Source organism: Salmo salar, chromosome 13, assembly GCF_965601325.2.
Source record: "Salmo salar chromosome 13, fSalSal1, whole genome shotgun sequence".
Lineage (NCBI taxonomy): Eukaryota > Metazoa > Chordata > Actinopteri > Salmoniformes > Salmonidae > Salmo > Salmo salar.
Window position 1 is genome coordinate 31157865 of NC_138303.1, and position 144179 is coordinate 31302043.

Here is a 144179-nt window from a genome sequence, read left to right on the forward strand (position 1 = left end):
GTCGACGTCACCGGCTTTCTAGCCTCCACCGATCTACATTTCTTTTTCCATTTGTTTGTCTGTATTGTACACACCTGGTTCCCATTTCGTTTTAATTATTTCCCTATTTAACCCTCTGGAGCCATCATGGTTTTGTGCGTGTTTATTGTTGTCAGTTGTCTCGTTTATGTGATTCTGGATTTTCGTTCTCCTTGTTGGAGGATTATTTTTGAGTAAAGTTACTATTATTACTCATTTCTGTGTCCTGCGCCTGACTCCGTCTTACCCACATCACCTAGACTCTGACAATAGCGAAGCACTTGAGTGAGCTGGGTGCGCAATTCCGCAGGTACTTTCCAGAAACGGACGACACAAACAACTGGATTCGTTGTTCCTTTCATGCCCTTCATCCAGTCCACTTACCGATATCTGAACAAGAGAGCCTCCTCGAAATTGCAACAAGCGGTTCTGTGAAAATGTCACGATCGTCTAAAGGAGTAGACCAAGGCGCAGCGTACTTAGAGTTCCACATGTTTAATAAATATGAAACTCACCAAAACAATACAGACGAAAACAAAGCGTGACGTTCTGGGCTGCTCACATGCAGCTACACAAACACAAGATCCCACAAAGCACAGGTGGGAAAAGGCTGCCTAAGTATGATTCCTAATCAGAGACAACGATAGACAGTTGCCTCTGATTAGGAACCATACTCGGTCCCAAAACAAAGAAATACAAAAACATAGAAAAAGGAACATAGAACACCCACCCTAGTCACACCCTGGCCTAACTAAAATAGAGAACAACACCCTCTCTATGGCCAGGGCGTGACAGAAAATGTTATTTAATCAGAAGCCACTGCCAGATTTTCGGATTGGGCTGCGCTCAGAGTATCCTGCCTTGGCAAATCTCGCTGTTAAGACACTGATGCTCTTTGCAACCACTTACCTATGTGAGAGTGGATTCTCAGGCCTCACTAGCATGAAAAGTACAGGCACAGACTGTGTGGAAAATGATTTATGTGCATCCTTTCAAGCACACCCTTCTCAATAACCTGTGGTGAGTAATTCATTTGATGAAAAAATACGGTTTTATATGTAAGATGGAGAGCAAAATTATTGATTATTATTATTTGTGCCCTGGTCCTATAAGAGCTCTTTGTCACTTCCCACGAGCCGGGTTGTGACACACTCACACTCATTCTTATGTTTAATAAATGTATTGTATAGTGTGTATTGTATAGTGTGACCCTGGTGCTAGAGGGGGTATGCAGCTGGAGGTTGAATGTTTGAAGGGGTACGGGACTATACAAAGTTTGGGAACCACTGCTCTAGAACAACGTTGGAGGAAGCTTATGGTAGAGAATTGAACATTCAATTCTCTGGAAACAGCTTTGGTGAACATTCCTGTAGTCAGAATGCCAATTGCAAGTTCCCTCAACTTGAGACATCTATGGCATTGTGTTGTGACAACTGCACATTTTAGAGTGGCCCAGCACAAGGTGCACCTGTGTAATGATCATGCTGTTAAATCAGCTTCTTGATATGCCTCACATGTCAGGTGGAGGCACTGTGTCAGTGCTAGAGGTGTCACTACAGACACCATGGTTCAAATCCAGGCTGTATCACAACCAGCTGTGATTGGGAGTCCCATAGGGCGGCGCACAATTGGCCCAGCGTCGTCTGGGTTTGGCCTGCATAGGCTATCATTGTAAATAAGAATTTGTTCTTAACTGACTTGCCTAGTTAAATAAAGGTCAAATAAATAAAAGAAATCTTGGCAAAGGTGAAATGCTCACTATCAGGGAAGTAAAAACATTTGTCCACAACATTTTTGAGAAATGGATTTTGTGAGTATGGAACATTTCTGGGATCTTTTATTTCAGCTCATGAAACATGGGACCAACACTTTACATGTCGAGCCCTCATGCTCCAGGGTTAAGCCATGTGAGAGACCAAGATGGTTCTCTGCAATAAAATATTTGACATCATGACAATTTTTTTTACAATTAGAATATCTTTCTCAAATACAATGATCAAGAATAAGGAGTTGGCTTACCTTGTGAAGGTGAGAAGAGTTTTTCTGGCGCTTCAGGGCACATTTTGGTGGGGGCTTGGTTGGACCTTAACATACAGCCTATTTCTACACACATTTGTCATTTAAGGGCTTGTAAGTAAGCATTTCACTGTAAGGTCTACACTTGTTGTATTCGGCACATGTGACAAATACAATTTGATTTGTTGAAGTTTTACTGAAGTGGGAGAAGACTTAAAAAGTCAACCTAAACACATTGCCAAAGTAGTTGAAGTGGGATTTGTTCTGTGAAACGGTATTTCACGCCTCGTGATTTATAAGAAGGACATAGCAGGAGGTAAGACAATTAGGTAATAAAATTATATAACTCTGGAGTCACCATGATCTGGCTACTTTGATCTGTACGGAGGGAGGGGGGTCTTTGCTGAGTTTCGGTAATCAAGTCTGAGAGGATGTATCCATTTGAAAGGGCTGTCCTGCTCTTTGACCAGACTTAATGTTTGTAACATCAGCAACACAATAGGTTGGTTGTCAGGTCATGGTGCCCAAATGTCTGTAATGGAACTGAGGTTGGGTGTGTTGGTAAGATTTACTTTCTCCTATTCCAAAATATTTTATTAATAGTAGAGATGTGGATTTAAAATGATCCCAATCCTGGTTAATGTATTTATAACCATAGAATTGGGGTGATTTAAACACCACCAAACATGATTATTTTTTAACGTAAGGGCCTGACAAGAATGGAGCATTTCACAGGAGAGACAATAAATCAAATCAAAGTTGATTTGTCACGTGCGCTGAATACAACAGGTGTAGACCTTACAGTGAAATGTTTACTTACAGGCTCTGACCAATAGTGCAAAAAAGGTATTAGGTGAGCAATAGGTAGGTAAAGAAATAAAACAACAGTAAAAATACAGGCTATACACAGTAGCGAGGCTATAAAAGTAACGAGGCTACATACAGACACCGGTTAGTCAGGCTGATTGAGGTAGTAGGTACATGTAGATATGGTTAAAGTGACTATGCATATATGATGAACAGAGTAGCAGTAGCGTAAAAGAGGGGGTGGTGGGTGGGACACAATGCAGATAGCCCGGTTAGCCAATGTGCAGGAGCACTGGTTGGTCATCCCAATTGAGGTAGTATGTACATGAATGTATAGTTAAAGTGACTATACATATATGATAAACAGAGTAGCAGCAGCGTAAAAAGAGGGGTTGGGGGGCACACAATGCAAATAGTCCAGATAGCCATGTGATTACCTGTTCAGGAGTCTTATGGCTTGGGGGTAAAAACTGTTGAGAAGCCTTTTTGTCCTAGACTTGTCACTCTGGTACCGCTTGCCATGCGGTAGTAGAGAGAACAGTCTATGACTGGGGTGGCTGGGGTCTTTGACAATTTTTAGGGCCTTCCTCTGACACCACATGGTGTAGAGGTACTGGATGGCAGGCAGCTTAGCCCCAGTGATGTACTGGGCCGTACGCACTACCCTCTGAAGTGCCTTGCGGTCAGAGGCCGAGCAATTGCCGTACTAGTCAGTGACGCAACCAGTCAGGATGCTCTCGATGTTGCAGCTGTAGAACCTTTTGAGGATCTCAGGACCCATATCAAATCTTTTTAGTTTCCTGAGGAATAGGCTTTGTCGTCCCCTCTTCACGACTGTCTTAGTGTGTTTGGACCATTCTAGTTTGTTGTTGATGTGGACACCAAGGAACTTGAAGCTCTCAACCTGCTCCACTACAGCCCCGTCGATGAGAATGGGGGCGTGCTCGGTCCTCCTTTTTCTGTAGTCCACAATCATCTCCTTAGTTTTGGTTACGTTGAGGGATAGGTTGTTATTCTGGCACCACCCGGCCAGGTCTCTGACCTCCTCCCTATAGGCTGTCTCGTCGTTGTCGGTGATCAGGCCTACCACTGTTCTGTCGTCTGCAAATTTAATGATGGTGTTGGCGTCGTGCCTGGCCATGCAGTCGTGGGTGAACAGGGAGTACAGGAGGGGACTGAGCAAGCACCCCTGGGGAGCTCCAGTGTTGAGGATCAGCGTGGCAGATGTGTTGCTACCTACTCTCACCACCTGGGGACGGCCCGTCAGGAAGTCCAGGATCCAGTTGCAGAGGGAGGTGTTTAGTCCCAGGATCCTTAGCTTAGTGATGAGCTTTGAGGGTACTATGGTGTTGAATGCTGAACTGTAATCTATAAATAGCATTCTCACATAAGTGTTCCTTTTGTCCAGGTGGGGAAGGGCAGTGTGGAGTGCAATAGAGATTGCATCATCTGTGGATCTGTTTGGGCGGTATGCAAATTGGAGTGGGTCTAGGGTTTCTTGGATAATGGTGTTGATGTGAGCCATTACCAACCTTTCAAAGCACTTCATGGCTACGGACGTGAGTGCTACGGGTCGGTAGTCATTTAGGCAGGTTACCTTAGTGTTCTTGGGCACAGTGACTATAGTGGACTGCTTGAAACATGTTGGTATTACAGACTCAGACAGAGAGAGGTTGAAAATGTCAGTGAAGACACTTGCCAGTTGGTCAGCACATGCCCAGAGCACACGTCCTGGTAATCCGTCTGGCCCCGCAGCCTTGTGTATGTTGACCTGTTTAAAGGTCTTACTCACTTACTACGGAAAGCGTGATCACACAGTCGTCATGAAACAGCTGATGCTCTCATGCATGCCTCAGTGTTGCTTGCCTCGAAGCGAGCATAGAAGTGATTTAGCTCGTCTGGTAGACTCTCGTCACACGGTGCAGCTCGCGGCTGTGCTTCCCTTTGTAGTCTGTAATAGTTTGCAAGCCCTGCCACATAAGATGAGCATCGGAGCCGGTGTAGTATGATTCAATCTTAGCCCTGTATTGACGCTTTGCCTGTTTGATGGTTCGTTGCAGGCCATAGCAGGATTTCTTGTAAGCTTCCGGGTTAGAGTCCTGCACCTAACCCTAAAGCGGCAGCTCTACCCTTTAGCTCAGTGTGAATGTTTCCTGTAATCCATGGCTTCTGGTTGGGGTATGTACGTACAGTCACTGTGGGGACGACGTCCTCGATCCCTGAGTTTTCCCCGCATTCCCAGCATAAGGCGCTCATCGATTCAGGCGCAGCTGGGAATTTTATTGATAGAGCTTTAGCCCATAGTTTAGGGATCCCCATCGTTCCCGTGGATGTGCCCTTCCCCGTTCACACCTTTAGTCGACCATTAGGGTCATGGTTGATTAGGGAGGTCACCGCGCCTTTGGGCATGGTGACACAGGAGGGTGATACGGAGAGAATTAGTCTCTTCCTTATTGACTCTTCTGCGTTTCCCATGGTGCTGGGCCTACCCTGGTTAGCTTGTCATAACCCCACTGTTTCTTGGCCACAGAGGGCTCTCACGGGGTGGTCGCAAGAGGGCTCAGGTAGGTGTTTAGGGGTTTCCGTTGGTGCTACTACGGTGGAGAGTCCAGACCAGGTCTCCACCATGCGCATTCCTGACGAATATGCTGATTTGGCTCTCGCCTTCTCCAAAAAGAAGGCGACTCAATTACCACCTCATCGACGGGGCGATTGTGCGATAGATCTCCTGGAAGACGCTGCACTTCCCAGGAGTCACGTGTAGGTAGAGGTGGAGAGAGTGAACCAGGATGTGGGTAGGTTTCTGAGGTCTTATTGCCAGGACTGGCCGGGGGAGTGGGCAGCGTTCGTGCCCTGGGCAGAGATGGCCCAGAACTCGCTCCGCCACTCCTCCACTAACCTCTCTCCCTTCCAGTGTGTATTGGGGTATCAGCCGGTTCTGGCTCCTTGGCATCAGAGTCGGTCCGAGGCTCCTGCGGTGGACGACTGGTTCCAGCGCACGGAGGAGACATGGGACGCCGCCCATGTCCACCTTCAGCGCACTGTGCTGCGCCAGAAAGTTGACGCAGACTGTCACCGCAGTGAGGCCCCGGTGTTCTGGCTCTCGACCCGAAACCTGCCCCTCCGCCTGCCCTGTCGGAAGCTGGGTCCGCGGTTTGTGGGGCCATTTAAAGTCCTGAGGAGAGTGAACGAGGTTTGTTACAGGTTACAGCTTCCCCCCGATTACCGCATTAACCCATCGTTCCATGTGTCTCTCCTCAGGCCGGCGGTGGCTGGCCCACTCCAGGAGTCTGAGGTGCGGGAGGTTCCTCCACCCCCTCTGGACATCGAGGGGGCCCTGGCGTACTCCGTTCATTCCATACTGGATTTGAGACGTCGGGCGAGGGGCCTTCAGTACCTCGTGGACTGGGAGGGGTATGGTCCGGAGGAGAGATGCTGGGTTCCGGTGGAGGACGTGTTGGATCCTTCAATGCTGCGAGAGTTCCACCGTCTCCATCCGGATCACCCTGCGCCTCGCCCTCCGGGTCGTCCCCGAGGTCGGTGTCGACGTGGAGCTGCACGTCGGGGGGGGGGGGGGGGGGGGAAATGTCACGACTTCCGCCGAAGTCGGTCCCTCTCCTTGTTCGGGCGGTGTTTGGCGGTCGACGTCACCAACCTTCTAGCCATCGCTGATCCATTTTTCATTTTCAGTTTTGTCTTGTCTTCCATCACACCTGGTTCCAATCCCATCAATTACATGTTGTGTATTTAACCCTATGTTTCCAGTCATTTCCTTGTCGGTGATTGTTTGTTGTATGTATTTGTGCAAGTTATGTTCTGGTGTGCGACGGGTTTTGCACCCACTTATTTTATTTTGTATATTTTGGTTTTCTGAGTTTTTGTATATTCATTAAACTGCTCCGTTTATACCAAGTTCACTCTCCTGTGCCTGACTTCCCTGCCACCAGCGCGCACCCCTCACATCTGTAAATCAGATGACAGGCTCACCATTTAGTCTTTTTAACTACCATTTAATCCAATAGCAAACTAACGCAGACACACATTTCAAAACAGTTATTTTTGAAGTGCTGAATAGGAAGAACAGTAAATGGTAAATATAATTTTCCATACAATATTTCACTAACTTGACATGCACACATTTTTATAACATGGCAGTTTTACAGTTTTATTATCAAGTATATACAGTGCCTTCAGAAAGTATTCATACCCCTTGACTTATTCCACATGACAGTCTGAATTAAAAATTGGTTAAAAAATGTGTTGCACCCATCTACACACAATACCTCATAATGACAAAGTGAAAACATTGCTACCATGATTAGGGATCATCCTGAATGAATCGTGAGTGATGATGAAAGAAAAAGTTAGACGCACAAATATCATACCACCCAAAATGCTAACCTGCCCTGTTATTGTAATGGTGAGCGGTTAGCATTTTTGTGGGGTTGGGGGGGTCATATTTGTTCTTCTGTAACTTTCTCACTCATCATTACTCACGGCTCATGCAGGATTGTCCGTAATCATGGTAGCATCCAGATGAATGTAGAAGTGTTTAGAAACATATTCTATTCTTATTTACAATAAAAGTGACTCCAAAATGACACAATATATTATTTACCCTTAATTGCCATTGGGCACAAAATAATCTGAAACACAACCAAAACAAACAGCAAATGCATCCAACAAATATGTAGAGTCACAAGCTTGATGTAGTCATTGTGTGCTAGGAATATGAGACCAAATACTTAACTTTTGACTACTTTCATAGACATATGTAATTTGCTACTTTAATGCGCATAAGTGAATTGTCCTAATACTTTTGGTCCCCTAAAATGTGGGGACTATGTACAAAAAGTGCTGTAATTTCTAAACGGTTCACCCGATATGGATGAAAATACCTAAAAATTAAAGCTGACAGTCTGCACTTTAACCGCATGGTCATTGTATCATTTCAAATCCAAAGTGCTGGAGTACAGAGCCCCAAAGAATTATGAATATGTCTCTGTTCCAATACTTTAGGAGCTCACTGTATGTTTGGAGCTCACTGTACGTTTGGGTAGTTTGATTAATACTTAATTAAAAAGTCAAGAGAATATTGAATTTTGAAAAGCTGATACTTAGACTGAATATGTATCCAAATTGAAAAGAGTGATTTGGTGCAGTGAACATGTGACTTTGGGAATTTGTTTTGTTTACATTTACATTTACATTTACATTTTTTTGTTGTACTCAGTCAATTGAAAATGTGCTTAAAGTTTTGATGAGCTGATTTGATTTCTGTGCTTAGAGTTGTGAAAATGTTCCACAGACTTGTAAAAATTGCACCAAACCTGCAACTCCCAAGGCTATGTGAAGTCCAGACAATTGCTTGTTGATTCCCCACTGGGCAAGGTGTGAATGATCTGGAAGGACTAAAGGAGTCCACGTGCTTCCTAACCGAAACATTTCGGCACAGTTTGTGCATTTATTATGATGACATTGTAACTTCGGCAAGGTTTTTTTTTGTCTGTTCTGGCACATTACATTTTTCTCGAGGCAAGCCGAAGTCGGTAGCCGAAGTCGGTAGCTGAAGTCTACGCCCCCTCGTCAGCGATAGGTCAACAGTAGGGATTCTTCGATGAAGTGAAATGTCCTCATGCACATTCTTTCACTTGAGAAATACTGCACCAAACACCCTAGTCTGATGCCCTAAGATCTCCATAGCAAAAACATCTAAATTAATGACAGATTTCTTGAGTTATTTTAGATTAATTCAGACTGTTTTGAGGCTACGGCAATCACACTTGTAGGCGATGTCATGGCGACATTGGCTAGCTAAGCTCGTGTGCAGAAACACATCATTGGGTCTAATGGTCGTCTCATTCCGAACTGCTCATGTACAGTCCGTCAAATCAAAGGCCCTCCTTTGATATAAAGTTGTTGGTAGGCCTGATCACCGACAATGATGAGGCAGCCTATAGGGAGGAGGTCAGAGACGGGCAGTGTGGTGCCAGGACAACAACCTCTCCCTCAATGTGAGCAAGACAAACAAGCTGATCGGGAACTTGAGGAAAAGGAGGGCCGAACATGCCCCATTCACATTGATGGGGCTGTAGTGGAGCGGGTCGAGAGCTTCAAGTTCCTTGGAGTCCACATCACCAACAAACTATCATGGTCCAAACACACCAAGACAGTCGTGAAGGGGGCACGACAATGCCTATTCCTCTCAGGAGACTGAAAAGATTTGGCATGGGGCGCCAGATCCTCAAAAACTCTACAGCTGCACCATCGAGAGCCTCCGGACCGGTTGCATCACTGCCTGGTATTGCAACTGCTCTTCATCTGACCATAAAACGCTACAGAGAGCAGTACATACGGCCCAGTACATCACTGGACCAAGCTTCCTGCCATCCAGGACCTCTATACTAGGCGGTGTCAGAGGAAGGCCCAAAATAACTCCAGCTACCCTAGTCATAGACTGTTCTCTCTGCTACCGCATGGCAAGCGCGACCAGAGTGCCAAGTCTAGGTCCAAAAGTCTCCTTAACAGCTTCTACCCCCAAGACTGCTGAACAATTAATCAAATTGCTACCCGGACTATTTGCATTGACCACCCCCCGCTTCTCACTGTTTATTATCTATGCATAGTCACTTTACCCCTACCTACATGTACATATTACCTCAATTACCTTGACTAACCCGCACATTGACTCGGTACTGGTACCCCCTGTATATAGCCTCGTTATTGTTATTTTGTTGTTATTTTTAACTTTAGTAAATAATTTCTTAACTCTTATTTTCTTAAAACTGCATTGTTGTTTAAGAGCTTGTAAGTAAGCATTTCACGGTAAGGTCTACACCTGTTGTATTCGGTGCATTTGACAAATACAATTTGATTTGATTTACTTGTTCACTTCTCTCATTGACTTCTCAAATCCCTGCCTGGTCTGCTTGGTCTGTTTCGCAAGTGATTCTTGATGTCTCACAATGCCTTGACTCTGGGTTTAGAAACTCTGTGGCAACACTCTATCTTAACTCCTCCTTCACATTTACTGGATTGGTTGAACAGTGCAGAAGAGAACATCCCCATACCAGAATGTGAGGAATCTAGTTTCAGGGTTTATTTTATGCCTGGGGCATGTTCAGCAGGAAACAACATTTTGGAAAGTTCAGATAGAAATATTCTATATTGAACAAACATGCCTATCTGACATAAGGAATAACGTAGGCTATCTTGATGTAATTTCTATCTGAAACATCAAGAACGTTTTTCAAATGAATGTGTCCCTGGCTACGTTGGTGAAGTTGTTTACATGCGAATCTGCCCTCTCATTGGCTAGAATATTCCCGCCTGTTCCCGCCTCCTTTGCGGATATTTGTTCTTTGTTAGAACATTGAGACCCGTCTCAGTACATACATAGCCTAGTCTTTGTTGATGATACACTGTCTTCCTTGTGCAGCTGACTCAGTTGCTACTGTATCAACTGTAGGTTTGAATTAGATAACGTTCTGGAGATACTCTGATAAATGCCAGGTAGTAATGTCCTGTCAAAAAATAAGAAAGTTTAGCCATGCGTTATTGCAGAAAAGTAAGGCAGCTTCGCTTTGCAAGGTTTTAAAAACATCTGTTGCGTCTTATGGTAACGTGGCATCTAGAGGTCCGACCAACCAAATAGTAAAATGCTGCGAAAATGGTCAAAGTTGTGGATCAAATTCAGGTATCCAGGCTACAGGATCCCCAGCCACCCCAACTTCTCCATCACCCGCAAATCACAGACAAGTCGCGGGCAAGAACTTTAAGGAGGTGTCGCCGACGTTTTCTGAAAGGGCATTCACTACAGCACCCAAGATTGACTCCAAGATTTACCTTTGGTCAAGGTATAATGAGATGAAACGACTTGTGCACGGTAAGATGTTTTTATGTAATGTTAAAGCGTGCCTAATGTATCGAATATTAGCGAGCAGATCTGACCTGCTTGCTTACAGCTGCACTAGGGTTAGACAGCATTACTGTTTATAGCCTATTAAAACACCACAGAGCTGGTGTAAGATAAGGCTCAGAAAATGAGCTTCATTCCAGGGATAAGAAATGTGTTGTACTCCGAATTGTCCCGTTATCCCATTATCCCAACTGTTACACTTCGAAGATTGAACAACTTCTGTTTTGCCCTGAAACCTGTCCTTTTTGTCATAACGCTAGGTAGCAGAAGGCACAGCAGCCATTTTGAAATGGTAGTGTTTGCCCGAACAGCCTGGCAGGGTTGCCAGGTCTAGTAAAAATGTGTAGCCCAATGACTACCCAAAACCTAACCACAAGGCTTAAACTAGCCCAAATGTATTTTACTGCAGCAAGAGGGGAGTTGCCATATTTTGCCAATAAACACTTTCTCCATAACGTTATTGAGCAAATTGAGAAGGAATCTCGACATAACTTCTAAAGACCATAAGAAATAAAATTAGGTTTTCCATCAAAATAATTAATATTGGTAGCTAATGTGACTAATAAAATAATTTAAATATATTGCAAGAGAAAAGATAATGTAATTCAACTTTGCCATGGTTTGGTTAGCTAGATGCAGGTAGCCTATAGCTCCTGATAGGCCTACTTCTCATTTCACATAGCCTACACAGTAGCCTAGGCAAGATGTAAGATTCATGATTTAATGATTTAACAGCTTGCTTAGTTCAAATTGACAAACTCATTTATTCAACATGAATAGCGAGGAGATTTAGTGGTAAGAAGTGCTTGCCCAATGGCCTGCTGGAATAGGCTACTGAAGATGGGTTTGTAATTTCAATCACTTAATAAAATATTCATAATATGGATATTAACTGATCTGACTGGCTTTTACCTTCAATCTAATGCATTCTAAAAACAGCTGAACGGCAATTGCGATAGAACTGTGACCATGATCACAATTGATAACTTCCAATTTCATTAACTTAACTGCCCATTAACAATTGCATAATAACACAAGGCTACAACAGCAGTAAACTGAAGTTATAGGCAATTTATTAAATGCGTTTTCCAACTCCAGGTAGGCAACACAAGTGGCACAAATTGATTTGCAATGGCTCCAGTGATATCGTCATTTCAGTATATTTATTTTATAAAATGGTAGGCTACAGTAGCCTACATAGGCATAGAAATTGATAGCCAACAGATGCAAATGTATCATTATCCACATTTAATGTCAGTTTCGTTGTGGACTTTTCCCCATAACAGACGCACGCAAGGGAGTTCCATAACTGCCATTTCAAATTTCAACTCGCGCAGTGCTCGAAACCCAAGAACTGAGCATGCATGAGCAAAGTCAACATTAGAATGCAGTTTAAACCACCTCCAAGTACATTTATCTAATGCGCTCTAGAGCGTCTAAAGGCATTTCTTGTGCTTTGTCACTGTTATTTATTGATGCGCAATCAGTTATAGCGCGTTAATATGGAAAAAGGGTTGGAAATAGGTGTCTCCGTAATGACAATCTAAATAGCCTACCTATAACTGGTAAAAAGTTTTCAGGATGTGCGCATGTGCTCTTCTATCTCCTCTCACTCCCTTGACTCAGCTGCCTGCTTCAGCGCTCAGTCTCAATACATACACACCCCTCATCAGGCCCCCCCCCACTCTCTCACTCTGTCACTCACTCACTCAGAAACAGGCTGCCTCACTGCCTGATAGTCTGCAGCAGCAGGTCACAGTGAAATATATATATTTAAAACATTGCCATGCAATTTAGAAGTAGCCCAAAAACCCGCGACCAATACATTTTCACCCCTGACATAATTTTGTTAAGTAGCCCAATTTTTCAGGAAAACAGCAGACATGGCAACCCTGGCTCTTGTTGTTCAACAAGATGTGCCATTCCATAATGGTTGCTGTTGCTACTGCTAGTTAGCATGAGGACAAAAACAGTAGTTTACTTAAACGAGCAGTTGTTCATTCATTTTGGTCTAACAGTTGATATAATGGGACAATTTGGAGCACAACACATTTCTCATCCCTGGATTGAGGTACATTTTCCGAGTCATACCACGCGCCGGCTTTGCGGTGTCTTAATATACACAGGAATGCTGTCTGACCCTATTGCAGCTGTAAGCAAGAGGGTCGGATCTGGTGGCTAATAAATACATAAAATCAGGGTTGATTGGAACATAATTTGTTCAAAAGACATCACTGTGTCTTTGTGCTTCCTGAAGAAGGCCATGCTGCCAAATGTGTCATTTAAAAAAAAACATTTGTTCCATTGAAAATGTCATACAAATATGCAGTGTTTTGATCCTTCTTGCTTTTTAAAATCCAATTATCCCCTTTTACCAAAGATCACCTTCTATTTACAAAGACCTATTGTGTAACCTACCAGCACTTTCCTTCCTTCTCTTTTCTAGGCTACTTGCCTAAAACATGTATGTTTTTTTGCCAACTGAATGTGTATTGGTGGATGGGTTGTTTAGCAACAAACTGATGCGTGTGCAACCTTAGAGCAGAACAGGCGGGGTTTGCGTGGAATCAAAGGATTGTTGCCAACATGTAAACCACACTGAACAAAAATTGAAACACAACATGTAAAGTGTTGATCCCATGTTTCATGACCTAAAATAAAAGATCCCATAAATGTTCCATACGCACAGTTGTGCACAAATTTGTTTACATTTTTGTTGGTGAGCATTTTTCCGTTGCCAAGATAATTAATCTGCTTGACAGGTGTGGCATATCAAGAAGCTGATTAAAAAGCATGATCATTACACAGGTGCACCTTGTGCTGGGGACAATAAACGGCCACTCTTAAAATGTGAAGTTTTGTCACGACACAATGCCACAGATGTCTCAAGTTTTGAGGGAGCGTGAAATTGGCATGCTGATTGCAGGAATGTCCACCAGAGCTGTTGCTAGAGAATTGAATGTTAATTTCTCTACCAAAACGTTGTTTTAGAGAATTTTGTATTATGTCCAACCGGCCTCACAACTGCAGACCACATATAACCACACCAGCCCAGGACCACCACATCTGGCTTCTTCACCTGCGGGATGGTCTGGAACGAGCCAACACGACAGCTGATGATACTGTGGGTTTGCACAACCAAAGAATTTCTGTACAAACTGTCAGAAACAGTCTGAGGGGAATCTCATCTGCGTGCTCGTCTGCGTGCTTCACGGTTGGGATGGTGTTCTTCGGGTTGCAAGCCTCCCCCTTTTTTCTCCAAACATAACGATGGACATTATGGCCAAACAGTTCTATTTTTGATTCATCAGACCAGAGGACATTTCTCCAAAGAGTACAATCTTTGTCCCCATGTGCAGTTGCAAACCGTAGTCTGGCTTTTTTTATGGCGGTTTTAGAGCAGTGGTTTCTTCCTTGCTGAGCGTCCTTTCAGGTTATGTCGATTATAGGATTCGTTTTACTGTGGACATAGATACTTTTGTACCTGTTTCCTCCAGCATCTTCACAAGGTCCTTTGCTGTTGTTCTGGGATTGATTTGCATTTTTCGCACCAAAGTACGTTCATCTCTAGGAGACAGAACGCGTCTCCTTCCTCAGCGGTATGACGGCTGCGTGGTCCCATGGTGTTTATACTTGTGTACCATTGTTTGTACAGATGAACGTGGTACCTTCGGGCGTTTGGAAATTGCTTCCAAGGATGAACCAGACTTGTGGAGGTCTCCTATTCTTTTCTGAGGTCTTGGCTGATTCTTTTTGATTTTCCCATGATGTCAAGCAAAGAGGCACTGTGACCGACAGATGCATATCTGTATTCCCAGTCATGTGAAATCCATAGATTAGGGCCAATTCATTTATTTAAATGAACTGATTTCCTTAAATTAACTATAACTCAGTAAAATCTATGAAATTGTTGTGTTTATATTTTGTTCAGTGTATATTTCCTTTCCAAATCTTTAATGGTAGACATAAAGATATGTGCACAATGAGCACTTTTTGTCTCAAATACATTGTTACAGTTGTTGGTTTGTTAAGTAATTAATTTTAGACAGAGTTAAAAATAGTTTTATATTGGATATTCGGTTTTCTCTCATCAATAGCTCTTAATTAAACAAAGTGTGCCATGACTATGAAAATTATATATCCCAATTCAGGGGAGGATGGAGAATAGTCCATTGCTTTTTTGTTGTTGAAATTTAGATGGTTTCTTCCGGTTTTCAATCTTCTATTTTTTTCCTTCATCAATCTACACACTATGCCCCATACTGACAAAGCAAAAACAGTTTTTTAGAAATGTTTGCAGCTGTAAGCAAGAGGGTCGGATCTGGTGGCTTATATACACTGCTCAAAAAAATAAAGGGAACACTAAAATAACACATCCTAGATCTGAATGAATGAAATAATCTTATTAAATACTTTTTTCTTTACATAGTTGAATGTGCTGACAACAAAATCACACAAAATGAATCAATGGAAATCCAATTTATCAACCCATGGAAGTCTGGATTTGGAGTCACACTCAAAGTTAAAGTGGAAAACCACACTACAGGCTGATCCAACTTTGATGTAATGTCCTTAAAACAAGTCAAAATGAGGCTCAGTAGTGTGTGTGGCCTCCACGTGCCTGTATGTCCTCCCTACAACGCCTGGGCATGCTCCTGATGAGGTGGCAGATGGTCTCCTGAGGGATCTCCTCCCAGACCTGGACTAAAGCATCCGCCAACTCCTGGACAGTCTGTGGTGCAACGTGGCGTTGGTGGATGGAGCGAGACATGATGTCCCAGATGTGCTCAATTGGATTCAGGTCTGGGGAACGGGCGGGCCAGTCCATAACATCAATGCCTTTCTCTTGCAGGAAGTGCTGACACACTCCAGCCACATGAGATCTAGCATTGTCTTGCATTAGGAGGAACCCAGGGCCAACCGCACCAGCATATGGTCTCACAAGGGGTCGAGGATCTCATCTCGGTACCTAATGGCAGTCAGGCTACCTCTGGCGAGCACATGGAGGGCTGTGTGGCCCCCAAAGAAATGCCACCCCACACCATGACTGACCCACCGCCAAACCGGTCATGCTGGAGGATGTTGCAGGCGGCAGAACGTTCTCCACGGCGTCTCCAGACTCTGTCACGTCTGTCACATGTGCTCAATGTGAACCTGCTTTCATCTGTGAAGAGCACAGGGCGCCAGTGACGAATTTGCCAATCTTGGTGTTCTCTGGCAAATGCCAAACGTCCTGCACGGTGTTGGGCTGTAAGCACAACCCCCACCTGTGGACGTCGGGCCCTCATACCACCCTCATGGAGTCTGTTTCTGACCGTTTGAGCAGACACATGCACATTTGTGGCCTGCTGGAGGTCATTTTGCAGGGCTCTGGCAGTGCTCCTCCTGCTCCTCCTTGCACAAAGGCGGAAGTAGCAGTCCTGCTGCTGGGTTGTTGCCCTCCTACGGCCTCCTCCACGTCTCCTGATGTACTGGCCTGTGTCCTGGTAGTGCCTCCATGCTCTGGACACTACGCTGACAGACACAGCAAACCTTCTTGCCACAGCTGGATGAGCTGCACTACCTGAGCCACTTGTGTGGGTTGTAGACTCCGTCTCATGCTACCACTAGAGTGAAAGCACCGCCAGCATTCAAAAGTGACCAAAACATCAGCCAGGAAGCATAGGAACTGAGAAGTGGTTTGTGGTCCCCACCTGCAGAACCAGTCCTTTATTGGGGGTGTCTTGCTAATTGCCTATCATTTCCATCTGTTGTCTATTCCATTTGCACAACAGCATGTGAAATAATTTATTGTCAATCAGTGTTGCTTCCTAAGTGGACAGTTTGATTTCACAGAAGTGTGATTGACTTGGAGTTACATTGTGTTGTTTGTGTTCCCTTTTTTTTGAGCAGTATATAAAGAAATAAAATCAGGGTTGATTTGAACATCGTTTGTTCAAAAGACATCACTGTATCTTTGTACTTCCTGAAGAAGGCCATGCTGCCAAATGTGTCATAAAAAAAAAACATTTGTTCCATTGAAAATGTCATACAAATATGAAGTGTCTTGGCCTCCTTGCTTTTTAAAATACAATTATCCCCTTTTACCAAAGAGCACCTTCTACTTCCAAAGACCTATTGTGTAACCTAGCAGCACTTTCCTTCCTTATTTCTTCTAGGCTACTTGCCTAAAATATGTATGTTTTTTTGCCAACTGAATGTGTATTGGTGGGTGGGTTGTTAAGCAACAAAACTGATGCGTGTGCAACCTTAGAGCAGAACAGGCGGGGTTTGCGTAGAATCAAAGGATTGTTGCCAACATGTAAACCATACTGAACAAAAATATAAACATGACATGTAGTGTTGGTCCCATGTTTCATGAGCTAAAATAAAAGATCCCATAAATGTTCCATATGCACAAAAAACGTATTTCTCAAATTTTGTGCACAAATTACTTTACATCCCTGTTAGTGAGCATTTTTCCTTTGCCAAGATAATTAATCTGCTTGACAGGTGTGGCATATCAAGAAGCTGATTAAAGAGCATGCTCATTATACAGGTGCACCTTGTGCTGGGGACAATAAACAACCACTCTAAAGTGTGTAGTTTTGTCACAACACAATGCCACAGATGTCTCAAGTTTTGAGGGAGTGTGAAATTGGCATGCTGACTGCAGGAATGTCCACAAGAGCTGTTGCCAGAGAATTGAATGTTCATTTCTCTACCATAAGCCACCTCCAATTGTTTTAGATAATTTGGCATTACTCATTTGTCATTTTGACTAGAAATTAGGGCTGCGCGATAAACATAAAGAAATATATAGCCTAGGCTATGCATTGACGGACCAGTTACATTTTTTTACTTTAACTTCTATAACATTATTTTAATGTACGATTTGTTACATTAAAGCTGCAATATGTAACTTTTTGGGCAACCCGACCAAATGTACATAGACATTTGAGTTATAGATCTGTCATCCTCATATAACCTTTTTCGGCAAGACAGATCTTCCAAAGTTGTTGGAGTGGCAATCTTTACCAAGGAACACCTTCAGTTCTCAGTTGTCTCCACCAAGTCTGTCCCCAAACAATTTGATTTGCTGGTTTTACGCATTAAACTTTCAAATAACTCTTTGTTGACTGTTGCTGGGTGTTATCGGGCACCGGCCTGTACCTGGCCCTTGACACTAAGTCTGAATTTGTCCTGCTAGGTGACCTAAACTGGTACATGCTTAAACCACCTGACCAAGTCCTAAAGCAATGGGACTCCCTAAAATGTTTTTCAGATTATTACCAATCCCACAAGGTATGACTTCAAACACCCAGAAAAGGCTACTCGATGTTATCCTTACAAATAATCCTGATAGGTATCAGTCTGGTGTTTTGTGTAATGACCTTAGTGATCACTATTTTACAGCCTGTGTTCCTAATGGCTGCTCTGTGAAACGACCTGTCCTGACTTGTCATAGACATGCTCATTAAAAAACTTGAATGAGCAAACCTTCCTTCATGATCTGGCCTCTCTCAATTGGTATAGAATCAGCTTGATCTCCTCTGTCGAAGATGCTTGGACCTTCTTTTTTATATTTTCAGTGGTATCGTTAACAACTACACACCCATAAAGAAAATGAGAATTAAAAACAGGTCTGCCCCTGTGTGTTCTAATGTTGTGATGTCTCTCTTATCGTGATGTGTGTTTTGTCCTATATTTTAAATGTATTTTTAATCCCAGCCCCCGTCCCCGCAGGAGGCCTTTTGCATTCCGGTGAATTTACTAAATTACTCACGATAAACGTTCACAAAAAAACATAATTATTTTAAGAATTATAGATACAGAACTCCTTTATGCACTCGCTATGTCCGATTTTAAAATAGCTTTTCGGTGAAAGCACATTTTGCAATATTCTGAGTAGATAGCACGCCATCACAGGCTAGCTATTTTGACACCCACCAAGTTTGACCCTCACCAAACTCTGATTTACTATTAGAAAAGTTTGATTACCTTTCCTGTTCTTTGTCAGAATGCACTCCCAGGACTTCTACTTCAATAACAAATGTTGGTTTGGTTCAAAATAATCCATAGTTATATCCAAATAGCGGCGTTTTGTTCGTGCGTTCAAGACACTATCCAAGGGTGACGAAGGGTTACGTGCCCGACGCGTTTCGTGACAAAACATTTCTAAATATTCTATTACCGTACTTCGAAGCATGTCAACCGCTGTTTAAAATCAATTTTTATGCTATTTTTCTCGTAAAAAGCGATAATATTCCGACCGGGAGTCGTTGTTTTCGTTCAAAGACGAATGAATAAAAACATGGGGTCGCCTCGTGCACGCGCCTCCAGTCTCTGTTCTCTGATCGACCACTATCAAAATGCGCTAATGTTTTTCAGCCAGGGCCTGCAAAGCCACCATTCAGCTTTTTGCCGCCTTCTGAGAGCCTATGGGAGCCGTAGGAAGTGTCACGTAACAGCAGAGATCCCCTGTTTTGGATAGAGATGATCAAGAAGGCTAAGAAATGGTCAGACAGGGTACTTCCTGTACAGAATCTTCTCAGGTTTTGGCCTGCCAAATGAGTTCTGTTATACTCACAGACACCATTCAAACAGTTTTAGAAACTTTGGAGTGTTTTCTATCCAAAGCTAATAATTATATGCATATTCTAGTTTCTGGGCAGGAGTAATAATCAGATTAAATCGGGTACGTTTTTTATCCGGCCGTGAAAATACTGCCCCCTATCCATAACAGGTTAACTGATTTTCCTAATTAGATAAAGGTTAACTAAAAAAACACAATTGAAAGTAAGTCTAAAAAGCTGTAGATCTGTTCTATATTTGCTATTTCTATGCTTACCGTTCTTAAGTTTAGTTTTTGCGTCTTTTACTTTTGGTTTTAAACACCAGCTTCAAACAGCTGAAAATACAATATTTTTGGTTGTTACAAATATATTTCACAGCGGTTTACATGCTACAATGATTTTCTACACTCTTAAGTGCTTGTTTTCACAAACTGAAATTAGGCTAACTATTAGAATTTCAGCAACCAGGAAATGGCGGATCGATTTTTCCATATTGCACCTTTTAAATAATTCATAATTCAGGAATGACCAAATCTAGATTTAACCTAAAATGCTGACCACAACACTCGCGTCGCGTGCATTGCAAAATAAATGTCAACATGCATGTTATTCAATTATTGCACCCACACTGCTCGCGTGTGCCAACGAGCGTCTGCGTTGCCAAGCGCTAAAATAGAAGTCAGTTCTATTTGTGACGCTGAACGCAGTGCAAGTCCTGCCTCTCCCATTGGTTTATAGAAGCAGATGCATGCCATCTCCTCATTGGTTATACCCACATGGGTGATTTTTTTTTAACCTTTACTTAACCAGGTAAGTCAGTTGAGAACAAATTATTATTTTCAATGACAGCTGGTTAACTGCCTTGTTCAGAACGACAGATCTTTTACCTTGTCAGTTCAGGGATTTGATCTGGCAACCTTTCGGTTACTAGACCAACACTCTAACCACTAGGCTACCTGCCACCCCATTGAAAGATGAACTGAGTTTGTTCGTTCGTCGTGTAACTATGAAAGTTAGATGCCAATCGCCATATAAAGTCAAAAGAAGAAAAGGCCTGGAAGGAGAGATGACTAGAAACGATTCAGTTGACCGTTTTATGTGTGGATTAATTGTCAGAGTAGAGGACCTTGTGCGTTTCAGGTAAAATAACAAATCAACGTTTATATCCCAGGACAAATTAGCTAGCAACAGGAAGCTAGCTAAATAGGACAAATTAGCTAGGAACTGCAAGCTAGCTAGCTAAATTGCCATAAATGTTTAATGCTTTTCGACCTGTCCCCAAATTAATATAATTGGTTCAGAGTTTTGATATTTCAACCTGCGTGTCGTGTTTGGTGTCGGGGCCAAAATCAATTTGCGCACGATGGCGCATGCGCATGTCCGGTTTGGGTACGGTGTTAGCTAGAGGTTGACAGATTATGATTTTTCAACGCCGATACCGATTATTGGAGGACCCAAAAAAAGCCGATGCCGATTAATCGGCCGTTTTTACATGTATTTATTTGTAATAATGACAATTACAACAATACTGAATGAACACTTATTTTAACTTAATATAATACATCAATAAAATCAATTTAGCCTCAAATAAATAATGAAACGTATTCCATTTGGTTTAAATAATGCAAAAACAAAGTGTTGGAGAAGAAAGTAAAAGTGCAATATGTGCCGTGTAAGAAAGCTAACGTTTAAGTTCCTTGCTCAGAACATGAGAACATATGAAAGCTGGTGGTTCCTTTTAACATGAGTCTTCAATATTCCCAGTTAAGAAGTTTTAGGTGGTAGTTATTATAGGAATTATAGGACTATTTCTCTCTATACGATTTGTATTTCATATACCTTTGACTACTGGATGTTCTTATAGGCACTTTAGTATTGTCAGTGTAACAGTATAGCTTCCGTCCCTCTCCTCGCTCCTACCTAGGCTCCTACCTGAACACATCGACAACAGCCACCCTCGAAGCAGCGTTACCCATGCAGAGCAAGGGGAACAACCACTCCAAGTCTCAGAGCGAGTTACATTTGAAACGCTATTAGCGCGCACCAGCCTCATCTTGGGAGTTGACAGGCTTGAAGTCATAAACAGCGCAATGCATTGCGAAGGGCTGCTGGCAAAACGCACAAAAGTGCTGTTTTGAATGAATGCTTACGAGCCTGCTGGTGCCTACCACCGCTCAGTCAGACTTCTCTATCAAATCATAGACTTAATTATAACATAATAACACACAGAAATACGAGCCTTAGGTCATTAATATGGTCGAATCCGGAAACTATCATCTCGAAAACAACGTTTTTCCAGTCAGGAAAATACAGAACCGTTCCGTATTTTATCTAACCAGTGGCATGCCTAAGTCTAAATATTCCTGTTACATTGCCCAACCTTCATAATTATGTCATAATTACGTAAAATTCTGGCAAATTAGTTCGCAACGAGCCAGGCAGCCCAAACTGTTGCATATACCCTGACTCTGCGTGCAATGAACGCTAGAGATGTGACACAATTTCATGTTAGCAGGCAATATTAACTAAATATGCAGGTTTAAAAATATATACTTGTTTATTAATTTTAAAGAAAGGCATTGATGTTTATGGTTAGGTACATTGGTGCAACGATTGTGCTTTTTTCGCAAATGCGCTTGTTAAATCAACAGCCGTTTGGCGATGTAGGCTATGATTCAATGATAAATTAACAGGCACCACATCGATTATATGCAACGCAGGACATGTTAGATAAACAAACTAGTAATATCATCAACCATGTGTAGTTAACTAGTGATTATGTTAAGATTGATCGTTTTTTATAAGATAACTTTAATGCTAGCTAGCAACTTACCTTGGCTTCTTGCTGCCCTCACGTAACAGGTAGTCAGCCTGCCATGCAGGCTCCTCGTGGAGTGCAATGTAAGGCAGGTGGTTAGAGCGTTGGACTAGTAACCGGAAGGTTGCAAAAACGAACCCCCCCTGAACAAGGCAGTTAACCCCCGTTCCTAGGGCGTAATTGAAAATAAGAATGTGTTCTTAATCTGACTTGCCTAGTTAAATAAAGGTGTAAAAAATAAAATAAAAAAAATCGGCAAATCGGTGGCCAAAAATACAGATTACCGATTGTTATGAAAACTTGAAATCGGCCCTAATTAATCGGCCATTCCGATTAATCGGTCGACCCCTAGTGTTAGCCTGCAGCTTTGATATGTGCTGAGAGAAGGACAGTGTACCGTCTAGCCATACTCCCAAGTACTTGTATGAGATCTAAACCTTCAGAGGTAGTAATCACACCGGCGGGGAGAGGGGCATTCTTCTTACCAAACCACATTACCTTTGTTTTGGAGATGTTCAGAACAAGGTTAAGGGCAGAGAAAACTTGCTGGACACTAAGAAAGCTTTGTTGTAGAGCTTTTAACAAAATCCAGGGAGGGGTCAGCTGAGTATAAGACTGTATCATCTGCATATAAATGGATGAGAGAGCTTCCTACTGCTTGAGCTATGTTGTTGATGTAAATTGGTAAGAGCGTGGGGCCTAGGATCGAGCCTTTGGGTACTCCCTTGGTGACAGGCAGTGGCAAAGACAGCGGATGTTCTGACTTTATACACTGCACTCTTTGAGAGAGGCAGTTAGCAGACCAGGCCAAAGACCCCTCAGAGACACCAATACTCCTTAGCCGGCCCACTAGAATGGAATGGCCTACTGTATCAAAAGCTTTGGCCAAGTCAATATAAATAGCAGCACAACATTGCTTAGAATCAAGCGCAATGGTGACATTATTTCAGACCTTTGAGGTTGCTGTCACACAACCATAACCTGAGCAGAAACCCGATTGCAGTTGATTATTGACAAGTTTTTCCAACACTTTTGACAAACAGGGCAAAATAGAAATTGGCCTATAACAGTTAGGATCAGCTTTCTCTCCCCCTTTTAAATAGAGCTGCTACCTATGGTAGTCCAGAGAGGACATTTGATTAAAAAAATAATTCCCTCGTTATGTCAATCACAATGAATTTTTGTTCATGATCACGATATAAAAATAGTTGTTTCGTCGAAGATCACGAGATAAACTGTATAAATAGGAGTGGACGTTTTGATGATAGATTGACCTGATGATAGATTGGCTGAGGCGGCAGAGCCCATGCTGGGTCAGAGCATACGTTTTTATTGATTGCTACACTAAGGGATGGTACATTTCATGCCAACAACATGCTTTCATTTGTGTTTGGAGCTCATTATGAGTTTATAAGTTGGAATGTTAGCAAGCTAAATGTCCCTTACTTTGAGCTAAGAGCTCTCGGGCATTTAAGTTCTGAACGATGCCTCTGAACGATGCCTGACAGACAGAACTGTCTCCCAGGCAGCACTGTTTCCCAGGCTGTGTGCCACCCCCAAGACCAAAGCCAATCACATGTAAGCAACAACACAGCTAATTTGGCTAGTCTTGTGAGTGAGCTAGCTAGGTAGTCTTGGTAGTTAGATAGATAGCTTGTTATCTATGCTGGTTGTTCGCTTGCATAACTGATGTTTATAATTGTAAGGGACACTTCATGTTTTATGGATGCTATTGAATCTGATCAGTCTCTCAGGAATTGAGCTCACCCCCTGTAAATGTAAATATTATCCATAAAACATGAACTGTCCCTTTATAATTATACACATATCAGTTATGCAAGCTAACAACCAGAAAATATTTGATCTTTATTTAACTAGGCAAGTCAGTTAAAAACTAATTCTTATTTTCAATGACAGCCTAGGAACAATGGGTTAACTGCCTTGTTCAGGGGCAGAACGACAGCTTTTTACCTTGTCAGCTCGGGATTTGATTTTGCAACCTTTTGGTTACTAGTCCAACTCTCTAACCACTAGGCTACCTGCCGTAACAAGCTAGCTTACTACCTAACAAGACTACCGAGCTAACTAGCTAGCTCACAAGACTAGCCAAATTAGCTGTTTTGTTCCTTGTATGCGATTGGCTGTCAAGACCGGCACACAGCCTGGGAGACAGACCTCAGAAAAATAATTGTAGACCTCCACAAGTCTGGTTCATCCTGTGGAGCAGTTTCCAAACGCCTGAAGGTACCACGTTCATCTGTACAAGCAATAGTACGCAAGTATAAACACCATGGGACAACGCAGCCGTCATACCGCTGAGGAAGGAGACGCGTTCTGTCTCCTAGAGATGAATGTACTTTGGTACGAAAAGTGCAAATCAATCCCAGAACAACAGCAAAGGACGTTGTGAAGATGCTGGAGGAAACGGGTGCAAAAGTATCTATATCCACAGTAAAATGAGTCCTATATCGACATAACCTAAAAGGACACTCAGCAAGGAAGAAGCCACTGCTCCAAAACCGCCATAAAAAAGCCGTCTGGCTTTTTAGTTCGTACTTTTTGATGAAACAAAAATAGAACTGTTTGGCCATAATGACCATCAATTAATTATGTTTGGAGGAAAAAGGGGGAGGCTTGCAAGCCGAAGAACACCATCCCAACCGTGAAGCACGGGGGTGGCAGCATCATGTTGTGGCGGTGCTTTGCTGCAGGAGGGACTGGTGCACTTCACAAAATAGATGGCATCATGACGAAGGAAAATTAGGTTGAAGCAACATCTCAAGACATCAGTCAGGAAGTTAAAGCTTGGTCACAAATGGGTCTTCCAAATGGACAATGACCCCAAGCATACTTCCAAAGTTGTGGAAAAATGGCTTAAGGACAACAAAGTCAAGGTATTGGAGTGGCCATCACAAAGCCCTGACCTCAAACCTATAGAAAATGTGTGGGCAGAACTGAAAAAATGTGTGCGAGCAAGGAGGCCTAGAAACCTGACTCAGTTACACCAGCTCTGTCAGGAGGAATGGGCCAAAATTCACCCAACTTATTGTGGGAAGCTTGTGGAAGGCTACCTAAAATGTTTGACCCAAATTAAACAATTTAAAGGCAATGCTACCAAATACTAATTGAGTGTATTTACATTTCTGACCCACTGGGAATGTGATGAAAGAAATAAAAGCTGAAATAAGTCATTGTCTCTACTGCTTTATTTTCTTTCCTCTGTTTACCTAAATGCAGATTCCCGGTCGGAATATTATCGCTTTTTTACATGAAAAATGGCATAAAAATGGATTTTAAACAGCGGTTGACATGCTTCGAAGTACGGTAATGGAATATTTCGAATTTTTTTGTCACGAAATGCGCCATGCTCGTCACCCTTATTTACCCTTTCGGATAGTGTCTTGAACGCACAAACAAAACGCCGCTGTTTGGATATAACTATGGATTATTTTGAACCAAACCAACATTTGTTATTGAAGTAGAAGTCCTGGGAGTGCATTCTGACGAATACAGCAAAGGTAATAACATTTTTCTTATAGTAAATGTGACTTTTCTGAGTGCTAAACTTGCTGGGTGTCTAAATAGCTAGCCCTGTGATGCCGGGCTATCTACTGAGAATATTGCAAAATGTGCTTTCACCGAAAAGCTATTTTAAAATCGGACATATCGAGTGCATAGAGGAGTTCTGTATCTATAATTCTTAAAATAATTGTTATGCTTTTTGTGAACGTTTATCGTGAGTAATTTAGTAAATTCACCGGCAGTGTTCGGTGGGAATGCTAGTCACATGCTAGTCACATGCTAATGTAAAAAGCTGGTTTTTGATATAAATATGAACTTGATTGAACAAAACATGCATGTATTGTATAACATAATGTCCCAGGGTTGTCATCTGATGAAGATCATCAAAGGTTAGTGCTGCATTTAGCTGTGGTTTGGGTTTATGTGACATTATATGCTAGCTTGAAAAATGGGTGTCTGATTATTTCTGGCTGGGTACTCTGCTGACATAATCTAATATTTTGCTTTCGTTGTAAAGCCTTTTTGAAATCGGACAGTGTGGTTAGATTAACGAGAGTCTTGTCTTTAAAATGGTGTAAAATAGTCATATGTTTGAAAAATTGAAGTTTTTGCATTTCTAAGGTTTTTGAATAACGCGCCACGGGATTACACTGGCTGTTACGTAGGTGGGACGATTTGGTGCCACCTATCCTAGAGAGGTTAAGCTCGAGACCCTGGGTCTCGACCCCGCCCTGTGCAACTGGGTCCTGGACTTCCTGACGGGCCGCCCCCAGGTGGTGAGGGTAGGTAACAACACCTCCACCCCACTGATCCTCAACACTGGGTCCCCACAAGGGTGCGTTCTCAGCCCTCTTCTGTACTACCTGTTCACCCACGACTGCGTGGCCATGCAACAAAACAAAAGAGATGATCGTGGACTTCAGGAAACAGCAGAGGGAGCAGCCCCCTATCTACATTGATGGGACAGTAGTGGAGAGGGTGGAGAGTTTTAAGTTCCTCGGCGTACACATCACGGACAAACTGAAATGGTCCACCCACCCACACAGACAGCGTGGTGAAGAAGGCGCAGCAGCGCCTCTTCAACCTCAGGAGGCTGAAGAAATTTGGCTTGTCACCAAAAACACGGAAAAAAAACTTTTACAGATGCACAATCGAGAGCATCCTGTCGGGCTGTTTCACTGCCTGGTACGGCAGCTGCTCCGCCCATAACCGGAAGGCTCTCCAGAGAGTAGTGAGGTCTGCACAACGCATCACCGGGTGCAAACTACCTGCCCTCCAGGACACCTACACCACCCGATGTCACAGGAAGGCCAAAAAGATCATCAAGGACAGCAACCACCCAAGCCACTGCCTATTCACCCCGCTAACATCCAGAAGGCGAGGTCAGTACAGGTGCATCAAAGCTGGAACCGAGAGACTGAAAAACAGCTTCTATCTCAATGCCATCAGACTGTTAAACAGCCATCACTAACATTGAGTGGCTGCTGCCAACATACTGACTCAACTCAAGCCACTTTAATAATGGGAGAATTGATGTAATCAATTTATCACTTGCCAGTTTATATTATTTATATTAGATAATGTTTACATAACCTACATTATTCATCTCATATGTATATACTGTACGCCATACCATCTACTGCATCTTGCCATCTTGATGTAATTAGATGTATCACTAGCCACTTTAAACAATGCCACTTTATATAATGTTTTCATAACCTACATTACTCATCTCATATGTATATACTGTACTCTATACCATCTACTGCATCTTGCCATCCTGATGTAATATATCACTTGCCACCTTAAACAATGCTGCTTTATATGTTTTCGTACCCTACAATACTCATCTCATATGTATATACTGTACTCCATACCATCTATTACATCTTGCCTATGCCGTTCAGCCATCACTCATTTATATATTTTTATGTACATATTCGTATTCATTCCTTTACACTTGTGTGTACAAGGTAGTTGTTGTGGAATTGGTAGATTACTTGTTAGATATTACTGCATGGTCGGAACTAGAAGCACAAGCATTTCGCTACACTTGCATTAACACCTGCTAACCATGTGTATGTGACAAATACATTTGATTTGACATTTCACATTCTAAAATAAAGTGGTGATCCTAACTGACCTAAGACAGGGAATTTTTACTAGGATTAAATGTCAGGAATTGTGAAAAACTGAGTTTAAATGTAATTGGCTAAGGTGTATGTAAACTTCTGACTTCAACTGTACATCTTTGGCCATTTTGAACAATAGACCACTTACTGCCCAAAATTGTAAGCCCAGGCTCTTTAGATTATCCACACAATGCATTGAAGATGAATCATGAAGTTGAATCATGTTAGATTTTACATTTTTTTATAATGTCTCCACCTCCTTTTCTGCAGATTTGATTCCTCCAGGTGTATGTAACTTACTGAACCCCTCCACCATCTATGCCAACAATGAGGTTGACTTGGACGAAGTGGAAATCTATGGCTTTGATTATGACTACACGCTCGCTTTGTACTCCAACACTCTTGATACAATGATCTACAATACAGCTCGAGACTTCCTTGTCAAACACTACAAGGTTAGTTTGATGGAAATGTGATGCTGTTTGCCTCATATCCTCATACAAATGGTCATGGTGCACGTTGTTTATTGTTTGATTGAATTTAAATTGTTACTTTTAATTCCCCTAACAGTATCCAGAGGGCATTAGCAAGTATGACTATATTCCCAACTTCGCTGCTCGTGGTCTCCACTATGACATTCAGAAGGTAAGTGCTTTTATGGGTGTATAAAAGCTTATAAACATTCAAAGTTTGAGAGTGAAATTAGAGTGAAATGGTAGTTCAGGCAATAAAATTCAAATTTTTCATGCAGGGACTGTTGATGAAAATTGATGCCTTCCATTACATTCAGCTGGGGACTGTATACAGGTGAGGCACTTGCTGGGGGAATATATGGAAAACTAAAGGCCTAAACTCACCAAATCAAATGTTATTAGTCACATGCGCCGACTACAACAGGTGTAGTAGACCTTACCGTGAAATGCTTACTTATGAGCCCTTAACCAACAATGCAGAGTTTTTAAAAGTAAGTAAGAAAAAATTGCTGATTAAACTTAAGAAAAAATAGTAACACAATGAAATAAGAATAACTTTAGGCGTGCGTGCAATTTAGAATGCTTTGTTTTGAATGATAATGACCCAACTGATGCCGGGCGGGCAGTGAACGCTCTGTCGTCTTTGACTCTCCGCTCAATTACAACGTGTCTATTTTTGCTTTTTATGGCTGGCGCTGTAGTCACACACAACATTTTCGAGCTCATTTGAATATGAAGAGTTAGCTAAGGGTTGAGGCTTTACCATACATGCTAAATTAGACCAATTTATCCGCTTCTGGAAACATCGCTATCAGCAAAAATGATTGGAGGTATGGACTATCCTGATAGCATACAGTCAATGCAAAAGCCAGAACTGTCATTGGAGGTGAATTTACATTTTATTTCAAGGTAAGCTGTTGAAAGTATAACTTTTTGGAGGGTGCGCAAAAGTGTATATTTATTATTCTCGAAGTTGCTAGCAACAGTAGCTTGCTACTGATGGTATTAACTATGCAGATACTAAACATAACTGACGGAGACTCATTCATTTGAAGTACCAGAGACCTATCAAATCTGGCTAGCTACCGAGTGCACCACCAGCCAAACTAGAATCAGGACGATGTTCACACTGTCTATTGATTTTACCGCTCTGCTCGTCCCGCCCTCCCGCTTCTGTTGAGTTTTGTCCACAACGTCTTTTCTAATAACAATACTCTTTCCTATTGGTATGTCATGGATTCAATTCTGTAATAGAGAGACCATAATGAGAGATGTTGATTCCCACAGGGGTCTGAATCCTGTCCCAGATGAGGAGGTTTTGGAGCTCTACGGTGGAACTAACCATGTCCCTCTTGAGGAAGTCAGTGGCTTCTATGGAAAGGTAATTTCTTACATTCTTCTACCTTAACCTTTTCACACGTACCAACAAACGGGTGTGATTATTCTACAGTGGTCCCTGGAGCGTACGCTCAAACCAGTGTGATTAGAATGCTTATTTATAACGTCTAGTTTCGATTGACGCAACAATCAGCATTTGAGCTGGCCACACTGTTTTTCACAGAAACATTTTGCACAAACACTGTCCATACAAATTTATGTCCAGAATGTGACCAGTTTATTTTTGGATGCAATGTTAACAAATTCACAGAAGTAGCTACAGCATAACACAATCATCCAAACTGGAAAATGTAGGCTGCATTTTTCTAGCGCTAAGTGAGGAAAGATTGACGTAACACAAGGGGTCATATTTTTATAACTCTCGGCTGACAGAAACTACAATATGAATTAGCTAATAGCAATCACATCACGGGTGAGGTCACCATTGATCAAAATAATTGAGTGAAACACTTTGTAGAAATCAAAAGTAATCCGACGATGGGTAGTTTGTGCGCACCGGCATGTTTGATTTTTCACGTCAACCAAAGATAATACAAGGAGACAAGATGAGTTTGGTCTGTTTATAGTATGCATGTTGAAGGGGGTGTATTTTCTACGATCATTCACTTCCCTTCATTCACTTCCGGAAGTTTACCCGAAAGATGAGTGAACCATTCCTTCACCTCATTATAACATCTTTGGTCTGACAGACGTTTAGGTGACACCCAGAATGCATTGTATAATGTCAACAAACATGGCGCCACACATAGCTGGCAAATAGCTTAGCATTAGCTCAGTATAAACAGTACGACCTTCAAAAAGGTATTTTACACACATTATAGGTGTCCATTACAATCAATGCAATAATCGGAATGCATTATTTGTCACCGGTACTGTGAATAAAACTGTAAGTACATTATGCCCCATACATAGATACATACATACATACATACATACATGCATACATATTGTATGCGCCTACAGTAGAAACGACAACATGATATACAGAAAATAAGGAGCTTACTTTCATAGGAACGCATGTCCAAAGTTATTATTTGTAAGGAAAACCAAAATGTTCCAATTTGTGCAAGACTGCGCAAATGTCTGCATACTTGATCTGCGCAAACATTGGTGAAGTGCGTGGGCTCTCGAAGAGAGAAGTTTGTCCGTCTCAGTAAAGCCTCATACATAAATTGTCCGCAACGCTGAAATGGGCTACTTCTATGTGAATTAATGAGGAGGCGGAACACACCTCAATTCAAACTGTTGTTAGAAAATACAGCTTGTTAGAAAATTATTTGAAATTGACAAGTTGAAACATAGTCTATAGATAATTAGCAGGAAGCGCGTGTTAACTGTCCTGTTGCGTAATAATCATATTTTGGAACAGTGAGTGCATTCTGACATCACGTGCATAAAACAACTCACACTGGGGGCGACCGTTAGAGATATTTTAAACTTGTATGAAAAGGTTAACTGAAAAATAAGGACCGGAGACACTAAAATAGAATATAGAGTGTATTCAGACCCCTTCACATTTTACACATTTTATTACATTACAGGCTTATTATAAAATGGATTAAATTGTTTGTTTCCCCCTCATCAATTTTACCACAATACCACATAATTACAAAGCAAAAACAGGTATTTAAACATTTTTGCAAATGTATTAAAAATAAAAAATGGAAATATCAAATGTACATAAGTATTCAGACCATTTACTCAGTACTTTGTTTAAGCACCATTGGCAGCGATTACAGCCTTGAGTCTTCTTGGGTATGACGCTACAAGCTTGGCACACCTGTATTTGGGGAGTTTCTCCCGTTTTTCTCTGCAGATCCTCTCAAGCTCTGTCAGGTTGGATGGGAGTGTCACTGCACAGCTATTTCCAGGTCTCTCTAGAGATTTTTGATTGGGTTCAAGTCTGGGCTCTGGCTGAGCCACTCAAAGGCATTCAGAGACTTGTCCCGAAGCCACTACTGCGTTGTCTTGGCTGTGTGCTTAGTGTCGTTGTCCTGTTGGAAGGTGAATCTTTGCCCCAGTCTGAGGTCCTGAGCACTCTGGAGCAGGTTTTCATCAAGGATCTCTCTGTACTTTGCTCCGTTCATCTTTCCCTCGATCCTGACTAGTCTCCCAGTCCCTGCCGCTGAAAAACATCCCCACAGCATGATGCAGCCACCATCATGCTTCACCGTAGGGATGATGCCAGGTTTCCTCCAGACGTGAGGCTTGGCATTCAGGCCAAAGAGTTCAATCTTCGTTTCATCAGACTAGAGAATCTTGTTTCTCATGGTGTGAGAGTCTTAAGGTGCCTTTTGGTAAACTAGAAGCGGGCTGTCATGTGCCTTTTACTGAGGAGTGGCTTCCGTCTTGCCACTCTACCATAAAGGCCTGATTGGTGGAGTGCTGCAGAGATGGTTGTCCTTCTGGAAGGTTCTCCCATCTCCACAGAGGAACTCTTGAGCTCTGTCAGAGTGACCATCGAGTTCTTGGTCACCTTCCTGACCAAGGCCCTTCTCCCCTGATTGCTCAGTTTGGCAGAGCAGCCATCATTTAAGAATGATGGAGGCCAATGTGTTCTTGGGGACCTTCAATGCTGCATAAATGTTTTGGTACCCTTCCCCAGATCTGTGCCTCAACACAATCCTGTCTCGGAGCTCTACAGACCTCATGGCTTGGTTTTTTCACTGACATGCACTGTCAACTGTGGGACTTAATATAGACAGGTGTTTGCCTTTCCAAATCATGTCCAATCAATTGAATTTACCACAGGTGGACTCCAATCAAGTTGTAGAAACATCTCAAAGATGATCAATGGAAACAGGATGCACCTGAGCTCAATGTCAAGTCTCATAGCAAAGGGTCTAAATACTAATGTAAATAAGGTATTTTTGTTGTTCATTTTGCAAACATTTATATAAAGAAGTTTTGCTTTGTCATTATGGGGTATTGTGTGTAGATTGAAGAGGGAAAACGTCAATTTAATCAATTTTAGAATATGGTTGTGATGCAACAAAATATGAAAAAAGTCAAGGGGTCTGAATACTTTCTGAATGCACGGTATGTTTGAAAATACGTGGATTTTTCTGCAATTGTTGCCAAATTTGCATTCTTTAAAGATAAAATAATGGTTAAAAGCCTGCGTAAAAGACTTGCATTAATGATCAGTTCCCGAAGGAAATTGCAGAATGGCGTAAAGTTCTGTACCCACTCTTAAAAGGGAAACGTGTAGCTCTCGTAGTCGATAAACTGTATATTGATAACCAAATGTTCCGAGACACCAAGACTAGTCTATGGCTATTCTAAATATTACAAAGTTTCCATAGAGGAGTCGAATAATGAAACACCCAATACTATCCATGGTAGGGATTGTAAAAAAAAAAAAAAAAAAAGAGAAAAAAAAAGATGTATGAAAACAAATATTCAAATACAAGGAACTGGAGCACAGAAGTATTCAGAATCAACATGGTAGGGATAAAAACACAGCAAACAGAGGACATAGAAGGCATAGTATTCTGGGTAAGTCCTGGTGTATTGTGATTGAAGGTGTTATGTGTGTTAGGAAAAGTGTTGAGTTAGGTGAGTTAAAAAGGAAAATGGTTGCGAAATTTCAGAGCCCATGTGTGTCTGCGAGCAGGGGTTGTGAAAGAGAGCTTTCAATTTTTTGCAGATATTGGATATACATTTTAGAATAATTTATAAATATAGTTTAGTTATTTATTGTTCTATCATGATGGAACGGTCCTCAACCCTTGACACCCACCTGAGTGACCCATACACTAAGGAGAAGTCCTTATCTGTTTTATGGGTCTACTGTATATTTTTTATTTATTTAACTAGGCAAGTCGGTTAAGAACAAATTCTTATTTACAATGACGGCCTAACCCGGGCGACACTGGGCCAATTGTGCACCGCCCTATGGGACTTTCAATTTTGGATAATGTCTTATAAAATGGGTTAAAGTTATGTATAGTAACCCTAGGTGTAAAATAGCAAATAATGGTTACTTCTCAGAAAGTATTAAACTGTCAAGAGGAGTAAAACAAGGTTGTCCACTATTGGCATATTGTCACGGTTGTCGTCGGATTGAGACCAAAACGCAGCGGGTATATGTGTACTCATCTTCTTTTATTAAGGAAAGAAGGAAAAACCAAAATAAACACATACACCAAAAGAAACACAACGACGAATAAACAGTCCTGTAAGGCCATAAGCTATACATGGAACAATCTCCCACAAACTACAAAACAAAACACATACCTATATATAGGACTCTCAATCAGAGGCAACTAAAAAAACCTGCCTCCAATTGAGAGTCCAACAGCCAAACCTAGACATAGAAATACAAAGAACTAGAAAGAACATAACCCGGAACTAACAAATCAAACCCCCTTTAAATACAACGCACACACACCCCAAACCACATAAAACAAATACCCTCTGCCACGTCCTGACCAAAATTAAAAAAACAAATACTCCCTCTACTGGTCAGGACATGACATTACACCCCCCCCCCCCCCCCCCCCAAAGGTGCATACCCCGAATGCACCTAAACAAAAACACAACCAAAAAAAAAAAATAAAAAAAAAACAACCTTAAACTAAAGGAAGGGAAGGGAGGGTGGCTGCCGTCAACGATGGCACCTGTGCTACACCCCCCCTCCCCAACCCACCTATACTGGAGGTGGCTCCGGTTCTGGCCTACTGCCCTCCAGACTGTAGGCAGACTCCCTCGGCTCCGGACCGTAGGCAGACTCACTCGGTTCCGGGTCGTAGGCAGACTCACTCGGTTCCGGGTCGCAGGCCCATTCACCCCTCTCCGAACTGTAGGCCGTCTCACTCGGTTCCGGGCTTACTACTCTTACCGGATACTCATGACGGGGTACTGTTGTCGGATACTCTGGACGGGGCACTGTTGCCGGATACTCTGGACTGGACACTGTTGCCGGATACTCTGGACTGGACACTGTTGCCGGATACTCTGGACTGGACACTGTTGCCGGATACTCTGGACTGGACACTGTTGCCGGATGCTCGAGACTGAGCTGACGCACTGGAAGCCTGATGCGTGGTACTGGTACTGGATGTGCCAGTCTGGGGACACGCACCTCAGGGCTAGTGCGGGGAGCGGGAACAGGACGAGTTGGACTGGGCTGACGCACTGGAAGCCTGATGCGTGGTGCTGGTACTGGAAGTGACAGTTTATGCACACGCACCTCAGGGCCAGTGCGGGGAGCAGGAATAGGACGGGTTGGACTGGGTTGACACACTGGAAGCCTGGTGCGTGGTGCTGACTTAGGATATGCCAGTCTGGGGACACGCACCTCAGGGCTAGTGCGTGGAGCAGGAAACACTGGACCGTAGAGGTGTACTGGCGGTCTCGAGCGCAGGACTGGCATCACCGTACTGGCTGGATGCCACTTCCCCCCCTGGCAAATGCGGGGCGCTGGTACTGCGCATACCGGCCTGAAAATACCCGGCCTCGCCACAGCACCCATCACCCCTAAGCACGGGACCTGTCCAGTCTTATGTTGCCCAAAAAAGGTACGGGGATTTGGCATGGGGCTCAATCCTTTCCCAGCCAAACTACCCGTGTGCCCCCCCCCCCATTTTTTTTTTATTGGGGCTGCCTCTCGGGCTCCCTTAACTCCTCCACAGCCCTGGAAATGCCTATCCTCAACTCTGCCCATGTCTCACGATAGTCCCTCCGTTGCTCCTTCCTCCGCTGCTTGGTCCTTATTTGGTGGGAGATTCTGTCACGGTTGTCGTCGGATTGAGACCAAAACGCAGCGGGTATATGTGTACTCATCTTCTTTTATTAAGGAAAGAAGGAAAAAACAAAATAAACACATACACCAAAAGAAACACAACGACGAATAAACAGTCCTGTAAGGCCATAAGCTATACATGGAACAATCTCCCACAAACTACAAAACAAAACACATACCTATATATAGGACTCTCAATCAGAGGCAACTAAAAAAACCTGCCTCCAATTGAGAGTCCAACAGCCAAACCTAGACATAGAAATACAAAGAACTAGAAAGAACATAGAACATAACCCAAAACCCGGAACTAACAAATCAAACCCCCTTTAAATACAACGCACACACACCCCAAACCACATAAAACAAATACCCTCTGCCACGTCCTGACCAAAATTAAAAAACAAATACTCCCTCTACTGGTCAGGACGTGACATATCTATTTATTATGGCCATCGAAATGTTAGCTATTAAAATCAGATCCAACAATAATATCAAGGGGTTAGAAATCAGGGGCTTAAAAACAAAGGTGTCATTGTACGTTGATGATTCATGCTTTCTTTTAAATCCACAATTTTGATCCCTCCACAGCCTCAAAACCTCTATGGATTGCACCCAAATTATGATACTTTTTTTTTATATTTTACGTATTGGATCATTAAAAAAGTCAACTTTAATATTACCTTGTAGTTTACTAATAAAATGGTCTGATGGTGATGTGGACATACTCGGTATACAGTTGTGGCCAAAAGTTTTGAGAATGACACAAATATTAATTTTCACAGTCTCCTGCCTCAGTTTGTATGAAGGCAATTTGCATATACTCCAGAATGTTATGAAGAGTGATCAGATGAATTGCAATTAATTGCAAAGTCCCTCTTTGCCATGCAAATGAACTGAAAAACCCATTTCCACTGCATTTCAGCCCTGCCACAAAAGGACCAGCTGACATGTCAGTGATTCTCTAGTTAACACAGGTGTGAGTGTTGACGAGGACAAGGCTGGAGATCACTTTGTCATGCTGATTGAGATCAAAGAACAGACTGGAAGCTTCAAAAGGAGGGTGGTGCTTGGAATCATTGTTCTTCCTCTGTCAGCCATGGTTACCTGCAAGGAAACACGTGCCGTCATCATTGCTTTGCACAAAAAGGGCTTCACAGGCAAAGATATTGCTGCCAGTAAGATTGCACCTAAATCAACCATTTATCAGATCATCAAGAACTTCAAGGAGAGCGGTTCAATTTTTGTGAAGAAGGCTTCAGGGCGCCCAAGAAAGTCCAGCAAGCGCCAGGACCGTCTCCTAAAGTTGATTCAGCTGTGGGATCGGGGCACCACCAGTACAGAGCTTGCTCAGGAATGGCAGCAGGCAGGTGTGAGTGCATCTGCACGCACAGTGAGGCAAAGACTTTTGGAGGATGGCCTGGTGTCAAGAAGGGCAGCAATGAAGCCACTTCTCTCCAGGAAAAACATCAGGGACAGACTGATATTCTGCAAAAGGTACAGGGATTGGACTGCTGAGGACTGGGGTAAAGTCATTTTCTCTGATGAACCCCCTTTCCAATTGTTTGGGGCATCTGGAAAAAAGCTTGTCCGGAGAAGACAAGGTGAGCGCTACCATCAGTCCTGTATCATGCCAACAGTAAAGCATCCTGAGACCATTCATGTGTGGGGTTGCTTCTCAGCCAAGGGAGTGGGCTCGCTCACAATATTGCCTAAGAACACAGCCATGAATAAAGAATGGTACCAACACATCCTCAGAGAGCAACTTCTCCCAACCATCTAGTAACAGTTTGGTGATGAACAATGCCTTTTCCAGCATGATGGAGCACCTTGCCATAAGGCAAAAGTGATAACTAAGTGGCTTGGGGAACAAAACATTGATATTTTGGGTCCATGGCCAGGAAACTCCCCAGACCTTAATCCCATTAAGAACTTGTGGTCAATCCTCAAGAGGCGGGTGGACAAACAAAAACCTAAAAATTCTGACAAACTCCAAGCATTGATTATGCAAGAATGGGCTGCCATCAGGCAGGATGTAGCCCAGAAGTTAATTGACAGCATGCCAGGGCGGATTGCAGAGGTCTTGAAAAAGAAGGGTCAACACTGCAAATATTGACTCTTTGCATCAACTTCATGTAATTGTCAATAAAAGCCTTTTGAGACTTATGAAATGCTTGTAATTATACTTCAGTATTCCATAGTAACATCTGACAAAAATATCTAAAGACACTGAGGCAGCAGACTTTGTGAAAATGTATATTTGTGTCATTCTCAAAACCTTTGGCCACGACTGTACATGTCCCGAAAGAAAGAAATTGTCTTACTACAATAAAAGTTAATGGAAAGTTACCAAAATTGATATGATTTTGCTACCATGGAAGGGAAAATACCTGTCTATTTGTGGAAAAATCACCCTGATTAACTCTTTAGTCATATCACAGTTTACCTATTTGTTTATGGTCTTCCCTACACCTAGCATCATGTTTTTTTAATTATATGAGCAGAAAATATACAATTTTATTTGGAAAGGCAAGCCAGACAAAATTAAACGGGCCTATTTATATGATGAATATGATTTTGGAGGGCAGAAATGATTTAATATTTAAGCAATAGACCTCTCACGAAAGGCATCAGTCATACAAAAGTTATATTTAAATCCAAACTGGTTCTCTAGCAGATTAGTAAGAATGTCTCACCCCATGTTCAAGAACGGCCTTTTCCCCTTTATTCAGATTACAATCTCTCACTTTCGTTTATTTGAAAATATGAATATCGCTATTCTCCAAAATATCGCTATTTTTAAAACAAGCCATAGAAAGTTGATTGTAATTTCAGTTTAATCCACCAGAAAAGACAGAACAAATAATACAGCAAATATTGTGGTTAAACTCAAATATACTAATTGATTAAAAAAAACATACTTAAAATTGTTTTATTATATCATGAATAGGACTGGTGGGGATATGTCACACATGCAGCTAACAAAAATATATGGAAATGTCTGCTCTACCAAAATTACAACCAAACTAATTGCAGAATTACTGCAAAAATGGAAGAGACAAGCAGAAGGGGGGGAAAGTAAGGAACTTGTCTGTTGGCCTTGCATTAAAGACCAAAATTGGATAAAGAAAATTGTGATAAATAAAAGAGTTTCATTTAAGGCCCAAATAATTGACAGCTGTGCCATATAGATTGAAAAATAGTTGGGAAGATATTTTCGATTGCACCGAATCCATGGGACATGGACTCAATTTCGAGTCTCATAGCAAAGGGTCTGAATGCTTATGTAAATAAGGTATTTCTGTTTTTTATTTTTAATAAATGTCCAAACATATCTATAAACCTGTTTGCTCTTTGTCATTGTGTGGTATTGTGTGTAGCTTGATGAGGAATATTTTATTTTCAATCCATTTTAGAATAAGGCTGTAACATAACAAAATGTGGAAAAAGTGAAGGGGTCTGAATACTTTCCGAATGCACTGTATATATCAAGTTTTACCGTGTCAAGCATGTCCATGACCTGCTCTTCACCAAATTTTATTTTAATCAGTCCTATGGAGACTTAAGGCCAGCTACTGTAGAAACATACATGGTCCCACTCCATTATTGCTCTGTAAATCTTGTTACCTCAGAGCTTTGGGTGAAGTTGAGTTTATTTGCCCACTTCATAAAATTGCCTACTAACCTAATGGTCAGTGTTCGGCTCCTACTGTATTACGGTAATACAAAAAAATACAAAAAATGCATGAAATGTATGCATTCACTACTGTAAGTCGCTCTGGATAAGAGCGTCTGCTAAATGACTAAATTGTAATTGTAATTGTAATAAAAAGCAATTAACTGACTGGATATGTCTCACTTGGTTTGGAATAAGATGGTATTTGTGTTAGATTGTCATCCCACTAATTTCACACAAGGATTAGATCTGTATTAAGACCTGTTATAGGCTAAATCATTTGTAATCATTTTTAATCGTCAGATTTGTTGTTTGTTTTCTTGCTGAGGCTCAGCTTTGTCTTTTATCCCGTTGAGCTAACGTTATCTTACAGGGTCCTGTGATGAAGCAGTTCATGGATGTTTTCTCCATCCCAGAGATGACTCTCCTGGCTGCTGCCAATGACTACTTCAACTCCAATGACATTGAATATGACCCTGGTCATCTCTACAAAGACGTTTCAGTGAGTGCATTCCCACATTCTGACAAACTTCAATCCAAAGATAATACTGTATTTTAATTGAGACATTCAAACTGAAACCAGCTTTCAAAATGTGGGCAAATAACTGGTTCTAGAAATAGAGGCTTTTAACAAAAATGCTTTTTGACTTAAATAATGTAACTAACTTAGTTGATTGCTGCATCCTAGCTCATAAGTAGTTGCACCAAAGTCAATATTTGTGAATGGTCCTTTTGTCTACCAGTGTGCAAGGCAGTTGGGAATGTGATTTTAACATTGTTTGTTATGCTGTGCCGGTCGGTCAGTGAGCCAAAAGTTCTTTCATTCCCCCTTAATGAAAAAGATGCATACTATTTGATCTTCTCATTCCGTTTAACGGGCAGTTGAACTCAAAAACCAACTTCTCTGGTTGAAAATGGCCAATGTTGCATCAATATTAGTCTAGTGTATATAGCAACATTTTGGTCATTAAGTCATTATCTTCTAAAACTGACATTTGCAAAATTTAGGGAAGCTGTTACGGCACCGAAGCACTTTGCCACTCGCCAGTGACTTGATAAGATGATTTGGGCCGGAAGGTAGCCTAGTGGTTAAGAGCGTTGGGCCAGTAACCAAAATGTTGCTGGTTCAAATCCCAGAGCCGATTAGGTAAATCTGTCTGTGCCCTTGAGCAAGGTCCCCACAAGGGTGTGTGCTCAGCCCCCTCCTATACTCCCTGTTCAGCCATGACTGCGTAGCCATGCATGCCTCCAACTCAATCATCAAGTTTGCAGATGACACAACAGTAGTGGGCTTGATTACCAACAATGACGAGACAGCCTACAGGGAGGAGGTGAGGGCACTCGGGAGGGAGTGTGGTGTCAGGAAAACAACCTCTCACTCAATGTCAACAAAACAAAGGAGATGATCATGGACTTCAGGAAACAGCAGAGGGAGCTCCCCATATCCACATTGACAGAACAGCAGTGGAGAAGGAGGAAAGTTTTAAGTTCCTCAGTGTACACATCACGAACAAACTGAAATGGTCCACCCACACAGACAGTGTGGTGAAGAAGGCTCAACAGCGTCTCTTCAACCTCAGGAGGCTGAAGAAATGTGGCTTGTCACCTAAAACCCTCACAAACTTTTATAGATGCACAATTGAGAGCATCCTGTCGGCATCACCGAGGGCAAACTACCTGCCCTCCAGGACACCTACAGTACCCAATGTCACTGGAAGGCCAAATGCTCATCAAGGACAACAACCACCCGAACCACTGCCTGTTCACCCCGCTACCATCCAGAAGGCGAGGTCAGTACAGGTGCATCAAAGCTGGGACCGAGAGATTGAAAACCAGCTTCTATCTCAAGGCCATCACACTGCTAAACAGCAATCACTAACTCAGAGAGGCTGCTGCCTACATTGAGATCCAATCACTGGACACTTTAATAAATGGATCCCTAGTCACTTTAAACAATGCCACTTTAATAATGTTTACATATCTTACATTACTCATATCACATGTATATACTTTATTTTATACCATCTATTGCATCTTGGCCTATGCCGCTCGGTCATCGCTCATCCATATATTTCTATGTATATATTCTTATTCCATCCCTTTACTTAGATTTGTGTGTGTTAGGTAGTTGTTGTGGAATTATTAGATTACTTGTTAGATATTACTGCACTGTCGGAGCTAGAAGCACAAGCATTTCGCTACACTCGCAATAACATCTGCTGACCATGTATATGTGACCAATATCATTTGATTTGATTTGAGGCACTTAACACTACCGTAATTTCCAGACTATTGAGCGCACCTATAAGCTGCACCCACTGAATTAAAAAAAATATATATTATTTTGAACATAAATAAGCCGTACATGTCTATAAGAAAAAAGAAAAAAATGCATGAAATGAAATGTATGCATTCACTACTGTAAGTCGCTCTGGATAAGAGCGTCTGCTAAATGACTCAAATGTAAATGCAAATGTAAATGTATAAGCCGCAGGTGCCTACCGGTACATTGAAACAAATGAACTTTACACAGGCTTTAACGAAACACGGCTTGTAACAAAAATAAATAGGCTTTAACGAAACACGGCTTGTAACAAAAAAAAATAGGCTTTAACGAAACACGGCTTGTAACAAAAAATGAAAAATTAGCAGTAAGCTTTGTCTTTTTGCACTGAGTCAATTCCTCACGCTGCTGTTTGCAACGTCTTATCATCGACTCATTAAGACCAAGCTCCCGTGCAGCAGCTCTATTTCCTTTTCCAACAGCCAGATCAATCGCCTTCAACTTGAAAGCTGCATCATATGCATTTCTCCGTGTCTTTGCCATGATGAGGGTGACAAAATGACTACCGTAATCAGAATGATGGGAAGTTTGAGAGCGCTCGATTTAATCTAAACAGTAAACAAAAAAGTTGTTTGACCTTAACCCGTTCGGCAATTTCATTGGTCTAGTGAAAGCTTCATGCCGCCAAAAAACTGAGCACGTCACAGAATGTGTTTTTTGGAGGAAAAAAAATTGAAAGCGGGAAAAATCCATATATTAGCCGCGTCATTGTTTAAGCGTCAAGGTTCAAAGCGTGGGAAAAAAGTTGCGGCTTATAGTCCAGAAATTACGGTATTTGCTCTTGTAAGTTGCTCTGGATAAGAGTGGCTTTCATGCCTCAGCCAGATCGCCAGGCTTCGCTGCCTCCACCGGCTTGCCAGGCTCTCACGCCTCGACCGGATCGCCAGGCTCTCACGCCTCGACCGGATCGCCAGGCTCTCACGCCTCGACCGGATCGCCAGGCTCTCACGCCTCGACCGGATCGCCAGGCTCTCACGCCTCGACCGGATCGCCAGGCTCTCACGCCTCGACCGGATCGCCAGGCTCTCACGCCTCGACCGGATCGCCAGGCTCTCACGCCTCGACCGGATCGCCAGGCTCTCACGCCTCGACCGGATCGCCAGGCTCTCACGCCTCGACCGGATCGCCAGGCTCTCACGCCTCGACCGGATCGCCAGGCTCTCACGCCTCGACCGGATCGCCAGGCTCTCACGCCTCGACCGGATCGCCAGGCTCTCACGCCTCAGCCGGTTCGTCAGGTTTCTGCGCCTCGGTGGAGGTGACCAGTCCGCTCCTGATCCCCGGGATTGTCCCTGTGGTTGGCGTCCTGCGGCTGGAGCCGAACGCACCAGGGAGGGGGTACTGTCAAGTATGCTCGCTCTCCGGCGTCTAGGTCACCAGGTTGCTTGTTATGGCGCACACCTGTCACCATCGTTACTCACATTATGACACTCACCTGGACTCCATCACCTCCTTGATTACCTGCCCTATATATGTCACTCCCTTTGGTTCCTTTTTTGTGGTTTGTTTGAGAAGGCTATGCATGCCTTGTTTTGTAAAATTGCTGATTCAGAATGTCTATGATTGGTTCTGAACAAACTGTACTTACCAGTTACAGAAGTACAGTATGTGAGTGGCAAGATTCTAGGGATGCTAGCTGTTTATAGCACACTATGCAACATTCAATGAATGTTCTCTCCCAAGAGAGAGAAGAGAACCATGTTGAAAAAACGTGTCTGGTTAAATTTCCTGTTAGATAGGTGTAGAAAGCCATCAGAAGTGTAAATACAGAAGTCGAGACAAGGATGTATTTAAACCTTGAGCAAGACGACTGTATATAAGAATACTCAGTGAAAGAAAACAGTCAGCTCAACTGCTTATCCACTGTGTTTATTTTCCACAGGATGCCATTGGAATGGTGCATATCAAAGGCTACATGTACAAGTGGATAATGCAAGACTTGGGTGAGATATACTATTATGTTTTTAAAATATTTGCTTCTAGACATAAATCTCAAATATGTTTGTATCGGATGCTTCCTATGTCACCCACACCCAGTTTGCAGGTTCTCTCAAACTGAACAGTGCAAAAATCCCCTATATAAAAAGCATTGTGGTCTTGATTCACTCTTCATTCTCTGTATTTGAAAACCTAAACAGTGTAGCAATTTAACAGCCCTGAAGATAATAGTTTTCGGGTTATGATTTAGGTAAAAAAGCATATTTTATTTAGGCCAGAAAACCATGGCTAAGTGGAAGTCAAGATCATTTATAAAATGTTACTAACATACATTAAATTGCAAAAATATTACCATACTTTTAAGTGAATATAAAAATGACAGTACACTTAACAATTTATAATCTTAATCCCTAGTTTTTGTTTAAATATGTGTTTACGGAGTTCAGGTTTGGCAGGAATTGAGAGAAGAACATTTTAGGACATATCTATCTCTTTATACTCTGCTCTCTCACAGTCTCGAGAAAATTACTTTAAATGCCTTCATCTTTTGCTTAAATGCTACAGGACTGTTTCCAAATGGGAAAATCTGCCAGTTTCTTCCAAGGAACAATACATTCTGATGGAAGTGGAATATTTACATACTTTCGAAATGCTCTAGGGAAGCTCAGTCTGCTTGAAGTCAGGGGATATTCCAGTCAGAATTGACCCCCCTCTTCTCATCTCCCTCCCACAGAGAAATATATCCTCAGAGGAGATGAGACATATGCAGTTCTACACCGTCTGGCAAGCCATGGCAAGAAGCTCTTCCTTATAACCAACAGCCCATTTAGCTTTGTGTGAGTGCCACCATCCACCAAACTAACTGAGTTAATCAGAGATATACATGCAGGTTATTGATTTGGTCTCTGGGCACTTTCAGCTCTGCACATTATCTGTACCTTTCGTGGTTGTTGACTAACCAGCTTTTTTTCTTCATTATTTAGAGACAAAGGGATGAAATACATGGTAGGAAAGGACTGGAGGGACTTGTTTGACATTGTCATTGTTCAAGCTGACAAACCACACTTCTTCAACAGCTGTGGCAAGTAAGTCTGGTACTCTGCATATCTTTATATTCCCAATCAAGACGTGTCCAAATTCCGCAACTTTGGTCTTCACATAAATTCACAGAAAATGCATACTGTTCAGGTCATTCTGTGACCATATTTGCCACTTGCAGACCTTTCAGACGTTTGGATAGCAACGGGGACCTTCAGTGGGACAAGATCAAGAGCTTGGATAAGGGCCAGGTCTACAAACAGGTAAGAGCGTAGACATTAACCAGCAGTATTACTGTATACAGTATATGGAGCTAAAGTGGCACGTTGGCTGGTACTGTCTTTTCCAACTTGGAAAATATATGACCAACTCAGTTGCAGGATTTACCAGCATTGACTACTTGCGTAACAGATTGTGAATCTCACAAATTACCACAATGTCAAAACCGCATTTGCTCCTTTTATTGTGGGAAGTGAATGTCGCATGATTGGACTGGCATGTTAAGTTAACTCTTTAATCAACCTGAATCAAATGTCCAAAGTCTAAGTTAGGCTGGTATTACAAAGTTGGCCTTTGAAGCCTGTGCAAAGATGTTAGTCTTGTTCTTGAATTTAGGTCAGAATAGAATAGACTAAAACTTTATTGTCCATCCAGGATGGACATCACCTTCCATTAAAAGGATCACATACATTCTCACATCATACACACTTAAACCAGTCAGTTGATCATACTAAAAACATAGGACATTGATACGTTCACAACTGACTGCTGTCCCAACTGCACTGGATAGGTAAGTACATATACGGATCACATTTATGTTGCATTTAGTAGTCCAACAGCACAAGGAATGAATTCATGTTTGAACACGTTCTTCTTGGCCATGGGCATTCTGAAGCGACGGCCAGAGGGATGTCTCTCGAACTGAGGGTGGGAGGGGTTGCCAACGACAGCCAGTGCCTTCTTTATGGTTGACTGCTCAAATGTGCCTGTGGTCGACCAATTACTTTGCTGGCTGTGTTTACTATTCTGGTCAGTTTGCTTTTGCTCCTCACTCTCAGATTACCATACCAGACTGTCATATTGAACGTGAGGATGCTCTCCACCAAGCTGCTATACGCCCTCTCCAGAGCATCTTGGCTGACCCCAAACCCCTTCAATTTCATGATTAAAAACAGGCGCTGGCTTGCTTTAAAACAAGTAGTCTGCGTTCTCTGTAAAACTCAGCTTGTTATCAATTTGTGTCCCTAGGTATTTAAAACACTCATCCACCTCCACTGGTTGGTCGTTCAGAGAGAGTGGTTGGGACATTGGCAAGTTGTTGCCATTGATGATCAGCTCATTTGTCTGTTTCACATTGATGTGGAGGGCACTTGACCGGCACCATTCTTGAAGGTTGTTGGTCTGTTTAAAATAGTTTTACCCATCTGACGTAGCATCTTTAAAAAAGAGAGTCCTACTAGAGCCATGTCATCCGCATACTTGAAAGGCTCACATTGGCTCACATTGTTTCGTTGGATCTTCATGTCGTTAGTGTAGATCGAGAACAACAACAGTGAAAGGACACACCCCTGGGGTGCCCCTGTGTTCAGTGTCAATTCATCAGAAAGGGCCCCATTCATGTGGACCCTCTGTGGGCGGTCAGTTAAAAGTCCTTGATCCAACCTGCGAGACCTCCGTTGACATTCAGGTCCAGTAGTCGTTTCAGCAGTATGTGTATTTGCATTGTATTGAAAGCTGAACTAAAATCAATAAATAACATGTTGAAGGTGACAAGCCACCATGTTCACCAAGGTCAGGATAGCATCCTCAGTCCCCTCTGTGACTAATAGGCAAACTGTAATGGGTCCAGTTGATCTGCTATGGACAGGGTAAGGTGTTTACTAACAACCCTTTCCATGCATTGGGCCAGAAGAGGCGAAAGTCATTTGTGATTTGGCCTCTGGTACAATGTTCGACACCTTCCAGGAGTTTTGCACTGTAGAGGTGCTCAGAAGGAGTTGAAACAGTCGTGTGAAGACTCCCTTGAGCTGGTCGGCGCAGACCTTCAGTACTTTGCCCCGTAGTCCATCTGGGCCCGGTGCTTTCTGTGGCTTAATATGTGACAAGCATGAGGCCACCTCGTTCTCTGTTATCTGGATAAGATTTGGGGACAATCGATCAGGCTTGGTGATAAATGGATACTATTTTGATGAAATGACATGTATTGTTGCCTCACAGTTGGACATGTTAACCATGCAGTACTTTTCCTCTAAGAACACTGCCAATATCATTGCCAGACTGACCCTCAAGGCCAATAATTGTCTGTTGCTAAGGCCTCAGCAGAATTTGATGGAAGACCACATCCATGACCACATAATTACTGTCATTAGTCATGTTGTAGTTTTACCAATCCACGGTCCTTTGTTTGCCATATTTCCTCCTCTGTTAACTTCAACCATTGCCTGATTTAACTTAATAATAATTCCTTGTGACATTCATTACGCTGTCTCCTTGTTGTAGGGCAACCTGTTTGACTTTCTCAGGCTCACAGGATGGAGAGGATCCAAGGTGCTGTACTTTGGAGATCATCTGTACAGTGACTTGGCAGTGAGTCATACTATATTTACAGTACCAGTCACAAGTTTGGACACATCGACTCATTCCAGGGTTTTTCTTTATTTTTGCTATTTTCTACATTGTAGAATAATATTGAAGACATCAAAACTATGAAATAACACATATAGAATCATGTATTAACCAAAAAAGTGTTAAACAAATTAAAATATGTTAATATATTAATTATAAGTAGCCACCCTTTGCCTTGACAGCTTTGCACACTCTTGGCATTCTCTCAACCAGCTTCATGAGGTAGTCACCTGATGTGCCTTGTTAAAAGTTAGTTTGTGGAATTTCTTTCCTTAATGCCTTTGAGCCAATCAGTTGTGTTTTTACAAGGTAGGGGTGGTATACAGAAGATGGCCCTATTTGGTAAAAGACCAAGTCCATATTATGGCAAGAACAGCTCAAATAAGCAAAGAGAAACGACAGTCAATCATTACTTTAAGACATGAAGGTCAGTCAATCCGGAACATTTCAAGAACTTGTAAGGTTTCTTCAAGTGCAGGCGCAAAAACCATCAAGCGCTATGATGAAACTGGCTCTCATGAGGACCGCCACAGGAAAGGAAGACCCAGAGTTACCTCTGCTGCAGAGAGGTAGTTCATTAGAGTTACCAGTCTCAGAAATGTTAGCCCAAATAAATACTTCACAGAGTTCAAGTAACAGACACATCTCAACATCAACTGTTCAGAGGGGACTAAGTGAATCAGGCCTTCATGGTCGAATTGCTGCAAAGAAACTACTACTAAAGGACACCAATAAGAAGAAGAGACTTGCTTGGGCCAAGAAACACGAGCAATGGACATTCGACCAGTGGAAATTTGTCTGGTTTGGTCTGATGAGTCCAAATTTGAGATTTTTGGTTCCAACCACCGTGTCTTTGTGAGATACAGAGTAGATGAACGGATGATCTCTGCATGTGTGGTTCCCACCGTCAAGCATGGAGGTGTGGTGGTGCTTTGCTGGTGACACTGTGATTTATTTAGAATTCAAGGCACACAACCAGCATGGCTACCACAGCATTCTGCAGCGATACTTCATCCCATCTGGTTTTGGCCTATCATTTGTTTTCAACAGGACAATGACCCAACACACCTCCAGGCTGTGTAACGGCTATTTGACCAAGAAGGAAAGTGGAGTGCTGCATCAGATGACCTGGCCTCCACAATCCTCTGACCTCAACCCAATTGAGATGGTTTGGGATGAGTTGGACTGCAGAGTGAAGGAAAAGCAGCCAACAAGTGCTCAGCATATGTGGGAACTCCTTCAAGACGGTTGGGAAAGCATTCTAGGTGATTGAAAGAATGCCAAGAGTTTTCAAAGCTGTCATCAAGGCAAAGGGTGGCTGCTTTGAAGAATCTGAAATAGAAAAATGTAACACTTTTTTGATTACTACATGATTCCATATGTGATATTTCATAGTTTTGATGTCTTCACTATTCTACTTCCCTGTGGCTCAGTTGGTAGAGCATGGTGTTTGCAACGCCAGCATGGTGTATGCAACGCCAGGTTTGTGGGTTCGATTCCCACGGGGGACCAGTACACACACAAAAAAAAGTATGAAATGTATGCATTCACTACTGTAAGTCGCTCTGGATAAGAGTGTCTGCTAAATGACTAAAATGTTAAAAATAAAAAAAATAATAAAAAAAAGTAAAATGTACAATTTAGAAAATGATAAAAAATTAAGAAAAAACCTTTGAATGAGTAGGTGTGTCTAAACTTTTGACTGGTACTGCATGTCTAAATATTTTGGTGACTGATGCAGGCAGTGTGGATGTGATTTCTCAACACAGGAAATTGCGAACAGACATTTACTTTGTTTTAAGGACTGTGTGTCTCACATTGTGCTTACTGTAATAACCTGTGTAATGTTGTGGCTAGTCATTGTACTGGGCTGACTACTCATGCTCTTCTGCAGGACCTAATGCTGCGTCACGGCTGGCGGACGGGAGCCATAGTACCGGAGCTGGAGGTGGAGACCAGGGTTGTGAACACGGAGCAGTATGCCCAGGGCCTCACCTGGCTGCAGGCACTCACCGGTCTACTGGAACGCATGCAGGTACACTTATAGAGCTATAGGGTGTTCTACAACATAGAAATCGGCAAACTGTGAGGTCAAAGCAATGTTGCATTTACCATGATGGGTCTCTTGCCTATATGGAATGTAGTGCCAATCAGAGTATGTGAGTGGAGTTGAGCGGTCGGAAATCCCACTCATCGCTCATGGAGCAGCACCGCTCCACACTCACAGTGGGGGAAAAAATGCTGCTCAAAATTCGCTCCATTCATTAAAATCACAATTTAACCAACACCCATCTATTTTTGTGACTGCCTAGACCTACCATATGGTTTTGAAGTATTAAAACCAAATCATATGATATGAATGAAAAGTATTTTAATAAACATGAAAAGGGTAATGTAAGAAGCGCTCATTTCAAATAGGCTACATGAAATATTATACAACATTTAAACACTCTAAATAGGTCAGGAGCCAGACAGGGAGCCTAAGAAGGAACGAACATGAATTATTTATGCTGTATTATTTCAAGGCTATAGCCTACAAAGGAATACATTGTGAAGCATTTGCAAGTGTGACAGAATAGGCTGGTAGGGACATAAAGCGCTCAGCATTTAAACAACATTTCATTGTATCATTATAGTCTATAAATTGAGCATATAGGCTGTGACTTAGAATTAAATGAAAAATGCCTTATTAGGCTCAGTCTACTGTGCCTTTTGAATTCATTTTTAGAAACAGGCCAGCAGTGGAGAATATCCTCTCTGAGCTTGCAGAGCCACTGGGGATGCTAAACACCCTTTTGGCCACTCTGGTCAGGCTGGGCAGAGATGCAGAGTTGTTTTTTTCTATAGGTAAGATATGTAGGCCTAAAGGTTTTTAGGCAAAATAACCAGAAAGCTCCTTAAAAGTGGGAATATGCCAGGCCTATTGGCCAAAATCAATTATGGCCTATTGTATAGATAATAGAACAAAAATGAACTAAACTTTTAAGAGGTCTGATTTTTAACTTTTTTATAAATACTTTTGCTACAGTGACACACTTAGTTATCTACCCACCTCGTTCCTTTCTTTTAGCATGTACATGAAGTATACCATCATGGATACGCCTCTTTTCAGATTCCACAATGATTCTTTAGTTGTGGACACTACATCACCGCACTCCCTCTCTTGGTCCTCATCTTTGTAAGTCATTTTGATTTTGCAACTGTGTTTTATCAGTTTCTTTATTCAAATATTTTGTGAACTCCATAACAGTAGTTAAAGAAAGGGGCTATAGTAGCACTCAAGTAGACTACAAATGCATGCTGGGCCAGGCATGCCCTGAGCTTGTGAAGTGAGCGCTACTGGAGCGAAATTGGAGCGGGCTCCAGCCTTTGGGAATCTCGCTCAGTGCTCCAGTCAAATTGGTCATGCTCCGCTCAAGCTCCGCTGCACATACTCTGGTCCCAATCAATTGTACCCCCACAATAAGCACTACTTTTACAAGCTATTATTATGATATTTTTTTTACCCATCAGCCATGCCATGTTTTTTATGTTAAGATGAAAGTGTTCAAGTAAAAACATTTTTATTGCACTTGTGCAGATGCATCGAGATCCAGAGTCAAAGAAAGTTCTGCAGGATTGGCTGAAGGAGAGAGAAGAGCTTCGGTGAGTCTAGTGTTAGTAGATATTATACACTAAATATACAAAAGTATGTGGACACCCCTTGAAATTAGTGCTTTCGGCTATTTCAGCCACACCTGTTGCTGACAGGTGTATTAAAATCGAGCACACAGCCATGCAAACTCCATAGAACAGTGGCAGTAGAATGGCCTTACTGAAGATCTCAGTGACTTTCAATGTGGCACACCATCACAGGATGCCACCTTTCAACAAGTCAGTTCATCAAATTTCTGCCCTGCTAGAGCTGCCCTGGTCAACTGTAAGTGCTGTTATTGTGAAGTGGAAACGTCTAGGAGCGACAACGGCTCAGCTGTGAAGTGGTAGGCCACACAAGCTCACAGAACGGGAACACCGAGTGCTGTAGCGCGCAAGAAAATTGTCTGTCCTCGGTTGCAACACTCACTACCGAGTTCCAAACTGCCTCTGGAAGCAACATCAGCACAAGAACTGTTCATCGAGAGCTTCATAAATTGGACTCCATGGCCGAGCAGCCGCACACAAGCCTAAGATCACCATGCGCAATGCCAAGCGTCAGCTGGAGTGGTGTAAAACTCGTCACCATTGTTATAGCAACAAAGGGGGGACCAACTCCATATTAATGCCCATGATTTTGGAATGAGATATTCGACGAGCAGGTGTCCACATACTTTTGGTCATGTAGTGTATGTCATAATATTCTAAATAAATATTTAATTTTTCAAGACCGTCGGACAGCAAGTCAGACCTAAAGGATTCAGTGTAATTGTGACTTAACAAGCTTCGTACAGACCTATGAACTTCCTTCGACCCTTTCTTTCATTTTCCCCCTCACAGAGCTGTGACCAAGAACCTGTTCAACCCTCACTTTGGTAGCATTTTCCGCACCTGCCATAACCCCACCTACTTCTCCCGTCGCCTGTGCCGCTTCTCTGACGTCTACATGGCATCCATCAGCTGTCTGCTGAACTATGACCTCTCCTACACCTTTTACCCTCGTCGCACCCCCCTGCAGCACGAGGCGCCCCTGTGGATGGACCAGCTTTGCACTGGCTGCATGAAGACTCCCTTTCTGGAGGAGATGGCTCACATCCGCTGAGAGGGGCAATCCAAGATCTCACAAACCGCAAACTGAATATGAAGATGCAGGAACTGAGGCTAAGCTGAGAGTAAGGAGGCATGGTGGACAACACAGAACAGGTTAAAGGTCTGCACGGATCATGAGTGCCACCTGCTGGGTTATTGTATGCCAGTAGGCCTACAGTAGTAGCATATCAAAATATCTGCCTATTCAACTCACCCAATATCACTTGGTTGACCAGGACATTTGATGGGTTTAGCCATTAGTTTTACTTTTTAGGTTAGTTAAGGTTGTAACTTGTTATCCACACCATGTACAAACGTATGCTTTTGATATCTGTCACATGACTTTTTTAATCTCATTTTAACCATTTAGCCTGTAATGGACTGATGTCATATAATGACATACAGTATCTTATGACTGCATCAGTTTGAGTTTTGAGTAATGGATCTTGATTATTAGAATTTTTTACAAGTATGTTTTAAGTCATTGGTGTTACCGCCTTGAAAATCACTCATTACAAAGGACCTTGAGAATTCTCTTCAGTGAAAAACTGTTATTGGGGAGGGGCCTATATTAAAGGAAAGGATTAGTTAATCAAACCCTTTTACTATGTCATAAATGTGAGGATTGAGAATTTTGTGTTTAAATAAAGTGTCATTGGTGTTGCATTGTGAAAAATTATTAATCATATGACTTTTGTAAATTATTGTTAAAGGGTTATTGACCATAGATTTGCGTTTCTGTGGCCTCCATTTTATGAAAATCCTCAATTACCTAAAAGTTGGCATTGGTGTTACTGCTCCTACTGGTGGCACAATGTTATCATAATAGTCCAAATGTATTAAAAAGTTATTAAGCTACCATATTAGTTTGTTTATAATGGGAAGATGTACCCAAATACATATCAATGAAATACAAATCTACAAAAATTAAGTTAATTTGTTACAAAATGCAATACTTAAATGCCACCCCAAATCAAAGAATTACCTTTTTAACAAAATGTGTTGTTTTTGTAGTGACTGAGCTTTCATGTCAGTTTCTGAACAGTACACTCCACCAAGGGAGGGAAGTATGGTCGGAAGGTGAATTCAAGAATTGGAAAATCCTCTTGAAAAAGAAATGGCACTTTTTAATTCTTGAATGAGATTTTTGTTTTGCCTACTAAATTAAAATGGAATTGGCCCCAACCATGTCACCCTAACTGTGACCATATATTAATGATTATTTGTGGGTTCCAGCTGTATATCATATACATTGTACACTGAACAAAAATATAAACACAACATGTAAGGTTGTAACATGTAAGGCCCATGTTTCATGAGTTGAAATAAAAGATACCAGAAATATTCTATACGCACAAAAAGCTTATTTCTCAATAATGTTGTGCACACATTTGTTTACATCACTGTTGGTGAGCATTTCCAGGATAATCCATCCACTTGACATGTGTGACGTATCAAAAACTGATTAAACAGCATGATCATTACACAGGAGCGCCTTGTGCTGGGGACAATAAAGGTCACTCTAAAATGTGCAGTTTTGCAGTTTTATTGCACAATGCCACAGACGTCTCACGTTTTGAGGGAGCGTGCAGTTGGCATGCTGACTGCAGGAATTTCCACCAGAGCTGTTGCCAGAGAATTGAATGTTAATTTCTCTACCATAAGTCGCTTCCAATGTCGTTTTAGAGAATTTGGCAGTATGTCCAAATCGGCCTCACAACCGCAGACCACATGTAACCACGCCTGCCCAGGACCTCCACATCGTGCTTCTTCACCTGCGGGATCATCTGAGACCAGCCACCCGGACAGCTGACGAAGCTGGGTTTGCACAACCGAAGAATTTCTGCACAAACTGCCAGAAACCCTCTCAGGGAAGCTCATCTGCATGCTCGTCGTCCTCACCAGGGTTTTAAGCTGACTACAAGTTTGGCATCATAACCGACTTCTGTGGGTAAATGCTCACCTTCAATGGCCACTGACATGCTGGAGAAGTGTGCTCTTCACAGATTAATCTCAGTTTCAACTGTACCGGGCAAATGGCAGACAGTGTGTATGGCGTCGTGTGGGTGAGTGGTTTGCTGAACAGAGTGCCCCGTGGTGGCGGTGGGGTTATGGTACGGGCAGGTATAAGCTACGAACATTTTGCAATTTGAATGCACAGAGCTACTGTGACGAGATTCTGAGGCCCACTGACGTGCCATTCATCTGCCGCCATCACCTCATGTTTCAGCATGATAATTCCTGGAAGATGAAAATGTCACAGTTCTTCCATTGCCTGCATACTCACCAGACATGTCACCAATTGAGCATGTTTGGGATGCTCTGGATCAACATGTAGGACAGCGCATTCCAGTTCTAGCCAATATCCTGCAACTTCGCACAGCCATTGAAGAGGAGTGGGACAACATTCCACAGGCCAAAATCAACAGCCTGATCAACTCTATGCGAAGATGTGTTGTGCTGCATGAGGCAAATGGTGGTCACACCAGATACTGACTGGTTTTCTGATCCACGCCCCTACCATTTTTTAAAGGTATCTGTGACCAACAGATGCATGTCTGTATTCCTAGTCATCCATAGGTAAGGGCTTAATTTATCTATTTCAATTAACGGATTTACTTATATGAACTGTAACTCAGTAAAATCTTTGAAATTGTTGCATGCTGCGTTTATATTTTTGTTCAGTGTAAAATACCTGGGATATGGTTTTCCTCTGCATGTAAAAAGAGGGATTGATGGTGCATTCAGGACAAGTCAGAAACTCGGAACCTCCACGTCAAAATTATCATAAAAAAAGATTGTAAACTGACAAGATAGTGGAGTGAACGCTGAAAAATGGGAATGAATGTCCGCAAAAGCAGAAGGCAGACAGGAGGAGGTGGGATCAGGTGAGAACATTCTAGCCAATGAGAGGGCAGATACACATGTAAACAAAAACAACAGGCACAACTCCAATACAAAATTGGTTTTCTCAAATTTGCCAGAATGCCACGCTATTTATTTTTATTTATTTTATTTCACCTTTATTTAACCAGGTAGGCCAGTTGAGAACAAGTTCTCATTTACAACTGCGACCTGGCCAAGATAAAGCAAGCAGTGCGACAAAAACAACAACACAGAGTTACACATGAGATAAAGAAATGTACAGTCAATAACACAATAGAAAAATCTATGTACAGTGTGTGCAAATGTAGTAAGCTTAGGGAGGTAAGGGAATAAATAGGCCATAGAGGTGAAATAATTACAATTTAGCATTAACACTGGAGTGATAGATGTGCAGATGATGTGCAAGTAGAGATACTGGGGTGCAAAGATCAAGAAGATAAATATCAATATGGGGATGAAATAGGTAGTTGGTTGGACTGGCTATTTACAGACGGGCTGTGTACAGCTGCAGCGATCGGTAAGCTGCTCTGACAGCTGACGCTTAAAGCTAGTGAGGGAGATATAAGTCTCCAACTTCAGTGATTTTTGCAATTCGTTCCAGTCATTGGCAGCAGAGAATTGGAAGGAAAGGCGGCCAAAGGAGGTGTTGGCTTTGGGGATGACCAGTGAAATATACCTGCTGGAGCTCGTGCTACGGGTGGGTGTTGCTATGTTGACCAGTGAGCTGAGATAAGGTGGAGCTTTACCTAGCAAAGACTTATAGATGACCTGGAGCCAGTGGGTTTGGCGACGAATATGTAGCGAGGACCAGCCAACGAGAGCATACGGGTCGCAGTGATGGGTAGTATATGGGGCTTTGGTGACAAAACAGATGGCACTGTGATAGACTGCATCCAATTTGCTGAGTCGAGTGTTGGAGGCTATTTTGTAAATGACATCGCCGAAGTCGAGGATCGGTAGGATGGTCAGTTTTACAAGGGTAAGTTTGGCAGCATGAGTGAAGGAGGCTTTGTTGTGAAATAGGAAGCCGATTCTAGATTTAACTTTGGATTGGAGATGCTTAATGTGAGTCTGGAAGGAGAGTTTACAGTCTAGCCAGACACCTAGGTATTTATAGTTGTCCATATTCTAGGTCAGAACCGTCCAGAGTAGTGATGCTAGTCGGGCGGGCGGGTGCGGGCAGCGATCGGTTGAAGAGCATGCATTTAGTTTTACTAGCATTTAAGAGCAGTTGGAGGCCACTGAAGGAGTGATTTATGGCGTTGAAGCTTGTTTGGAGGTTTAACAACACAGTGTCCAAAGAAGGCCCAGATGTATACAGAATGGTGTCGTCTGCGTAGAGGTGGATTAAAAAATCACCCGCAGCAAAAGCTACATCATTGATATATACAGATAAAAGAGTCGCCCTGGGAATTGAACCCTGTGGCACCCCCATAGAGATTGCCAGAGGTCCAGACAACAGGCCCTCCGATTTGACACACTGATCTCTATCTGAGAAGTAGTTAGTGAACCAGGCGAGGCAGTCATTAGAGAAACCAAGGCTATTGAGTCTGCCGATAAGAATACGGTGATTGACAGAGTCGAAAGCCTTGGCCAGGTCGATGAAGACGGCTGCACATTCCTGTCTTTTATTGATGGCGGTTATGATATCGTTTAGGACCTTGAGCGTGGCTGAGGTGCACCCGTGACCAGCTCTGAAACCAGATTGCATAGCGGAGAAGGTGCGGTGGGATTCGAAATGGTTGGTGATCTTTGTTAACTTGGTTTTTGAAGACTTTAGAAAGGCAGGGCAGGATGGATATAAGTCTGTAACAGTTTGGGTCTAGAGTGTCTCCCCCTTTGAAGAGGGGGATGACCGCGGCAGCTTTCCAATCTTTAGGAATCTCAGACGATATGAACGATAGGTTGAATAGACTAGTAATAGGGGTTGCAACAATGGCGGCGGATAATGTTAGGAAGAGAGGGTCCAGATTGTCTAGCCCAGCTGATTTGTAGGGATCCATATTTTGCAGCTTTTTCAGAACATCAGCTGTCTGGATTTGGGTGAAGGAGAAGCGGGGGGGGGGGGGGGGGGGGGGGGGGGTGTGCAGTGGGCAGCTGGGAGGAGGTGCTCTTATTCTCCATGGACTTTACACTGTCCCAAAATGTTTGGAATTAGTGCTGCAGGATGTAAATTTCTGTTTGAAAATGCTAGCCTTTATTTTCCCACCTGACTGTGTGTATTGGTTACTTATATCAGTACATTCATAACAAGCTAAACATTACCAAACTTCTATTTCGATCAAATAAGCCTCAAGTAGCACATTTTGCAATTCAATTTGTTGACCATATTCAACACTCTCTCATTGACCTCCATATAAAAACTAGGGCGTGATCTTTCTACGATGAGTTTCCATGTTGGAAATTACCGAGTTCCGAGGTTTCTTAAACGCACCATCAGCAGCACTAAATGATGTAATGTATACGGGCGTCATATCCTGAGTTCCAGTCGTGAAAGCTGAAACTTCAATATTTTTTGGAGATATTAAAAGTCCTCATTTGTTAGCAAGAAAGGCATTTTGGGTATTTTTCTCATTTTGAGCTGGAATGTTAACATCGGATTATTCTCAAATTCTGTAGTAAATTATATTTTATTTTTCTTGTTACAGAACATAATCACGTAAATAACCTTTGACAAATTAGCTTCAGTGAAGTACTGCAAATGTGTGAATAAGCTTTTATTTTAAAACAAATTCCCGTCAAACAGGAAACAGATTTCTCTTATTGTCGCTGATGTACAAGTCTGGACAAAGCGGTGACTGAAAAACATGAGTCGCCGCAACCGTTCTCTTCCAATTTGAGAAATGCCTATGTAAGAAAAATCTAATTGAATACAACCATCGTGGGTCCAGTGGACTCCTCATCAACATGGCAACTGATGAGGAGAGGGGCGTAGTGCGTGTCAAAGTCAAGGTGAGGAATATGTGAACGATGGAATAGCTGCAGCTAGCTTGGGGTACCCTTTGACATGTATCACATTTCCAGGTAGCTAGCTTTATTGTTATCACAGTGGTTGACGTATTTTGGCCATTTTTCGTTACATTTTGGTGACTTTTGCGTTAGCTAGTAGCAGTTTGAAGTGCTATCCTTTTCTTCTACCCAGAACAGTGCTTTGTTGTTTTTTTTAGCATTGATCCTGCTAACATCTAATGAGCAATAGTGGACAGTTATTCAGAACGTAACCCTCTTGGATCTTCTGACTACAAAAAGTAAATAATGTAACTATGAAAAATAACGGATTAGGAACATTCGATTATTGACAATAGGTCTAACTAGCTACCTGCTGCTGGTGTTGATATGTGATCGTGCACCGGGGAAACAATTTTAAAGCAATATTGAGAGTCAACTAAACCCGCGAATCTTGACAGCTAGTTAGATTGGTTTATTGTGTTATACCAAGTAATGAACTCAGTTATTCACAGACAGAACCCCACAGTGACGTGGCAGGTTGTTATAACGTTGTCTTGACGCTTTAGTAATAGTAGTGAGTCATTTAGTTAACATCGCCGTCAACACCAGATCAGCTCTGAGCTCTTGACTGAGAACAGGTGACACGTCATTTAGTGATATAAAAGTAAGCATTTCTGCTCTCTTGTGACAAATATAGCCTACACCATTTTTGATGTACGACCCAATCATTACAAAAAAAAGTTTAGTCTTCCATTGTAGAAGGTCAGTCTGCTATTTATGACATTCACCTTTGTTGTTGGCTTTTGGTAGCCTGGGTTAACTGAATTTCAAAACGTAATTCTTGAACCCGGGCTAGCCTTTTTATTGGAACTGAAGAATGACATTGATTCAGTCACACATGATTTACAGTGATGATATGAAATAGGCCTTCAATGTACCTCAATGAATGTTTACATTATTGTTTCTCACCTTCCTCAGAAGTGTGAGGGGCTGCTGCCAGTGGAGTTTCGCTCATTTGCTGTGGATCCTCAGATAACATCACTTGAGGTGCTACAGCACATCCTCATCCGAGCCTTTGAGTTAAATGGGTGAGGAGGAGCATCAACATAATAATGTCTACAGTGCTGTTGATTGACATGGCAAGCAGAATTGTGGAGGTGCATAAAAATGGCAGCCTCCATGCACTTTACTAAGTTTGCCCTTTTGTACATTGCTCTTCGTTACTCTTTTTTGGTATTGGCATTAGCACAGTATACATGATCCCAATCTTAGCTCCAAGATGGCTGCAGTTTGAAAAAGTAGATTGTGCTGATTTGTTGGCGCATTCAACCATGTCGTGCGCCATAGTTTAAGAACTCCATGGATAGTGCTAAACATTGACAGCATATCTGAATTCCACCATTATTTTGCACTTTCACCATTCTGCAGACAATATTAGAAAGTATTGTTTTGGGAGAAAGCTTTGCCTACAATAAAGTTTGAAAAGATTATGGATATGAAATGACTTGGATTGCCATGCTTTCTAGAATTGATATCAGCCTTTTAAATATTGCTATCAGCTATTTTCTTGTTTCTTAATTAGCAAACGCAACTTTGGAATAAGTTACCTATCCCGGGACCGTGGAGGTTTGGAAGTGTATCTTTCGCTCCTGTCTGACTGGGATTTAGATGCTGCATTTGTCAGTGCAGCTAAACCTTATCTACAGCTCAAGATGGACATTAAGCCTGCCGAAGACAGTAAGCAGACCTGTCAAACGTTCTAATGATGTGTTCCTATGGGTCACCACCTGAAGAGCTTGTGTGTGTGTGCACGCTTTCATTCAGTATATGTTTTTGGGATATGTGTTAAATTACTTTGTCAAGTATCTCTTTCCTATTGAAACTTTTTTTTTGTAATGTATTTGTTGGCCTCCTTCATACAGTCCTATTTTATCGACCATCTCGTGTTTCCACTTTCTTCCTTTTAGGTCCCGTTATGGAGGACTGGGACATAATAAGCCCCAAAGAAGTGATTTGTTCTGACCAGCTTCCCGGGGATAGAAGGTCCTTGGCGGCTGCGGCCCTCCCCTTCACCCAGTCCCTACTGTCCCAGGTTACTGACAACGCTCTCGCTCTTCACCCTGTCAGCCATCTTTTTTACCAGCCAGTCACTGCTGCCTTGAGTCAGGTCCTTCTGCTAATGCTAAATAACTCCAGTTCTTAGGTTAGTGTTGCTCCCAATGACCCACCTGCGGTTTAATCTCTTGCTGTCTGTCTCTGTTCAGATGATGGGTCGAACACTGTCCAGAGTACAACAGGCCTTGAGCTGGTCTTACGGGGAGGAAGTGAAGCCTTTCAAGCCCCCTTTGAGCGATGCAGAGTTCCACAGTTACCTCAATGGCCAGGGCCAGCTTTCCCGACCAGAGGAACTGAGGCTACGCATCTATCATGGCGGGGTAGAGCCTTCACTACGCAAGGTAACAGCGCATTCACAGAGATTCCAACAATAAGTGTGCTAACAGACAGCTCTTTTAACCCTCGATACCAAAGCATTTCACAAACATAATTGAAAGTACTAGAATATCAAATAAAATCCCATAGGGCCGAACCTTAACTTGTGTGTTTAACTTAGACTTTCTCGTAACCATGCATTGGTGTCAATGGAAGATTTACGCAGACATTTGAGTTTGAGAAGGGCCCATGGTCTCCAAAACTTTGACGGGAATTGTATACTTATGGTCTTTGGATATTAATAATTTCCCGAAGTGTGAATTAGATGTAGGACTAAAGCATTTGGGTGTATGCATGTTTCACTTCGGAGTGTAAACAGAGTATCTATGTAGGTCATTCAATGTGGAACATGAATGTATGAGAAAATGAGCATAAAGAAATGCCATTTGGATGTAGAAGAGCTATATTGTTAAATGACTATACACTCACTGTATTGTATGAACATAGATATTTTAGATAGTGAAGCTAAAACATTTAATTTGGCTGTGATGTGGCAGTACAGAATGTTACCTTTTATTTGAGGGTATTTCCATACATATCTGTTTTAACATTTAGAAATGAAAGCACTTTATGTATCTTGTCCCCCCATTTTGAAGGTATCATAAGTATTTGGACAAATTCACTTATGTGTATTAAAGTAGTCAAAAGTTTATTATTTGGTCCCATATTTGTAGCATGCCAAGACTACAACAACCTTGCAACATTTGTTTTGATTGTTTTTCAGATGATGTTGTGCCCAATTGAAGGGAATGGTAAATAATGTATTGTCATTGTAAATAAGAATAGAATATGTTTTTGAACACTTTACATTAATGTGGATGCTACCATGATTACGGATAATCATGAATGAATCGTGGATAATGATGAAAAAAATGCTACCCTCCACTGTTATTGGTAATGGTGATAGGTTAGCATCTCTTGGGGGTATGATCTTTGTGCCTTTAACTTTCTCACTCATCATTATTCACAATTAATTCATGATTATCTGTAATCATGGTAGCATCCACATTAATGTAGAAGTGTTCTTTACCTTCGCCTCATATGAAACATTTGATCTAAAAGCCAAAATACTGGAGTATAGAGCCTACAAAATGCTGGTGTATATCCTACATGTCAAAACCCCTTCTCCAACGGACATGTTGTGGTAAAAATAATTTCAGGTTTGTCATTTCCTCTGTGTCCAGGTTGTGTGGCGTTACCTCCTGAACGTGTACCCCGATGGGCTGACCGGTCAGGAGAGGATGGACTACATGAAGAGAAAGACTAGGGAGTACGACCAGCTGAAGGGGGAGTGGTCAGCTAGGGTCAGTCCAGAGGACCTGGAGTTCATCAGGGGCAACGTACTGAAGGACGTCCTGAGGACCGACCGGGCCCATCCCTATTACGCCGGCTCCGAGGACAGCCCCCATCTCACCGCTCTCACCGACCTGCTTACCACCTTTGCCATTACACATCCACAGGTGTTGGAATCAATTTTTTTCTCTGTCCTCTTTGGTAGCCTGATGGTGGCGTTATACGGACATGTTTGCATTCCTTTTACATTCCTTGACATGCAGACATGCTAAGGGGTGTGGTGTTATTAGCTCAGTGAGAACAAATATATGCTCAACGCTGGTGTTTGGCATCTTCAATTCTGTCTATTTGCTTTTGAGTTATGATTAGTAAACTCTGTCTGCTTGCAGTGATACAGTATATAGACAAACATATATGGACACCCCTTCAAATTAGTGGATTTGTCTATTTCAGCCACACCCATTGCTGACAGGTGTATAAAATGGAGCACACAGCCATGTGTGTGCTCCATAGACAAACATTGGCAGTAGAATGGCCTGACTGAAGAACTCAGTAACTTTCAATATGGCTCCGTCATAGGATGCCACCTTTCCAACAAGTCAGTTTCTCAAATTTCTGCCCTGGTCAACTGTAAGGGCTGTTATTGTGAAGTGGAAACATCTAGGAGCAACAATGGCTCAGCCACGAAGTGGTAGATCACACAAGCTCACAGAACGGGATAGCCGAGTGCTGAAGCGCGCAGCTCATAAAATAATTGTCCGTCTTCGGTTGCAACACTCACTACCAAGTTCCAAACTGCCTCTGGAAGCAACATCTGCACAATAACAGTTTGTCGCAAGCTTTATGAAATGGGTTTCCATGGCCGAGCAGCCGCACACAAGCCTAAGATTGCAATGCCAAGCGTTGGCTGGAGTGGCGTAAAGGTCGCCGCCATTGGACTCTGGATCAGTGGAAACACGTTCTCTGGAGTGATGAATCACGCTTTACCATCTGACAGTCCGACTGACGATTTTGGGTTTGGCGGATGCCAGGAGAACGCTACCTTCCCGAATGCATAGTGCCAACTGTAAAGTTTGGTGGAGGAGGAATAATGGTCTGGGGCTGTTTTTCATGTTTCGGGCTAGGGAAATCTTAACGTTACAGTTAACAATGACATTCCAGACGATTAAGTGCTTCCAACTCTGTGGCAACAGTTTGAGGAAAGAGCCTTTCCTGTTTCAGCATGACAATGCCCCTGTGCACACAGCGAGGTCCATACAGAAATGGTTTGTCGAGATTGGTGTGGAAGAACTTCACTGGCCTGCACAGAGGCCTGACCTCAACCCCATCAAACAACTTTGAGATGAATTGAAACACTGACTGCGAGCCATGCCTAAACGCCCAACATCAGTGCCCAACCTCACTAATGCTCTTGTGGCTGAATGGAACCAATTCCATATTAATGCCCAAGATTTTGGAATGAAATGTTTGACAAGCAGTTGTCCACATACTTTTGGTCATGTAGTGTATGTAATCCTAGTTTTTGCTGTGTTTTAATTCATTTCAACTCTGTTTCGTAGGTGTCGTACTGCCAAGGCATGAGTGACATCGCTTCTCCGATACTTGCCGTCATGGACAATGAGGCACATGCATTCATCTGTTTCTGTGGCATCATGAAACGCCTAGAGGGAAATTTCCGCCAGGATGGCCAACTCATGTCCGTCAAGTTCCAGCATCTGAAGCTGCTACTGCAGTACTCAGACCCCGAGTTCTACTGTTATTTGGTGTCCCGCGGAGCTGATGACCTGTTCTTCTGTTACCGCTGGCTGCTCTTGGAACTCAAACGGGAGTTTGCCTTCGACGATGCTCTGAGGATGCTGGAGGTCACCTGGAGTTCCCTGCCTCCTGATCCTCCCGAAACGGAAGTGGAGCTTTTTGGGCCGCCCCTAGAGACAGACCAGACCAGAATGACATCTGAGAGTGGTGTTGAAAAGAGGCCTGCTTTCGCAGGTGAAGAAGAAGGGGAGCAGAAAGAGAAGCAGCGGAGACGACACATGTTGAGGCCTTCAAGAGAGGAGGCAGACGGCGGGAGAAAGATCGACATGGAGGAAGGAGAGCGGGAGGACAGAGGAGCCAGAAGAGAGGGTGAGGGGAACTTCGACATGCCTTACGTAGGAAAGGAGAAGGTGCACAACAATGCGCCTGTTCCTCCCTTCGAGAAGCAGAATAGTTTTGGTGAGTTCAAATACTACAATGCACGGAACAAGGACAGCTTTGATTTCGTGGAGAGAGACCCACTAGAGCGTCCTGTTGAGATGGAAGCCTCCTTGCACCCTGTATCAAATCCACCAGCCCGGCAGGGCACCGAGGACAGCGAGGAGGATCCAGGGGAGAGAGCACCTCTTATAACGGATGATGACAAGTCCTCCAGTCCAGAGACGGAGGAGAGGAGCTCCCCTAATGGACAAACAGCCTCTCCGGTCTCCCCATTTCCTCATGGTCTACCAAGCTGGAAGAATGGTTCCTCTCTGTCTCCAGGCTCCACTCCCTCCCCCTCAAGTTGGAGAGGTGCCTCCCCGGACACCCCATCACCAAGGTACACCTCCCCCATTTTACCCAACGGAAGGGTTGAGTCGCCAGAGAAAGCCACAAGAGGATTTGCTTCCTTTGCCTCGGTGCCGAACGGAACCGGAGCTAACTCTCCCGCTACCCCCACAGGGAGGTCCTTGGTTTCCTCTCCCCTACTGACTAGATCATTGCTCTCCTCCCCTATTTTGTCCTTCGGGAGAGCTCTTCCTTCGCTGCCGGTCAGCACAGTGAACAAGTCCTTTCCCAGTAACCTCCCTTCTCCTTGCAGCAAAGCCTCCAGCACTGCGCCCAACACTCCAAATTCAACCAAACCAGAGAATACCACCATCAAACCTTGTTCCCTGCCACCGCCTCAAGAGTTTGGCAAAGGGAATCCTTTCATGTTGTTCCTGTGCCTGTCAATCCTGTTGGAGCATCGAGACCACATTATAAAGAACAGCTTTGATTACAACGAGCTGGCCATGCACTTTGACCGCCTTGTTCGGCGACACAATCTGGGCAGGGTGCTGCAGCGCGCCAAGGCCTTGTTTGCAGACTACCTGCAGAGTGAGGTGTGGGATTCGGAGGAAGGAGATGAGGTCAGCTCGGACTCACCCACCACAGTCACTGCTGCTTTCCACTCCCCGCCCCCCTCTGCCACCAGGCCTCTTTTTACCCCTTTGTCATCCTCTCCAAACTCCACCTATAACCTGGCTGACACTATACCTTCCCCTTCTTCACCTGTCTCCCTCTCTCCCTCCTCTTGACTTCTGTCACTATATCCCCATCCCCAACACATTTACAGTACAATGACTAATGGTTGCCTAGTCCAGCTGTTTGTCCCTTTATCGTTGCTCATCTTATTTAGCTCTCCACCCATACCAGACTTGACTAGGTTACTACTGTTACTTTTTCATGTCTATGCTGTCAGTATTGCTCTTCTCTCCATTTCCTCTAATTGACAAGTCCTCATGCTTACTCTTGCCTTGCTATGCACTCATCCATTGAGTTTTTACTGTTTCAAACTTTTAGTTACAGGGATAATAATAATGTTTCAAATACCTTTTACCTTTATATGAAGGCCCAGGGCTGGACACATTGTGTTGGCCACGGTTAACATAGATAAGAACCTCATTGGATAAGCCACAACTGTGTCTTCTTGACCAAAGAGCTCTAGTTGTGTGATCACACTGCTAAGAACCAACACTGGCACATTGCTAGTCTGGACTCTTTAGCATAACGGCAGTGTGTATGGTTGCTGGTTCTGCCCCCTCTGTTCCCTGACTTGGCTACAGTTGGAGTGAGCAGTGGGCGCTGACCATTGGAACTATGGAGAAATATGAACAGTATGAATGAGTCATGCGATTCCCCTTAAAAATGCCCTGTTGAGAATATATCAAATATGCCTGTATTTGACTGCACACATGCCAGCATAGTGATTATGAGGACACTAACAACAGCAACTGAGCTTTGTAAAGGTTATATTCATGACTCAGTATTTGCATTGTGTATTATTACATTTTCTATCAAAATCATTTCAATACTGTATCATTTTGGTGTTGCAAGGTCACATTTTAAATATCAAGGTGAGATGAAGTTATTTTCTTTAGAAATACTATGAAGCATGGTGTGCCCCATAGGAATCTGAACAGCAAAGAAAAGTTACAGTATATTGGGAGAGGCCTTATAAGAAATGAATGGGTTTCAGTACTGCAGTTTCATGGCCAGTTTCTGCATTTGCGCTCACAATTGACTATTGTTTGCTTTTGAATCGCACATACCCACTATGATCTGAACAATATACTGTATTAAATGGGAATGTTTTGCTATTCGGGGGTTCAATGGATCATTCAATCGATAACAAAAAATGGATGCACAAATTATGCATTTGCCCTAGATCATGTATGGCCGTAGGTGACGGGTACATTGCACAATGTGCACATAGCTACTATATGGTGCTAAAAGATTTCATAAGGTATAGGATTCATCATGGCTTTATGAGAATGGTTATAAATGTGTAAATTAATGTTATATTGCACAGTTCTGGCCATATATGGTCACCCCTGAACTTTTCTTAAATAATTCCCTATTTCTTCTCTAATAAGTTGAATAAAAAAATGTACTTTTGGTCACCACACCTTATTGGATTTTCAACCAACGGACAAATTAAGCATTCAAAGAAAATAACACCCTCTCCACAATAAAACATGGGGGAGGTTTGCTACCACTGGTACTGGGCTTGAATGTGTACAATACATAATGAACTCAGCAGATTATCAAGGTGGTTTGGAGTGCAATGTTCAACCCAGTGTACAAAAATTGTCTATGTTAAATGTTGTGGGTCTTCCAGCAGGTCAACAACCCCAAACACACATCAGAAGCACGCTGGAATGGTTCAAGAAGAAACTCTGGAGTGGCCAGCAAAGAGTCCAGATCTGAATCACATCTATAACCAATGGCGAGAGCTGAAAACAGCAGTTGGCACCACTCAAATATTGAAAAATTAGAGCAGTTTGCTGCTGAAGAGTGGGACAAATTGACAGTAGAAAGGAGCAGCAAGCTCATTGATGGCTACAAGAAGCATTTGTTGGCAGTTACAGTGCATTCTGAAAATATTCAGACCCCTTCACTTTTTCCACATTTTATGTTACAGCCTTATTCTAAAACGGATTAACTTATTCTACACACAGAGCGAAAACTTTAAAATGTAAAACATAAATGCCTTATTTACATAACTATTCAGACCCTTTGCTATGAGACTCAAAATTGAGCTCAGGTGCATCCTGTTTCCATTGATCGTCCTTGAGACAATTCTAAAACTTGATTGGAGTCCACCTGTGGTAAATTCAATTGATTGGATATGATTTTGAAAGGCACACACCTGTCTACACAAGGTCCAAAGGTTGACAGTGGATGTCATAGCAAAAACCAAGCCATGAGGTCGAAGGAATTGTCCGTAGAGCTCCAAGACAGGATTGTGTCGTCACAGATCTGGGGAAGGTTACCAAAGCATTTCTGCTTTCATTGAAGGTCCCCAAAAACACAGTGTCCTCCATCATTCTTAAAGGGAACAAGTTTGGAACCACCAAGACTCTTCCTAGAGCTGTACGCCAGGCCAAACTGAGCAATCGGGGGAGAAGGGCCTTGGTCAGAGTGGTGACCAAGAAGTCGATGGTCACTCTGACAGACCTCCAGTGTTCCTCTGTGGAGATGGTTGTCCTTCTGTAAGGTTCTCGCATCTCTGCAGCACTCCACCAATCAGGGGGAAGCCACTCCTCATTAAAAGGCACATGACAGCCCGCTTGGAGTTTTCCAAAAGGCACCTAAAGGGCTCTCAGACCATGAGAAACACAATTCTCTGATCTGATGAAACCAAGATTGAACTCTTTGGCCTGAATGCCAAGCATCACACCTGGAGGAAACCTGGCACCCTCCCTACGATGAAGCATGGTGGTGGCAGCATCATGCTGTGGGGTTGTTTTTCAGCGGGAGGGACTGAGAGACTAGTCAGGATCGAGGGAAAGATGAACGGAGCAAAGTACAGAGAGACCCTTGATGAAAACCTGCTCCAGAGCGCTCAGGACCTCAGACTGGGGTGAAGGTTCACCTTCCAACAGGACAACGACCCTAAGCACACAGCAAAAACAACGCAGGAGTGGCTTCGGGACAAGTCTGTGAATGTCCTTGAGTGGCCCAGCCAGAGCCCGGACTTGAACCCGATCGAATATCTCTGGAGAGACCTGAAAATAGCTGTGCAGCGACGCTCCCCATCCAACCTGACATAGCTTGAGAGGATCTGCAGAGAGGAATGGGAGAAACTCCCCAAATACAGGTGTGCCAAGCTTGTTGCGTCATACCTAAAAAGACTTGAGGCTGTAATCATTGCCAAAGGTGCTTCAACAAATTACTGAGTAGAGTCTGAATACTTATGTAAATGTAATATTATTTTTTTTGTATAGATTTGTGAAAATGCTTTGTCATTATGGGGGATTGTGTGTAGATTTGGGGGGGGGAACAATTGAATCAATTTTAGAATAACAAAATGTGGAAACGTCAAGGGGTCTGAATACTTTCCAAAGGCACTGTGTCTTACAAAAGTCTGTGCAACCAAGTACTATAGCTCCGGGGTGACAATAATGTTGTCCATGCCATTTGTCTTAAGTTTACAATTTTAATTTAGAAAATAAAGTTTACAAAAATCAATTGGTTCTGCAATGTTGGCAATCCAATAACCAGGTGTGGAGACCTAAAGCTTTTTTTCAATTTCAACTTATTTTAGAAGAAATAGGGATTTAAAGAAAAGTGCAAGAGTGCCAATATATTTGTCGAACTGTATGTCTGGAGAATTCTCTTTTCCTGTAAGATATTCGATTGATTGGTCAAGGTTTTACTCTGAAGCAAAACATTCCACTGTGAATTATATGGGCCACTTTCAGCAGGACAGAACGTTGTGGAACATCCAGGTAGAAATATACTCAACAAAAATATAAACGCAACATGTAAACTGTTGGTCACATGTTTCATGAGCTGAAATAAAAGATTCCAGAAATTGTATGTATGCACAAAAAGCTTATTTCTCTCAAATGTTGTGCACAAATTTGTTTACATCCCTGTTAATGAGCATTTCAACTTTGCAAAGATAATCCATCCACCTGACAGGTGTGGCATATCAAGAAGCTGATTAAACAGTATGATCATTACAAAGGTACACCTTGTGCTGGGGAAAATAAAAGGCCACTCAAAAATGCGCACTTTTGTTACAACACAATGCCACAGATGTCTCAAGTTTTGAAGGGAGCCTCCAATTGGCATGCTGACTGCAGGAATGTCCACCAGATCTGTTGCCAGATAATTTAATTTGAATTTCTCTACCATAAGTCGCCTCCAACATTGTTTTAGAGAATTTGGCTGTATGTCCAACCGGCCTAACAACCTCAGACATATGGCGTCGTGTGGGTCATCGTTGTGAACAGAGTGCCCCATGGTGGTATTAGGATTATGGTATGGACAGGCATAAGCAATTTGAATGCACAGAGATACCGTGGTGAGATCTTGAGACCCATTGTCGTGCCATTCATCCGTCGCCATCCCCTCATGTTTCAGCATGAAAATGCATGTCGCAAGGATCTGTACACAATTTCTGGAAGCTGAAAATGTCCCAGTTCTCCCATGGCCTGCATACTCACCAGACATGTCACCCATTGAGCATGTTTGGGATGCTCTGGATCGATGTGTATGACATCGTGTTCCAGGTCCCGCCACGTCGCACAGCCATTGAACAGGAGTGGGACAACATTCCACAGGCCACAATCAACAGCTTGATCAACTCTATGCGAAGAAGATGTACTGCATGAGGAAAATGGTGGTCACACCAGATACTGACTGGTTTACTGATCCACGCCCCTACCTTTTTTTAAAAAGGTATTTGTGACCAACAGATGCGTATCTGTATTCCCAGTCATGTGAAATCCATAGATTTAGGGCCTAATGAATTCCTTTCAAATGACTGATTTCCTTATATGAACTGTAACTCAGTAAAATCTTTGAAACTGTTGCAAGTTGCGTTTATATTTTTGTTCAGTGTATATTATGTAGAACAAACATGCCTCTGACATGTAAAATAAGGTAGGCATCATGGAAAATCCTCCAAAAAGTACACTTCATGAATTTATTTTTATTTTTGGAGATCTCTTTCCAATTCTTGGGAGTTATGTCAACTCTTCATGACATTTCTATCTGCAATGTTCTGCAACGTTTGCCTACTGAACGTTGGTATCATGTGCAGTATCGTTGGAAATGTAGTCCTGATACACCATGTAACAAGAAGAGGCCATTACTTCATTATGTTGTACAGAGTAAGTCTAAATGGAACCTCTTTGCAGAGAAGTGCCTCATCACCAGAAGTAATTGTGTACATGTAGCCTTGATTTATGTTAGTTTTTTTGTGAGCTTGATACTCATCTTTATTTACTCCACCAACAAGGCTTAATTATCTTCATATTGAACAGCTTGTGTGTAGCCATTACGGTTGATGGATTTCTTTGTGGGACCTACCAAAACCACAGAGTCCTTGTGAAACATTTTTAAAGGGTACTGTAAGTGCTATGTATTGTACAAGGGCAATGAGGATGTGGGTTAAAATCTTTTGAAATACCAATACCCAGCACAAAATGCCTTCAACAGGTGAAGTAGTACATTTAGCTGTAGGTGTAGGGAAGACAGGCTAGAGAATGGGTTGAATTGGTGTGTACAAGTATTGTCTATTAGTCATTTCAGTGAGTGTGAAATCCTGCAGGCATGCTGGACACATTTTGAAATAGATCATAATCTCATAATATACTATAAACATTTTAATAGATGCTAAGTGATCATATTGACTGTATTTTTGATTTTAAATCTTATTAATACCAAGTGTAGATGGTGTCATGGACAATAATAAATACTGCATATTTTAATGAACCAGACAACAAAATCATGATACAGTGCCTTCAGAAAGTATTCATACCCTTTGACTTATTCCAGATTTTGTTGTTACATCCTGAATTCAATAGATTTTTTTTCTCACATATCTTCTCACTACTATTGCACACAGTGAGTCCATGCTATTTATTATGTGACTTGTTAAGCACATTTTTACTCCTGAAGTTATTTAGCCTTGCTATAACAAAGGGGTTGAATACTGATTGACTCAAGACATTTCAGCTTTTCATTTTTTATTAATTTGTAAACATTTCAAAAAAGACAATTCCACTTTGATATTATAGGGTATTGTGTGTGGGCCAGTGACAAAATAAAATCTACATTTAGTTCATTTTAAATTCAAGCTGTAACAAAAAAAAATGTGGGAGAAGTCAAGGGGTGTGAATACTTTCTAAAGGCACTGTATCTAGATTAGTCACATGGAAGAAAGCATCTTATTTTATTATGAAAATGTACACTGAACAAAAATATAAACACAACATGTAAAGTGTTGTTCCCATGTTTCATGAGCTGAAATAAAAGATCCCGGAAATGTTCCATATGCACAAAAATCTTATTTCTCAACTTTTGTAAACAAATTTGTTTACATCCCTGTTAGTGAGCATTTCTCCTTTGCTAAAATAATCCATCCACCTGACAGGTGTGGCATATCAAGAAGCTGATTAAACATCATGATAATTACACAGGTGCACCTTGTGCTGGGGATAATAAAAGGCCACTAAAATATGCCGTTTTGTCACACAACACAATGCCACAGATGTCTCAAATTTTGATGGAGCGTGCAATTGGCATGCTGACTTAAGGAATGTCCATCAGAGCGGTTGCGAGAGAAGTTAATGTTAATTTCTCTATCATAAAACCTCTCCAACTTCATTTTAGAGAATTTGTTCGTATGTCCAACCGGCCTCACAATTTGAATGCAAAAAGATACCGTGACGAGATCCTGAGGCCCATTGTCGTGCCATTCCTCCACCGCCATCACCTCATGTTTAAGCATGATAATGCACAGCCCCATGTCGCAAGGATCTGTACACAATTCCTGGAAGCTGAAAATGTCCCAGCTCTTCCATTGCCTACATACTCACCAGACATGTCACCCATAGAGCATGTTTGGGATGCTCTGGATTGATGTGTACGACAGTGCGTTCCAGATCCCGCCAATATCCAGCAACTTCGCACAGTCATTGAAGAGGAGTGGGACAACATTCCACAGGCCACAATCAACAGCCTGATCAACTCTATGCGAAAAAGATGTGTCGCGCTGCATGAGGCAAATGGTGGTCACACTAGATATTGACTGGTTTTCTGATCCACGCCCCTACCTTTTTTTAAGGTACAGTATCTGTGACCAACAGATGCATATCTGTATTCCCAGTCATGTGAAATCCATAGATTAGGGCATAAGGATTTTATTTCAATTGACTGATTTCCTTATATTAACTGTAACTCAGTAAAACCTATGAAATTGTTGCATGTTGTGTTTATATTTTTGTTCAGTATAATTGCTTTGCAATTTCTCTCAGCTGCTTTTGAGTCTACCTTCTGAATGCAATATTTGTTGCAATTTGCAGAACTTCTGCATTTGTAGGTCATATTTCTTTCCTGAAAACATTGACCATATTTCTTACACCTGGTTGATTTCGTCTGAGGTTGTTAAAGAACATGAAAATCATGAGTTTAACTGGACAGGGCCTTTAACAAGGTTTATAAAGTTATTGTCCTGATTTGGAAGTGTACTTGTGATTTTGAGTGATATTTGGAAATAACTTATAATGATGATTATTTGTTTTCTTAGTTTTTTGTATGATAGTGTTTTAAAGCCTGTTTAAACATTTACCCCTTGAAGAAACTTGCTAGATGGAATGCTAGCAATATGTGTATTTGTCCAATAAACAAACTCAATAATTGTAGTTGTTTATTTTTTACTTCATATATTTATAAAACAGTCATTATGACTGACTGTTGTATCATTGACCAAAAAACAATGTCTACCTGTAACAAGTTTGCACTAGATCAAGCACATTTTCAGATTCTTTTTGTTGTTGAAATGTTCACTATATGAAGACAATAGATAGATTTGAGTGAATTGTCTAATATTCACTCAAAAAGATATGGACATTTTACAGGCAAAGGTATTTCCATCCCAATGATTTGTATATACACTAGATGACTGACACGGAGCGCTGTATTGAAGCCACCGCACCTCCATCTTGGCACGCCCCCACCGTTTTACATTATGTGGTCGTTGTCTTCAAAGTTCTTTCCCCTGGGTCGCAAAAATCTAAATTTGCATGACACGAGCTGAAAATGTAAAAGTCTTTGCAAATAAAACGCTTGGTATACGCTCAGTGCTCAGTTGATACTTGACAGAGATACCCTTGTTCTTGTGAGAAATCTTCAAAAAAAGAACAGGGATTTCGAATGAATATGAAAAGCGTATACTAAAATATTAAAATACTACATGTCATGTGTCAAAATTGATATCCATCTTACCTCTATAGTGTTTTATGTTCTTCAGATTTGAGAAGAAAGATGACGAGTTCAACGGGAAAGTGAGCCTGTCAGGTTGCCAGTAGCTTTAATTCTTGCACAGAATCCAGCCTAGCTGACATGTTGCAAACCACCATTTTTTTCTCTGGCATCCATTGATTTAGTCACCCTAATTCTGGACATCCTACAAGGGTAATAAACACTTCAATAACTTTTTTAATGATTATGATAGAGCTATGAGGTTTGGACCATCAGTTTTCTTAGAGGAGTGCCAATATGGCCGACCTGTGACTTCAATGCCTTTCCCTGGCCTGAATACATAGCATCAGCAATAGAGTACCACAGTATGAGTCGTAATACCCATAGAACCTAGCGGTCAAACAAGGAAATGGTTCCAATTGTTTTTCCACCATTCATTTTACCCATATGAGATTTAAAAAACACTTAAAATAAGGTCTGTGTTTCGTGTAGGCTTACCCTGGCGTGACGTTTTGATAACTGTGTCGATCTCTCTAGCACAAGGTGAATTTTAGCATTATATTTGCCTGTTTTTACTCCCCATAAAGAACTACAAATGCCATGAAGATCTGGACGAGACTCCCAAATCGAGGCAAGGGTAAGAATCTCTGGATTAACTATCTAATGTTAGCTAAATTTAGTAATTATTTCTTTAAATTGACAATTATGTGATCAGTTGACACAATACCTGTTAGTAAAGGTGCCAACTAAAGATGACGTGCAGAAGCTTGCAGGGATTTGTAGTCTTGCATGATTTCTACTTTATTGCTAATTAGCATTTCGAATCTGAGAGTAAATAGAGCCGAATATATTGACAAAGGATAAAACTACTTCTCCAATAGAAATCCCCAATCACACTTGTAGGCGAAGTCATGGCAACCTTGGCTAGCTAAGCTCATGTGCAGAAACATCGAGAGCATCCTGACCGGTTGCATCACTGCCTGGTACGGCAATTGCTCGGCCTCCGACCGCAAGGCACTTCAGAGGGTAGTGCGTACGGCCCAGTACATCACTGGGGCAAAGCTGCCTGCCATCCAGTACCTCTACACCAGGCGGTGTCAGAGGAAGGCCCTAAAAATTGTCAAAGACTGTTCTCTCTACTACCGCATGGCAAGCGGTACCGGAGTGCCAAGTCTAGGACAAAAAGGCTTCTCAACAGTTTTTACCCCCAAGCCATAAGACTCCTGAACAGGTAACCAAATGGTTACCCGGACTATTTGCATTGTGTGCCCTCCCCCCAACCCCTCTTTTACGCTGCTGCTACTCTCTGTTGATCTTATATGCATAGTCACTTTAACTATACATTCATGTACATACTACCTCAATTGAGCCGACCAACCAGTGCTCCCGCACATTGGCTAACCGGGCTATCTGCATTGTGTCCCACCACCCGCCAACCCCTCTTTTACACTACTGCTACACTCTGTTCATCGTATATGCATAGTCACTTTAACCATATCTACATGTACATACTACCTCAATCAGCCCGACTAACCGGTGTCTGTATATAGCCTTGCTACTCTTATTTTCAAATGTATTTTTACTGTTGTTTTATTTCTTTACTTACCCACACACACCTCTTTTTCACACTATTGGTTAGAGCCTGTAAGTAAGCATTTCACTGTAAGGTCTACACCTGTTGTATTCGGCGCACGTGACAAATACACTTTGATTTGATTTGAAATATCATTGGGTCTAACAGTCGTCTCACGCTGAACTGTGCATTTGCAGGCCGTCAAATCAAAGGCACTCCTTCGATTAAAGTATTTTTTTAACGAAAATAAGTTATGCCTGCAGAGAAGAACAAAGTTGGTGATACCATCGACGTTGTGCATCGCCTCGGCAAGAAGCAACAGCAAAACGATTCAAGACAAAGGGGTATCATCATCCCCTTCACTGCCAGATTCTACAGGGATGCTGTCTGGAAAGCTGCTAGGAAGAACACCTTCCTTCAGAGCCATGGTCTGCGTTCCGCCGAGCATCTCAGCCCGGAGGACATAGAAAGAAGGAACAAGTTGTGGCCAACGATCAAGAAAGCACGAAATGAGGGAAAGGCTGCTTACTTCGTCGGAGGACGAGGCTTCATCAACAGTTCAGAAATCCATATTCCTCCCTCGAATCTCACCAGAAGGAACAGATTGATGGTTTCAGCCATGGTATTCTCATTTTCCTTATACTGATTAACGTTACCTAACAAGCGTCAGGTGACTATTTTGTTTACAAAGTTACGAAGAAGACTGAATGTTGTATTTATTTTCTATACATACAGTAACTAAGATACTGTTTTAAAGGGGTATACAGGTCTGCACTGACATTACATGGTTAGTTATTATTTAGTTATTAATACTTATTTCAAAGTGAAAAAGGTCTAGTGAAGAAAAATATTATTGCAAGATCTGCAAGAGCTCATTTAATTTGAGGTGTCCAAATACCTTAGAAATATGGTAGTAATCTTGCTAAGACCAGAAGAGCTGAGGAGGAAATTGTGAGATAACTTGCCTTTCTCAGAGGTCCCCAGCCGGCCTCCTGGGGGATTCTGTCACGGTTGTCGTAGGGTAAAGTGGACCAAGACGCAGGGGGAAATGTGCACTCATCTTCTTTTATTTAAATGGACAAGAAGGTGAACCAAAACAACACGTACACAAAAAAAACACAACGACTAATAACAGGCCGGTAAGGCACAAAGCTACACACAGCACAATCTCCCACAAATACTGAAACAAACACATGCCTATTTATAGAACCATCAATCAGAGGCAACAAGAAAACACCTGCCTCCAATTGAGGGTTCAACCCCCAATAAACTAAACCTAGAAATACAAAGAACTAGACTAAACATAGAAATACATTGACATAGAACAGTGCCCAAAACCCCAGAATAATAAATCAAACACACCACTAAACACACAACCACCCCGAACCACATAAAACAAATACCCCCTGCCACGTCCTGACCAAACTACAATAACAAATAACCCCTATTACTGGTCAGGACGTGACAGTACCCCCCCCCCCCAAAAGGTGCAGACCCCGGATGCACCTCACACAAATAAACAAAATAACCCCAAAACAAAAATAAATCCCCTAAACTAAAGGGAGGGAAGGGAGGGTGGCTGCCGTCAACGACGGCTCCTGTGCTACACCCCCCCCTCCCCAACCAACCTATACTGGAGGTGGCTCAGGCTCAGGTCTACTTCCCCCACCCAACCTGTCCACCCCTGCTGAATGCTCAGGGCTGTAGGGTATCTCTGGGAGCTCCGGACTGTAAGCCGACTCTGGAAGCTCCAGACTGCAGGCAGACTCACTCGGCTCCGGACTGCAGGCAGACTCACTCGGCTCCGGACTGCAGGCAGACTCACTCGGCTCCGGACTGCAGGCAGACTCACTCGGCTCCGGACTGCAGGCAGACTCACTCGGCTCCGGACTGCAGGCAGACTCACTCGGCTCCGGACTGCAGGCAGACTCACTCGGCTCCGGACTGTAGGCCATCTCACTCGGTTCCGGACAGTGGGCCGTCTCTCTTGGTTCCGGACAGTGGGCCGTCTCTCTTGGTTCCGGACAGTGGGCCGTCTCTCTTGGTTCCGGACACTCTGGACGAGGTACTGTTGCCGGATACTCTGGACGAGGCACTGTTGCCGGACATTCTGGACGAGGCACTGTTGCCGGAAGTTCTGGACGAGGCACTGTTGCCAGAAGTTCTGGACGAGGCACTGTTGCCAGAAGTTCTGGACGAGGCACTGTTGCCGGAAGTTCTGGACGAGGCACTGTTGCCGGAAGTTCTGGACGAGGCACTGTTGCCGGAAGTTCTGGACGAGGCACAGTTGCCGGAAGTTCTGGACGAGGCATTGTTGCCGGAAGTTCTGGACGAGGCACTGTTGCTGGAAGTTCTGGACGAGGTACTGGGCTGACGCACTGGAAGCCTGATGCGTGGTGCTGGTACTGGATGTGCCAGTTTGGGGACACGGACCTCAGGGCTAGTGCGAGGAGCGGGAACAGGACATCCTGGACTGGGCTGATGCACTGGAAGCCTAGTGTGTGGTGGTGGTACTGGAGGTATCAGACTGGAGACACGCACTTCAAGGCTAGTGCGAGGAGCGGGAACAGGCTGAATAGGACTGGGCTGACGCACTGGAGGCCTGGTGCATGGTGCTGGTACTGGATATACCGGGCCATGGAGACGCACTGGCGGTCTCGATCGCACCTCCAGCACAACCCGTCCTGGCTGGATGGAACTAGTATCCCTGCACAAGCGAAGTGCTGGCACAGGGCGAACTGGGCTGTGCAGGGGCCTGATGGTTGCCGTGCGTAGAGCGGGCGTAGGGTAGCCTGGACCTAGGAGGCGCACCGGTGACCAGATGCGCTGTGCAGGCATCCTCCTTCCAGGCTGGATGCCCACTCTAGCACGGCACTTGCGAGGGGCTGGGATCACTTGCACCGGACTGTGCGTGCGTATGGGCGAGATCGTGCGCACTTCCGCATACTCAAGGCGCTCTCTTCTCCACCTGTTCCTCATAAAAAGCACGGGGAGCTGGCTTAGGTCCACTGCCTGGCCTAGCCAAACTACCCGTGTGCCCCCCCAAAAAAAATTATTGGGGCTGCCTCTCTGGCTTCCTAGCCAGCCGTGTTCCCCCGGTAGCGTTCCCGGTCCTCACCAGACTTCCTCCATGGGCCCTCTCCGGCCAAAACCTCCTCCCACGTCCAAAACTTCCGATAGTCCATATAATTATCCCGTTGCTCCTTACCCCGCTGCTTGGTCCTTGCTTGGTGGGAGATTCTGTCACGGTTGCCGTAGGGTAAAGTGGACCAAGACGCAGGGGGAAATGTGCACTCATCTTCTTTTATTTAAATGGACAAGAAGGTGAATCAAAACAACACGTACACAAAAAAACACAACGACTAATAACAGGCCGGTAAGGCACAAAGCTATACACAGCACAATCTCCCACAAATACTAAAAAAACAAACACATGCCTATTTATAGAACCCTCAATCAGAGGCAATGAGAAAACACCTGCCTCCAATTGAGGGTTCAACCCCCAATAAACTAAACCTAGAAATACAAAGAACTAGACTAAACATAGAAATACATTAACATAGAACAGTGCCCAAAACCCCTGAATAATAAATCAAACACACCACTAAACACACAACCACCCCGAACCACATAAAACAAATACCCCCTGCCACGTCCTGACCAAACTACAATAACAAATAACCCATATTACTGGTCAGGACGTGACAGGAGGAGAAGATGTAACTGATTGAGTTACAAAATAAACTGGATAATATATATAGATGAAATAAACTGTGTGTCTTTTCAGTTCAGGATTTCGTGCGGGATTGTTTTATGTCTATTCAGGACAGACGTTAGTAAGCGCTGCTCCCTATTCTAGTATTGGCCAGGCTGCGCGCCGTGCGTCATTTGTTTTGGGAACGTGTTCCCTCTTTGGGTATTGTGTGCGCCCTGTGCCTTTCGGCTTCTTGTGTTGTTTTTGGGTTGTTATTAAACGCTATCGCACTACCGGACCTCTGTCTCCTGCAATTGACTCTGCCTCTCTACTGCTCCTGGTAAATCGTGACATCATCCTATTTCTTTAGACTTGAGAAATGTCTACAAATAACACTATCCATAAGTTAAACATTGATGGTGTTATTACAGATGATTAAAAATTAATAGCTAAATACTGTAGTAATTTTTACAGCAAATTATATAGCTCTACGTACTGTCAGGAATCCATAGATATGCTTTTTGACTCACTGAATAATGTTCACTCTATCAGTGATACAGAATCTAAACAGTGTGATGAACCCATCAAAGTTGAAGAGATTATAGAGTCCATCAAACATCTAAAGAACAATAAATCACCAGGTGTTGATGGAATTACTTCAGAATTTTACTAATAATTTTCTGAACAAGTAGCTCCCTTCCTATTTGAAGTCTTTTTAGAGAGTATTCAAAACAATGTTCTCCCTCCTACAATGAGTCAGGGGTTAATAACTGCTCATCGATAACTGGCATCCAATTTGTCTTCTTAATAATGACTATAAGATATTAGCCTTACTACTTGCAAAAATATTTAAAGAAGTCCTGGATGCAATCATTGATGAAACAGTCTGGCTTTATGAGGAACAGACATATTTCTAACAATATCAGACTAGTATTAGACATACTTGACTACCTCAGACCTAATAACCGAGAATAGCTTCATATAATTGTTTTAATTTTTATAAAGCATTTGACACAGTAGCGCATCAATTCCTCTTCCACTCCCTTGAGAAATTTGGCTTTTGGGATTTTTTCTGTAAGGCTATTAAGACTCTCTATACAAATGGTAACAGCTCTATCAAATTGAAATATGGCACCTCACCTAAATTTGAGTTAAAGAGAGGAATTAGGCAAGGCTGTCCTATCTCTCAGTATCTGTTTTTATTAATCACCCAACTTCTTACAAATAGTCCTGTACAGGGTATTTCCATAGCTGGTAAAGAAATTATTATAAGCCAGCTAGCTGACGATACTCCATTTTTTCTGAAAGACGCTAACCAAATTCCCATATCGATCAATGTGATACAATCCTTTTCCAAAGCGTCTGGTCTATATCTTAACATTAATAAATGTGAACTCATGGCTGTAAAAGATTGTGTGCCACCTTCATATTATGGTATTCCAGTGAAAGAAGAACTTACATATTTAACGTTCCCAAGATGGCGTAGCAGTGGAGACGTGTTTTGTTTGTCCTCTCGTGTACTTTTGTATTTTTTGTCCTTTTTTGTAAATATATTTACATTTTTATTTTCAATCTCTTTCCATTTTAACTCAATTATACCTTCCGGTAACCTGCCTCACCCAATGTGATACAGAACCGCTATTATTTTTAATTTTTAGACCTTATAGCAAGAGCCACCTAGCCATCAGAAGCTAACCAGCTAATTTAGCTACAAGCTATTTAGTCATTGTTAGCCACTGCTAGCGGCCTTTACCTTCTGCACAGGTACCAGCCCTTTTTTAGCTTGGATAATACTCGCCAGCCTACCAGTATCGGACTGTCTCTCCACTACAACGCCGGATTCCTGCCGTAATCCCTGGACCATTACTCCTGATCTTCACATCTAGCTAGCTGCCACCGAGTGACCCAGTACTGAAGCTATCCCTGAGGCCCACCTCCCGGCCTACTCAGTTGTTCACCCCAACCCCACCCAAACACGGCTAGAACCCACTACTCCACCGGATCCTTTCTGTAAGCTCTGGACCTTGGCACCAGATCACCGCTGCTACCGAGTGGCTATAGTGGCTAACACCCCATGCCCTGAAGCTAGCACCAGGTAGCCGTGAGCCAGGCGCATCCCCCGGCTAGCAAACTAAATTACTACATCTACAATACCTCTTTCGCCATCTGGCTTGGATCCTTTGTCGACACGGCACCCCGCCACACCACCACGACTGGTCTGCCGACGAATACTCCATCCGCTGTGCCTCCAACCGGCCTCCGACGGACGTCGGAGCAGACGCTTCTACTAGCCCCAGGCTACTAACTTTAAGCGCCGTGTCGCCCGCGTGCTAGCGTAGTAGCGACTACTCCGCGGCCTCCCTGTTCCATCTACATAGCTGATGCCTGCTGAACTGTCCATTAATCACGGTACTCCATTCTGTTTATTATTTGTTTATCTGTCGGCCCCAGCCTCTGACTCAGGCTGTGTGTGTAGTTAACCGACCCTCTCTGTCCTGTCATCGCCATTTTACCTGTTGTTGTTGTTGTTGTTTTAGCTGATCAGCTGTTGTCTCACCCGTTGTTGCCTAGCTAGCTCTCCCAATCAACACCTGTGATTACTTTATGCCTCGCTGTGTGTCTCTCTCAAATGTCAATATGCCTTGTATACTGTTGCTTAGGTTAGTTATTGTTTTAGTTTACAATGGAGCCCCTAGTTCCACTCAACATACCTCTGTTACCTCCTTTGTCCCACCTCCCACACATGCGATGACCTCACCCATTATAACCAGCATGTCCAAAGATACAACCTCTCTTATCATCACTCAGTGCCTGGGATTACCTCCGCTGTACCTGCACCCCACCATACCCCTGTCTGCACATTATGCCCTAAATCTATTCTACCATGCCCCAGAAATCCGCTCCTTTTATTCTTTGTCCCCAACGCTCTAGGCGGCCAGTTTTGATATCCTTTAGCCGTACCCTCATCCTACTCCTCCTCTTTTCCTCGGGTGATGTGGAGGTAAACCCAGGCTCTGCATGTCCCCAGGCACCCTCATTTGTTGACTTCTGTGATCGCAAAAGCCTTGGTTTCATGCATGTCAACATCAGAAGCCTCCTCCCTAAGTTTGTTTTACTCACTGCTTTAGCACACTCCGCCAACCCTGATGTCCTTGCCGTGTCTGAATCCTGGCTTAGGAAGGCCACCAAAAATTCTGAGATTTCCATACCCAACTACAACATTTTTCATCAAGATAGAACTGCCAAAGGGGGACGAGTTGCAATCTACTGCAGAGATAGCCTGCAAAGTTCTGTCATACTATCCAGGTCTATACCCAAACAGTTCGAACTTCTAATTTTAAAAATGAATCTCTCCAGAAATAAGTCTCTCACTGTTGCCGCCTGCTATCAACCCCCCTGCGCTCCCAGCTGTGCCCTGGACACCATTTGTGAATTGATCGCCCCCCATCTAGCCTCAGAGTTCGTTCTGTTAGGTGACCTAAACTGGGATATGCTTAACACCCCGGCAGTCCTACAATTTAACCTAGATGCCCTCAATCTCACACAAATCATCAAGGAACCCACCAGGTACAACCCCAAATCCGTAAACATGGGCACCCTCATAGACGATATCCTGACCAACTTGCCCTCCAAATACACCGCTGTTTTCAATCAGGATCTCAGCGATCACTGCCTCATTGCCTGTATCCGCTATGGGTCCGCGGTCAAACGACCACCCCTCATCACTGTCAAACGCTCCCTAAAACACTTCTGCAAGCAGGCCTTTCTAATTGACCTGGCCCGGGTATCCTGGAAGGATATTAACCTCATCCCGTCAGTCGAGGATGCCTGGTCATTCTTTAAAAGTAATTTCCTCACCATCTTAGATAAGCATGCCCCGTTCAAAAAATGCAGAACTAAGAACAGATATAGCCCTTGGTTCACTCCAGACCTGACTGCCCTTGAACAGCACAAAAACATCCTGTGGCGGACTGCAATAGCATCGAATAGTCCCCATGATATGCAACTGTTCAGGGAAGTCAGGAACCAATACACGCAGTCAGTCAGGAAAGCAAAGGCTAGCTTTTTCAAGCAGAAATTTGCATCCTGTAGCTCTAACTCCAAAAGGTTTTGGGACACTGTAAAGTCCATGGAGAACAAGAGCACCTCCTCCCAGCTGCCCACTGCACTGAGGCTAGGTAACACGGTCACCACCGATAAATCCATGATAATCAAACATTTCAATAAGCATTTCTCAATGGCTGGCCATGCCTTCCTCCTGGCTACTCCAACCCCGGCCAACAGCTCCGCCCCCCTGCAGCTACTCGCCCAAGCCTCCCCAGCTTCTCCTTCACCCAAATCCAGATAGCAGATGTTCTGAAAGAGCTGCAAAACCTGGACCCGTACTAATCAGCTGGGTAAGACAATCTGGACCCTCTCTTTCTAAAACTATCCGCTGCCATTGTTGCAACCCCTATTACCAGTCTGTTCAACCTCTCTTTTGTATCGTCCGAGATCCCTAAAGATTGGAAAGCTGCCGCGGTCATCCCCCTCTTCAAAGGGGGTGACACACTAGACCCAAACTGTTACAGACCTATTTCCATCCTGCCCTGCCTATCCAAAGTCTTCGAAAGCCAAGTTAATAAACAGATCACTGACCATTTCGAATCCCACCGTACCTTCTCCGCTGTGCAATCCGGTTTCCGAGCCGGTCACGGGTGCACCTCAGCCACGCTCAAGGTACTAAATGATATCATAACCGCCATCGATAAAAGACAGTACTGTGCAGCCGTCTTCATCGACCTGGCCAAGGCCTTCGACTCAGTCAATCACCGTATTCTTATCGGCAGACTCAATAGCCTTGGTTTTTCTAACGACTGCCTCGCCTGGTTCACCAACTACTTTGCAGACAGAGTTCAGTGTGTCAAATCGGAGGACATGTTGTCCGGACCTCTGGCAGTCTCTATGGGGGTACCACAGGGTTCAATTCTCGGGCCGACTCTTTTCTCTGTATATACCAATGATGTCGCTCTTGCTGCGGGCGATTCCCTGATCCACCTCTACGCAGATGACACCATTCTATATACTTCTGGCCATTCCTTGGACACTGTGCTAACTAACCTCCAAACGAGCTTCAATGCCATACAACACTCCTTCTGTGGCCTCCAACTGCTCTTAAACACTAGTAAAACCAAATGCATGCTTTTCAACCGTTCGCTGCCCGCACCCGCCCACCGACTAGCATTTCCACCCTGGACGGTTCCGACCTAGAATATGTGGACCACTACAAATACCTAGGTGTCTGGCTAGACTGTAAACCCTCCTTCCAGACTCACATTAAACATCTCCAATCCAAAATCAAATCTAGAACCAACTTTCTATTTCGCAACAAAGCCTCCTTCACTCACACAGCCAAACTTACCCTAGTAAAACTGACTATCCTACCGATCCTCGACTTCGACGATGTCATCTACAAAATAGCTTCCAATACTCTACTCAGCCAACTGGATGCAGTCTATCACAGTGCCATCCGTTTTGTTACCAAATGACCTTATACCACCCATCACTGCGACCTATATGCTCTAGTCGGCTGGCCCTCGCTACATATTCGTCGCCAGACCCACTGGCTCCAGGTCATCTATAAGACTATGCTTGGTAAAGCTCCACCTTATCTCAGTTCACTGGTCACGATAACAAGACTCACCCGTAGCACACGTTAGCAGGTATATCTCACTGATCATCCCCAAAGCCAACACCTCATTTGGCCGCCTTCCATTCCAGTTCTCTGCTGCCAGTGACTGGAACGAATTGCAAAAATCACTGAAGTTGGAGACTTTTATTTCCCTCACCAACTTTAAACATCAGCTATCTGAGCAGCTAACCGATCGCTGCAGCTGTACATTGCCCACCCTATCTACCTACCTCATCCCTTTACTGTTTTTATTTTATTTACTTTTCTGCTCTTTTTGCACACCAGTATCTCTACATGCACATCTTCATATGCTCATGTATCACTCCAGTGTTAATCTGCTAAATTGTAATTATTTGCTCCTATGGCCTATTTATTGCCTACCTCCTCATGCCTTTTGCATGAGGAGTATATAGACTTTCTGTATATAGACTTTCTGTTTTCTACTGTATCATTGACTTGTTTATTGTGTTATTGGCTTGTTTGTTTACTCCATGTGTAACTCTGTGTTGTTGTCTGTGTCACACTGCTTTGCTTTATCTTGGCCAGGTCGCAGTTGTAAATGAGAACTTGTTCTCAACTTGCCTACCTGGTTAAATACATGTGAAATAAAAAAAATATAAAAATATATATATATATATATATATATATATATATATATATTTAGGCATAACCTTTACTAAGGATCAGAAGTCTAGAGGCTTACTAAATTTTAACCCTCTTATTAAAGAAACACAGAAGAAGCTAAATCGATGGCTACAGAGGGACTTATCTTTAAGAGGAAGAGTCCTTATAACCAAGGCTAAAGGTATCTCTAGGCTAACATATGGCGCTCTATCTTGACGGTAAAATAAGCAAGGAGATAGACCAGATGGTTTTCATCTTTCTGTGGAAAAACCGTACCCATTACATTAGGAAAACTGTTGTAATGAACACTTATGAGTATGGTGGGCTGAATTTTCTGGACTTTACTACCTTAAATAATACTTTTATGATCCTTTGGATAAAACAATTCCTAAGAAGACCCACTTCTATGTGGAATTGTATTCCTCGTCATGTCTTCTCTACTTTTGGTGGCCTTAACTTCATGTTGGATTGCAATTATAATATTGACAAAGTTCCAGTGAAACTTTCTGCTTTTCATCAGCAGGTTTTCTTGTCATGGTCCTTAATTTCTAAGCATAATTTTTCTCCACACAGATATTTTATATGGAATAATCAGGATATATTGTATAAAATTACTTCTTTGTTTTCAGAATATTGGTTCCGAAATAATATCCTATTGTTGAGCCAACTTGTAAATGCAGAGGGTTTTTTACTTAGTTATACGGAATTCTTATCACTTTACAAGGTCTTTGTAACACCTAAAGATTTTGCAATTGTTTTAGATGCCATTCCCTCAGGTGTTGCTTTATTATTCAGGAACGTGTCAAGACCTGACCCTCAGAGTCTACCTTCCATTAACCCTGTTGACTCATCAGTAGGAAAGATTTGTTTATCTTTTGGTCCATTCAACAACAGAGCGAACCTTGAACCTTGTTTCAGCAGGATGTTGTATCTATACCTTATGTCATGCCTTATTGGAATGGTTTGATTGATAATATCTGTTGGAAAAAAGTGTGGATGTTGCTTATTTATTAACAAAATTAAGGAAGTTTCCTTTAAAATTGTTCATAAATATTATCCTGCCAACCACTAAATGAAGAAGTTTAAGGAAAACATCAACTCAAATTGTACCTTTTGTAATGACCACCCAGAAACGGTGTTGCATCTTTTTTGGCATTGTATTCATGTAAGGAAACTGTGGCAAGACATCAGTAGATTTATAAGTGAACACATTTATGAAGATCTTACACTATTGTGGAGAGATGTACTGCTTGGATTCTTTACCTACGATAGAAATAAGCTGAAACAATTTTATGTAATTAATTTCATTATTCGTTTGGCCAAATTTCATATTCACAAATGTAAATTTACAAACAAAACACCACATTTTATTACCTTACAAAAAGAAATGTAACTATATTTTAAGACAATTAAATACTCTACTAACAAAAAAGCTGTCAGAATTATAAGTGTATGTATGTCCCTTAAGGTCATTGTGTAATGTGATATTGTACCCCGAAGCCCAATTGTCCTTTGTATACTATTTATATATACTTGTGTTCCCACATGTACTTCCTGTATGGATTTACTGTTAATAAAAAAAAGATTATAATAATTATTAAAAAAATATATATATATACCAAAAAAATTTAAAATAAAAATATTGGATTGACCTGTTTAGTTTGCTTCCAAGCGTTCCCATAAATCTCGCGATGTTGCGTCTCGGTTTAGAAACTCTGTGTTTAAAACGTCATTGTTCCATCCATATACGGGCCGGGTGTTGTGAATATAAAGTGAGATCAGAAAGAGAGAGGCAGTCTTTCTATGTAGCTGGCATCAACGCAGGTAGTGCAAAATAAAGTCAAAACACCTATCAGATATCGTACCGGTGTTTTGCAAGCATTAAAAGGACAGTTCCGCGAGACTCTGCTACACAGGAAAAACTAACTGCCGAAACCCGGGATCGAACCAGGGACCTTTAGATCTTCAGTCTAACGCTCTCCCAACTGAGCTATTTCGGCCACAATTCAAAAGACATACAACTGCGATCACCAAGTCCACATTTTGATATTTTACATTAACGTTACATTCCCACGGATTCTGGAAGAGTATACGTTATAAATGCCTCATGAGCTTAGTTCAACTGTCTTACCCCATCAGAACCCAGAATATAAGCTTGTTTTACTTAATTGTTTGTACACAATGTCATTGTAAACAAGCAGTGTAAAGCCTCAAAACATGGTTTATGTTGATGTCATGGCTCTGGCTATGAATTTTAGAGTGAATACATTTCTCCAGTCCCATGCATCAGCTTTTTACCAAAACAATGGAAGGGTTTTACCAAAACAGTGGAAGGGTCATCGCTCTGATATTTTTTGAATGGCAGAGTTCCCCTTAAACATCGAAAATAGGTTTGGTAATGTACCCAGGGACGCAACTTTGGTTTTAGAAGTGCGTGGCCATAATAAAAGAATACAAAATTATAACATATATTTTTTAGGGGGTAGATCAGCTTTAATATTGCAGATAGATTGAGTACACCACATCAGTCACCAGCTTTGTCAATAAGTACATCGATGATGTCTTCCCAAAAGTGACCGTATGTACATACCCCAACCAGAAGCCATGGATTACAGACAACATCTGCACCGGGCTAAAGGGTAGAGCTGCCACTTTCAAGGAGAGGGACTCTAACCCGGACGCTTATAAGAAATCCAGTAACGCCCTCCGACGAACCATCAAACAGGCAAAGTGTCAATACAGGACTAAGATTGAATCCTATTACACCGGCTCTGAGGCTCATCGGATGTGCCAGGTCTTGCAAACTATTATGGACTACAAAGGGAAGCCTGGCCGCAAGCTGCCCAGTGACACGAGCCTACCAGACAAGTTAAATTACTTCTATGCGCGCTTCAAGGCAAGCAACACTGAAGCATGCATGAGAGCACCAGCCGTTCGGGACTACAAATAGGCTCGCGATAACTCCTGATGAAGTTGGGTAGATGATATTCAGAGCTTAAATAGCCAAATTGATTAGTCACAGGAATCAGGACTAATAAAGCCAATGCAATGGCCTGTTTTACAAAAGGTGGGCCTACCACATGGATGGGCATTCATAAAATGTAATTTCAGGCAACACTGTGGGCTACACCTCAGTAAGCACGGACTGACGCCTTTTGGAGGTCTTTTTTTGGTGCAATTCCGGACCGGCCTTGATTTCCACAGCCATGGACATTGGTTTTTGGTCCGATTCGGAGCAGCCTTGATTTGGACCAAACATAGACATCTATAAATGACTTATTTTCTACTTTCATTGAGAACCAAAAATGAGCCTGATTTCAACATTCAGAAAATACATATTTTCAGCGTCTGTAAAATACGGATTTTCAAAATCTGGAAAATAAGTATTTTCAACTTTCGTTCAGAACCAAAAATGTACTTGATTTCAACATCCTGAAAATATGTGTTTTTTTTACACCCGGAAAAGATGCCTTTTCAACATTCTTGAAAATATGTATTTTTAACATACGGAAAATACCTTTTCACCTTTCATTTAGAACCTAAATTTAATCTAACTTCAACGTCTGGAAAAGACATATTTTAGACGTCTTTTCAACTTAATTTTGCTCACTGGGACTGTTCTATTTTTTTTTAAGTGCCGTAATTTTTTGGTTTTGCCTATGGCGGCAGAACGCTAAGGACCGGTCCTGGGTCTACTCATACAGAGGGGCGCTGTTTCGCTAACTCGGATGCTTTCTCCGGTGAGATACACTCATCCTCTTGCGAATTGAAGGAAAATTATGAAACATAGAGAGACGAAAGATAACATATTTTGGGGAGAAGCCTGGCTTCCCTTGGCCTCCATGAATACACACCACTGTAATTAAGGTCAATAATTTATTTATTTTTATTTCACCTTTATTTAAACAGGTAGGCCAGTTGAGAACAAGTTCTCATTTACAACTGCGACCTGGCCAAGATAAAGCAAAGCAGTGCGACAAAAACAACACAGAGTTACACATGGGATAAACAAACGTACAATCAATAACACAATAGAAAAACAAAAACAAATATGGGGATGGGCTAGGTAGTTGGTTGGATGGGCTATTTACAGATGGGCTGTGTACAGCTGCAGCGATCGGTAAGCTGCTCTGACAGCTGATGCTTAAAGTTACCGAGGGAGATATAAGTCTCCAACTTCAGTTATTTTTGCAATTTGTTCCAGTCATTGGCAGCAAAAGGAGGTGTTGGCTTTGGGGATGACCAGTGAAATATACCTACTGGAGCGAGTGCTACGGGTGGGTGTTGCTATGGTGACCAGTAAGCTGAGATAATGCGGAGCTATACCTAGCAAAGATTTGTAGATGACCTGGAACCAGTGGGTTTGGTGACGAATATCTAGCGAGGACCAGCCAACGAGAGCATACAGGTCGCAGTGGTGGGTAGTATATGGGGCTTTGGTGACAAAACGGATGGCACTGGGATAGACTGCATCCAATTTGCTGAGTAGAGTGTTGGAGGCTATTTTGTAAATGACATCGCCGAAGTCAAGGATCAGTAGGGTAGTCAGTTTTACGAGGGTATGTTTGGCAGCATGAGTGAAGGAGGCTTTATTGCGAAAAAGGAAGCCGATTCTAAATGTAACTTTGGATTGGAGATGCTTAATGTGAGTCTGGAAGGAGAGTTTACAGTCTAGCCAGACACCTAGGTATTTATAGTTGTCCACATATTCTAGGTCAGAACCGTCCAGAGTAGTGATGCTAGTCGGGCGGGAGGGTGCGGGCAGCGATCGGTTGAAGAGCATGCATTTCGTTTTACGAGCATTTAAGAGCAGTTGGAGGTCACGGAAGGACAGTTGTATGGCGTTGAAGCTCATTTGGAGGTTTGTTAACACAGTGTCCAAAGAATGGCCAGATGTATACAGAATGGTGTCGTCTGCGTAGAGGTGGATCAAAGAATCACCCGCAGCAAGAGCGACATCATTGATATATGCAGAGAAAAGAGTCGGCCCGAGAATTGAACCCTGTTGCACCCCCATAGAGACTGCCAGGGGTCTGGACAACAGGCCCTCCGATTTGACACACTGAACTCTATCTGAGAAGTAGTTAGTGAACCAGGCGAGGCAGTCATTAGAGAAACCAAGGCTGTTGAGTCTGCCGATAAGAATACGGTGATTGACAGATTTGAAAGCCTTGGCCAGGTTGATGAAGACGGCTGCACAGTACTGTCTTTTATCAATGGCGGTTATGATATTATTTAGGACCTTGAGCGTGGCTGAGGTGCACCCGTGACCAGCTCGGAAACCAGATTGCATAGCAGAGAAGGTACGGTGGGATTCGAAATGTTCGGTGATATGTTGGTTCACTTGGCTTTCAATGACGTTAGAAAGGCAGGGCAGGATGGATATAGGTCTGTAACAGTTTGGGTCTAGAGTGTCTCCCCCTTTCCAATCTTTGGGAATCTCAGACGATACGAAAGAGAGTTTGAACAGACTAGTAATAGGGGTTGCAACAATGGCGGCGGATAATGTTAGGAAGAGAGGGTCAAGATTGTCTAGCCCAGCTGATTTGTAGGGATCCAGATTTTGCAGCTCTTTCAGGACATCAGCCTTCTGGATTTGGGTGAAGGAGAAGCGGGGGGGCTTGGGCCAGTTGCTGCGGGGGGCACAGAGCTGTTGGCCGGGGTTGGGGTAGCCAGGTTGAAAGCATGGCCAACCGTAGAGAAATGCTTATTGAAATTCTCGATTATTGTGGATTTATCAGTGGTAACAGTGTTTCCTAGTCTCAGTGCAGTGGGCAGCTGGGAAGAGGTACTCTTATTCTCCATGGACTTTATGGTGTCCCAAAACTTTTTGGAATTAGTGCTGCAGGATGCAAATTTCTGTTTGAAAAAGCTAGCCTTTGCTTTCCTAACTGACTGTGTGTATTGGTTCCTGATTTCCCTGAAAAGTTGCATATCGCGGGGACTATTCGAAGCTAGTTCTGTACGCCATAGGGTGTTTTTGTGCTGTTCAAGGGCAGTCAAGTCTGGAGTGAACCAAGGGCTATATCTGTTCTTAGTTCTACATTTAAGATGGTGAGGAAAGCACTTTTAAAGAACAATCTTGCACCCTCTACTGACGAGATGAGGTCAATATCCTTCCAGGATACCCAGGCCAGGTCGATTAGAAAGGCCTGCTCGCAGAAGTGTTTCAGGGAGCATTTGACAGTGATGAGAGGTGGTCGTTTGACCACGGACCCATAACGGGTGCAGGCAATGAGGCAGTGATTTGCTGAGATCCTGGCTGAAAACAGCAGAGGTGTATTTAGAGGGCAAGCTGGTCAGGATGATATCTATGAGGGTGCCCATATTTTCAGATTTGGGGTTGTACCTGGTAGGTTCCTTGATAATTTGTGTGAGACTGAGGGCATCTATCTTAGATTGTAGGACGGTCGGGGTGTTAAGCATGTCCCAATTTAGGTCACTTAGCAGTACAAACTCTGATGATAGATGGGGGGAAATCAATTCACATATGGTGTCCAGGGCACAGCTGAGCTGAGGGGGGTCTATGACAAGCGGCAACAGTGAGGGACTTATTTCTGGAGAGATGGATCTTTAAAAGTAGAAGCACGAACTGGGCTTCAGGCATAGACCTGGATAGTATGACAGAACTCTGCAGGCTATCTCTACAATAGATTGCAATTCCGCCCCCTTTAGCAGTTCTGTCTTGATGGAAAATGTAATTGGGGATGGAAATTCCAGAATTTTTGGTGGCATTCCTAAGCCAGGATTCAGACACGACTAGGACATCAGGGTTGACAGAGTGTGCTAAAGCAGTGAATAAAGCAAACTTAGGGAGGAGGCTTCTGATGTTAACATGCATGAACCCAAAGCTTTTACGGTTGCAGAAGTCAACAAATGAGAGTACCCGGGGACACACAGGGCCTGGGTTAACCTCTACATCACCAGAGGAACAGAGGAGGAGTAGAATGAGGGTACGGCTAAAGGCTATAAGAACTGGTCATCTAGTGCTTTGGGAACAGAGAATAAAAGGAGCAGATTTCTGTGTGGTAAGGTAGATTCAAGGCATAGTGTACAGACAAGGGTATGGTAGGGTGCGAGTACAGTGGGGGTAAACCTAGGCATTGAGTGACGATGAGAGAGGTTGCACCTCTGGAGGCGCCAGTTAAGCTAAGTGCGGTCTCTACATGTGTGGGGGGTTGGACAAGGGGGCTATGTTGAGCAGGACTAGTGGTTCCGCAGTAACTGCCCTAAACAAGGCATATTGACATTAGAGAAAGGCATAAAGCAATCACAGGTGTTGATTGGGAGAGCTAAGACAACAACTGGTAAGACAACAACGGGTAAACAGCTAGGACAACAACAACAACGGGTAAATGAATGGGCAGAGAGGGTCAGTTAGCTACACACAGGGCCTGAGTTCGAGGCTGGGGCCGACAGCTAAACAAAATGAAGTACCGTGTTAATGAACAGTCCAGCAGGCATCAGCTGTGTAGCCGAGTGATCATATGGTCCAATGAGCAGCAATAGATGAAACAGGGAGCCGTTCGGTAGCAGATTACTACGATAGGCGAGCGGGAGACACAGTGTTCAGGAAGCTAGCAGGCCGGGTCTAGCAGAAGGATCATCACCAACATCTGTTATGCAGAGGCCGGTTGAGAGCACATCAGCCGAATTAAGCCAGCAGACCAGCAGACCAGTCGTGATGGATCGGCGCGGCTCTGTGTCGACAAAGGTTCCAGGCCAATTGGCAAGAGAGGTATTGTAGGTGGTGTACTTCGTTTGCTAGCCGGGAGATGGGCCTAGCTCGAGGCTAACTGGTGCATGCTTCTGGACAAGGGTGTTAGCCCCAATAGCCACTTGGTAGCAACTAGCTAGCTGCGAAGGTCCGGTGTAATTAGTAAGGAACTCCTCTCACGTGAGTGTTTAGGTTTTAATTGAAAAGCCCTCCGTGGAATGAGTATGACACGCCTGCCTTAAAGGTTAACTCTCAACCCCAATTTCAGCCTTTGCCTAACCCCTTCAAATTTGCAAAAAATCCATTCTGGGCTGCGTTCAGTAAGCTTTTACGTTCTAGAATCTTCAATTGAACGGAAACGGTGCTGTACTGAACGACCAGTTGAAAAACGGGAAGGGGTTGGGTTGTGGATTGTCAGCATGGCTACTGCCCTTTAAATACGTCACTCATTGCTTCAAGCCACACCTCGCCACCCCCACCAAACAGGAGCAAATGTACCTCAATGTCTTCAAGCACATACAAGAACGATTTTGGGAAACGTGTCGTTCAGTACAAACTGTTCCACAACGTAGCAAACATTCAAGCAAACTGATCACACCTCAGGTGAGAAGTTGTGGGTAGGGGGAATTGCTCATAAATATTTATAAATTAACGTAGTTGTACCTGATCCCAACATTTTATCATTAAAGCATTCTTACCAGAAGTCCACTGGCATGCTCTGATAATAAAATAACCTTTATCTCACAGTGGTAAAGCTCAGAGTTCCTGACATCTATTGCCACTTGCGGTATAAGTTTGAATCCCCCATGGGGTGCAAGAAAAAAAGTGTGCTCACATTTAGGATGAAAAGTGCAATCATCACCTTGAAAATTAAAATTAGTGGCTCAATTCAATCCACCACGCGTTGCAGTATTTACGAAGTAGCTCTTTTTCCAATGGTCAAATTAACTCAGATTGGTTTTGGGTAGTGTATAAAACCTCCAACTACTACCAGGGCAACCCCTCTCACAGGTATACTTTCATTTTTCAGAATTAGAAGTGTGTGGGCATGGGATGAATATTGTAAATAAAGTATTTAGAAAAAATATATCTTCCCCATGTGGGATTAGTACTCACAACTAAATATTTTTAGAACTAACCCAAGATAGACCACAGCCTGTAATTTCCAATGGGAGCAAATGAATAATTGTGGGCAGAACAAGCAAGGAGGTGGGCAGAACCAAGCATGATCCTATTGGCGCATTCTAGCATGTATTTGCATACAGTGCATTCGGAAAGTATTCAAACCCAGTGACTTTTTCCACATTTTGTTACGTTACAGCCTTATTCTAAAATGGATTAAATAAAACATGTTCCTCATCAATCTACACATGTCACGGATCCCTCCGGAACTTTCATTACGCACACCTGGCCCCTATTCCCAGTGATTAGTAATTGTATAAGTGTGTCCTTGGTTTACCATTGTCCTGTCGATTATTGTTACTATGTCCGTTGGTTCGTGTGAGTACCTGTGCTGTGTGTTTTGGCATTTGTGCCATTGTGGATTTCACAGATGATTACGGCATTGTGCGCTTGTGTTATTTATTCGAGGTACTCCTCGCTTTTGTTTGGGTTTCAACCCTGTGTTTTGTATAGTGTTTGTTTGGTCTTCGTCCCCGTGACTTTACACAGCACGCCGTAATTTGGGTGGAATAAAAAAACCTATTGCGCATTCCTGCGCCTGTCTCCCGACCCTCATACCAATGTGACAACACACAATATCCCATCATGACAAAGCAAAATAAGGTTTTTAGAAATGTTTGAAATGTATTACAAATAAAAAACAGAAATACCTTATTTACATAAGTATTCAGAAGGCCAGCATCCCGGAGTCACTGTTGACGTTGAGACTGGTGTTTTGCGGGTACTATGTACTATTTAATGAAGCTGCCAGTTGAGGACTTGTGAGCCGTCTATTTCTCAAACTAGACACTCTAATGTACTTGTCCTCTTGCTCAGTTGTGCACCGGGGCCTCCCACTCCTCTTGCTATTTTGGTTAGGCCAGTTTGCGCTGTACTGTGAAGGGAGTAGTACACAGCGTTGTACGAGATCTTCAGTTTCTTGGCAATTTCTCGCATGGAATAGCCTTCATTTCTCAGAACAAGAATTGACTGACGAGTTTCAGAAGAAAGTTATTTGTTTCTAGTCATTTTGAGCCTGTAATCGAACCCACAAATGTTGATGCTCTAGATACTCAACTAGTCTACAGAAGACCAGTTTTATTGCTTCTTTAAATCGGAACAACAATTTTCAGCTGTGCTAATATAATTGCAAAAGGGTTTTCAAATGATCAATTATCCTTTTAAAATTATAAACTTGGATTAGCTAACACAACGTGCCATTGGAACACAGGAGTGATGGTTGCTGATAATGGGCCTCTGTACGCTTATGTAGATATTCCATTAAAAAAAATCTGCCGTTTCCAGCGACAGTAGGCATAGACAACATTAACAATGTCTACACTGTATTTCTGATCAATTTTATGTTATTTAATGGACTAAAAATGTGCTTTTCTTTCAAAAACAAGGACATTTCTAAGTGACCCCAAACTTTTATACGATAGTGTAGGTCCTGGATGGCAGGAAGCTTGGGGCCAGTGATGTTCTGGGCCGTACACACTACCCTCTGTAGCGCCTTACGATCAGATGCCGAGCAGTTGCCATACTAGGCGGTGATGCAACCGATCAGGATGCTCCCGATGGTGCAGCTGTAGGACTTTGAGGATCTGGGGACCCATGCCAAATCTTTTCAGTCTCCTGAGGGGGAAAAGGTTTTCTTGAGGCCTCTTCATGACTGTCTTGGTGTTTTTGGACCATGATAGTTAATTGGTGATGTGGACAACAAGGAACTTGAAACTCAACCCGCTCCACGACAGCCCCATCGATATTAATGGGGGCCTGTTCGGCCCACCTTTTCCTGTGGTCCACGATCTGCTCCTTTGTCTTGCTCACATTAAGGGCACCACACAATTTGTTATGCATTAATGACGTTTTCAATAATCACTACAGTTAATGCAATGCTGCATTTGAAATTAAAAGACTTCATAGACTAAAGCAATTCCATGAAAGGAAGTGAACAATGTTTTTTATTTCTTTAGGAAATTACATTATTATGAAAAGTGTAGTCATAATAAATTACTTTGTGTTACTACTGGTTCATGAAGGCTGCATAGACATATGTGACCAAAGGCAGTGAAATCACATGGCTAGACAATTCAATGTGTCATTTTCTAAGTTGACAATCCTCATTCCCCTTCAGGCTTGTGTTTTGATCAAAAGACTCTGAAAAAAGTCAGACATTTAGAGATAGCATTAGAGCTGACCAAAGTCCATTTAAAATTGATTTTGCAACTGTGAAATCAATGTTAACGATAAGGTATTACCTATGTGTCACATAGAGGAACCTTTATACAAGCCCGAGTCTCTTTTGTGTCCTTCAACTGTGTGCAGTTCGCATCTGGCTTCCCTTCAAAATATGCTTTAGCCTTAATAGGATACCCTATTGCCTCCCTGGCATGGAAACAAATAGCAAATAAGGTTAGATTCACCCAATTTACACCTGACACACCAAACAATAGCAGAGTGCAGAGATTTCACACCGCACCAGATAATATTGAACGTGCCACTGAGCCCAAGCAATGCCTAAATCGCATGTAGCCTACTTATTGAGAGGCATAGGAGTAGATACACACAAATTACTTGGTTAATCAGTGTGTAATAATAGTATACTATACAGTCTCCTTACGGGTATTCTGAGAGATTAGGTATGCACTTGCGTTCTCTGGTCTTTTTGGCTCCTTCTCCACAGGGGGGCTCACAATGACTCCACTCACTCCATTCACTCCACTTACCATCAACTAAACACAAGTGAAGCATTATGTGAGGAACATAACTTCTTAGCCTACTGGTTATGAAATCTGATTTGTATTATTCAACTATCACTGAAAAAATATGCAACACTTGGACTGAATTAAAGTTGAAAGAGGCATCAAAACAAAAACAGTTCAATCAATGGAAGAAAAAAAAAATTGAACTCACAGTAGCAATATTTAATGTCAAAGCAGGGCCTGTAGTCTGTGATCTTTCCTTCACACGTCAACCCACCAAAATCTGTGTGTTCACACCATCTTTGGCGTCTTTGCTGTCCACCAATTTTTCGACAGTTAATTTTTCCTCTATTAGATTTACATTCTTCCCATGTCCCCCACTGCGACCACTGACCATCCACTGTGGAACAAAGAAATAACTATTATCCCCATGGGAAGTCTTTCAGTTCTTAGGAGGACTTGAAGGATACAATGATTTCACTACTGAATATCATATACAGTGTTACGAAACCAACTAGCTAGCCTACAGATGTTGATACACTCGCTATGTCTAGGGGTCCTAGGCCTAGCTAAATGGTCTGTAACCTGATTTAATCTGTGCATTTATGTGAAAAGGCAAAGTATGCGGAGAGTGTTGTATGCATGTGCCCCCAGGGGACAGCAACCTTAACTCGGTCCAGAGCCAGCACCGTCTTGAACCCCTGGTTGGCCAGCCCAACGGGATTATCATTTGTTCAGTTCATAGTGATGATTTTTTTTTTTTCCAAAATGGAAAGAACAAAAATACAAAACTAAAGAGGTAATGCAAAACATACACTGGTAAGCCGTACCTGTGTGCTTATCAAGGCCTCGCACAATACTTGAACCCGGTTACTGCTGCCACCTAGAAATGTGGTGTGGAAGGGTGCTGTCTATCTTTTGCTAACACTAAACTACACCCCATATCATAACAACAGTAATAGTATTACTGTTAAAGTATATAATATTATAATTACAGTGACTAAAATATAAACATCTGACCTCAGTTGTGTGAAAGCTATAATCCTCTCAAGAGAGGCTAAGTTTGATCAAATGACTCATCCACTAAAAACAACATTTGCTCAGAGGTTAATAACTGATGAAATGGGCAGAGGGAATGGGTTATTCTCTGGCTGTCAGTATTTTACCTGGGCAATGGTTTTTGGTATTGCAGATTTTTGTGTCTTTATTAGATCCAGAGCAGGGCAGACCTCCATGTTTAGCGGCTGGGTTGTCACACTGTCTGAGCATTTCATTAACCCCCACCCCACAGGTAACGGAGCAGGAGCTGGGGGGGCCCCACGGCCCCCAGTTACCATTCACTATTGAGGATAAAGAGGGAGGTTTGTTTTACATACACTATGAGTACATGTTATTGCTACATTCTGTGTATGAATACAAGCAATAGCTTTAGGATATCAGTCAGAACCTCAGAGGAAAATGTGATTGCTTTGCCATGCCATTTACCAGGACATGAAGGAAGCTCATCACAGGTCCTAGTTTCGCTCCCTAACCCAGGGCATTCATCACCAGGGGGCACTGAGGACGGTGGTGGATTGGAGCATGATCTGCAGCGCCGCTGTGTAGGTCTGGGTAAATCCTCCCTTGCACAAGTGCCTGAGCATGGCTGCCAACTCTCCCAGTTTGACCAACCACCATGGGCTACAGTTGAAATAGGAGGTGAGTGGTGAAAATATGTCAAACTTGTATCATGTATGGAGATGGTTATTGCATTATGTGAAGGAATAGAGTGTGTCTAAATCATAATGATCTTTACTTGGACAGACGCGATCAACCACACAGTGTTCCTCCTCTTCACTTGGACCTTCGCAGCTGCTTCCACATGTAGGTGGTGGTTCGGTGCATGTCCTCACTCTTTTTCTCATGCCCTTCTCACAAGTTGCAGAGCAGGGCTGCCACTCACCCCACTTGCTCCATTGTCCATGTTCTGAACAATTTTCAGCAAGATCATCAAAAGAGGCACGAAATACCTTGACTTCAGATATTATTGAATTTATGTTCCCTGACTGTTAGAAAGGGTCTGTACCTGGACAACAGTCTGGCTCAATGCAGACTTTGGTCTCTAACGTTAGTTTCTGAAGCTCTTTAAGGCGACTCTTCGGAGTACATGTTCCCTGTCCCTGGCATTCTCGTCGTCTCTGCGAAACTCCCTCCTTACAGGGGGCAGAGCAGCGGCCCCAAGTAGTCCATTCAGACCACGAAGCTGGGCTATAGGTGACATAAAACACACCATATCACATCCTGCACTGGGACATTGGATGTCCAAATCTGAAACCAATTGAGACTCACCCACAAAACTTGCATTTTCTATCTGCTCCAATGTAGCCATAGTGAGGGTTAAGACAACAGTCTTCAATTGTCACTTCTCCCAGGAGATCGCCACAATCCCCATTATCAAACCTGCTGTAACATTTCACCTCTTGTGATACTGGAAACATATAGATTGTTCTAGTCACTGCTTCAATCATTTTTTCTAGCATTTTACCATATTATTAAAAAGTAACGTGATGTGTCTAGCATAATAGTGAAGTGTTGTGTTCACAAATCAATATACTAAATATCACATTTAGTTTACTGTTGTTATGAGGTTCAAAATAAATATTTATTTTTAAACAACAATAATAAAGTCACTAACCTGATTCCCTGAAGGTGATCAGCAAAACCAATGAAGTCCACATCACCTGGACCATTTCTCTGTCGGTCTATGCCTAGTACTTCTTACTCTAGCTCTCTGTCCACTCTCACTAGCAGGCTTCTCCAGAGATACTGTATATAATGATGAGATGGTATTGTCCCAGCCCTAACAATGGGAGTCGTCCCAAAGGAAGGCAGGTGATCTGCTCTGCTTATCAGTCTCTCTATGATTGGTCTACTTATTGCTGTATTCTCGCGGGAGTGGGCCCTCCCACTTCACCTCTTCCTCTCTGGTTTATGTTTCACTTTATTGGAATTTGGAAACAAATAGGAAAGGCATGCATCCTATTCCCGTAAGGTTAATAAACTCATACCGCCCCCTGACCATCTTGACCTTTTTTGCAGCATTGTTACGCAAATGTTGCACAAAATGCCAAATGCACTAGCTAGCTATGTTTAAGAATCCACTCAAATCTAACTGACTGTAGCTCAGGACATGCATATTCTTGATAACGTTTGAAAGGAAACCCTTTGAAGTTTGTGGAAATGTGAAATGAATGTAGGAGAATCTAACACATTAGATCTGGTAAAAGATAATACAAAGAAAAAAACGCGTTTTTTTTTGTACAATCCTCTTTGAAATGCAAGAGAAAGGCCATAATGTATTATTCCAGCCCAGGCGCAATTTAGATTTTGGCCACTAGATGACAGCAGTGCATGTGCAAAGTGCTAGAAAGGCAAGGGTGCTCGTTTTTTCCCGTATTTTTTAAATTCTTTGAAATCTTGAATTTGATTCAATATTTGCTCAACAAACATTGCACCTCATAAGAAATATATTTTCGCAACTAACTGCCTTATCTCATTATTTCCAGTAGGCTGTGCTCGTGGTAGGTGACATTCACTGACAGCAGACACACCCCGCCCAGTAGGCGGCGATCAATAACCTCTCTTGAAATGATCTGCTTCTGTCCCACAAGCTGAAGAAAAGATCAAACAATTCCGGTGCCTGGTCGACACAATAGTGTTGCCCTGTCAAAATGCTCGCCCGGTTGTCACGGTTTGGGCCTGCCTTGACCCGTTTTCGCACAAATCCGGCGTTTGGGGCTCGGTTCGTATCGCAATCTCCACCCTCTGGTGCTGCTGGTTCGGCCACTGTGTCGGATTTGCAGCCCTCACGTGCCAAGGAAAGTCATGGACACGCAGAGGTCAGCGCGTTCGAGAAAGTGAGTTGGTTCTGAATCGAAACGGAAATACCTTACTCTAGCTTTGACAGCTCATATCTGGTATTATTTACAATATTTCACATTCAATGTAGTTTGACATAACGATACACATTCCTTCAGTCAAACATAGTGCCTAAATACTTTACTATCTGCACTCAGGTGTAGCAAATACTAGCTAGCTAACAATCCAGTGTAGCATGAAACCATAATAACAATCTATCTCAAATCTCTACAGAATCGAGATTATCATGGGTTCTCTCAGGATCCTGTCGTTGACGAGTGGAACATGAGGATGGCCTTCTTCTTTGGCATCTCTATGGCTATTGTGGTTGGAGGTACCTTCATCCACTATTTACCAGACCATGGGTATGTTTAAGCACAATGCACATCCCTCTTTGTTACTTTGTGGTTTGATCTTCATCACTTGCTGGAGCAGGTGCACAATGAGTAAGTGACAACTGAAAAGCCGAGCTACAGTAAAAATATAACACTGCTAGGAGGACCCCACAAAAAACGAGCTAGATGAATGCAACCAAACTACACTGATGAATGCTTTGAAACAGATATTTTCAGTTAAAGGGACATTCCAAAATTGCTCTACTTCATATTCATCATCACCACCACCACCACATAAACATGTGAAAATTGTACGTTTCTATGTTTTGTAGTAAAAAAAGAGAGGAAGCTAAGTCTAGGGACTTTTTTTTAAGTGTCAGCTTCATATTCATCATCTCCAGCACAACCTCAACATATGTGAAAACTGCACATTTCTATGTTTTGTAGTCATCAACCAATTAGTATGCAATGCACACTGATGTTACTACAAAACATAGAAATGTGCAGTTTTCACATATAGTTGAAGTCGGAAGTTTACATACACTTACAGTGGGGGAAAAAAGTATTTGATCCCCTGCTGATTTTGTACGTTTGCCCACTTACAAAGAAATTATCAGTCTATAATTTTAATGGTAGGTTTATTTGAACAGTGAGAGACAGAATAACAACAAAAAAATCCAGAAAAACGCATGTCAAAAATGTTAGGAAATTATTTGCATTTTAATGAGGGAAATAAGTATTTGACCCCTCAGCAAAACATGACTTAGTACTTGGTGGCAAAACCCTTGTTGGCAATCAGAGGTCAGACGTTTCTTGTAGTTGGCCACCAGGTTTGCACACATCTCAGGAGGGATTTTGTCCCACTCCTCTTTGCAGATCTTCTCCAAGTCATTAAGGTTTCGAGGCTGACGTTTGGCAACTCGAACCTTCTGCTCCCTCCACAGATTTTCTATGGGATTAAGGTCTGGAGACTGGCTAGGCCACTCCAGAACCTTAATGTGCTTCTTCTTGAGCAACTCCTTTGTTGCCTTGGCTGTTGGTTTTGGGTCATTGTCATGCTGGAATACCCATCCACGACCCATTTTCAATGCCCTGGCTGAGGGAAGGATGTTCTCACCCAAGATTTGACTGTACATGGCCCCGTCCATCGTCCCTTTGATGCGGTGAAGTTGTCCTGTTCCCTTAGCAGAAAAACACCCCTAAAGCCTAATGTTTCCACCTCCATGTTTGACGGTGGAGATGGTGTTCTTGGGGTCATAGGCAGCATTCCTCCTCCTCCAAACCCGGCGAGTTGAGTTGATGCCAAAGAGCTCCATTTTGGTCTCATCTGACCACAACACTTTCACCAGTTGTCCTTTGAATCATTCAGATGTTCATTGGCAAACTTCAGACGGGCATGTATATGTATTCTTGAGCAGGGGCACCTTGCGGGCGCTGCAGGATTTCAGTCCTTCACGGCATAGTGTGTTACCAATTGTTTTCTTGGTGACTATGGTCCCAACTGCCTTGAGATCATTGACAAGATCCTCCCGTGTAGTTCTGGGCTGATTCCTCACCGTTCTCATGATCATTGCAATCCCACGAGGTGAGATCTTGCATGGAGCCCCAGGCAGAGGGACATTGACAGTTCTTTTGTGTTTCTTCCATTTGCGAATTATCGCACCAAATGTAGTCACCTTCTCACCAAGCTGCTCGGCGATGGTCTTGTAGCCCATTCCAGCCTTGTGTAGGTCTACAATCTTGTTCCTGACATCCTTGGAGAGCTCTTTGGTCTTGGCCATGGTGGAGAGTTTGGAATGTGATTGATTGCTTTTGTGGACAGGTGTCTTTTTTACAGGTAACAAGCTGCGGTTAGGAGCACTCCCTTTAAGAGTGTGCTCCTAACCTCAGCTCGTTACCTGTATAAAAGACACCTGGGAGGTAGAAATCTTTCTGATTGAGAGGGGGTCAAATACTTATTTCTCTCATTAAAATGCAAATCAATTTATAACATTTTTGACATGCGTTTTTCTGGATATTTTTGTTGTTATTCTGTCTCACTGTTCAAATAAACCTACCATTAAAATTATAGACTGATCCTTTCTTTATCAGTGGGCAAACATACAAAATCAGCAAGGGATCAAATACTTTTTTCCCCCACTGTATGTTGGAGTCATTAAAACACATTTTTTCAACCACTCCACAAATTTCTTGTTCACAAACTATAGTTTTGGCAAGTCGGTTAGGACATCTACTTTGTGCATGAGAAAAGTAATTTTTCCAACAATTGTTTACAGACAGATTATTTCACTGTATCACAATTCCAGTGGGTCAGAAGTTTACATACACTAGTTGACTGGGCCTTTAAACAGCTTGGAAAATTCCAGAAAGTGATGTCATTGCTTTAGAAGCTTCTGATAGGCTAATTGACATCATTTCAGTCAATTGGAGGTTTACCTGTGGATGTATTTCAAGGCCTACCTTCAAACTCGGTGCTTCTTTGCTTGACATCATGGAAATCAGCCAAGACCTCAGGAAAAAAATGTGTAGACCTCCACAAGTCTGGTTCATCCTTGGGAGCAATTTCCAAACGCCTGAAGGTACCACGTTCATCTGTACAAACAATAGTACACAAGTATAAACACCATGGGACCACGCAGCCGTCATACCGCTCAGGAAGGAGACACGTTCTGTCTCGAGATGAACATACTTTGGTGCGAAAAGTACAAATCAATCCCAGAACAACAACAAAGGACCTTGTGAAGATGCTGGAGGAAACAGGTACAAAAGTATCTATATCCACAGTAAAACGAGTCCTATATCGACATGACCTGAAAGGCCGCTCAGCAAGGAAGAAGCCACTGCTCCAAAACCGCCATAAAAAAGCCAGACTACGGTTTGCAACTGCACATGGAGACAAAGATCATACTTTTTGGAGAAATGTCCTCTCGTATGATGAAACAAAAATATAACTGTTTGGCCATAATGACCATTGATATGGTTGGAGGAAAAAGGGGGAGGCTTGCAAGCCTAAGAACACCATCCCAACTGTGAAGCACGGGGGTGGCAGCATCATGTTGTGAGGGTGCTTTGCTGCACTTCACAAAATAGATGGCATCATCAGAGAGGAAAATTATGTGGATATATTGAAGCAACATCTCAAGACATCAGTCATGAAGTTAAAGCTTGGTTGCAAATGAGTCTTCCAAATGGACAATGACACCAAGCATACTTCCAAAATTGTGGCAAAATGGCTTAAGGACAACAAAGTCATATTATTGGAGTGGCCATCACAAAGCCCTGACCTCAATCCTATAAAAAATGTGTTGGCAGAACTGAAAAAGCGTGTGCGAGAAAGGAGGCCTACAAACCTGACTCAGTTACACCAGCTCTTTCAGGAAGAATGGGCCAAAATTCACCCAACTTATTGTTGGAAGCTTGTGGAAGGCTACCTGAAATGTTTGACCCAAGTTAAACAATTTTTTAGGATTTAATGTCAGGAATTGTGAAAAACTGAGATTAAATGTATTTGGCTAAGGTGTATGTAAACTTCTGACTTCAACTGTATGTTGATGTCGGGGTGGTGCTGGAGATGAATATGAAGCTGACACTTAAAAAAAAGCCCTTTCCCGATGTGAGGAGACTTACCATACGACAGTTGGCGACGTGCACAGAGGCCCAGCTTTATGCAAATCATCAGATGTCGCTGCGCGATACCCAGTTGGGAGGAGTGTGGGGGGGGATTCTTACAAGATAGCTTTGACACATGTTGTTTGGAAGAAATGGGCCGATCTAGGCAATGCGCTTTTATTTTTGTACACTGAACAAAATTAAAGCGCGATGTACCACTCCACAAGCGCGATGTACCACTAGGTTTACTGAGTTACAGTTCATCTAAGGAAATCAGTTAATTGAAATGAATTAGGCCCTAATCTATGCACTTCACATAACTGGGAATACAGATATGCATCTGTTGGTCACCTTTTTAAAAAAATTTTTTTTTAAAGGAATCAGTTGGAGAGAACCAGTTGGCATCTGGTGTAACCACCATTTGCCTCATGCAGCGCAACACATCTCCTTTGCATAGAGTTGATCAGGTTGTTGATTGTGGCCTGTGGAATGTTGTCCCACTCCTCTTCAATGTCTGTGTGAAGTTGCTAGATATTGGTGGGAACTGGAACACACTGTCGTACACATCGATCCAGAGCTTCCCGAACATGCTCAATGGGTGACATGTCTGGTGAGTATGCAGGCCATGGAAGAACTGGAACATTTTCTGCTTCCAGGAATTGTGTGCAGATCTTAGAGACATGGGTCAGTGCATTATCATGCTGAAACATGAGGTGATTGCGGCAGATGAATAGCACGACAATGGGCCAGGATCTCGTCACGGTATCTCTGTGGATTCAAATTGCCATCGATAAAATGCAATTGTGTTCATTGTCCGTAGGTTATGCCTAACCATACCATAACCCCACCGCCACCATGGGGCACTCTTTACAACGTTGACATCAGCAAACCACTCACCCACACGATGCCATATACTCGGTCTGCCATCTACCCAGTACAGTTGAAACTGGGATTCATCCATGAAGAGCACACTTCTCCACTGTGCCAGTGGCCATTGAAGGTGAGCATTTGCCCACTGAAATCTGTTACGACTCTGAACTGCCGTCAGGTCAAGACCCTGGTGAGGACGACGAGCACACAGATGGGCTTCCCTGAGACGGTTTCTAACAGTTTGTGCAGAAATTTGGTTGTGCAAACACAGTTTCATCAGCTGTCCAGGTGACTGGTCTCAGATGATCTCGCAGGTGAAGAAGCCAAATGTGGAGGTCCTGGGCTGGCGTGATTACGTGTTCTGCGTTTGTGAGGCCGGTTGGACATACTGCCAAATTCTTTAAAACAACGGAGATGGCTTATGGTAAAGAAATTAATATTGAATTATCTGGCAATAGCTCTGGTGGACGTTCCTGCAGTCAGCATGCAAATTGCACGCTCCCTCAGAACTTGAGACATCTGTGGCATTGTGTTGTGTGACAACTGCACATTTGTCCTTTTGTCCCCAGCACAAGGTGCACCTGTGTAATGATCATGCTGTTTATTCAGCTTCTTGATACGCTAACCTGTCAGGTGGATGTATTATCTTGCCAAAGGAGAAATGCTCACTTAAAGTGAACAAATGTGCACAATTTGATTGAAATATGCACTAAAAGCTTATGTACAACTTTTGGGTTATTTTATTTCAGCTCATGAAACGTGGGACCAACACTTCACATGTTGCATTTTATATTTTTTTCAGTGTAGTATCCAGTTGATGTGGGGTAACGGAGCATACTGCTCATAGCACAAATTCACATTTTCTTTTGGGGAAAGTATTTTTGAATAATAGGGTTTCAGATTGACATTTTAGTCATTTAGCAGATGCTCTTACAGTAGTGAGTGCATTCATTTTTTTTCGTACTGCTCCCCCGTGGGAATCAAACCCAAAACTCTGGCGTCGCAAGCACCATGCGGTACTAATGGAGCTACATAGGACAATAAGCTGTATTACAATGGACTGATGGAACTTTGGATAGTAGACCAATCAATTCCACAAGTCAATGCTGCGTTCCTGGACTCCAAAAAATGACAACGGTGCATATAGATGTCGGAATTCAGATATGACGTCTTAGTGCTTAAAACAATCTACTGAGTTTTTAAAACAATGGCTCGCAACATGGTTCAATGCACTGATAAATCAGCACTGTCTACTTTTTCATTTTTTCAAATTGATGGAATCTTGGAGCTAAAATGGGGATCATGTATACTGTGCTAATGGCATTCATTTTTTTGTGTATAATGGAGAGCAATGTGCACTACGGCGAACTTAGCCAACAATGCATTTGTGGTACATGCATGGGGGCCAAAATGTTAATGCACCTCTGTTGTTACTGTTTGGTTGTATCCATCTATGCACCTCTAAACAAGCATCCAAGACAAACACCTATGTGCTATATTGAATTGATCATCACAAACACTATTTGACCTGTCTTTTTCTCACCAGTATGAGGCAGTGGGCCAGGAGGGAAGCAGAAAGGTTGATCACACAGAGGGAGGCTGCAGGTCTTCCTCTTATGGAGGAGAACTACTATGACCCAAGCAAGATTGTGCTACCAGGAGCCGGAGAGGAGTAGGATGTACTATAAGGAGCTGTTCACTGATAATGTTTATTTCTGACTGTTTTTCTTGTCAGTAAAATGTAATAAATGTCTACCACACCATTGATCATTCTTTTGTGGTCAAACTGAATAGCCCTTGGTAGCAACTGACTATTGATGACAATGAAATAGTACGATAGTCAAACTACTGCAGTCATTGCTCTGCGAGCCCCTTGTACCTGCCCCGGGCCACATCTCCAATGGATGATACCACAGCAGTGAAAGTGTGACGTCATCATGCACCACCTGCAAAGAATATTACAGTAGGAGACACCATCTCCAGAAAGTTTGACAACGCATGTGACGGCATGGCTGCACAAGTGTGCACAGTAGTCATCAGCAATGTGCTGGTTACTGACAAACTTGAATTTGGTCTAATGACCATTCTGAAAGAAAAAGATATGGCTTTAAGTACCTACTGGTAACTAAGCAAGATGATGCACGTAACTGTCTGATAAATCAAAGCCTCACTGACAGCTGTCGTGACTTCTGCTCCAGCAGTATGTCCGCGCTGGAGCATTCTGTATTAAACCTGATTGTCAGTCTTTAAGGATGCTCAATTTGTCCACAGCACCTTATCACAACACATTCAGGAATAGGCATCAGTTAAGCTCTATTATGAAACTTTACCTAAAACGTCAAAGTTCCGCCCCTGATTCTCAAATAGGGGACCGGGACCAAATCCAATCCACAACATATTTTCATGTTGCTGGTTTAACATTTAGTAGATTAAGAGATAGCCATTACAATTTGTAAAGATTGTGTTACAATACTATTTAAATATGTGCACGCATGACTAAGTTGCTTTGGATAAAAGCGTCTCATAAAAGACATTTGAAAGATGTTCGTCATATGACTCAGCGCAAGAGTTCTCTACCCCTGTTAGGGAGATTGGGGTCAAGGCATCCCATTGGTCGAGTTCCTGCCCAACTAGATGTTCAGGTGTTGCATTGCAACCAATGTTTGTGTTCCATGTCATCGACTGTGCAGTCCTGCATCAGATAGCTATGGTCATGTTCCCATGTTCTGACATTGCTGATGCATGCCAGATCTTACAATGCCTGATTAGGTGTTTTACGTATCAACTAACCACATATGTTATAGCAATCTGGTGCACGACGGCACTGTCGATGACGTGACACGCAACCATTGGTTGATGCATGCAACATCTGAGCAGGGGAACACGACCATGATGTGGTTAGCTGATTTGTTCAATACCTATCCAGGCGTTGTAAGATCTGGCATGCGTGTGCAATGTTGAAGGCTTTTCAATTAGCATGAGAAACATCTCTATTTCAACCATAATATTGCCATTGACCTTCATGATGCTGTCTCTACAGAGCATAAGCAAGCAATAACGTTTATACTACAATCACTCAACGTTACAACGCCTATTATTGATTTACTGCCGTATACAAGTTTGCTTTGACCCCAAAATATCCTTACTTATTGTTGAAACCATATGGTAGGGGGAAAAATATTAACTCTTCACTTCCGTTTTTTCCATGCACCGGTATACATTTATCGAGTTGTTGGCTTAAATATCTGTCACTCATTAATTTGAGGTTTCCTATTGGCTGGAGGTCGCGGGCTTAGGCGGATGTTATCGGCGTGGCACACTGTTAGGGCCGGATTGAAGGGTCGGACAGGAAAAGAGAAGGAAGGCGAGGACATCTATAACGAAAACGGTACTAAAACGAGGAAATGTAACCTATTTATAATTTTGGTTGCTCACCTTGAAAATATATAATGTATTTAGTAAATATTTGAATGAGGCTTTAAACTTGTTTTCTGTAGGCAAGATGACATGGGGCTATAATACGAGAGACCGCTATTAGCTAACATTAGATAGCTAAACTAGCTAGCATTAATGACGGAAACGAGCGAACAATTGAAGTGAAAAGACTCCTTGTTTCAGACACCATCAGCCAGAGCTGGACAGGAAAAGCTAGCAGGTCATCACCATTGTGAAGTTAGCAGCACACTGGTCTGTAAGCTAGCAACTCTTCGCACTTGCCAGTGCCTGGGCAAGATCTCTAGCTAACTTGCTAGCCACCACTGACAAGTGACTTAATTTTCATAACCGTTGTCCACCGACCCAGCACGTTTTAAATGGGAAAATCGTTGTAACTAGTTATTTGTTTGTCTAACTAGCTAACACTGACTGAGTTGACGTGAAAGGGGGGAATTAGCTAGTTAGTAGTTTGGGTGCGGCGTTTTGTTGTTGAGGACAGCAAGCAGTGTCTTCTGCAGGTAGACTTCTCTTGGCTAGTTGTGATAGTGTCACTAGGTATTATGGGTAATTTCATGTGAACATGGAACAAAAAAGTCCATACATGCATTTTACTGAAATTCAGTAGTTAGGCCTAGAAAGATGGCTGACATGGCCAGTATTGGCGTTTTTATCTGAATTTGAGTATTGGTTGTTGATTATCATAAACGTCTGGGTTTACAGGCCTCCAACAGTAATTGACTGAAAAGCACTGTGCAATGTTGCCTAACGAATCAGACTGATACCCCTGGTTACACAGTCTGGGATTAATGCCATACATTTGTTTGCGAAATGTCTACATGCCAGAATGTTGAATACAATTTAATTTGAATTAAGTCTGCCGGTTGTCAGCGTGGTTTGTCCTTTTGCGGATAGGAATTTGAGAAAAAATATCTACATGGAGGTATAATTAAACCGACAACCATGTATAGCGTCCGTCCCTCTCCTCGCCCCAACCTGGGCTTGAAACAGGGACCCTCTGCACACATCAACAACGGACACCCACAAAGCATCGTTACCCATCGCGCCACAAAAGCCCTTGCAGAGCAAGGGGAACAACTACTTCAGGTCTCAGAGCGAGTGACGCCACCGATTGAAACGCTATTAGCGTGCACCACCGCTAACTAACTAGCCATTTCACATTGGTTACATAAACACCTGCAAGACTTAAGTTAGTATGCATGCATTGCGGGCATGTCCTTCCGTCTTGTGCCCATGCTTCAGGTGAAGAGCAAACAATCCAGATCCACGTTTTGATGTTGGTTTAATAATACTTTCCTGTGAATAGTTTGTCAATTTTAAAGGCAGAAGGACAAAATCAGCGCACAGTGGGTAGAGTAAGTTCAAATGAAGATTATTCAACATTCTGACTTGTAAAGGGACTGTTTGGTATTGAGTGGAAGCTTCTACACTCTGATTCGTCGAGACAATGTAGCCTCTTCGCTCCAGGAGACTTGTACACATTGGGCTCCCATCGCTGAAGGCTACATACCTTATCCCCGAAAACATATTCACCAGCCCTTGACCTATTTCCAAGAAATTTCCCGTCACCGAAGGCAAATCTAGCCTAATTCGGAATGCCTTAACTTGGATATAAACGTTGTATAACCATTGTTTCCAGAGCTTACCAAATTCATTCCATATTTCCCTAAAGGTGCAATGGGATCACGCTGGGATCTTGAGCTTCGGAAAATGTGGATTTAAACGTATTTTACCGAAGTAGTAAAGACATTGTATAACCCATACCGACTGGTAAGGTATTCCGGCTTGTAGATTTTACTTCAGTGACAATTTTTTTGGGGGGGAAATGGGTCAACCCAGAGGACTGGTAAATATGTTTTGGGGGATATGGAATGTAGCCTTCAGTGACAGTAGCCAACTGTGTACAGGTCTCCTGGAGCAAAGGGGCTATGTGCAATGGAAATTCTCCATTGGATGATGTTCTTAGTCCAGGAGGATTAAGCTAAATCTGTGTGGGGGGGAAACTGGCACTATGGAAATGTTTCATTATGTAGCCTAACACAGTCTGTAGTCACTGGAGCTGAAGTTGGTGGCTGGCTTTCATGTGTCCTTTGGGGCCAAAATGGGACTGCTCGTCGAACATCTCATTCTAAAATCATGGGTGTTAATATGGAGTTGGTCCCCCCCATTTACTGCTATAACAGCCTTCACTCTTCTAGGAAGGCTTTCCACTAGATTTGGAACATTGCTGCGGGGAATTGCTTTTATTCAGCCACAAGAGCATTAGTGAGGTTGGGCACTGATGTTCAGCGATTAGGCCTGGCTCGCAATCGGCGTTCCAATTCATCCCAGAGGTGTTCGATGGGGTTGAGGTCAGGTCTCTGTGCAGGCCAGTGAAGTTCTTCCACACCGATCTCGACAAACCATTTCTGTATGGACCTCGCTTTGTGCACAGGGCATTGTCATGCTGAAACAGGATAGAGCCTTCCCCAAACTGTTGCCACAAAGTTGGAAGCACAGAATCATCTAGAATATCATTGTATGCTGAAAGCATTAAGATTTCCCTTCACTGGAACTAAGAGACCTAGCCCGAACTATGAAAAACTCCACAGTTGCCATTATGCATTGGGGCAGGTAGCGTTTTCCTGGCATCCGCCAAACCCAGATCCGTCCATCGGACTGCCTGATGGTGCAGGGTGATTCATCACTCCAGAGAACGCGTTTCCACTGCTCCATAGTCCAATGGCGGAGAGCTTTACACCACTTCAGCCGACACTTGGCATTGCTGATGGTGATCTTAGCCTTGTGTGCGACTGCTCGGCCATGGAAACCCATTTCATGAAGCGCCCAACAAACAGTTATTGTGCTGACGTTGCTTCCAGAGGCAGTTTGGAGCTTGGTAGTGAGTGTTGCAGACTATTTTTCTGCGCTTCAGCCCTCGGTGGTCCCATTCTGTGAGATTGTCTGGCCGACCACTCTGCGGCTGATCCGTTGTTGCTCCTAGACGTTTCCACTTTACAATAACAGTACTTTAGCAGGGCAGAAATTTGACCAACTGACTTGTTGGAAAGGTGGTATCGTATGATGGTGCCATGTTGAGCTCTTCGGGTACGGGCCATTCTACTGACAATGTTGTCTTTGGAGATTGCATGGCTGTGTGCTCGATTTTATACACCTGTCAGCAATGGCTAAAATAGCCGAATCCACTCATTTGAAGGGGTGTCCACATACTTTTGGCCCTGTAGTGTATGTTGAAAACTTGATGCTGACATGCAAAACATTTTGGGACTATATCAACAATGGATTGATGAAACAATACCAAAAGATCGTTGTGGGGTAGAGTTTTCCTTTAACACTTTTTGAAAAGTGAAAAAATAAATAATATATACATTCATACAGTCAGTCAGTACCGGTCAAAAGTTTGGAAACACCTACTCATTCAATGGTTTTTCTTTATTTTTACTATTTTCTACATTGTTGAATAATAGTGAAGACATCAAAACTATGAAATAACACATGGAATCATGTAACCAAAAACGTGTTAAACAAATCAAAATATGTTATATTTGAGATTCTTCAAAGTAGCCACCCCTTTGCCTTCATGACAGCTTTGCGCACTCTTGGCATTCTCTCAAACAGCTTCATGAGGAATGCTTTTCCAACAGTCTTCAAGGAGTTCCCACATATGCTGAGGACTTGTTGGCTGATTTTCCTTCACTCTGTGGTGCAACTCATCCCACACCATCTCAATTGGGTTGAGGTCGGGTAATTGTGGAGGCCAGGTCATCTGATGCAGCACGATCACTCTCCTTGGTCAAATAGACCTTACAGATCCTGGAGGTGTGGTTTGGGTCATTGTCCTGTTGAAAAACAAATGATAGTCACACTAAGCGCAAACCTGATGGGATGGTGTATCGCTGCAGAATGCGGTGGTAGCAATGCTGGTTTAGTGTGCCTTGAATTCTAAATAAATCATAGTGTCACCAGCAAAGCATCATCACAACTCCTCCATGCTTCACGGTGGGAACCACACATGCAGAGATAATCCCTTCACTTACTCTGCGTCTCAAAGACACAACAGTTGGAACCAAAAATCTCAAATTTGGACTCATCGGACCAAAGGACAGATTTACACCGGTCTAATGTCCATTGCTCGTGTTTCTTGACCCAAGCAAGTATCTTTTTCTTATTGTTGTCTTTTAGTAGTGGTTTATTTGCAGCAATTCGGATGACTCAACACTATACATGTTAGCTACTACAGCGACTGAAATGACTGCAACACTTAAGAAAGAGCTGCAGTTAGTTTCAGAGTGGGTGGCAAGGAATAAGTTAGTCCTAAATATTTATAAAACTAAAAGCATTGTATTTGGGACAAATCATTCACTAAACTCTAAACCTCAACTAAATCTTGTAATAATAAATGTGGAAATTGAGCAAGTTGAGGTGAATAAACTGCTTGGAGTAACCCTGAATTGTAAACTGTCATGGTTAAAACATGTTGATACAAAAGTAGCTGATGGGGAGAAGTATGTCCATGATAAGGTGCTGCTCTACGTTCTTGACAGCACTGTCAACAAGGCAGGTCCTATAGGCCCTAGTTTTATCTACTGTTCAGTCGTGTGGTCAGGTGCCACAAACTTTTTTTTGCAATTGGTTCAGAACAGGGCAGCACAGCTGGCCTTTGGATGTACACAGAGAGCTAATATTAATAATATGCATGTCAATCTCTCCTGGCTCCAAGTGGAGGAGAGATTGACTTCATCACTGCTTGTATTTATGAGAGGTATTGACATGTTGAACGCACGGACACCCATGCATACCCCACAAGACATGCCACGAGGCCTCTTCACAGTCCCCAAGTCCAGAACAGACTATGGAAGGCACACAGTACTAAATAGAGCCGTGACTACAAGGAACTCTATTCCACATCAAGTAGCTCATGCAAACAGTAATATTAGATTTTAAAAAACACCTTATGGAACAGCGGGGACTGTAAAGCAACACAAACACACACACAAGATAGCATATGCACTATACATGGATTTTGTACTGTATATATGTGGTGGAGTAGGGGCCTGAGGGCACATGGTCTGTGAATGTATTATGTTTTTAAAATTATATAAACTGCCTTAATTTTGCCTGATCCCAGGAAGAGCTAATGGGGATCCATAATAAATACAAAAATTCGACCAAGAAGGCCTGATTCACACATTCTCCTCTTAACAGTTAATGTTGAGATGTCTGTTACTTGAACTCTGAAGCATTTATTTTGGCTGCAATCTGAGGCTGGTAAATGAATTTATCCTCTTCTGCAGAGGTAACTCTGGGGCTTCCTTTCCTGTGGTGGTCCTCATGAGAGCCAGTTTCATCATAGCACTTATTCATTTTTGCGACTGCACAAGTTCTTAATGTTCCAGATTGATTGACCTTCATGTCTTAAAGTAATGTCTTTTCTCTTTGCTTATTTGACCTGTTCTTGCCATAATATGGACATTGGCTCAAACGCATTAAGAAGGAAAGAAGTTCCACAAAAACTATTAACAAGGCACACCTGTTAATTAAAATGCATTCCAGGTGACTACCTCATGAAGCTGGTTGAGAGAAAGCCAAGAGTGTGCAAAGCTGTCAGAGGCAAAGGGTGGCTACTTTGAAGAATCTCAAATATAAAATACATTTTGATTTCCATAACACTTTTTTGGTTACAACATGATTCCATATGTGTTATTTTATAGTTTTGATGTCTTCACTATTATTCTACAATGTAGAAAGTAGTACAAATAAAGAAAAACCCTGGAATGATTAAGTGTGTCCAAACGTCAAATCAAATTGTATTGGTCACATACACATGATTAGCAGATGTTATTGCGAGTGTAGCGAAATGCTTGTGCTTCTAGTTCCGACAGTGCAGCAATATCTAACAAGTAATATGTAACAATTCCACAACAAATACCTAATACACACATCTAAGTAAAGGAATAAGAATATATAAATGTATGGATGAGCAATGTCAGAGTGGCATAGGCTAAGATACAATAGATCGTATAGAATACAGTATATACATATGAGATGAGTAATGTAAGATATGTAAACATTATTAAAAGTGACTAGTGTTCCATTTATTAAAGTGGCCAATGATTTCAAGTCCATGTTGGCAGCAGCCACTCAATGTTAGTGATGGCTGTTTAACAGTCTGATGGCCTTGAGATAGAAGCTGTTTTTCAGTCTCTCGGTCACAGCTTTGATGTACCTGTACTGACCTTGCCTTCTGGACGGTAGCGGGGTGAACAGGCAGTGGCTCGGGTGGTTGTTGTAGCTGATCATCTTTTTTGCCCCCGGTGATGCTTTGTGCAGACCGCACCACCCTCTGGAGAGCCCTGCGGTTGTGGGCGGTGCAGTTTCCGCACCAGGCGGTGATACAGACCGACAGAATGCTCTCAATTGTGCATCTGTAAAAGTTTGAGGGGTTTGACTGGTTGTGTATGTTTATTATATATATATATATATATATATATATATATATATATATATATATACGAAACATGCAACAATTTCAAAGATTTTACTGAGTTACAGTTCATAGAACAAAATCAGTCAATTGAAATGAATTCATTAGGCCCTGGTCTATGGATTTCACATGACTAGGCAGTTGTGCAGCCATGGGTGGGCATAGGCCCACTCACTTGAGAGCCTGGCCCAGCCAATCAGAATGAGTTTCTTTCCCACAAAAGGACTTTATTACAAACAGAAATGCTCCTCAGCACCCCTCCCTCAGACGATCCCATAGATGAAGAAGCCAGATGTGGAAGTCCTGGGCACATGGTTACACGTGGTCTGCGGTTGTGAGGCCGGTTGGACGTACTGCCAAATTCTTTGAAATGACGTTGGAGGCGGCTTATGGTAGAGAAATTAACATATAATTCTCTGGCAACAGCTCTGGCCTGCAGTCAGCATGCCAATTGTACGCTTCATCAAAACTTTAGACATCTGTGGCGTTGTGACAAAACTGCACATTTTAGAGTGGCCTTTTATTGTTCCCAGCATAAGGTGCACCTGTGTAATGATCATGCTGTTTAATCAGCTTCTTGATATGCTACACCTGTCAGGTGGATAAATGCTCACTAACAGGCGTGGCAGGTAGCCTAGTGGTTAGAGCGTTGGGCCAGTAACTGGAAGGTTGCTGGATTGAATCCCGAGCTGACAAGGTACAAATCTGTCGTTCTGCCCCTAAACAAGGCACTTAACCCACTGTTCCCCGGTTGGCCGTCATTGTAAATAAGAATTTGTTCTTAACTGACTTACCTGTTTTTATTTATTTATGTAACCTTTATTTAAATTGGGCATGTAAACCAATTTGTGCACTGCATTTTAGAGAAATAAGCTTGTTGTGCTTCTGGAACATGTCTGGGATATTGTATTACTTTGTATTTTTGTTCTGTAATATATTACTGTCATTTTTTCCCCCCTACAAATTTGGATTTGCTTGGTTGTTTCTATATTATCACTGTGAAACGCAATAGTTTTTCAATAACATTTTTGCCACTTTTTTTGCTGGATTTTTACTTTAACAGACATTGTTTTGCAGATGGCTGCGATCCGTAAGAAACTGGTGATCGTTGGTGATGGTGCTTGTGGGAAGACCTGTCTGTTGATAGTCTTCAGTAAAGACCAGTTCCCTGAGGTCTACGTACCCACTGTCTTTGAGAACTATGTGGCAGATATTGAGGTGGACAGTAAGCAGGTGAGATTGGACGTTTAGTAACACAGTTTGCCATCAAGACATACTTTGAAGCATCCTTTTTATGTGGATGTCTTGTGGTTTACACATTTTGATAGGTAATCATTTATTCAGAGACAATTGCAGTGTTTGGCCAAACAGCAGTGTAACTGTGAATATCTGCTCTCCCTGTGAGTTCTAGGTGGAACTGGCCCTCTGGGACACAGCCGGACAGGAGGACTACGACAGATTAAGGCCTCTCTCCTACCCTGACACTGACGTCATCCTCATGTGCTTTTCCATAGATAGTCCTGACAGCTTGGGTAAGACCTTGGTGACTGTAATATTCATATTTGTCATACATGGTAAATGCAACAAATTATCGTATCACTTGCAGCAGTTTCCTAAAACAATCCTGTGTCTGAAACAGAGAATATCCCAGAGAAGTGGACCCCTGAAGTAAAGCACTTCTGTCCAAATGTGCCCATCATTCTTGTGGGTAATAAGAAGGACTTGCGGAATGACGAACACACACGTCGGGAGTTAGCAAAAATGAAGCAGGTACAGGATGCATTATGAATTCTTATTATGGAATTTCGTCAAGTAGACTCATTGCCCTGATCCATTGAGGATATATATTTTTTATTTAACATTGAAATTGAACAAACCATGCACATTTGTTTTAAAGTGGTTGTTGCCTTATAAGCTACCTTCACTTAGTGTACTGTTTGCTGTTGTCTAATTATACACCGGTTCAGAGGTTTTTGTTTTGTTCAGTTGGTTTATCCAACATGCTAGTTACGTTTTTGTTTGACTTGTTGTAATGATTGGTGATTTAGTATGTCACAAAGGATGCCAACCATAGAATGCCTCTGAACACGTTTCCAACTCTGACACATGAACAGGAACCAGTGAAGCCAGAGGAGGGCCGGGACATGGCTAACCGCATCAACGCGTTTGGCTACTTGGAGTGCTCAGCCAAGACGAAAGATGGTGTGAGGGAGGTGTTTGAGATGGCCACCAGGGCGGCGCTGCAGGCCAAGAAACGTGGCAAGAAGAATGCCTGTCTCCTGCTATAGAGAGCTGGGGAAAGACGGGAGGGGAGGGGGAAATAAATCAGGCCAAGGAAAATGCTGCACCCCTCTGTCTCCATCTGTGGAAGGGTGGGGGGAGGTTCGAGGTGGGCAAGGGAGAAAAATATCATTAACAAGGCCTAAGGAAATGGAGAAGGTCAAATGTAATGAAAAGGGGAGTTTACATTTTTAAGGCCAAGGTGGTCGTCAACGGCTTTCAGTAGAAGATTATCGTATGGTTAAGATTTTTTATTGGGTCTTGGATGACTAGAAGGGTAAAGCAAAAAACACTATCTCTCTGGTAAACTTATGTCTGAGCATGGTAGTGATCTCTGAGGGACGGGATAAGATTGGTGTTCTTGATCAGGTCAGAAACCCCAGCGCTATTGGCCTGGTTGAGCAGAGCATCATCAGAGAAAAGGGGGGATTCATTACATCAGAATGAATGTATGTTCTCCTGACTCTCGGTGACCTTGGCTTGCAGTGTGTCTGTGCTTGTCTTTCATTTCTGTCCAGCCATACCATAGGTGTTTATTTTCTTTGTTCTCCCTATGGATAGACTAACCCTATCCTTGTGTGGACCAGCACCTTCTATGATATTATTGGTCCAATCACATTGTTCACTTGATACAAGCAACTTTGATTTATTTAAATAGCTAAATGTTTTTATTTGCCTTTGACTATAGAATTCATATTAAAATGCATACAATAATAATGATAAACTGATTTTTGTTAGTTTTATAAGCCTGTTCATAAATTGTAATGAAAAATAATTTTAGAATTTGGTTTTGTCATAAGTTGGGCTCAAGTCAAATAAAGATGTACATTTGATGTGGACTGTCAGACACGGGTTTGAAAGGGGAGTATGACTTTTGTAGTAAGTGATACTAAGTTTAGCAAATTTGGGGTTTTGCAAATTTTGTATTTTCTGCTTGCAGATTGTTTTTGCCTGCATGCCAGGCTGTTATTGGGAGTGAGTTTTTAATGTTGACCTATTTCTTACTCCCTCCAGTCCACCCCTCACTCCATGTCTTTCTAACAACTGTTGATGATGGCTTATGGCTTATCCTATATCAGTTATGCATATTTAGCAAATCTAGTAACTTTAGAATGAAAGTTTAAAAATAAAATGCTTAAAGTAATTAATGAATAAGAATAACAAGATGTCAAACTATTAAATACAAGTAACTTTAAAAAATATCTTGGTCATTTGTGAGGGGGGAGGGGTCTTGTATACAAATGCATACTCACATTTCAAATGTACTCTTAAGAAAATAAATTGTTATAGGGAATGATTGGTTGTATCGTTCTTTCATGTTTCATGCCTCAACACAATCACAAGAAAATGTAAGACTTACAAAACATTTCACAGAATAGATCAAGGCGTCTAGGAAAAGAGTGGGTTTTCTGACCATCGTGTCACCATTGCATAGTTTTCACAAAGTGTGGTGTAGTCCAATAACGAACTCTTAATAGGGCTCTGAAAAAAAATATGACATTTGTCTTGAATCCTCAGCTGTTCTTGTTGGTGTTTAAAGAATTGACTGTACTACTGTTAATCTTTAGAACTATACTGACAAAAATATAAATGCAACATGCAGCAAAAGATTTCACTGAGTAACAGTTCATATAAGGCAATCAGTCAATTGAAATACATTTATTAGGCCCTAATCTATGGATTTCAAATGACTAGGAACACATATGCATCTGCTGGTCACAGATACCTTAAAAAAGTAGGGCCGTGGATCAGAAAACCAGTCAGTATCTGGTGTGACCATTTGCCTCAAGCAGCGTGACACATCTCCTTCACATAGAGTTGATCAGGCTTTTGTTTGTGGCCTGTTGAATGTTGTCACACATCTTTAATGGCTGTGCGAAGTTGCTGGATATTGGCGAAATTGACACAAGCTGTCATACACTTAGATCCAGAGCATCCCAAACATGCTCAATGGGTGACATATCTGGTGAGTATGCAAGCCATGGACGAACTGGGACATTTTCACCTTCCAGGAATTGTGTACAGGTCCTTGCGACATGGGGCTGTCCATTATCATGCTGAAACATGAGGTGATGGCTGCGGATGAATGGACCTCAGGATCTCGTCGTGGTATCTGCACATTCAAATTGTTATCGATTGTGTTTGTTCGTAGCTTATGCCTGCCCATACCATAACCCCACCATGGGGCACTCTGTTCACAATGATGACATCAGCAAACCGCTCGCCCACACGACGCCATACACATGGCCTGCGTTTGTGAGGCCGGTTGGGTATACTGCCAAATTCTCTAAAACAACTTTGAAGGGGTCTTATGGTAGAAGAATTAACATTAAATTATCTGGCAACCGCTCTGGTGGACATTCCTGCAGTCAGCATGCCAACTGCACGCTCCCTAAACACTTAAGACATCTGTGGCATTGTGTTGTGTGGCCTTTTATTCTCCCCAACAAAGGAGAAACCCTTACTAACAGGGATGTAAACAAATTTGTGCACAGAATTTGAAAGAAATCAGCTTTGAGCATATGGAACATTTCTGGGATCTTTTATTTCAGCTCATGAAACATGGGACCAACACTTTACATGTTGTGTTTATATTTTTGTTCAGTGTATGTTATCCTGTGTCATTTATGTACTAATACAAACCTGTGCCGGGTTGTATGAAGGAGTGTCCGATGAAGTCTAGGAAGTCATTACTTGAAGTCATTACTGACCAGCACTTCTTTCACCTGAAAACAACACATTGTAGGCCTACTTGAATTCCTTCTTTAAGGGCCAGACATAAGAACCATCATGCAGGACTGGAGGTGCTCAAAAGTAGTGGCTGACCTTGTCCATGGAGTAGAGGTAGAACTCTTGTACCTCCCCATCCCCTATCCTAAGCTTGAACTCAGGAGGTAGTGGCCTAGTCGAACACAAACTGGCTTTCTGGAAACACCCCCTCATCCTCATAAGTATAGCTATGAGAGAAGACACAGGGAAGATTGAAATACAGTGGATTAGAATGTAGGCCTATGTAAAAGCATGCAAAGAGACAGCATTCTCAATGAGACACTGCAGAGTGCTGGCCACTCCTATTGAGGCATCAATCACACAACTTGCAGACTTGTTTACGCTGCTGTGCGTTTTTGTTGCCTATCTTACTTTGATACCTGACGGTTTTTTACTTTTTCATTACCGTATATTTTTACTTTTTCCCTCACTCAACTTTTTTCATTCAACTTTTTCACCCCGGAGGTTTTATCTGGACATGGTTCGTCAGGACTTCAAACAGCCGAAGCTAAGTAACATTAACATGATGCCTTCTAATTGCAGTCGTTGTACTTATAATATACAGGAGAACGATCGCCTTACGGCAAGGATAGCTGTGCTGCAAGCCCAGCTTCAGACGCGATCGTTAGGCAAGGGTAATTTCAGTGTAGGAAAGGATGAAACAGCGTCTGTGCCACCAGTAAGTACAGATAGTAACGTTAGTATAAACCCCCTCGCACGGTCCCCGCAGCCGGACATCTTTCTCATGGCTTCTGGAGGGAAACGCTGTAGGAATGCTCAACCGGTGTCGCTTATTCAGCCGACAGAAACTTTCAACCGGTTCTCCCCATTAAGCGAGTCGGAGTCGGAGGCCGAGACTTCTCTGGTCTCTACTCCTCCCGTTGTGGGGTCTGAGACGCCGACGGCTCCCACCATTAGCTCTGACAAATTGAAAACCCTAGTCATTGGCGACTCCATTACCCGCAGTATTAGACTTAAAACTAATCATCCAGCGATCATACACTGTTTACCAGGGGGCAGGGCTACCGACGTTAAGGCTAATCTAAAGACGGTGCTGGCTAAAGCTAAAACTGGCGAGTGTAGAGAGTATAGAGATATTGTTATCCACGTCGGCACCAACGATGTTAGGATGAAACAGTCAGAGGTCACCAAGCGCAACATAGCTTCAGCGTGTAAATCAGCTAGAAAGATGTGTCGGCATCGATTAATTGTCTCTGGCCCCCTCCCAGTTAGGGGGAGTGATGAGCTCTACAGCAGAGTCTCACAACTCAATCGCTGGTTGAAAACTGTTTTCTGCCCCTCCCAAAAGATAGAATTTGTAGATAATTGGCCCTCTTTCTGGGACTCACCCACAAACAGGACCAAGCCTGGCCTGTTGAGGAGTGACGGACTCCATCCTAGCTGGAGGGGTGCTCTCATCTTATCTACGAACATAGACAGGGCTCTAACTCCTCTAGCTCCACAATGAAATAGGGTGCAGGCCAGGCAGCAGGCTGTTAGCCAGCCTGCCAGCTTAGTGGAGTCTGCCACTAGCACAGTCAGTGTAGTCAGCTCAGCTTTCCCCATTGAGACCGTGTCTGTGCCTCGATCTAGGTTGGGCAAAATTAAAAATGGCGGTGTTCGCTTTAGCAATCTCACTAGTATAAAGACCTCCTCCATTCCTGCCATTATTGAAAGAGATTGTGATACCTCACATCTCAAAATTGGGTTACTTAATGTTAGATCCCTCACTTCCAAGGCAGTTATAGTCAATGAACTAATCACTGATAATAATCTTGATGTGATTGGCCTGACTGAAACATGGCTTAAGCCTGATGAATTTACTGTGTTAAATGAGGCCTCACCCCCAGGTTACATTAGTGACCATACCCCCCGTGCATCCGGCAAAGGCGGAGGTGTTGCTAACATTTACGATAGCAAATTTCAATTTACAAAAAAAAAAACAACAATGACGTTTTCGTCTTTTGAGCTTCTAGTCATGAAATCTATGCAGCCTACTCACTCACTTTTTATAGCTACTGTTTATAGGCCTCCTGGGCCATATGCAGTGTTCCTCACTGAGTTCCCTGAATTCCTATCGGATCTTGTAGTCATAGCAGATAATATTCTAATTTTTGGTGACTTTAACATTCACATGGAAAAGTCCACAGACCCACTCCAAAAGGCTTTCGGAGCCATCATCGACTCAGTGGGTTTTGTCCAACATGTCTCTGGACCTACTCACTGCCACAGTCATACTCTGGACCTAGTTTTGTCCCATGGAATAAATGTTGTGGATCTAAATGTTTTTCCTCATAATCCTGGACTATCGGACCACCATTTTATTACGTTTGCAATTGCAACAAATAATCTGCTCAGACCCCAACCAAGGAGCATTAAAAGTCGTGCTATAAATTCTCAGACAACCCAAAGATTCCTTGATGCCCTTCCAGACTGCCTCTGCCTACCCAAGGACGTCAGAGGACAAAAATCAGTTAACCACCTAACCGAGGAACTCAATTTAACCTTGCGCAATACCCTAGATGCAGTTGCACCCCTAAAAACTAAAAACATCTGTCATAAGAAACTAGCTCCCTGGTATACAGAAAATACACGAGCTCTGAAGCAAGCTTCCAGAAAATTGGAACGGAAATGGCGCCACACCAAACTGGAAGTCTTCCGACTAGCTTGGAAAGACAGTACCGTGCAGTATCGAAGAGCCCTTACTGCTGCTCGATCATCCTATTTTTCCAACTTAATTGAGGAAAATAAGAACAATCCGAAATTTCTTTTTGATACTGTCGCAAAGCTAACTAAAAAGCAGCCTTCGCAAATGGAGGATGGCTTTCACTTCAGCAGTAATAAATTTATGAACTTCTTTGAGGAAAAGATCATGATCATTAGAAAGCAAATTACAGACTCCTCTTTAAATCTGGGTATTCCTCCAAAGCTCCATTGTCCTGAGTCTGCACAACTCTGCCAGGACCTAGGATCAAGGGAGATACTAAAGTGTTTTAGTACTATATCTCTTGACGCAATGATGAAAATAATCATGGCCTCCAAACCCTCAAGCTGCATACTGGACCCTATTCCAACTAAACTACTGAAAGAGCTGCTTCCTGTGCTTGGCCCTCCTATGTTGAACATAATAAACGGCTCTCTATCCACCGGATGTGTACCAAGCTCACTAAAAGTGGCAGTAATAAAGCCTCTCTTGAAAAAGCCGAATCTTGATCCAGAAATTATAAAAAACTATCGGCCTATATCGAATCTTCCATTCCTCTCCAAAATTTTAGAAAAAGCTGTTGCACAGCAACTGACTGCCTTCCTGAAGACAAACAATGTATACGAAACGCTTCAGTCTGGTTTTAGACCCCATCATAGCACTGAGACTGCACTTGTGAAGGTGGTAAATGACCTTTTAATGACGTCAGACCGAGGCTCTGCATCTGTCCTCGTGCTCCTAGATCTTAGTGCCGCTTTTGATACCATCGATCACCACATTCTTTTGGAGAGATTGGAAACCCAAATTGGTCTACATGGACAAGTTCTGGCCTGGTTTAGATCTTATCTGTCGGAAAGATATCAGTTTGTCTCTGTGAATGGTTTGTCCTCTGACAAATCAATTGTAAATTTCGGTGTTCCTCAAGGTTCCGTTTTAGGACCACTATTGTTTTCACTATATATTTTACCTCTTGGGGATGTCATTCGAAAACATAATGTTAAATTTCACTGCTATGCAGACGACACACAGCTGTACATTTCAATGAAACATGGTGAAGCCCCAAAATTGCCCTCGCTAGAAGCCTGTGTTTCAGACATAAAGAAGTGGATGGCTGCAAACTTTCTACTTTTAAACTCGGACAAAACAGAGATGCTTGTTCTAGGTCCCAAGAAACAAAGAGATCTTCTGTTGAATCTGACAATTAATCTGGATGGTTGTACAGTCGTCTCAAATAAAACTGTGAAGGACCTCGGCGTTACTCTGGACCCTGATCTCTCTTTTGAAGAACATATCAAGACTGTTTCAAGGACAGCTTTTTTCCATCTACGTAACATTGCAAAAATCAGAAATTTTCTGTCCAAAAATGACGCAGAAAAATTAATCCATGCTTTTGTTACTTCTAGGCTGGACTACTGCAATGCTCTACTTTCCGGCTACCCGGATAAAGCACTAAATAAACTTCAGTTAGTGCTAAATACGGCTGCTAGAATCCTGACTAGAACCCAAAAATTTGATCATATTACTCCAGTGTTAGCCTCCCTACACTGGCTTCCTGTTAAGGCAAGGGCTGATTTCAAGGTTTTACTGCTAACCTACAAAGCATTACATGGGCTTGCTCCTACCTATCTTTCCGATTTGGTCCTGCCGTACATACCTACACGTACGCTACGGTCACAAGACGCAGGCCTCCTAATTGTCCCTAGAATTTCTAAGCAAACGGCTGGAGGTAGGGCTTTCTCCTATAGAGCTCCATTTTTATGGAATGGTCTGCCTACCAATGTGAGAGACGCAGACTCAGTCTCAACCTTTAAGTCTTTACTGAAGACTTATCTCTTCAGTAGGTCCTATGATTAAGTATAGTCTGGCCCAGGAGTGTGAAGGTGAACGGAAAGGCTGGAGCAACGAACCGCCCTTGCTGTCTCTGCCTTGCCGGTTCCCCTCTTTCCACTGGGATTCTCTGCCTCTAACCCTTTTACAGAGGCTGAGTCACTGGCCTACTGGTGTTCTTCCATGCCGTCCATGGGAGGGGTGCGTCACTTGAGTGGGTTGAGTCACTGACGTGGTCTTCCTGTCTGGGTTGGCGCCCCCCCCCCCCCCTTGGGTTGTGCCATGGCGGAGATCGTTGTGGGCTATACTCGGCCTTGTCTTAGGACGGTAAGTTGGTGGTTGGAGACATCCCTCTAGTGGTGTGGGGGCTGTGCTTTGGCAAAGTGGGTGGGGTTATATCCTGCCTGTTTGGCCCTGTCCGGGGGTATCATCGGATGGGGCCACAGTGTCTTCTGATCCCTCCTGTCTCAGCCTCCAGTATTTATGCTGCAGTAGTTTATGTGTCGGGGGGCTAGGGTCAGTCTGTTACATCTGGAGTATTTCTCTTGTCTTATCCGGTGTCCTGTGTGTATTTAAATATGCTCTCTCTAATTCTCTCTTTCTCTCTTTCTGTCTTTCTCTCGGAGGACCTGAGCCCTAGGACCATGCCTCAGGACTACCTGGTATGATGACTCCTTGCTGTCCCCAGTCCACCTGGCCGTGCTGCTGCTCCAGTTTCAACTGTTCTGCCTGCGGCTATGGAACCCTGACCTGTTCACCGGACGTGCTTGTTGCACCCTCGACAACTACTATGATTATTATTATTTGACCATGCTGGTCATTTATGAACATTTTAACATTTTAACATTTTGACCATGTTCTGTTATAATATCCACCCTGCACAGCCAGAAGAGGACTGGCCACCCCTCATAGCCTGGTTCCTCTCTAGGTTTCTTCCTAGGTTTTTGGCCTTTCTAGGGAGTTTTTCCTAGGGAGTTTTTCCTAGCCACCGTGCTTCTTTCACATGCTTTGCTTGCTGTTTGGGGTTTTAGGCTGGGTTTCTGTACAGCACTTTGAGAATATCAGCTGATGTACGAAGGGCTATATAAAAATAAATTTGATTTTGATTTGACCTCACTGCTCACATGGCATGCAGTTTCTGGTATGTCTGCTGGGATGCAGGCCTCCTGTTCACACTCCTTGATCAGGGTGTTTTCACACTGATACCTGCTACTAGACCCCCAGCTGCATGAAAATATGGTGGAAGAGCATTATCAAACCACAGTTTGCCATTCACTGAAAATATGTAAAATATCAAAACAACAAGTGCTGACCAGGATGTACAGTTTTACAGGGTAGGTATGCTTGGTCATGGATGATCATCCCACCCACCTCCTGAGTTCCCCATTTTCATCCTGACAGTACCCATTAATATGGACTCCATACCGTTTCACTCCAAAAAGGCATACAAAGACAATGTTAATGGGGCATGCAATGGCAGGGAAAACACTGGGATTGTTTTCCATTGTTTTTGCTGAGGCAAGGCCTTACTTGTGGCCAATCTCTACATACACATTAATGGAGTGTCGCAGTGACTGTCCCCACAGTGACTGTACGTACAGTTGAAGTTGGAAGTTTACATACACCTTAGCCAAATACATTTAAACTCAGTTTTTCACAATTCCTGACATTTAATCCGAGTAAGAATTCCCTGCTTTAGGTCAGTTAGGATAACCACTTCATTTTAAGAATGTGAAATGTCAGAATAATAGTAGAGAGACTGATTTATTTCAGCTTTTACTTCTTTCATCACATTCCCAGTGGGTCAGAATTTTACATACACTCAATTAGTACTTGGTAGCACTGCCTTTACATTGTTTAACTTGGGTCAAACGTTTTGGGTAGCCTTCCACAAGCTTCCCACAATAAGTTGGGTGAATTTTGACCCATTCCTCCTGACAGAACTGGTGTAACTGAGTCAGGTTTGTAGGCCTCTTTGCTCGTACACACTTTTTCAGTTCTGCCCACAAATTGTCTATAGGATTGAAGTCAGGGCTTTGTAATGGCCACTCCAATACCTTGACTTTGTTGTCCTTAAGCAATTTTGCCACAACTTTGGAAGTATGCTTGTGGTCATTGTCCATTTGATAGACCCATTTGCGACCAAACTTTTTGACTGATGTCTTGAGATGTTGCTTCAATATATCCACATAATTTTCCTCCCTCATGATGCTATCTATTTTGTGAAATGCACCATACCCTCCTGCAGCAAAGCACCCCCACAACATGATGCTGCTACCCCCGTGCTTCACGGTTGGGATGGTGTTCTTCAGCTTGCAAGCATCCCCCTTTTTCCTCCAAACATAACGACGGTCATTATGGCCAAACAGTTCTATTTTTGTTTCATCTGACCAGAGGACATTTCTCCAAAAAGTACAATCTTTGTCCCCATGTGCAGTTGCAAACCGTAGTCTAGCTTTTTTATGGCAGTTTTGGAGCAGTGGCTTCTTCCTTGCTGAGCAGCCTTTCAGGTTATGTCGATATAGGACTCATTTTACTGTGGATATAGATACTTTTGTACCTGTTTCCTCCAGCATCTTCACAAGATCCTTTGCTGTTGTTCTGGGATTGATTTGCACTTTTCGCACCAAAGTACGTTCATCTCCAGGAGACAGAACGCGTCTCCTTCCTGAGCGGTATGACGGCTGTGTGGTCCCATGGTGTTTATACTTGCGTACTCTTATTTGTACAGATGAACGTGGTACCTTCAGGCATCTGGAAATTGCTCCCAAGGATGAACCAGACTTGTGGAGGTCTACAATTTTTATTCTGAGGTTTTGGCTGATTTCTTTTGATTTTCCCATGATGTCAAAAGGTAAGTAGGCCTTAAAATACATCCACAGGTACACCTCTAATTGACTCAAATGATGTCAATTAGCCTATCTGAAGCTTCTAAAGCCATGACATAATTTTCTGGAATTTTCCGAGCTGTTTAAAGGCACAGTCAACTTAGTGTATGTAAACTTCTAACCCACTGGAATTGTGATACAGTGAATTATAAGTGAAATAATCTGTCTGTAAACAATTGTTGGAAAAACTACTTGTGTCATGCACAAAGTAGATGTCCTAACCGACTTGTAGTTTGTTAACAAGAAATTTGTGGAGTGGTTGAAAAATGAGTTTTAATGACTCCAACCTAAGTGTATGTAAACTTCCGACTTCAACTGTACACATCCCAACCAGAAGCCATTGGTTACAGGCAACATCCGCATTGAGCTAAAGGCTAGAGCTGCCGCTTTCAAGGAGCGGATGACTAATCCGGAGGCTTATAAGAAATCCCGCTATGTCCTCAGATGAACCATCAAACAAGCAAAGCGTCAATACAGGATTAAGGTTGAATCCTACTACACCAGCTCTGATGCTAGTCGGATGTGGCAGGGCTTGAAAACTATTACAGGCTACAAAGTGAAACCCAGATGTGAGCTGCCCAGTGACGCGAGCCTACCAGACGAGCTAAATGCCTTTTATTCTCGCTTCGAGGCAAGCAACACTGAAGCATGCACGAGAGCACCAGCTGTTCTGGATAACTGTGTGATTACGCTCTCGGTAGCCGATGTGAACAAAACCTTTAAAAACAGGTCAACATTCACAAAGTCGCTGGGCCAGACGGATTAACAAGATGTGCAGTCAATGTATGTACGGACCAACTGTCAAGTGTCTTCACTGTCATTTTCAACCTCTTCCTGACCGAGTCTGTAACACCTACATGTTTCAAGCAGACCACCCAAGGAAGCAAAAGTAACCTGCCTAAATGATTACTAGGAGCACTTATGTGAGAATAATAAGGAGCACTAATGTGAGAATGCTGTTCATCAACTACAGCTCAGCGTTTAACACCATAGTGCCCACGAAGCTCATCACTAAGCTAAGGACTCTGGGACTAAACACCTCCCTCTGCAACTGGATCCTGGACTTCCTGACAGGCCGCCCTCAGGTGGTAAGAGTAGGTAACAATACGTCTGCCACGCTGATCCTTAACACTGGGGCCCCTCAGGGGTGTGTACTTAGTCCCCTCCTGTATTCCCTGTTCACCCACGACTGCGTGGCCAAACACGACTCCAACACCATCATTAAGTTTGCTGATGACACAACAGTGATAGGCCTGATCCCCGACAACGATGAGATGACCTATAGGGAGGAGGTCAGAGAACTGGCAGTGTGGTGCCAGGACAACAACCTCTCCCTCAATGTGAGCAAGACAAAGGAGCTGATCGTGGACTACAGGAAAAGGTGGGCCGAACAGGCCCCCATTAACATCGACGGGGCTGCAGTGGAGCGAGTCGAGAGTTTAATGTTCCTTGGTGTCCACATCACCAACGAACTATCATGGTCCAAACATACCAAGACAGTCGTGAAGAGGGCACGACAAAACCTTTTCCCCCTCAGCAGACTGAAAAGATTTGGCATGGGCCCCCAGATCCTCAAAAGGTTCTACAGCTGCATAATCGAGGGCATCCTGACCGGTTGCATCCCCGCCTGGTATGGCAACTGCTCGGCATTTGACCGTAAGGCGCCACAGAGGGTAGTGCAAACAGCCCAGTACATCACTGGGGCCAAGCTTCCTGCCATCCAGGACATATATAATAGGCAGTGTCAGAGGAAAGCCCATAAAATTGTCAGAGACTCCAGTCACCCAAGTTATAGACTTTTCTCTGCTACCGCACGGCAAGCGGTACCGGAGCACCAAGTCTAGGACCAAAAGGCTCCTCAACAGCTTCTACCCCCAAGCCATTAGACTGCTGAACAATTCATAAAAATCGCCACTGGACAATTTACATTGACCCCCCCTCTTGTACACTGCTGCTACTCACTGTTTGTTTGTTACCCTATGCATAGTCACTTCGCCCCCACCTACATGTACAGATTACCTCAACTAGCCTGTACCCCTGCACACTGACTCGGTACCGGTGCCCCCTGTAAATAGCCTCGTTATTGTTATTCTTATTGTGTTACTTTTTATCTTAGCCTACTTGGTAAATATTTTCTTCTTCTTGAACTGCACTGTTGGTTAAGGGCTTGTAATTAAGCATTTCATGGTAAAGTCTACACTTGTTGTATTTGGTACATGTGGCAAATAAAGTTTGATTTGATATCTCTCCATACTAGAGGTCGACCGATTAATCGGAATGGCCGATTAATTTGGGCCGATTTCAAGTTTTCATAACAATCGGTATTTTTTAACACCGATTTGCCAATTTAAAAATAAAATAAAAATGTACACCTTTATTTAACTAGGCAAGTCAGTTAAGAACACATTCTTATTTTCAATGACGGCCTAGGAACGGTGGGTTAACTGCCTTGTTCAGGGGCAGAACGACAGATTTTTACCTTGTCAGCTCGGGGATTCAATCTTGCAACTTTACGGTTAACTAGTCCAACGCTCTAACCACCTGCTTTACATTGCACTCCACGAGGAGCCTGCCTGTTACACGATTGCAGTAAGAAGCCAAGGTAAGTTGCTAGCTAGCATTAAACCTATCTTATAAAAAACAATCAATCAATCAATCCTAATCATAATTAACTACACATGGTTGATGATATTACTAGTTTATCTAGCCTGTCCTGCGTTGCATATAATCGATGCGGTGCGCATTCGCGAAAAAGGACTGTCGTTGCTCCAACGTGTACCTAACCATAAACATCAATGTCTTTCTTAAAATCAATACACAAGTATATATTTTTAAACCTGCATATTTAGCTAATATTACCTGCTAACATGAATTTCTTTTAACTAGGGAAAATGTGTCACCTCTTGCAACAGAGTCAGGGTATATGCAGCAGTTTGGGACGCCTGGCTCGTTGCGAACTGTGTGAAGACTATTTCTTCCTAACAAAGACAGCCAACTTCGCCAAACAGGGGATGATTTAACAAAAGCGCATTTGCGAAAAAAGCACAATCGTTGCACGACTGTACCTAACCATAAACAGCAATGCCTTTCTTAAAATCAATACACATAAGTATATATTTTTAAACCTGCATATTTAGGTTAAAAAAAATCCAGGTTAGCAGACAATATTAACCAGGTGAAATTGTGTCACTTATCTTGCGTTCATTGCATGCAGAGTCAGGGTATATGCAACAGTTTGGGCCGCCTGGCTCAAATTTTACGTAATTATGACATAACATTGAAGGTTGTGCAATGTAACAGGAATATTTAGACTTAGGGATGCCACCCGTTAGATAAAATACGGAACGGTTCCGTATTTCACTGAAAGAATAAACGTTTTGTTTTCGAGATAATAGTTTCCGGATTCCACCATATTAATGACCTAAGGCTCATATTTCTGTGTGTTTATTATATTATAATTAAGTCTATGATTTGATATTTGATAGAGCAGTCTGACTGAGCGGTGGTAGGCACCAGCAGGCTCGTAAGCATTCATTCAAACAGCACTTTCGTGTGTTTTGCCAGCAGCTCTTCGCAATACTTCAAGCATTGCGCTGTTTATGACTTCAAGCCTATCAACTCCCGAGATTAGGCTGGTGTAACCGATGTGAAATGGCTAGCTAGTTAGCGGTGTGCGAGCTAATAGCGTTTGAAACGTCACTCACTCTGAGACTTGGAGTAGTTGTTCCCCTTGCTCTGCATGGGTAACGCTGCTTCGAGGGTGGCTGTTGTCGATGTGTTCCTGGTTCGAGCCCAGGTAGGAGCGAGAAGAGGGACGGAAGCTATACTGTTACACTGGCAATACTAAAGTGCATATAAGAACATCCAATAGTCAAAGATATATGAAATAGAATATACAGAGAAATAGTCCTATAATTCCTATAATAAATCCAACCTAAAACTTCTTACCTAGGAATATTAAAGACTCATGTTAAAAGGAACCACCAGCTTTCATATGTTCTCATGTTCTGAGCAAGGAACTTAAACGTTAGCTTTCTTACATGGCACATATTGCACTTTTACTTTCTTCTCCAACACTTTGTTTTTGCATTATTTAAACCAAATTGAACATGTTTCATTATTTATTTGTGGCTAAATTGATTTTATTGATGTATTATATTAAGTTAATAAGTGTTCATTAAGTATTGTTGTAATTGTCATTATTACAAATAAATCAATTAAAAATAAATGTAAAAAATAAAATAAAAATAATAATAAAAATCGGCAGCAGGTTTTTTTTGTCCCCCAATAATCGGTATCGGCGTTGAAAAATCATAATCGGTCGACCTCTACTCCATACACATTAATGGAGTGTTGCAGACTCTGAGCATTACTTTGTAATTCTATAGAAGAGGCACAAATATATAATTTTAAGTGTATAAACATCACATTTCTGAGTTTGGTTTAATTCTCAGAGTATATTATAGTACACTTTCCCTCTCATCTCATCTCTCCATCCTTTCAAGACGGTCAGTGAGCCTTCCCTCCTAAGTGATCTGTTTATTAAGAAAATTATCTACAGCCTCTGACCTCCTATAGGTGTCAACATTTTGGCACAGACGAATAGCGCCGCCGTGTGGTGGATTGAAGAGGTTGGAAATTTACTCAAAATGGACGCCACTTTGCAAGGCACCCGACCAACTTGCTCTCCTCCCACCCCAAACCGAAGGAAAGTAGTGCGACTGGAGCCTGGGTAACACAAACAAATGTTGCCTTCTAGAGAGATGCGTTGTAGTATAGGCTAGAATGATAACTAGTAGTAATTTCGCTATTAAACACACATAGCGAGCCACAGCTTGTCATTACCTCCCATATATCACAATAGTTTCACTCTAACCTGGCGAATAAAAGTTATTCATTCCGCGAAGCACCTGGAGCATTTGATCATTCCAGGTAGTCATGATTTCCTTTTACCTTGGTTGCTGCCACGAGTCCAATGCAATTACGAAGGGTACCATTTAGACAACAATATGTTAGGATGACATTAGCTAGTAATATTTTCAGTGTGGTGAATCTGATGTTGCCTACGTCATATTTATCTCATCAGCGCGTTGACTTGGCACAAAACCAGTGACGCATATAAACATCATTGTGTAAAAGACACACATGATTGATACATCTCCATTGGTTGAAACCAGCTTCTGTTGCAGACGCGTTCTCGGATGCCCTCTGTTATTTTGACTTTTTCACATAGGCTCTGTCCTGTAAAAACCCACCCAAGAAATGAAGATACCTAAACATTTTCCATAATATATTTAAGCAATAAGGCACGAGGGGTTTGGTATAGGGCCAATATAACACGGCTAAGGGCTGTTCATATGCATGACGCATCGCGGAGTGTATATTGGCCATATACCAGAAACCCCCGAGGTGCCTTATTGCTATTATAAACTGGTTACCAACGTAATTAGAACAGTAAAAATAAATGTTTTCTCATACCAGTGGTATACTGTCTGATATACCATGGCTGTCAGCCAATCAGCATTCAGGGCTCGTACTAATGTGAGATATTTAATCTGTGTGTGGGGGGGGTTTCACACAATGATAAAGTGATACCTGGTGTTAACCCCTGCAAATCTTGGAATTTGTCACTTATCTCAAGAGCCTTACCAGGCCTACATTGTGCCCTTTATACAGCAATGACCCATTGTGCTATTCCTTTGTTCTACAATACAATGCAATTCAATACAATAACATACAATACAATGGTGATAAGCAATCCTGTTGATGTCAATTTGATTGAATTGAAGACTCATCTGGATTACTGAAAATCTTTCTTTATTGAAAATATACAGTATTGTGGAGAAGAGTGTTTCCTCCCCTAGGTTAAAATTTCAAATAAAATATTATAGGATTATGGGGGGGGTTAAATCAATTTGTAATTCAGAAATTCACTTTATGGACATAACAAGACCTATTGTCTTTAAGGTCCCTTAATAATGTTATGGATAAAAACTAGACCACATACAAGATGTCAACCAAGGCCGATACACATTGAGGATATAACACATTTTTTGTGGTAGATGGAGCCAAGCAGAAAGAGGTTTTTATTTCAATGTTGTCCAATGTATTCAGGCAATAATGTGACAGTCAGAGCTAAGAGGAGGTATGAGTATTTCCCCGGGCCGAGAGTCCATGAATCTTTGGAGTCCTTTACTCAACCCCCTTCATGAATTCCAGGAACTCTGTGGAAGAGAATGACACCCAATTTATTTTTGACTGCCTGGATTTGAACTGTGAAATGTTTTGAATGGATTACCTAGACGAGTGTCATTGGTACATGTAGCTGACAAAAACAAACTAACAATTACACATTCTGGAAGTCCCAGCCTGATCTTTTGTCTAAAATGATTACTGTTGGACCTCTTGTCTTACCATCATAATCAATTTTTCCATCATTATTTTTGTCTCCATCCTTCATGAGCTCTTCGATGTCATCCTCAGTGATGGCCTCTCCAGTTGACTCCAGCATGGTTTTCAGTTCCTCCAAATCAATGTAGCCATCTCCGTTTCTGTAAGCAGCATCAATGAGTACACATATCCCTGATAACATTGACATTACTTTTTTGGTTTTCTATATTTTTGTCTTTATTGGTTCTTGGCAGAGTAAGCACAAATGTTTTTTGGCAGGTACTTTGCTTGATATTAGCCTTACTTGTCAAACATGCGGAAAAGTTCAGCCAACTCTTCCTCTGATTTTCCTTTGCTCTCCTCCTTCATGCAGCGCACCATCATCACCAGGAACTCATCAAAGTCTACTGTCCCGCTGCCTGTAACCCCCCCCCCCCCCCAACACACACACGCACGCACACACACACACACACACACACACACACGGGGTCTTAATGCTGAAACATAGTAATGTCATGACTTCGAAATTAACATTTCGGACCAGTCTGAAAACTATGTATGAACCACCCCTCAGGCTACCTGACCTAATGACTTTGCCAAAGGTTAATTCATATTGAAGTGAGGGGATGTAGTATTGTGTAGTATTGAGTGTTGATATATTTGTATCCATGGGGACGCACCATCCTCATCCACTTCATCTATCATCTCCTGCAGCTCCTCTGGGGTGGGGTTCTGCCCCAGCATTCTCATCACTTTCCCCAACTCCTTGGTGCTGATGCAGCCGTCCTCTGCACCCTGACATGCAATGTCAAAGGCTGCCTTAAACTCTGTGGGGACATAGTGGTGAGAAGCAGATTAAATTAAGTTTATGGGTATTACTAGTGCTTCTCCACAGACATGAATGGAGCAAAATTAAAGACATGGTTTGTAAGAGCAATTATTGTGTCCAAAAACCAAGACTCACCATTTTTCTGCTCTTCTGTTAAGTTCTCAACCTGAAGGGAACAGTAGGGAAAGTTACATATTGTATGCAATTTACTTGCGTTGGCAGACATGGTATCGTACTTTTGAACTCATCTTAGTCTACTTTATGTGCCTAAATTATGCAGATTGGTTTGCCTCTTTGACATTTGTTTGACAAATTGATGACTCATAGTTGGACCATTGGTGGCCATTTCCTCATTGTCTTGTCTCTCTTCACCTTGGTATGCAGTCAGCCCTGAGCCCTCGCAGTGTGTAATATATTCCATCAGTACCCCAGCCCCTTCTCCCTCTTGTTGAACTCAGCCCAAAACCTGTCGAGTACAGCCCCCTACCCATGGTGCAGTCTGACTAAAATGTCACGCTGCTTTCTTCACCTACTATTCTTGTATTGTGGCGAGGGGGGCTCTGGCACAGATTCCGCTGACAGACATTTGTTTGAGCCGACAGCTGTCTACTCTCTTCCTCTTCCTAACTGTCCTTTGTTCTATGTTGTCAGGCAGAGAAATGCAAGAAATCCCATCTAACCTCACATTACGTCATCTGGGTACTCAGAAAAGATAATGCTGAGCTCAAATGTTCATAATGTCATGGCAATGAGCTTTTTGTTGTGCAGTTCACATTTAATCGACCTTTTCAGAATAGCTGTCCTCATAGAACATGACTAACTTTGTGTTTAACCTTGATGAATCTTGGCACTTGTTAGTTGTTTATTCAAAAGATACAATGTTGAATTTCCATTGACTTTACAACTCTTTTGGTGAGATCATTTATTCATACACTGTGAACTCTTATTTTAGAAGGACAATGACCTATTCTCAGAGGGACAATAATGGTCAACACATTCAGAAAAGTTCTGCTGGCCCTTCTTGATTACTCTCCTCTATAAAAAGATGGTGTTGAATGACACTTTCACATGAGGTGCTTTCCCATCGTATGACCATGTTTAGTTGGGTCTTGACACTCAATATTACTGCACTTACTTCGACCAATCAACGTCAAGGTGGGAACATGTCTATGTGACTACCAATCCCTTTCCTTTGACGAGTACTTGGTTTGTCAAAGGTACCTTGGGTATACTGAAATCATAATTTACAACTCGGTAGCTCTCGTGAAATATATCTTGAATTGAGGTTGACTGGTAAAACCATTTCTCGCTTCTCACAGCTCTTGAAAGCGGATTAGGGCTTTTTGACGTCATCAACGTCTAATTCAGTTGAACAACTAGAGATGACTTTCCTCAGGGCCCATTAACCTCTATTCACCTCTGGCTTGTGTCCAGAGAGTGTGTACTCTACATATAATGTGAGCTGGAGCATATAGCCATTGTGTGAAATGTGTTAAACATAACACCACAGTCATGACGGGCCGTTATTTTCACATATTCATGTTGACCTTGTGCCTCAACAGATATACCCCCGTCCACAACCTGAGCCAACAAACCGCCAAGAAAAGGCACGTGATTTCATAACAGTGCCTTGATTTTTACTCAGCCACAGTACACCCAGGTACGCCAATGAATGAATATTGAGATTATTAGTCCCTCCTTCCTCCCTAGTATATGAGATGAAGACTCTTAGCTGACCTCAGTCAATCGATTCTAACTGTAATGTGAATGTGCGGTGAAAAAGACTGTCTATTATCCCAGACAAAAACTATCTGGCATCCTCCTGTGTCAACTAACCCCCAACCTGCAGGTTTTGTCCCTGTGTCTGTACTCACCGCTGCTTTGTATACATCATCCATGGCTGCTGGCCTGCCTTTCTCTCTGTCTCAGTCACTGGAACACACTGACGCTCCCACAAACGCCTCAGACACGGGACAAAGGATAGAAGCAACACCTGCCACAGCCTTTATTGTTAGGGGCGTGTGGTGTTTAAAAAAACTTCTGACCCCCTCTCTGCGTCATCCCACTGTTCTCATCAGAAGAGAGAGAGTGAGAACTATAAATAGAGGAAGAACCGAGATGTTCCAACAATAGGAGAGCCTAGGCCGCAGCACCTAAATTGGTGATATTTATTGTCTCCCAGCTAGATTTGGAGCAAACGGAATTCCAAGTAGGAACAAATTTTTTAAGGATGTCAAATCAATACACTTGTTTGTTTTTCCCACTGTGGTTGTTCTGGACATAAGAGCATTTTTTTTGTGAAAAAGAATGATATTTCACAGACAAGATTTTGTGTTTGTTGGGGATTTGGTGGCCTTTCTACACTGGTCTGTGGGGAAAGAATCAGTGTCTTCCAGCAGGGATCCTGTACTTCTTATGTGTTGTACTTGCACCTTTATCTCTCATTCGGCTATGGAGATAATAGTGTATGAAGTTTTGTGCCAATAAAAAAGGGGTTAAATATGTGTCATAAAAATATACAGTTGAAGTCGGAAGTTTACATACACTTTATGAAAATTATGTCATGGCTTTAGAAGCTTCTGATAGGCTAATTGACATCATTTGAGTCAATTGGAGTTGTATCTGTGGATGTATTTCAAGGCCTACCTTCAAACTCAGTGCCTCTTTGCTTGACATCATGAGAAAATCAAAAGAAATCAGCCAAGACCTCAGAATAAAAATTGTAGACCTCCACAAGTCTGGTTCATCCTTGGGAGCAATTTCCAAAGGTACTGAAGGTACCACGTTCATCTGTACAAACAATAGTACGCAAGTATAAATACCATGGGACCACACAGCCGTCATACCGCTCAGGAAAGAGACGCGTTCTGTCTCCTAGAGATGAACGTACTTTGGTGCGAAAAGTGCAAATCAATCCCAGAACAACAGCAAAGGACCTTGTGAAGATGCTGGAGGAAACAGGTACAAAAGTATCTATATCCACAGTAAAACAAATCCTATCAGCAAGGATGAAGCCACTGCTCCAAAACCGCCATAAAAAAGCCAGACTACGGTTTGCAACTGCACATGGGGACAAAGATCGTACTTTTTGGAGAAATGTCCTCTCGTCTAATAAAACAAAAATATAACTGTTTGGCCATAATGACCATCATTATGTTTGGAGGAAAAAGGGGGACGCTTGCAAGCCGATGAACACCATCCCAACCGTGAAGCATGGGGGTGGCGGCATCATGTTGTGGGGGTGCTTTGCTGCAGGAGAGACTGGTGCACTTCACAAAATAGATGGCATCATGAGGGAGGAAAATTACGTGGATAAATTGAAGCAACATCTCAAGGCATCAGTCAGGAAGTTAAAGCTTGGTCGCAAATGGGTCTTCCAAATGGACAATGACCCCAAGCATACTTCCAAAGTTGTGGCAAAATGGCTTAAGGACAACAAAGTCAAATTATTGGAGTGGTCATCACAAAGCCCTGACCTCAATCCTATAGAAAATGTGTGGGCAGAACTGAAAAAGCGTGTGAGAGCAAGGAGGCCTACAAACCTGACTCAGTTACACCAGCTCTGTCAGGAGGAATGGGCCAAAATTCACTCAACGTATTGTGGGAAGTTTGTGGAAGGGCTACCCGAAACGTTTGACCCAAGTTAAACAATTTAAAGGCAATGCTACCAAATACTAATTGAGTGTATGTACACTTCTGACCCACTGGGAATGTGATAAAAGAAATAAAAGCTGAAATAAATCATTCTCGCTACTATTATTCTGACATTTCACATTCTTAAAATAAAGTGGTGATCCTAACTGACCTAAGACAGGGAAGTTTTACTCTGATTAAATGTCAGGAATTGTGAAAACTGAGTTTAAATGTATTTGGCTAAGGTGTATGTAAACTTCTGACTTCAACTGTATATATTTCCTGAGATTTATTTTATTTTCTTCAAAACCTTATTTGTAATGATTTATTTTTTTACTGTTTGTTTAGCCATATATGAATGTGTTATTCAATGCGTTCCCATAGTGCCTTTACAAAGAATTCATACCCCTTGACGCAGGGGCGAAAATTAACTTTGGAGAGGACAATTACATGAAATGTTCTCAAGAGCAATTCCTGAGGGGGACACCAAAAGTAGTGCTGTAACACATAGCCTACATTGTAATATGGTAAATGTATATTGAGGAACCAAAGAAATAAGGTGTTTGCCGTACTCCTAACTACCGGTACCCAAAACTACACAACTAATCACAACAGCAATACCATTGCCTTTAACAAATCTTAGTTCAGTCACCAGTTTAAATTGAGAGTGGGGGTGCGGCGCAGGTCCTAATCCAGGCACTTGTCATCTCCCGTCTGGATTATTGCAACTCGCTGTTGGCTGGGCTCCCTGCCTGTGCCATTAAACCCCTACAACTCATCCAGAACGCCGCAGCCCGTCTGGTGTTCAACCTTCCCAAGTTCTCTCACGTCACCCCGCTCCTCCGCTCTCTCCACTGGCTTCCAGTCGAAGCTCGCATCCGCTACAAGACCATGGTGCTTGCCTACGGAGCTGTGAGGGGAACGGCACCTCCGTACCTTCAGGCTCTGATCAGGCCCTACACCCAAACAAGGGCACTCCGTTCATCCACCTCTGGCCTGCTCGCCTCCCTACCTCTGAGGAAGCACAGTTCCCGCTCAGCCCAGTCAAAACTGTTCGCTGCTCTGGCACCCCAATGGTGGAACAAGCTCCCTCACGACGCCAGGACAGCGGAGTCAATCACCACCTTCCGGAGACACCTGAAACCCCACCTCTTTAAGGAATACCTGGGATAGGATAAAGTAATCCTTCTAACCCCCCCCTTAAAAGATTTAGATGCACTATTGTAAAGTGGTTGTTCCACTGGATATTATAAGGTGAATGCACCAATTTGTAAGTCGCTCTGGATAAGAGCGTCTGCTAAATGACTTAAATGTAAATGACTTAAATGGGGTATCCATGGCATTTTCCAATTATGTTCATATTTTACAAGTCAAAAAAATTGAGAACCTTTCATAATGTTGCCAAACAAAGACTCAACAAACTTACCTGAGACTCCCTGTCTCTGCCAGTCTGTCCCTGCATATCTGTCCCCAACTCTGCTGTCTGTGTGCCATCTGTTGCCTGTTCTGCCTAATGACATCATTGTGAAACATTTCCATTAGAATTTCATTTCTTTCTTATGAACATTTTATCAACTAGTCTTTGAGATATTAGGCTACTAGGGTTCTTATTTTGCGTTTTGGTGTACTGAAAAATACTCTGATGTCTGTCTTTTTTATTTTTCTGCCATTTTTCTACCTGGCTGGCTGGCTGGCTACACACACACACACAGTGTGCAGGTAATTTACAGTAGGAGATGGGCTTCTATCATCTTATCTTCTATCATTCTATTTGGGCTTCGATCTAAAAGGTAGCTAGCAAATGTGAAACGGATTGCAGTGACAAGAGTTGACAGCTGTATGAGTTCACCATTTACACAACATATGCTGCAACCTTTTGTAATTTTAATAGTTTGTTTCATATTGGCTGGCTTCCAACAATAGCTGAATTTGCAAAGCTAGCGAGCACCAATTCCGTTTCAGTGGTGTTTGCTATAATCTTTGCTACCCGGGTTAAATAAAGGTGAAATAAAATAAATAAATAAAAGTCCCCTTGCGACAATTTAGCTTTTGCAACGAGACCATTAAATATATTTAAGACAATGGTAGAAGAGAGTGTAGTTCTGTTCAGTTTGGACTTCAGTTTATCGCTAACCTTATCACAGGGACTTTGAAGCACTAACTTACATCGTCTGCATGCTGATCTTGGAATAAATTGACGATAGCAAAGATTCCATCTTTGACGATGCCACATAAATGGAATAGGTACTAGCTAGCTTAATAGTTAATATTTGCGCGCTAGCTCTGCAAATTCAGCTAGTGTGTGTGTGAACCCTGCCAACATAAAACAAAACATTGCATTGGCGCGATTGACTGGATGAACCTCCCGTCAGTTACGTGCATTGAGTGCCTTTCAGACAGTAGACATGACCCCTCTGTTACCTTGCCAACTAAGGAACTGGCAGTGGATCAAACCATTGTGAGGCAAAGGGTGGGGGGGTCGCAATCTTTTGAAACTTAAGAACGCGCTATTAAGTGTCTATAATCAGCATAATTGCTTTCATTGTGTATTATTAATATTCTTTAAATTACATAGTTATGTTTACAGTGATATATTGGGGGGGACAAATCATATTTTTCCCAGGATGGGGGGTCGTGTCCCCCCCGTCCCCCCCGGGATTTCCGCCCCTGCCTTGACGTATTCCACATTTTGTTGTGTTGTAGCCTGAATTCAAAATGGAATAAATTATATATTTTTTCTCAGCCATCTACAAACAATACCCCATAAGAGCAAAGTAAAACATGTTTTTTGGAAATATAGCACATTTTTTGAAAATGAAATACAGGAATATCTAATTTACATAAGTATTCACACCCCTAAGTCAATACTTTGTAGAAGCACCTTTGGCAGCAATTACATCTGAGTCTTTCTGGGAAAGTCTTTAAGAGCTGTCCATGCCTGGATTGTGCAACATTTGCCCATTATTCTTTTCAAAATTCTTAAAGCTCTGTCAAAATTGTTGTTTATCATTGCTCTACAACCATATTCAGGTCTTGCCATATATTGCCAAGTAGATTTAAGTCAAAACTGTAACTTGGCCACTCAGGAACAATCACTGTCTTCTGGTAAGAAGATTTGGACTTGTGTTTTAGGTTTTAGGTTATTATCCGTATTTCATCTCCCAGTGTCTGTTGGAAAGCAGACTGAACCAGGTTTTCCTCTAGGATTTTGCCTGTGCTTAGCTCCATTCCATTTGTTTTTTATCCTGAAAAACTCCCCAGTACTTAACGATTACCAGCATACTCATAACATGATGCAGCGACCACTCTGCTTGAAAATATGGAGAGTGGTACTCAGTAATGTGTTGTATTGGATTGGCCAATTTTTTTGCAGTGTTACTTTAGGTCCTTGTTGCAAAGAGGAGGCATGTTTTGGAATATTTGTATTCTGTACAGGCTTTCTTCTTTTCACTCTGTCAATTAGGTTAGTATTGTGGAGTACAGTGAGGGGAAAAGTATTTGATCCCCTGCTGATTTTGTACGTTTGCCCACTGACAAAGAAATGATCAGTCTATAATTTTAATGGTAGGTTTATTTGAACAGTGAGAGACAGAATAACAACAAAAAAATCCAGAAAAACGCATGTCAAAAATGTTATAAATTGATTTGCATTTTAATGAGGGAAATAAGTATTTGACCCCTCTGCAAAACATGACTTAGTACTTGGTGGCAAAACCCTTGTTGGCAATCACAGAAGTCAGACGTTTCTTGTAGTTGGGCTTTTGTGGCGCGATGGGTAACGATGCTTCGTGGGTGTCAGTTGTTGATGTGTGCAGAGGGTCCCTGGTTCAAGCCCAGGTTGAAGGAGAGGGACGGAAGCTATACTGTTACATTTGCACACATCTCAGGAGGGATTTTGTTCCACTCCTCTTTGCAGATCTTCTCCAAGTCATTAAGGTTTCGAGGCTGATGTTTGGCAACTCAAACCTTCAGCTCCCTCCACAGATTTTCTATGGGATTAAGGTCTGGAGACTGGCTAGGCCACTCCAGGACCTTAATGTGCTTCTTCTTGAGCCACTCCTTTGTTGCCTTGGCCGCGTGTTTTAGGTCATTGTCATGCTGGAATATCCATCCATGACCCATTTTCAATGCCCTGGCTGAGGGAAGGAGGTTCTCACCCAAGATTTGACGGTACATGGCCCCGTCCATCGTCCCTTTGATGCAGTGAAGTTGTCCTGTCCCCTTAGCAGAAAAACACCCCCAAAGCATAATGTTTCCACCTCCATGTTTGACGGTGGGGATGGTGTTCTTGGGGTCATAGGCAGCATTCCTCCTCCTCCAAACACGGTGAGTTGAGTTGATGCCAAAGAGCTCCATTTTGGTCTGTTGACCACAACACTTTAACCCAGTTATCCTCTGAATCATTCAGATGTTCATTGACAAACTTCAGACGGGCATGTATATGTGCTTTCTTGAGCAGGGGGACCTTGCGGGCGCTGCAGGATTTCAGTCCTTCACGGCGTAGTGTGTTACCAATTGTTTTCTTGGTGACTATGGTCCCAGCTGCCTTGAGATCATTGACAAGATCCTCCCATGTAGTTCTGGGCTGATTCCTCACAATCATTGCAACTCCACGAGGTGAGATCTTGCATGGAGCCCCAGGCCGAGGGAGATTGACAGTTATTTTGTGTTTCTTCCATTTGCGAATAATCGCACCAACTGTTGTCACCTTCTCACCAAGCTGCTTGGCGATGGTCTTGTAGCCCATTCCAGCCTTGTGTAGGTCTACAATCTTGTCCCTGACATCCTTGGAGAGCTCTTTGGTCTTGGCCGTGGTGGAGAGTTTGGAATCTGATTGAATGATTGCTTCTGTGGACAGGTGTCTTTTATACAGGTAACAAACTGAGATTAGGAGCACTCCCTATAAGAGTGTGCTCCTAATCTCAGCTCGTTACCTGTATAAAAAACACCTGGCAGCCAGAAATCTTTCTTATTGAGAGGGGGTGAAATACTTATTTCCCTCATTAAAATGCAAATCAATTTATAACATTTTTGACATGCGTTTTTCTGGATTTTTTTGTTGTTATTCTTTCTCACACTGTTCAAATAAACCTACCATTAAAATGATAGACTGATCATTTCTTTGTCAGTGGGCAAACATACAAAATCAGCAGGGGATCAATTACTTTTTTCCCTCACTGTAACTACAATGTTGTTGATCCATCTTCAGTTTTCTCCTGTCACAGTCATTAACCTCTAAAGCGGTTTTAAAGTCACTATTTGCCTGATGGGGAAATCCCTGTGCGGTTTCCTTCCTCTCCGGCAACTGAGTTAGGAAGGACACCTGTATCTTTGTCGTGACTGGATTAATTACACCATCCAAAGTGTAATTAATAACTTCACCATGCTCATGGAAAACCTCCCTGGTCTTTGTGGTTGAATCTGTGTTTGAAATTCACTCCTCGACGGAGAGACTGTCACGCCTGCTCCCGCTCTCCCTCCCTGGCACTCGAAGGCGCCTGGCTGCCCTGCACTACGCACTCCTGCCACCATCATTACACACACCTGTTTCCCTTGTCACGCGCATCAGCGATTTATTTGACTCACCTGGACTCAATCACCTGCTTTCATTACCTCCCCCTTATCTGTCTGTTCCCGAGGTTGTTCTCCGCTTCAGCATTATTGTCTTTTTGTTCCCCGTGTTCTGACTCTGTTCTTGTTCTGTAACTTGTCCGTTCATTAAATGTTCAACTCCCTGTACCTGCTTCTCATCTCCAGCGTTGGTTCTTACCAATGCTGAAGCCATCATTTCAAGGATCGGGGAGTGCTGGCTTTTTGGTCTTGGTGGTGAAATTGGGTCCGGGCCGCCGCCGATGGAACCAGTGGGGTGCCTCAGCTGGTTTGTCAGGCTTCCACGCCCTAGCTGGCTTGAGAGGTTTCCTTGCCCCGGGTTGGCTCAGCAGGCTCCCATCCCACGTCATTCCTCACCCGGATTGTCAGGGTTTTACGCCTCAGCCAGATCATCAGGCTCAACTGGACTCAATCACCTGCTTTCATTACCTCCCCTATATCTGTTTCTTCCCGAGGTTGTTCTCCGCTTCAGTATTATTGTCGTTTTGTTCCCCCTGTTCTGACGCTGTTCCTGTTCTGTCACTTCATTAAATGTTCAACTCCCTGTACCTGCTTCTCATCTCCAGCGTTGGTTCTTACAGGGACCTTACAGATAATTG

The 144179-nt window shown here is 42.6% G+C and overlaps 6 protein-coding genes and 1 non-coding gene across 10 annotated transcripts; 4 read left to right on the forward strand and 3 right to left on the reverse strand.

The window, feature by feature from the left end:
• The first annotated feature begins 10214 nt into the window (after window positions 1-10214).
• Window positions 10215-52407, forward strand: nt5dc2 (5'-nucleotidase domain containing 2). Of its 2 annotated transcripts, XR_006758546.2 has the most exons (15): window positions 10215-10726; window positions 28057-28241; window positions 28357-28431; window positions 28538-28593; window positions 29547-29640; window positions 39450-39578; window positions 43303-43363; window positions 44092-44194; window positions 44342-44443; window positions 44578-44659; window positions 46896-46982; window positions 48916-49056; window positions 50092-50199; window positions 50602-50666; window positions 51495-51511. XR_006758546.2 is itself a non-coding variant. In XM_014135284.3 (14 exons), exons 1-14 carry the CDS (start codon window positions 10360-10362, stop codon window positions 51754-51756), a joined length of 1809 nt encoding a protein of 602 aa, XP_013990759.2. In that variant the 5' UTR covers window positions 10216-10359; the 3' UTR covers window positions 51757-52407. The 2 variants fall into 2 exon arrangements, 1 of the variants encoding a protein (XP_013990759.2); XM_014135284.3 differs by lacking the exon at window positions 50092-50199 and having other exon boundaries at window positions 10216-10726; window positions 51495-52407.
• Window positions 52408-56242: 3835 nt separating this feature from the next.
• On the forward strand, window positions 56243-68462 carry tbc1d25 (TBC1 domain family, member 25). 3 transcript variants are annotated; one of them, XM_082959961.1, is made up of 7 exons: window positions 56243-56370; window positions 58557-58666; window positions 59161-59315; window positions 59546-59745; window positions 59843-60034; window positions 61253-61528; window positions 62921-68462. In XM_082959961.1, exons 1-7 carry the CDS (start codon window positions 56368-56370, stop codon window positions 64673-64675), a joined length of 2691 nt encoding a protein of 896 aa, XP_082816087.1. In that variant the 5' UTR covers window positions 56243-56367; the 3' UTR covers window positions 64676-68462. The 3 variants fall into 3 exon arrangements, with proteins under 3 accessions (XP_082816087.1, XP_013990760.1, XP_013990761.1); XM_014135285.3 differs by lacking the exon at window positions 56243-56370 and adding an exon at window positions 57120-57581; XM_014135286.3 differs by lacking the exon at window positions 56243-56370 and adding an exon at window positions 57132-57581 and having other exon boundaries at window positions 59546-59670.
• A 17884-nt stretch (window positions 68463-86346) lies between these two features.
• On the reverse strand, window positions 86347-86419 carry trnaf-gaa (transfer RNA phenylalanine (anticodon GAA)). Its single transcript has one exon. It is a non-coding gene; the product is annotated as a tRNA-Phe (tRNA).
• Window positions 86420-95233: 8814 nt separating this feature from the next.
• On the reverse strand, window positions 95234-98876 carry LOC106566833 (properdin). Its single transcript, XM_014135288.3, has 10 exons — window positions 98677-98876; window positions 98331-98469; window positions 98068-98249; window positions 97798-97968; window positions 97488-97682; window positions 97169-97342; window positions 96214-96402; window positions 95921-96032; window positions 95559-95685; window positions 95234-95457 (listed from the first exon to the last, which is right to left on the reverse strand). The coding sequence occupies exons 1-9, from the start codon at window positions 98729-98731 to the stop codon at window positions 95559-95561; spliced, it is 1344 nt and encodes a 447-aa protein (XP_013990763.1). The 5' UTR covers window positions 98732-98876; the 3' UTR covers window positions 95234-95457.
• A 732-nt stretch (window positions 98877-99608) lies between these two features.
• Window positions 99609-106478, forward strand: LOC106566834 (NADH dehydrogenase [ubiquinone] 1 beta subcomplex subunit 11, mitochondrial). Its single transcript, XM_014135289.3, has 3 exons — window positions 99609-99898; window positions 100134-100264; window positions 106260-106478. The coding sequence occupies exons 1-3, from the start codon at window positions 99713-99715 to the stop codon at window positions 106387-106389; spliced, it is 447 nt and encodes a 148-aa protein (XP_013990764.1). The 5' UTR covers window positions 99609-99712; the 3' UTR covers window positions 106390-106478.
• Window positions 106479-107982: 1504 nt separating this feature from the next.
• On the forward strand, window positions 107983-117057 carry LOC106566835 (rho-related GTP-binding protein RhoA-C). The gene is made up of 5 exons (XM_014135290.3): window positions 107983-108101; window positions 115728-115883; window positions 116062-116182; window positions 116290-116420; window positions 116765-117057. Exons 2-5 carry the CDS (start codon window positions 115728-115730, stop codon window positions 116936-116938), a joined length of 582 nt encoding a protein of 193 aa, XP_013990765.1. The 5' UTR covers window positions 107983-108101; the 3' UTR covers window positions 116939-117057.
• A 15861-nt stretch (window positions 117058-132918) lies between these two features.
• On the reverse strand, window positions 132919-136410 carry LOC106566836 (troponin C, slow skeletal and cardiac muscles). The gene is made up of 6 exons (XM_014135293.3): window positions 136212-136410; window positions 134473-134503; window positions 134189-134335; window positions 133813-133927; window positions 133533-133669; window positions 132919-133342 (listed from the first exon to the last, which is right to left on the reverse strand). Exons 1-6 carry the CDS (start codon window positions 136233-136235, stop codon window positions 133311-133313), a joined length of 486 nt encoding a protein of 161 aa, XP_013990768.1. The 5' UTR covers window positions 136236-136410; the 3' UTR covers window positions 132919-133310.
• Between the last annotated feature and the right edge of the window lie 7769 nt (window positions 136411-144179).

What these genes read in the sequence shown, in the direction of transcription:
- nt5dc2 (XM_014135284.3), top strand. Translation starts at nt 10,360, where the DNA reads ATGTCCTGTCAAAAAATAAGAAAGTTTAGCCATGCGTTATTGCAGAAA. An exon ending in ATCTCTACAAAGACGTTTCA is followed by an intron (nt 39,579 to 43,302) that starts GTGAGTGCATTC and finishes TATTTTCCACAG; the next exon opens with GATGCCATTGGAATGGTGCA. An exon ending in AACAGCCCATTTAGCTTTGT is followed by an intron (nt 44,195 to 44,341) that starts GTGAGTGCCACC and finishes TTCATTATTTAG; the next exon opens with AGACAAAGGGATGAAATACA.
- tbc1d25 (XM_014135285.3), top strand. Translation starts at nt 57,537, where the DNA reads ATGGCAACTGATGAGGAGAGGGGCGTAGTGCGTGTCAAAGTCAAG. An exon ending in CATTAAGCCTGCCGAAGACA is followed by an intron (nt 59,316 to 59,545) that starts GTAAGCAGACCT and finishes TCTTCCTTTTAG; the next exon opens with GTCCCGTTATGGAGGACTGG. An exon ending in TCACTGCTGCCTTGAGTCAG is followed by an intron (nt 59,746 to 59,842) that starts GTCCTTCTGCTA and finishes GTCTCTGTTCAG; the next exon opens with ATGATGGGTCGAACACTGTC.
- LOC106566833 (XM_014135288.3), bottom strand. Translation starts at nt 98,731, where the DNA reads ATGGTCCAGGTGATGTGGACTTCATTGGTTTTGCTGATCACCTTCAGG. An exon ending in GATCACCTTCAGGGAATCAG is followed by an intron (nt 98,470 to 98,676) that starts GTTAGTGACTTT and finishes ATATGTTTCCAG; the next exon opens with TATCACAAGAGGTGAAATGT. An exon ending in CCTAATCTCTCAGAATACCC is followed by an intron (nt 95,686 to 95,920) that starts GTAAGGAGACTG and finishes TTTCCATGCCAG; the next exon opens with GGAGGCAATAGGGTATCCTA.
- LOC106566834 (XM_014135289.3), top strand. Translation starts at nt 99,713, where the DNA reads ATGCTCGCCCGGTTGTCACGGTTTGGGCCTGCCTTGACCCGTTTTCGC. An exon ending in AGGTCAGCGCGTTCGAGAAA is followed by an intron (nt 99,899 to 100,133) that starts GTGAGTTGGTTC and finishes AAATCTCTACAG; the next exon opens with AATCGAGATTATCATGGGTT. An exon ending in CACTATTTACCAGACCATGG is followed by an intron (nt 100,265 to 106,259) that starts GTATGTTTAAGC and finishes TTTTCTCACCAG; the next exon opens with TATGAGGCAGTGGGCCAGGA.
- LOC106566835 (XM_014135290.3), top strand. Translation starts at nt 115,728, where the DNA reads ATGGCTGCGATCCGTAAGAAACTGGTGATCGTTGGTGATGGTGCTTGT. An exon ending in AGATAGTCCTGACAGCTTGG is followed by an intron (nt 116,183 to 116,289) that starts GTAAGACCTTGG and finishes TGTCTGAAACAG; the next exon opens with AGAATATCCCAGAGAAGTGG. An exon ending in AGTTAGCAAAAATGAAGCAG is followed by an intron (nt 116,421 to 116,764) that starts GTACAGGATGCA and finishes ACACATGAACAG; the next exon opens with GAACCAGTGAAGCCAGAGGA.
- LOC106566836 (XM_014135293.3), bottom strand. Translation starts at nt 136,235, where the DNA reads ATGGATGATGTATACAAAGCAGCG. An exon ending in AACAGAAGAGCAGAAAAATG is followed by an intron (nt 134,336 to 134,472) that starts GTGAGTCTTGGT and finishes ATGTCCCCACAG; the next exon opens with AGTTTAAGGCAGCCTTTGAC. An exon ending in TGGAAAAATTGATTATGATG is followed by an intron (nt 133,343 to 133,532) that starts GTAAGACAAGAG and finishes TCTCTTCCACAG; the next exon opens with AGTTCCTGGAATTCATGAAG.